Source organism: Bubalus bubalis, chromosome X (assembly GCF_019923935.1).
Source record: "Bubalus bubalis isolate 160015118507 breed Murrah chromosome X, NDDB_SH_1, whole genome shotgun sequence".
NCBI lineage: Eukaryota > Metazoa > Chordata > Mammalia > Artiodactyla > Bovidae > Bubalus > Bubalus bubalis.
In genome coordinates, this window is record NC_059181.1 from 105,223,640 (window position 1) to 105,360,024 (window position 136,385).

A 136,385-nucleotide genomic window follows, 5' to 3' on the forward strand; every position below is an offset into this window, starting at 1 on the left:
CCCCAGGTGAGGTCAAGGGGGCAGAATGAGGGGGGACAAGGCAGGGAGTGCCTCGATAGCGGATGTGGCTTGCTGTGAGAGAAGAAATGCTACCCCGAGGTTGGCTGGCTCCAATTGGTGGCTTGTGAATGATTCACTTATCAACCACTGCACCTAGGCGGCCTGCCAGGAGGGTGCCCTGTGACCCAGCGCTTTCAAAATTAATGTGTTCATTGAGTCATTCCCTTGAGTCACATTCGCAGGCACCTATTACTCGCTGAGCCTAGACTCCTCAGACCACAAAAGGCCCAGGGGAGAAGGAGGAATCCTAGGGGCACTGTTTAAGCAGCAAGCCCAGTGGGCAAGGAGGTGACAGGCAGGCCGCTGGGCCGCGGGCCAGAGGGAAAAGTGATACAGTTTGGGTGTGTGCACGTGCACACCCCAGTGGACAAGGAGGGAGTGTCTGACTCGTGCGTGTGTCTGTGTGCGCATGCGTTTCAGGGAGGGGGCATGTGCGTCCGACACAGATGTGGGGAGCTGGGAGGGGTCAGGGGGGTACTGCTCTGGTCTCAGGGACAGACAGCAGTGACGGAGTGATCAAGGCATGACTTGATCACCTAGATTGCTGGTCATTTGTTATACCAGGCCAGGAGGCTGGGGGCCCCAAGCCCCTTCACAAGCATGCACACACATGCACACTCAGAGGTAATCAGCCCAGAGGGCCTGCCCCTTGCCTTGGACAGAGGGAGCCAGGGAGAAAATGTGGGGAGCAGTTCCTTCACTGGGCAGAGAGACCATAACCTTCGGGGAGCTGCCCAAGGCCTTTGCCACGAGTGACCAGTTAGCAGGGTGACTTCTCCAGGACTAGAAGGTCAGGCAAGGCCTTGGGCTTTCTCCTGAGGTGAAGGGGCCCTGGAGGCTGTTAAGCCAGGCAGGGTTCCCTTAGTCTTGACCTGCAAAAAACTCACTTTGGTGGCTGCTGTCATGGGCAATGGTAGCCACCCCACTCCCACCAGAGATGTGTCCATGTTCTCATCCCTGGAACCGTGTGCATGTGGTCTTATTTGGCAAAAGGATCTATGCCGATGTGCAGATGTGATTAAGGACTGCAAGTTGCTACCATCCTGGATTAGTCCATAAATGCAATGACAAATAGGGCAGAAAAAAGAGACAGACACAAGGGAAGAGGCCATGTGACAACGGAGGCAGACACTGGAATGATGCGGCTACAAGCCAAGGAACATCTGGGGCCACCGGAAGCTGGGAGACAAGGAAGGATGCTGCTACAGAGCCTCTCGAGGGAGTATGGCCCTGTTGACACCTTGATTTAAAGTTCTAATGTTTTAAATCACCTACTTTGCTGGTCATTTATTATAGCGGTGCCAGGAAACCAAGCCAGGTGGTGTAGAGAGGACCAGGTCGGGGAAACTGACTAGGGAGGGGCTAAAGAAGATAAAGGTTGGCCTTAAGGTGGCTTTTTCCTCTCAACCTTCCAAACTCTCTCAAATGATAGGAACTGTCTGGCTGTATCAGAATGACCAGAGTGCACTGTCTATCAGTAGCTTGGGGGTCCCTTTGGGGTTGTACATCCCTAATGCCTGATGCAGAATTTCCTACTTGTGGAAGACACGAAGTATGGGATTGCACTAGGAGCTGGATATTCAATTAACACTCATTGAGCAAACATTTAAGCTCCTCCCTTGCTGCCAGGCTGGAAATGAGAGCCGCGAGCAGGTCCCCCAGGGATGCTGGGCCCCTGGAAAAGCCTGACACAAACAGCCCTACTAATTGTCCTCATTTTGTGCACAGCGCTTCCTTCGGGGCTCATCTGTAGGTCTGGGAAACTCTGGCAAAGCCGGATTTGGGTTTTAGGAACACTGAGATTGAACCCCACGTCTTGTCCAGGTGGGAGACACCGTTGTGAGCTCTGGTAAGCGTCGCCTTGGCCCCACGCTGGGCCACCAGCCCGGAGCGACACCGTAGGGACTTGTCGCTCAGGCGTTAGGGCAGTTGTTTTCGCGCCCTGGCCCTAGGACTGTAGTAACCTCCCTGCGCATTGGAGGAGTAGCCTCCCGGGTTCCCCGAGGCCGCCTGTGGGCTCCCAGGGGCGGAGTGTGAGTCTCCGAGGGCGGGGCCTACGCCTCCTGAGGCGGCGCGGGATGACTTCCGGAGTCCAGGCTGAGGGGCGGGGAGCGCGCCAGTCTAACAGACGCTTGACAGGGTGGGCCTGTGCGCTTGCGCTTGATCTGGCGCCTGCGCAGTCGGCCGGGCTCGCCTTCAGCGCCCTCACCCGGGGGGGTGGGGAGGGCCAACCCAGGCAGGGCGGGGCGGCACCTAGGCTCCCGCGGCGAAGACACCCCGGGAGTCAGGCGCCACGCGTCTGGGCGTCTCTCCTTCCGGTGAGGGGCTCTGGGTCTGTGGGGCGGGGCCTCATGGAGGCCGGCGGCCCCGGGACCTGCGGAGGAGGGGCTGAGACCCGGGGCTCGGAGGGGCGGCTGGCACCTGAATCGAGGGTACACTTCCGAGTGACAAGGTTCATCATGGAGGCAGGTAACCGCGCCGGGAAGAGGGCGGGACGTGGTGGCCGGAGCCGCTGTGCTGCCCTTGCGTCCAGCCGGCCCCCAGCCTGTCACGGGAGCCGCGAGCAGGCGGGCAGGGGCTACTGGAGTAGGGGACCCGCTTCCCGGAGGAGGGGGACCTGCCAGACGCGGAGCTGGCGTGGCTGAATGGAAGGCAGAGACCGGGCCTACCCTGCCCTAGCGGAGGCTAGGCCTGTGGGTTCTGGCCTCAGCCTTGACGCCACGCCCTGCCTCCTGGGCTTTTGGCCGTTTCACGACTGGCACCTAGGCCGCAGGGAGGATGTGGCAAGGGACTGGCCCTAGGTTAGAAGGTGCCTTCCGACACACCTGTCTCCCAGCATAAGGGTACACCGGCACTTGGTCACATGGAACCTTCTGGAACATGCCATTGGTGGCGCTCCTGACAGGTCCCGTCACAGCGAGGACCCAAGGCGCACCCTCCGTTTTGAACCCTGACACGGTGTCCCCTGTCTTCTTGGGCGCCCCTGCTCCCAAGGCTGAGGCTAGGAAGCCAGTTGTATTTCCGTGAAAAAATTGTTTCTCTGTCAAAAATGCTAGGCTGTTTCCGATCTCGGTTACTTTGTGGTCACCCTGTGGAAGAGGGGTTTAAGTGTTTCCAACTGGCAACCCACTCCAGTGTTCTTGCCTGGAGAATCCCAGGGACGGGGGAGCCTGGTGGGCTGCCGTCTATGGGGTCGCACAGAGTCGGACACGACTTAAGCGACTTAGCAGCAGCAGCAGCAGCAGCAACCCTGACTCGGCGTCCACTGTCGTGTTGAGCACCGCTATTTCCAACGGGGGAGGAAGCCAGTTACATTTCCGTAGAAACGTCGTTTCTCTGTCAAAAATGCTACATTGTTTCCAATCTTTGTTACTTTATGTACACTCTGGGTTTGAGTGAGCGGTTTGAGTGAGTCTGCTTTCAAGTCAACATAAGCGGACTCTGGAGAAATAGCTTAGGACCATTAATCCCAGTGGTGTGTACATTTAATTTTCAAAACGTTTTGAAAAGTGTATAAAGAAGGATGGCAGTGGCCCCTCATATATGCCAAATATATGCTTGGAAGGTCTGTGTAAACCAGGAAAACATGCTACCCTTGGAGGCTCACATGTAGCAATACCACCTCATCTGACATCTCTGAGAATGATGGGTCCCATGTAGGAACTGTCTGCATAGAACTTCACTGTCTAAAGTCAAGTTTAAACCTTGACGTGCTTAGGTTTTACTGAGTGCTAAATGCTGAAAGCTAATGTTAACATGTTTGCATATGTCCTTCCTCTCATGTTTTGCATATGCCCTTGCTCTCTCTGTGTGAGGCTGAATACTGGTCCAGAGATTGCCCCATCCTAATCCCCAGAACCTGGGACCGTTAACCTCATGTAGCGAAAGAGATTTTGCAGGTGGGATTAAGCATCTTGATGTCAGGGAACTGTTTTAGATGATCTGCTGCACCTGATATAATCACACCCATCCTTAGATATAGAGGCAGGAGAAGTAGACGGCAGAGGAAAAGGCCATGTGATGATGGAAGCACAGTTAGAAGATGCTGCACTGCTGGCTTTGAAGCTGGAGGAAGAGGCCACGAGCCAAAGATTGCAGGCACCTCTAGAAACTGGAAAGGGCAAGGAAATGGATTCTCCCCTGGAACCTCCAGAAGGAACCGGCCCTGTAAGAGAAAAAACGTGTTGTTTTTAGCCAATTTGTTTATGGTAATTTGTTCCAGCAGCTCAAGGGAACTAATATATATTTTTAGGTGGAGGATGTTGAACACAATTTTAATGATCATTGGTTGTTCTCCACCTTCCCTCAGTCTGTGGGGTGTCAGGTTAACCTTCCTTTGTTAACCCTGGTCATTGTGAATTTGTTTTAGTTCTGTGACCCAGTGCAGTGATTTCATTAGTAGCTTTCTGAGGGATTTAGGGCTTTTAAGGCCTAAATCAAACTATCATGCTCCAGTTTTTGAGTTCTTTCTGTTCCCTTTTCAGTATCTTGCTCTTCTTTCCTCAAGCCTGGCTGTGGCCATTGATGTTGCTTTTCTCCTGCTCGGCCTGTGGTTGCCTTTAGCAGTCACCCTGCTTCCTTTGCTTGCCTTTTCTGACCCTGTGGACTAGTACCCTAGTGCATCAGGATCTGTGGCATCTGTGTGGCACTCAGAGGCCTTTTTTTCTCTTGTCACCTTGGCAGGGTTTTGGTTACGAGCTGCAGAGGTGGGAGTGACCTCTAGTTAAATGCTTCCTCACGTGGAAACAGACACACAGCTGATGCTTTCAAGATGTGCAGAAAGGGATATGCTAGGAACAGATCGGGGAGAAGTTTGAAGCCTTGGGGGCTTGGGAGACATGAGGAACCTGCAGAGCTATGAAGGGAAGGCTGCACTTGAGTGTGACCTCCAGGGGCTCATTAGCCTGTCAGAGTCTGACAAGCCTGCCTCTAAATTCCTCAGGTCAAGGACCCCGTGGAAGGGTCGGCAGCCCCTGTCAGCTGGGCCCTGGGCTCTCGGTGGTGTCTGAGCAGGCGTGTGTACCCTCAGTGCCCAATTCAGTGGCACACCTCACACTTCACAGGGGGTGAGCTCTGGATGAAGCTCTCCCCTGCGTGTTTTCTCTTGGTAGGTGTCAAGCTAGGGATGCGGTCCATCCCCATCGCCACCGCCTGTACCATTTACCATAAATTCTTCTGTGAGATCAACCTGGATGCCTACGATCCCTACTTGGTGGCCATGTCTTCCCTTTACTTGGCCGGCAAAGTGGAGGAACAACATCTGCGCACGCGTGACATCATCAATGTTTCCAACAGGTAGTGGCTTCCAGTGTCTCCCAGGTGCCAGCAGTCAAATTCAGAAGGAGGCACCTGGGTGGCCTTGAACTGGGGCCAGGAGCTCCAGCAGCAGAGGCAGAAGTCAGTGCAGTGTCAGAAGTCTAGGGGAACCTGTGCAGCAGCAACTGGGGCCAGATTTGGGGGAAACCTCAGAGGCCTGATGGTGTACAGAGAGGGGTGGAAAGAGGCTGTCACAGGCTAGAGCAGAGGAAGCTTGCAGAGGGGCACCAAAGAAGATTCTCACGGTGTCTTGGACAGGACAGATCAAAGCAATTGGGTTCTGGGGCTGTTGTCCTATTTAGATGGTGTGGAAACTGGGTCAGAGTTGCCCAAGAGTGTCTCTCACAGCCCTGGGCCTGAGTAGCCATGTTCCTGTTAGGGAAGAACGTGGGGGTCCAGCCAGCTGGATGGGCTGCGCCAAGGCCCAGTGGGTCTGGGAGAAAGCAGTTTCTGGAAAGTTACTGACTAGCAGTGCATCATAGCCCTTCTAGGAACTCTGTAATTGTTAAGGAAGAAAGCTATTTTGCGCTGCTTCTCTTTTAATAAACAGTTAATGGAAAAGCACTCCCCACCCCATAAACATGACAGGTTCACGATGTACTGAGAATGACTAGGAGAAAAAAACAGAGAGGGCACTGCAGGGGGGCAGCTGGAGTCCACTTGTAATTACCAGGGCTCAGCAGGGAGGCCAGGTGGGCACGAGGGGAAGTTGTAGGGCTCACTAATTGGATATGGGCACCCAGGTGGGTTCTGTGGGGAGCTCAGAAGACGAGAGGGGAGCTGGGAATGATGACTCAGTGGCTGAGAGTTCTGATCACTCGAGTGTAAATCCTGTTCCCGTACATCTTAGTGATCTTGCATAGGTGGGAGTCTTGTAGACAAATAAGGTGTACACAAAGACAGAAAGATCTGGAATGAAAGAAAGACAATCTGGGAAATAGCTGAAATACTTTTATGTTTCTGAGTGTGTATCATCCCTGTGTTTAAATACCTTCCCTAGGCCCAGACTGAGTGCCGTGGGCATTGCCACCCCCGGGTGCAAAGAGCCCATGTCTTGCTGAGTGCCATGGCACAGCCACTGGGGCTGACACTGGAGGCAGCTTCTTTCCTCCCTGGTTCCTGTTTTTATCCCCTATGCAGACATGTAGGTGGACCCTATGCTCGTCGATGGCAGAGGAGCTCTGGTGTGTGTATCTGGACGCCCCATGATGGGGCTCCTGGGGGCACCCCCTTCTGTTGCCAGCCATGTTGTTTCTCTGTTCAGGTACTTCCACCCGGGCAGTGACCCCTTGGAGCTGGACTCGCGCTTCTGGGAGATCCGGGACAGTATCGTACAGTGCGAACTACTCGTGCTGCGGGTCCTGCGTTTCCAGGTCTCCTTCCAGCACCCACACAAGGTACATGTGGCGGGGGTTGGTAGAAGGGCAGCAGTCACTTATGGTTCCCAGCGGCATGAAAGTCTTTGCTCTTTATCCAGAAAGTGCAGTCACCTGAGCCTGGAGCCACATGGGGCCCCGAGGAGGTGCAGTGATGCTCGGGTGGCCTGTCTCATCCCCACTCCCAGGGTTCTCAGGCAGCTCTGATTTCAGCTTCTGCCTTTCTGCCCACTCGGCTGTGGCTGAAAGCTGGGATCCATGTGCCCTCTGAAGCCTGTGCCTGTCCCCAGACCCATATAAGTTGTGTGTTCACTGACCCACAAAAGCGGAGGCAAGGCTGGTTTAATGACCTGCTGGAGCCTCTGTTCCTGGGAGTTGCTACTCCGCCTCACGGCTCACACGCAGCTCATCTGTGCAGAAAAACCCTGAGAAAAGCCATGTCACTGACTTCACTGCTAGGAACACATTCCTCCCAACAGCAGAGCTATCACAGAAAGTAGCCCTGCAGCAGACTCCTTTGAGGGCCTGAGGCCTCATGTGGGCAATTGGTGGGTGGACTGCAGAGAGAAGGGGGAGGCACTGTGATGTGGGCCTCTGCACTGTGATTTTGTCTGTTTCCCATTGGAATTTTTGTCGAGTGAGTTGTAGATTTAGAAGGAGTCAGAAGAAATAGCCCAGCCTCCCCAAATGGCATTTTGCAAAACTTGAATAAATACAAGATAACAGTCAGGGTGTGGGCACTGATACAGCACCCCTGCCCAAGTTCCGGGTGTTGCTTGCTTGTCACGTGTACTGGTGGCCACTGCCTTGGTTAACATATGAAACAACAACTTGGTCACCATGGAGGCCTTCCTATTGCCCCTGTTACCATGTCTTCCACGCACCACGTCCCTAATCCCAGAACCCATGGTGGAGATGCTCAGCAGTCGTGGTTTGTGTCGGTGCACAGTGCAGGGCTCCCTCCCCGTGGGCTCAAGGAGAGCATGTGTTCAGGCAGAACAGGAGCTGACAGTCAAGCTGGAGGGTGTTCAGAGACTTGAGCTCCCCTGATGTCCTGTCTCTGGCTGGCCCGTGGGGGCTGTGGTCTGTTCTGCAGATCAGGCTGCTGTTTCTGGAGCTTTATGTTTGGGCTGGGCCAAGGGGAGAAGCAGAATAATTGCTGATGGTGTCCAGAGCAGGGCCAGGTTGACAGAAAGGCCCAGGCAGGTTTCAGGAGCTGGGTTCAGAGGACAAGAGTGGGCGAACCCGTGGGGACCTGGGACAAGGGTTGGTGGAGGTGGACCTGGTGGCAGGGAGACGACATCTGATCTATGATGTATACACACCGTGGCAGTTTAGGAGAGAGAGGCCAGCAGGGGGAGGGCCTGCAGACTCCCAGTTAAGGAGGCAGGTGATGGTGGGGGGCAGCTGACTGGCGTGTCTTTACAGTACCTGCTCCACTACCTGGTCTCGCTCAAGAACTGGCTGAACCGTTACAGCTGGCAGCGGACCCCCGTCTCCATCACCGCCTGGGCCTTGCTACAGGACAGCTACCATGGGGGGCTATGCCTCCGCTTCCGGGCTCAGCACATAGCCGTGGCAGTAATCCACCTGGCCCTACAAGCCTATGGGGTCGAAGTGCCTGCTGAGGCCGAGGCTGAGAAGCCATGGTGGCAGGTGAGGTGACTGCATTGGTGTGTGTCCCCGCCCCCCCCACCCCCCCGCCGCCTTTTCCCTCCCTGAGGACCTTCAGCAGTCCCCACACCAGGTGTCAAATGTCTTTGTAGTAATTACCTGCAAAGAAAGATACAGGCTACTGGGGAACCCTGAAGCTTGAAAATATCCTGTCGCCATAGTCTAAGCTGGGCTCTTCCCTCTTGATATTGTGGATGTTTGCGGGGTTCACACTGGGCATTGTTAGGTGCAGGGTGGCATCACTAGCCTCCACCCACTGGATGCTGAGACAACCCAAGCGGTGTCCAGACATTGCCAAGTGTCTTGGGGTGGGGAGGGGATCACCCCTGGTTGAGAACTACTGAGCTCAAGCAAGCACTTTTATTGCATTGAATGAGAGCTTGCTGTAGATGAGACATCAGTAAGTCTGGCATCACATTCAAAGTATCAGGGGTGCCCTAAAACGACAGTAGGTTTTACTACCTAGGCTGGTAGGTAGGTAGATAGGTGATAGATACAGAGATGGATCAGTGATGAGTGGATGGCCGGATGGATAGATGTTACAATGGGAATGTCGACGGATGATGGATGGGTGGGTGGATGAATGGATAAACAGAGGAGATAGATGACAGCCCTCCTCCTCAAAACCAGCTGGACCCAGGCAGCAGTTTATTGAGAGCTGGGTCAACTGTGTCCGCCAGAAAGGCTGCATGCAGTCCTAGCAGGTTTCCCTCAGTAGTCCCACCATTGCTTAAAATGGGATTTTGAGATCATTCTTTGTTTTTCCTTTCCCATGCTTGAAATCTGCTGTTCCTTTCTTCATGAAACGAAGCTCATTGTCCCTCCTCGTCCTGGAATGAGATTCCATGTGAGCAGACTTTGAATTGCTGGAAGACTCCCCCTCTTTGTGCACTACCCCTCCCCTGCAAACCTACAGTGGCTGCCTCCTCCTTCCTGAGCGCCCCCCCCCCCCCCGCCCCCACCGGGCTGCCCTTCTTCGGAGATAGCAGCTTCTCTCTGTGCTTCATTGTCCTTTTCTGCCTGTCTGTCCTTCCCCCTCTCCTGAAGCCAGGGATCTTGTCTGCTTCATCAGCGGCCCCAAGCCCAGTGCCTGGGCCTGGTGGGTAGTAGGTGTGCAAGTGTCGTCGAACAAAGGCATCTGTGGCCCCAACCTCAGGCTGGATGTAGCCTGATGGCAGCTTGGAGGGGGGAGCGGGAAGGGTGGCTGTGTGGACAAAAGCATTGCTCTGTGCTGGACTTCTTGGGGACTTCCAGATCGTGTGACCCCCTGCATCCCCCCTCTGTTGAATCAGGTAGTGGGCCTCTTTTCTGGGTGACACACTTCCCCTGGATGAGCCTACTTCTCTGGGCAGCATAGCCGCACTTCCCTTGTTCTTTGCTCTCTCTGGGTGGCTCTGGGCTCCGTGCACTGGAGCTCTTGGGCCTCCTCTGGGCGTGTGAGGGCCACTTGCTTGCTGATGAGAGACACCTCCTGCTCACGTGCTCCCAGCTGCCACCTCTGTGATGTCACTTGTCTGCTCTGGGTGGGCTTCCCACACTGCTCAAGAGGCTTGACATCCCCCCTGAAGCCTGTCTGCCCTTGGGTGTGGTGGTGGCAGTGGGGCGGCCCTTGGCATCCAACTGCGTTGGTCCTCTGGGTGGATGACACTCCAGCTCTAAAGCAGTAGTGAGTTGTAGCAGGACTCAGAATTTCCATCCTTTTTAAGGCTGAGTGCCGTTCCATGGTATAGCTGGTCTGCATCATGTTAGTCCATCCTCTGTGGATGGACTCTTGGGTTGCTTCCAGATTTTGGCCCTGGGCTACTTTTTAATGGTCATTTCTTGGCTTGGGGTCTCCAGAAGCATTCAGGTAGTGGATCCTGACAAGCAAGCCCATGTTTCTGAGATATTCATTTTCCACCCAGAGTGCGGGAGTAGGGGGGGTGGGAGGGGAATGGCTGATCTTCCTGAGCTGGATGGGGAGGGTGGGGTTTTTTCCAGGTCACTGTCTCCCACCTGAGATGACAGCCCATGATGGGTTCAAGCTTCCTTGCAGCAGGGGGGGACTCAGGTCCAGCTTTTGCCCCGGGTCAGCCCCAGACCTGGAGCCCAGGCAGCAACCCCCAGGCCTGGGGGCCACAGCATCCAACCAGGGACTTCTTGTTTTGCCTTTTACTTCTGGTGTCATCAGGGGTCCCCAGGAGTACCCTTAAGCTCCATGTGTCACTGGGAGGATTCCCAGAGTTCAGAAAAGCCATTATACTCATGGTTATGGGTGCCAGGGTTAGTTCCTGGGGAAGCATGCAGGTTGAAATCAGCCAAGATAAGAGGAATGGAGGTATGGCCCAGGAGAGAGTAGGTCCAAGCTCCCAGGTCCCCCTCTCATCAGGCAGGGCTTAGCAGTCCCTTCCCAGGAGCAGGGCTAGGGCCAGATCTTACTTGGAAACAGGCAGGGTTACCCCTTTCATTTGGGCCCCTGGGGACTCACCTTGCAATTTTATAAGCTCTGTGGCACAGTCAGGGGGCAGTCTGAGCAATTTCCTGGTGGTCCAGTGGTTAGGACTCTTGGCACTCTCACTGCTGGGACCTGGGTTCAGTCCCTAGTCGGGAATTAAGATCCCTCAAGCTAAGTGTTGCCACCAAGAAGAAAAAAAAAAAGGTGGTCTGGTCCAGGCTAGAGAGCAGGTCCATGTGTTCCTCAGGGGCTGGACTAGGGTGGGGTGTGTCCAATCTACTTCTGGAAATGGACCCCCCCAGAAACCATGGAGCTGAGAGCCTATGGGTAGGAGCCTGTGATCTGGGCCCAGCTCTGTCACTAGCTCCCCATGTACCCAGGACAAGTCTCCTCTTCTGTGTGAGCTGGATGATCATGAAAGCCTCTTCTGTCTGGAATGGTCTCCAATAGCAGAGTCCCCATGCCATCTCCACTCCCGTGTACTGTGGTTCTGTGCTTAGTGGCAGGTACCTTGTTTAACCCAGAGGGAGTCTAACCAGAGCCTGTTTTCCTTCTCCTCCTTTTTAGGTGTTTAGTGAAGACCTTACCAAGCCAACCATTGATAACATTGTGTCTGATCTCATTCAGATTTATACCATGGACACAGAGATCCCCTAAAGCCCTGGTCCAGGCCTCCCCAAAGAGAAGCCCAGGACGCTTGGCAGCCTGGGGACAGCACCGCCAAAGGGCTGTGAAGGCCAGCTCCCAGAGGACCAGCTGGGAGGGCTGGTGAAGGCGATGACTGTCCCCAGCAGCCGTGGTTGGGACAATGACAAGAGTCACGCCTTCAGTGGGCAGGCTGAGAGTGTACCGTGTGGGGCGGCTCAAGGCCAGTCGCTGCGTCAACATTTGTGCTTTGAGAGGACCTGACTGCCGTTGAAGAGTGATGTTATCAGCAGGAAAATCTAAGAAGCTATGGGACTGCACCCCTGGGGATTTTTTAAAAGCCAGATTTATAGAAAGTATGAATGAGTGTTCAACATAGATGGAATTTTATTTTGTGTAATAAAAGATGATAGAAATCAACTGAGATGCCCAGTGTTTGCTGTGTAGCCCGTGCTGCCCTAGTGGTCTGTGGGTACCATCCAGACTCGATTTCTCCTCAGAGGCTCTCCAGGTGGAATTGCCCTTCCTACAACCTGAGGTGCCAAGGGCAGACCCTCCACCACTTCTGGAAGGGCAGGATGACACAACTTGTGCCCATGTCACAATGGCACCCCCTAGAGGAGCCCACGTGACCTTCCTCTGCTGGGATACTTGCAGGGCTTGGCAGTAATTCTGCTTGGTGAATGGACTTACATTTTGGAAGGAGGGGTTAAGGACTATGGTTTGAGATCAAGAAATCTAGATATGACCAAATGTATCTAGAAAGTTACAGATTTTTTTTAAAGTGCCAAGATGGTGAGACTAGATGCAGAGTCTAGTTAATCTCCAGCCCAAATGTCCTTCTTCCTGGGAGAAAGGATCCAGGCTCCATGCGTGCTGGTGGGACCGTCCTTCACCACAATAGTGTGGGGCCTGGGGGACTGTCCCAGGCACTTCACTGCATTTCCGAGCTTGTCACCCAGGTAATGTGGGCTCTGGACACTGGCCACCATGCCCTCTGGCACCCACAGGTGTGGGAGCTGGTTGGCATACCTGGGGTCCACTGGGTCAGGGGCATAAGGAGGAGTCATACCTGGGTGCTAAGTCAGGCAGCAGGGCTCCCTTGAGTTATGAAGTGACTGTGTTATTTGGCTTCAAGGTGAAGGATATGAGCCAAGGTCCCCTTTTCCACTTTGTCCTTCCCTTTGAGGACAGAATTGGTGCCCAAGCTCTGGGCCTGGGCTCTGAGTGTGGATGGTAGAGGGTGAGGGCCTGGCTGGGCTCTAAAGGCAGCTTTGGCTTTCTTGCCAGTCCTTTCCACCTTGTGCTTTCTAAAAACCACCTTGCTTCCATCACCCCCTTTCTCCCCACAGGCTGGGTGTAGCCCCCCACCCTGGGACTTGCCTGGCCTGCGTTGACTAGCTCTGTCCTTGGTGTCCCCACCCCAGCTGAGAGCCACAGAGCTGAACTGGGTGAGCTCTGGGCTGCGGGGCTAACAGCAGCCTCTCTGAAGGTTTTGTGGCCCTAAGTTTCCTCTCAACGATTATCAGGTATCAGGCAAGTTCCTTTGTCTCAATGGGACTCAGTTTCCCACTGTGTAAATCAAGCAGGTTAGACCAAAACATTTCAGAGTGTGAGAGCTATTTTAACTCCCTCAACCCATGTGTGTTATCTGTCACACTGCCCTGGGGACTTAGGGGATCACTGAGGGGTTGTCTGTGTGTGTTGTCATTTGAACAGAGGTAAGGAATGGTATTGGGACATATGTGACACTTTTGGGGAATATGTGACATGGCCAGCTCTGCTTTGTAAGGACAGTTCAGTCACACAATATGAATTAAAATCTGGTTCAGAGTGGTTTTCTTTTATTTGCTTTGGCTTCCTATTACTGAGGCTTTGTAAAAGATAATAGGGATTAAAGAGATACGATCTTCTGTCTTTTTTATTTTAGGTTCAAAGAGGTCAATAATGAGAGATGAAGATTTTCTAGAACCCCAGGCCTCCAGGAACTTTTTAGTCCAGAGCGCATCTTAATTAAAATGATAAATACTTCCTTGGCCTGTCAAGCCAGAGAAAGGAGGGGGCAAGCTAGGTCCTCGGAGGGGCTCGGTCCATCTCTATCTCTTCTTTTGTAGCTGGGATGGCGAGTCTGGTGTCCCCCAAAGACATGGTCACGTCCTAAGTCCCAGAACCTGTGGAGATGGGACCTTATTTGCAAATAGAGCCTTTGCAGTGTCATCAAGGTAAGATGCGATCTTACAGGAGTAGGGTGGCCCTCGTGCAATATGCCTGGTGTCCTTTATAAGAAGAGAGACAGACAGACACATACCAGGTGGAGACACAAGCTCATAGGAACAAGGCCCCATGATGATGCAGGCAGAAACTAGACTTATTTGTCTATAAGCCAAGGACTGCCAGTGATGTCAGAAATGGGAAAACTAGAATCTGCCTTCTGGCCTCCAGAACAAGGAGAGAAGAAAGGCCTGCTGCTTAGGTCCCCTGAGTTTATGGCACCCACCCATGTTCCCAGGCTGCCTGCTGATAAGAATGGCTCCCAGCTTTGTGAAGGGATGGGCGTTGTAGTATTTTCCCTGCCTCAAGGCATTGGTGAATGACCAGTTTTTTTTTTTCCCTCTTGGCAACCTGAGTCCTATTTGCTCATGGAAGTCCACGGAAAACAGAAATCAGATATAGATGAGTAATATCTCCCCAGAAGGCACAGCTATCTTGATATGGTGTTTGGCCCAACCTCCACTGACTTTGCCTTCTTATTTGAGAGGACCTCGTGTATCAATGAAGCCAGAACTTCTTGCTAATCGTTTCTCTGCTGTTTGCTGCCACTTGCCTTTGGTCTTTTCTGAAAGTATGGCCTCAGGTGGTTGGGAGGGAGCTTAGGAGCCATTTTACTTGTTTCTTGGCAGTTTCCCTGGAAAATGCTCCCTCTGGCCCTGCCATGTCTACCAGGGTGATGTGCACAGTGGAGGAATAGAAATATGAGGAAATAGGATGCAGGGACTTTGGGCCCTGTTTCCACAGGAGTCATTTGCAAATCATGAGCCAGGGTTACCCTCGTGGCTCTGCTGGTGGGGCAGAGAGGCTGGGCCATGCAGCTTGGCTGTCCCCAGGACAGATTGTTTGCACAGATGGCCCCAGCACAGATGTTCAAAGACACCTGATGTGTGAAGGCATGAATGGTGCAGTGACCCTCGGAGCCAGTGAATGAGGGCAATAATGGCCTTTCTTTCCATGGCTTTGGTTTAAAGAGGAAATCTGTGATGGCAACACTTGTACACTGCTGGGGGGAATGGAAAAGGGTGCCATGGAAAATGGTCTGGCTGTTCCTCCAAAAAGTAAATAGAAGATTACCATAGGTGGAGAACAGTGTGGAGATTCCTTAAAAAACTGGAAATAGAACTGCCATATGACCCAGCAATCCCACTGCTGGGCATACACACCGAGGAAACCAGAATTGAAGGAGACATGTGTACCCCAATGCTCATTGTAGCATTGTTTACAACAGCTAGGACATGGAAGCAACCTAGATGTCCATCGGCAGATGCATGGATAAGAAAGTTGTGGTACATATACACAATGGAGTATTACTCAGCCATTAAAAAGAATGCATTTGAATCAGTTCTAATGAGGTGGATGAAACGGGAGCCTATTATACAGAGTGAATGAAGTAAGTCAGAAAAAAAAACACCAATACAGTATTTTAACACATATATATGGAATTTAGAAAGATGGTAATGATGACCCTATATGTGAGACAGCAAAAGAGACACAGATGTAAAGAACAGACTTTTGGACTCTGTGGGAGAAGGTGAGGATGGGATGATTTCAGAGAATAGCATTGAAACATATATATTACCATATGTGAAATAGATCACCAGTCCAGGCTTGATGCATGAGACAGGGTGCTCAGGGCTGGTGCACTGGGATGACCCTGAGAGATGGGATGGGGAGGGAGGTGAGAGGGGGGTTTAGGATGGGGGATACATGTACACTCATGGCTGATTCATGTCAATGTATGGCAAAACCCACTACAGTATTGTAAAGTAATTAGCCTCCAATTAAAATAAATAAATTAATTAAAAAAAAGATTACCATAGGATCCAGCAATTCCACTTCTGGGTATCTACTGAAAAGCAGTGAAGACAGAGGCCCAAACACATATGCGTACACCTGTGTTCACAGGTGCACAGTTCATAGAAGTCAAAAGGTAGAAGGAACTCGCATCCATCGATGCATGCCTGGATGAAGAGAACATGGCCCAGCCCCACAGTGGAGTGTTTCAGCCTTAAAAAGACAGCCACTACAACATGGCTGGACTGACAAGACATGATGGTCAGTGAGAGAAGCCAGACACAAGGACAGAACCCATATGACTCCACTGGTATGAGGTGTCTAGAGTCGTCAGACCCTAGACAGAGAGTAAGATGGGGGGCACGGGCTGGCGGAGGAGATGTTGGTGTCTAATGGGGCAGAGTTTCCATTGGGGAAGTTGGGCAGTTCTGGGGATGGCCACACACCACGTGAACATACTTAATGCTGCCAACCTGGACACTTAAAAATGGTCAAGATGCTAAATGTGATGTTATCTGTACTTTGCAGCAGTGAAAATAAAAAGACACCATCTGCATGTGTGCCAGGGTTCTGTCATTCAGGTGGTGTTCCCCACCCCACCCACCTCTGAAGATGCTAGTCTGGACATTCAGGTGAGGCCCTTCCAGGTCAAGACCATTCAAGTCTGACCACACAGAGCAGGTGAGCCGAGCACTCTCCTCCTTCCATTAAGATCAGCAAGGTGGCTGCACCCCCGGGAACCCCGCTGTTCCTGGGGCTCACCCCAGCTTGATGAAGGGGAGAACACCACCTCTCTAGCTTCAGAGGAGAATTCACCAAATAATAAATCACACACATTACCCAGAATGAGATTGTAGGAGCGTTGCATTTTTTTTTTAATATACAGAAATTTTGGTCTAGTCTTAAAATTAGGAAATTCAACTACAGACTTTAAATTGTGATGCATCTGTGGTCTTCTTCATTAAGTTATTTTTGTTCATCTTTTTTAACAGGCAGATAAAAATGTAAAACGGATTTAATAACTGAACACAGTTGACCAAGCCATTCCGTATAAGATAATGCTTTAGAGAGAGGGGCTTCCCAGTGAGACAGGGCCCCCTGGTCTGAAGACGCACAGAAACGAGAGCAGCGGTCTGCACCCCACACCCCGTGGAAAGGCACCCGGGGACTAAACGGTCGCCAAGCACAGGAGGCGACTGGATAGCAGCAGTGAGGCTTGCGCTATGTGTCAACCATGTGTCCTACCAGTGTGTCTACAACAGAGGATGAAAAGAAGCCCGTGAGCATAGTGTTCCGTGTGCATCTTCTTCCATTTCAACATTTCCAATTTGAATTCTTATTTAAGAACACACAGACCTGCGACAAATTGAGTTGCCCTGTTTGTTGTTGTTTAAACAAGGACATTGGAGAACAATTTACAAATGGGTAACATTCTCAATGTGCCCTTTGGAAAAAAGGGATGGCTTTAAGTTATCTGTAGCTGGCATTGTAAGTGGGATTTGCCTTTCTAACCGAAATTCCTTGGCCCGAGATATGACTACTCCTGCTCAGGGGTGACATGGTGTTATGTTAACAGTGGGGACTTCAGCGCACTTGGGACACCACCCATCCAGATGTGCACAGACATAGGTTGAGGTCAGACCAGCCCTGGCGAGGGGCTGTGGGATGGGCCCAGGATGGGCGAACCAGCCTTGCAAGCGGTCTAGCTAATGCCTCTCCACCCCTCAGCTCCCAGCTGTCCCCCAGCGGCTCAGCTCCCAGGCCCCAGCCACAGGCTGTGGTTGGACCCCAGCCTCTTCTGTGCAAAATGGGAGACAGAAAAAGAATTCTAAAGGTAAAAGAACCACTGCTTTTTTCTGCATTTCCCTCCTGGGATATCATAAATTCGAGGAAAATGGAGGGCACGCTGGGTGCCCACACTGCCAGGAGAGGCCCCCAAGGGAACTGTCTGGGGAACCCAGGCCCAGCCCTCCACTTGAGCTCAGCCAACCACATGGCAGAGCTGACCTCCTCAGCTTCCCACCTTCTCAATTACAGCCACAGAGACGAGGTACCATCGCCCCCAGGGGCTTGGCATCCTCAAGGTCACTGTAGGTGGCTGCAGACCCAAATCCATGCCCTCATGCATCACAGTTATCTTTGAGCGAGAAGACCAGGGTCAGGAGAGTGCTTTGGCGAGGGGTGACTGAGAATTGATCCAAGTCTCTTTAGGGGCAGCTCAGAGACTTCTTGGCATTCTCCAAACCAGAGTGGGAGTCCAGCTGGAGGTGCCGATGGGGGCTGAGGTCTGCGCTGTAGCCAAGTCAGCTCCTCCTGGGTTTGGTCCCTCTCTGCTTTCTTTCTGACTCTGCATTCTGCCCCACCGGCACCTGCAGACCTGGCTCTCCTGGATTGTTCCCATGAGGTCAGGCATGTCCAGGGCCGGGCTTCGTGCTCTTGAAGTTGGAGATGCAGACAAAGAAAACCCACCCACTGGCCAGAATTCAGGACTTAGAGAATTGGAGTTGGAGCCAAAGGAAACCAAAAGCAAAACTCCCCCTTCTACCTACTGGAGGGGATCATTCTCAATAATACTTTGGTATTTTCCTTTGAAAGAACAATTTTGACTTTTTTTTCTCTATAGGCAGGGGTCTCAAAGTGCAAATGTTCCCAGTGTTCTGATTTGCACCTGCCTTCCTTGACCTTCCTGCTCCCAGGAACTGTGCTGGGATGATGGGGGATGGAGGGGACTTTTGGGGGAGGAGCAGTGAAGTGGGCCCCAAGCAACCAAAAGGATATTCTTGCAGTCTAGTTCCCTGAAAAAAAAACAAAAAACAAAAAAACGACCCTGGCACAATAAATAATGAAATTTCAAAATGAAAATACTGGATAAGAGGAATGGAAATATCATGCCAATAAGTAGTTCCTTATTTTTGAGATATGCATCTGGTCCTCTGTGTGCACGCACATGTATATACGTGCACACGGGGCTATGCACACACGCACACACAGACCAACTGCACCCATCCTGGGGAGGGGGTGCTGGGCTGGTGGGCCACCTGGGTGAGAGCATCCTTCCTGCAGAGTGGCGCTCCCCTGTTGAAAGTGTTGATCCAATTGCTCTGCAGTGAGTGCCCCCCCCCAAAAATGACAAGGAGACCTCTGTCCCACCGCACGCCCCGAACAGTGAACATCTGGTGGAATGACAGTGTTCATTTAAAAAAGCTTCCATAGAAAAAGGGGGGGGGGTGACACACAACTCTTCTCACTCTCTGATCTCTCCTTCATCCTCCTCCCCCTCCTAGAATGGATTGGCTTCGGGCAAGGGTGGTCGGGCATCTTCAACAGTCCTCACTGCCCATGACCCTGCCCGTCCAAGTGCGCGTGTGTGCATGGTGCATGTGCCCAGAGCAGTCCTGCTTAGAGGGACGTCTCCACGCTGTGGAGCGGGCTCCCGGGTCTGGAAGAAAACAGTGACGAGGTAGCTGACTTGGTGCCGTGCGTGGTCAGGTAGACGCCGCTGTCTATGGCATTGTTATTCTGGTTGGGGGAGGGCGGAGGTGGGGCTCGCAGGCGTTCCTCGTTCTCATCCACGTCCGTGTCGTCAATCAGCGGGATGTTGTGGGTGTAGTCATTGATCAGAAACTCGGGCGTCGCCATGAAGTTATGGATGGAGGTCTTGGATTCTGGTTTCTCCAGGCCTTCGTAGAGGGAGCTACGGAACGCTTTCACCACCCGAATCTGGAGGGGGATGGGGGAGGGAAGGGAGGAGAGGGGGAGGAAGGAAGAAGGAAGGAGACCATGAGCGGCTGGCTGGCGCTGCCAGTCGTGCCCACATCCATGGCAGGGGTCACTGCATGACAAACATTGGTCTTTTGAAAGAGAACGGTCGGAGCCCTCTGCCTGGGTGCGGTTACCTCCCATCATCTGACATGCATGCAGGACAAATGGTAGATATTCTGGAACTCAAGAGCAACAGATGCAGTGGACTGCTGGCTACAACGGGGCGGGGGGGGGGTGGGGGTTGGCAGGGGGATTCCAACATGGGAGCCGAGAAAGTTGACTGGGAAAAGGGAATGTGATGGGCCCTGGGCTCTCTATTTTCTCTTTCCGAATAATCTGGAACTTTCTGGCATGAGAAAAGTCCCCAGCCTCTGGGCACACGGCAGGACTTTCTTGAGTGGGTCCCCCTCTGGCTTCTCTAGGTCCTCTCTTCTGTCCCTCAGCTACCCTGCCTCAGCAACTGCCCCTCTTTCTGGAAACTTCCATGACACTGCCCCTTTCTGGCCCTCCTACCTCAAGAGTTTCTCTGTCTCCCTCTCCTCCACTCTTCCTTACTCTGTCCCAGGGTGCCTAGAGCACTGGCCTGTCCCTGTCCCTCCTCTTCCCTGTCCACACTGCCAGGCCAACCTCTTGGCCCTGGCCACAGCCCAGGGCTCATCTGGCTGAAACCAGGGACTACGGCTCAGGCCCCTGCCAGTCCCCCATCTGGAGGCACCCAAGATAGAAAATGACTCCACTTTTGATTTCTACCCACCAAGCCTGTCCTTCTCAGATGCCCAGCATTTGACCAGGTCATCACTTCCTTTCACAGACCCTTTGGAGTGTGCACCTAACCTGCCCCTCTAGCCTTACTCACCCTCCCCCTTTTCAGTCTCCAGGACACACAACTTCTTTCAGTCCCTGGAATCTGCCATATTTGCCCCATTCTCAGGTTCTCTGGCCACCCCACTGGCATCTGCAGGCCTCAGATCAGCACAAAGGTCCCCAGGAAAGAGCTTCCCACAATGCCTTGCTCCCCTGCTACCACAGCTCCAGCTGCACTCAGGCAGCCCTGAGCCCCACACCTCCTGCAGGCTTAGCCCTTCAGCTTCTTCTGACGGCCCTGCCTTCACTTCCATGCATGCTCAAGTCTCATCGGGTCTACAAGCTGCAGAGCTGCTGCCTCTCTCTGCTCCTTCCTTAGGCCCCCAGCCTGGCCGCTCTCATGCTTCTAGAAGGCAGAATGGATGGGAAACCCTAAGCTGGCCCCCATGTTAACCAGCTGGCCATGTGCTGAGATTCAGAGGCCAGACCCTCCCATGTGAGTGAATGGACACATGTCAGTTCTAAAGCTACTTCCAAGTCCAAGGTGCTAGGGTTGGATTTTCTTGGTTTAGAGAAGGTATTGGCAACTGTGGCTCAAGAGCTAACTCTGGCCCTCAACATGGTTTTGTTAACGAAGTCTTAGTGGGGCCACGGCCACACCCATCCCTATGAGCATTTTGTCTGGCTGTGTTGGAGGGCGGAGCCGTGTAGTTTCCATAGTGACTTGGACCACAACCTAAAAGTACTTGCTCCCTGGCCCGTCATAGGACAACTTCACTGCCTCTTGGTTTTGACCATGAATCCTACTGTTAACAATGAGTCCTTTGCTACCCTCTAGTGTCTGGACCGGAGAAGGCAATGGCACCCCACTCCAGTACTTTTGCCTAGAAAATCCCATGGATGGAGGAGCCTGGTAGGCTGCAGTCCATGAGGTCGCTAGAGTCGGACACGACTGAGCGACTTCACTTTCACTTTTCACTTTCATGCATTGGAGAAGGAAATGGCAACCCACTCCAGTGTTCTTGCCTGGAGAATCCCAGGGACGGGGAAGCCTGGTGGGCTGCCATCTATGGGGTCGCACAGAGTCGGACACGACTGAAGCGACTTAGCAGCAGCAGCAGCAGTGTCTGGACACCAGGGTTGGCATTGCTCAACCAGGCTCAGTGCTCTGTGATCAGTTTAAACCAGGAGAACCTCACAGTCAAGTGCCAAAAAATGAGCCACACTGCACCATCAAATTGGAATTTTCTAATTGCATATCTTAAATCCTGTGAGGATTTGCTTGGAATTTGATGAAGACCCATCTTCTGGCTGCTAGATGGCCATCATTTGTTGTCAGCCCCTTCATTCCCCAGACTGGTTTCTGAGATGGGGCTGACACCAAAATTGAGTGTCATTTTGACCTTTTTAATGAAAAGGAACAGTTCACTTTTTGTAGCCATGGCAGATATGGCCTCATTATTTGGGGCTTTTCTGGTGCCAGGACTGTGGGGGAACCATGGGCAGCTTCTTGGCTGCATGGTCATGCTGGAGGACTTGGTTTGGCTCTCAGCCACACCCCCCAAGCCACAGAAGTGGGAGCCAGTGGCATCCTGCCACCCTCAACCCTGGTGGCCCTCGTGGTAAGTTTACTAGCAGTCATCTGGTGCCCTGGCCACCTCCTTTGCCCTCCCTTGGGCCTGGGTCATGTGATCAGGCCAGGCCTCTGCTCACTTTCACCCTCAGCTCTCCCAGTCCACCCTCGCCATGGCCGTCCTCTGGGCTGTACTCAAAGACTCACTTGAATGCCTGTCACTAGCCTTCTTTGCTGCCTGGTGCCAAAGCTTGGCATAGAGCAGCTGCTCAGTCATCAACATGAGATGCCAGGGCTGCCCGCTCAAACATGCACCTCTGGCTCAAGTCAACCTGAGTGTGTTTACAGCTGACCGTGAGTCAGCTTCCCTCCAGCTTCCGTTTCCCTGTATCCCAATCTTGGGCTCTTAACAAATGGCTCAAGATGGGTCTTACGATGTGTTTTCAGGCCACCTCCCACCAAAGGGCACAGCCAACCTCTGGGATATGGGTTTGGTGGGAACTGGGAAGACAGAACCACCCTGGAGGCCTGGGCTCACACCTGGGGGCCTGAGGATGTCCCCATGGTGAAGTTGGTGCCTCCCTGTGAAAGCCCGGTCACAGCCAAGTGGGTCCAGCACCCTGCCCTAGCTCCTCTCCTGGCCTGGGACTGTCCCAGAGGCCAGGGCAAGGCCCTCAGGTCACCTCTCCATCTCTAGAACCCCAAAGGGATGTCACTGCGCTCAAGGCTGCCAGTGTTGCCCACAGCTTACAGCCCAAGTCGATGCCATCAACATCCCCCGTACCACGACCACCTGCAGCCAGGACCCACCCTTCCTGGTACCTGCTGCCCCTGCAGCTCCTGTGGATGGCTAATAAGCCTCTCGAACTGAAGGAGGTCCTGGAGGGACCCCCAGCCTTGCCTCTGCCGACCCTGCCCCTTGCCTTGTCTTCCCATCCAGGGGGCAGGGCTCTGGCTGAACCTTGGAGGCACCCAGCACTGCAACCCCAGGGCCAAACATCAGCATGTCTTGCGGCCCCTAGTTCTCAAACCTCTCCCCATTGGAGCCCTTCCCACCTCCATGGCTGCAGCTGTGTTTCCTGGGGACCACAATCCCCAAGCACAAAGATGCTGGGGGCCGGGCCCCTGGATCTTCCCTGGGGGTCTTCCCTGTCCCCATCCCTTTTGTCTGACACTGAGTCGGGCCCTGCCCTTGTGTCTAGCAGGTGAGGACTCCAAACATCCCAGCAGCTGCTGAGGCAGCTCTGGGTCCTACCGTGGTGGCACTCACACCAGTCTGTGCAGTGTGGGACACACACCCCCCCCCAAGTCCAGGTGACTGTAAGATAATTTAAAGGTGTAATAAAGACATGAAAAGCACCAGCCAGCGAAGAGGACTTCTAGGTTAGGGCAGGTCTGGCTGGGGCTGGACACCGTCCTGTAGTTTCTTGCCCCATCTCTCCTGAGACCCGTCGCAACCCCCACCTCCTGGCATCTGAGAACTGCCATTTTTTATCCTTCACTGCTTGAGCGTGCCGCCCGGCCATCTCCCTGTCCCTCATCTAGGTTACTCTTTGCCCCTCTCTTGGTGCTGCGGTCCTTCCAGCTGTGGCTATGGAGGACCCCAGCTTCATTTGGCTCTGTTCTCTTCCGCCCCTTGCTCTCCACGCCAACCCCTGTTTCCAGGCTGGACACCGGGTCATCTGGGCCTTTTCTCCACCCACATCCATGCATCTCCCGGGTGCTTCTAGCCATCTGTCTGGTAAGGAGACCCCATCTCTATGTCCATACTCAGGGCTCTGCCTGCTTCCTCAATTTTACCTCCCACTCCCACGTCTCCTCCCTTGTTGCCGCTCTTGACCTCCGCTCTCTCTTGGCATGGAAGCCTGAGCCATGTTTTCAAACAAACACAAGTCAGACCGAGTCACACCTTCCAGTGCTCCAAACCCTTCAGTAGCCCTGTGTCCCTCAAAGGAAAAGTACTGCCAAGGCCTGCCTTGGGCCATTGTCTTCTTCTTCCTCCTTTACTTTCTGCAGCCCCCTGGCTCTTCCTCAAGCGGGACACTCCTGCCTCAGGGCCTTTGCACTGGCTGTTCCCTGTGTCAGGAAGGCTCTTCCCCAGGGAGCCTCATGGCTCCATTTCACCTCTTTCCATGTGTAGCTGCAATCCACCTATCTCCCTCAGCAGCCCAGTACCTCTTCTGCCTCCTTTTCTCCCCAGCACAGTTCACCTTCAAACACCTCACACATCCTATTTATTCTCTGTTTTCTGTCACTGGAACATAAGACCCCTGAGAGCAGGGGGCCCACATGGACTGGCACATGTCTCCCATCATAGCTCCCCCAACCAGCACTCTCTACCCGCGTTGCTCAGAACAGTTAGCCTGAGTGTCCCACAGGGCCATCACACCTGCCCCCTTCCCCCGCCTAGACTTTTCTTGCACCAGATCATCTCGTCAGCCTTGTCTCCTCATTTGGAACTCAGCTCACAGTCCACCCTCTAAGAGGCTGTCTCAGACAACCTTTATTCCCAAACAGTGCCCCTAACGTTTCTCTTGTTCTTCCTTTTGTTCTGAGGCTGGTGAGCATCTGCACTGAGTGCAAGCTTACTTCTTTATTGTCTGCCGCCCAGGGCCTGCCTTCTTCTCACCCTGAGATCCTGACCCACAGGACCACTGGGGCCACACGGAGGAGGGGTGCTTGTGTCAGACTCTGCCATGGGGCCATGCTACTGATGAATAGTTGGGGCCTGAGGAGGCAGGGTTGTGAAGGTCACGGCTGAAATTGAATGGACTGTGCTTTGGTTTTGAATTTTAATCGCTGGAGTTTGCAATGGAGGTGCTGGTGGAGGCGGAGAAGGGCCATGAAAGCAGACAGGATGGTGAAGGACTGAGGGAACACCTACCCTATTAAAGGAGAAGAAAAGGAGAGAAGAGAAAACTAAAAGCAATAACAACAGTCACAATAGAAACTGGGCCTGACGCCTTCTGTCCTGTGGGATGAACAGGCCCTGGGGGGTTGACATCCTCTCTACTCTCTGCTCCTGTCTCAGCATGAGGCTCACAGAACTCAGAATTCTTCCGGCCAACTCCTGCCCTGTCTTGCTCTACTCCCTGAAAGCCTGTACATGATTGATGGACATGCCTGGCTCTGGACCAACTACTAATCCAGAACTTTCTGTAGGAGGAAGGAAGCTGGCAGCTTTCCTGGCACTGGGGCTTTGGACTTAGAGCAAATTCCGAGCACAGCAGCCGGGGAGAGCCATGAGGCCTCCAGGAATTTCAGGTTCTCAATTCCCAAACCCTCCCCATAGGCATGAAGGTGAATCATGACTTGAAAGCAACACAAAGACATGTAAGGTGATGGAACCACAGTTGAGGGGACAGCAAGGGGAAGGTTCCCTTTCCTCAACCATGGAATTAGGAGATGTGAAAATGCAAACTCCAGAGTTGGCCCTTTCACTGAGGTACCAAATCCCAAACAAAAGACATGGATTTGAGGGTGTTGGCCAACCGAAAATGCTGGTGGCTGATGAGGTTGTAAAGATTACCCCCCATTCTGTGGGCATGTGTGTGTGCCCAGGACTGGGACAGTCCAGCCTCAGTGGCTGGCATCAGCACAACATTGCACTCAGTTGACCCAGGCATGGAGAGTCCTGGGCTTTTTGGGAGCTTGGCCTTGCCTCTCAACCCAGCCATCTCCAGCTTCAGGATCTCAACTAAGTCTCTTGAGCCATCTCAGCCCCAGCTCCCAGGCCCTGGAGTTGGCCTGGAAGTGCCTACTGGGAAGGGCTCCAGAGCAGGGCTTCCAGGGTTGGCCTGAGGCTTTCAGCTGGTGTGTGCTTTTGGAATTGCCTGCAAGGTCCTTTCCACATGGTAGGGCCCCTACCTGCATGAAGGCTTGGGCAGGGTTGATACTGTTCCTAGTGTGGAGACAGTGTGCACACTGTCAAAGAGACAACTGCAAATGCCAATACACTATTCCCAGAAACCCACACGGGCAGAGTTGGCTTGAAACCAACGGATTTCCTGAGAAGGAAGCAAACTCCAGCAAATGAGACAGCTTTCACTTGCAAGACTCTTTCCTCCATCCTCCATGGGGCTGCCTTAACTATTGCTCTGTGAGCGTGTGAGGAGCACACTTCCTGCTCTCCAGAAGGGCATGTCCATGGAAGACCCAAGGCCCCACCTAGCTGGGCTTTGCCAAGTTGGATGGAATGTTTTCATGTTGCAAAAGCCAATTAAAACAAAACAACTGCCATGATATGTTTCTGGCATGGTTGATCAGAACAAAACCACCCTGAGGGAGTTCTTCTGGCCACATCTGACCAAAATCACAAGCTGCCCCTGCGGCAGTGAACATTGGAGTATAGACGGCTGGGCTGATGTGAACGGGCTTTGGATGTGTGGCTGGGGAGGGCCTGGGGTGTGTCTCTGTGTCCCCCCTCACGCCTGGGGGCAACCACCTGGCACCCTGGGCTTGCTGCTTATAAGTAAACCTGAGTGAACAGACACTCCCTGTCTGGCTCCACCTTGGGCATCCTGACAGCCAGCATTATTGTGTGAGAGTGTAATCAGGGCAGGAATGGGGGTGACTGACACACTAACAGAGGATAGGATTTCACAGCCCTTTCATTTCCAAAAGACTGAAGGTGGTTAGTAAAGGATGAATTTCCCTAAGCCACTCATATGGGTGGCCTCAAGGCCAAGCATGGCTGAGGTCCTGTGAAATGAGGTGGCAGGCCAAGAATGAAATGGCTGTGGTGGGGCAGCCACTGAGCCAGGCGGGAGAAATGGCTGAGTGAGCAAGGAGGAGGCAGCTAAGGCCATTGTGGAGCTGGGAGGTCATTGCCTATTGACCAGGGGTGTGGGGAGTTAGGACTCCTGAATTCAGGAGCAGCAAAGGCCCGCAAGCACGTATGGGCATGGGAAGCCCAGCTCAGGGGGATGTCAGAGGTTGACTAGGAAGTGTGGGTGGCTGTGAATGTGGGCACGTTGAGCCCCAAGGATCACTGCATCTCTAGCCTCCCCCCAAACATCTTTTGGAAGGATTCTCCTCCCCTTCAGATTCTGAGGACATTCTCTGGCCACTTCTTCCATTGATGTTACATGCTGGGACCTGCGTTGGGTAATCTGTGTCAAGTTTCATTCTGGCCTTCAGAATCCTCGTCCGCACCCTGGACCGGGCCTTCCACCTAGACAGCCCGAGGCTCTCCGTAGAAGTGACACTGGGCTGACGCTGGCTGTGGTGCTCAGGACGAGGCGCGGCCTGGCCAAGTGGTGGGCAAGGACAGGAGCCTTCCTGAAAGAGCCAGGTTTTCCCGAGGAAACCTTGTGCCCCGTGACCACTGGTAAGTTCTGAGAGAGAGACTGAAGGCCTGGGGCTGTCCTCTGCTCCACCAGGCCTTCCCCTGATTTGCATGATGTGGGTGCCAGGCTTGGTGATTTCTCAGGGTCTTTGAAGCTCAGACTGGGAACCAGTTTAGAGTTCCAAGCCAACCTGCCACACGGTGATGGTGGGAGGAAGCAGTTTTGGTGGGCAGTATCTGGAATCTGGAATGTCCCCTGGTGTCACCTGGTCCTCCATCCAGCATCTTCCTCTGCAGAGGGGTCCTTTCCGAGGTGCTGTGCCTTTGAGGCCGCCCCTTGTGAATCAGAACATCAGAGCCCTCTGCAGGCCGAAGGCACTCATCTCCCAGTGGCACAAGGTGTGGAAGGGACAGCGAACCTTCTTCTGGCCAGGAGCTACTTGGGTCCCTGTAGAGTGGCTCCTACTCTACACTGCTGGGCTCCCGGCAGTGGGAAGGCGGCTGTGGCACATGGCCGCAGAAAGAAGGAAGGCACTAGGAGCCAAGGAAGACACAGGAGAGACACTGCCCCAAGGGAGGAAGCTGGAGGCACCCAGACAGACAGGCAGATGGACAGACAGACAGACAGAAAGCACAGAGAGAGATGGCAAAGGAACACATGGAGGAAGTGGGGCAGGGGGAGGGCAGCGGCTGCCCAGTGGGCCCTGGCCAAGCCTCCGGTAAGTCTCTCTGGGTGGAGTGGTGGCAACTCCCCTGTGTGATGAGGCTGGAGCTTTCCAGCTCACCCATGATGGCCAACAGCCAGTACTTGTGTGTGGCTCAGGTGGGTGTCTCAGTGAGCATTCAAGGTAGCCGGATGTGTAGCCTGTGGGATGGAGAATGCATTTGTGTGTGTGTGTGCATTCACATGCGTGACATTTCCAAAGGGGACAAGGTGAACCCCAGTGGGGACCAGTGCAACCCACATCCCTTCCTTAAAGGGCAGAGTGGCCTGAAACAACGGCTTAAGCAAGAGGAGGGACGCCCTCCACTGGGGACCTCTCACCAGTTCCTAAAAAAAAAAAAAGAAGAAGAAGAAGAAGAAAACAAACAAACCAGAAAACCATAAAAAAAACTACAAGACAAAGGAAAAAAAGGAAAAGGGAAGAAATCAAGGTAAAAGAAAATCCCAGAGTCTGGTGGGAAAAGCATAGTTAACGACTCCTGTCTGTGGGGAGTGGTGTGTTCTCGGAGTGAGAGCTGCCAGGTCCCACCGGAAGGAAAGGAAAGAGGCTCATATCTGAAGGTTCACTGTTTTGGTTTTGAAAACATCAAGTTTGTTATGAGAAGTAGGTGACCCTGGGTGGGGGGTGCACATGGTTCCTTGCATTGTCATTCGGGGGACCATGGGGTAGTGGATTCAATGGTCCAATGGCTTTCCTTTTGTCTTTGTAAAGAAATGTGAGCAAATGTGGAAGTTTCTCCCTCTTTAGGACTGCCCCTGGGTTCCTTTCTAAATGTGATGACATGGAGGGAAGTTTTCAGTGGAACGTATAGCAAGGAATCAATGTCTCCCAACTTCTCGAAGGAAGGAGGACAGAGAGTACGGACCAGATCAGGTTAAGACCTTCCAATCCTGAAGCCTGCTTGGAAAGAGCAAAGATGCACTGGGGACAAATGGAAATGTGGCCGAGGGTGGATTTGGGGCATGAGGAGGGCTCCTGGGGACACCTCTAATGCCTGGTGGCTCAGGTCTACTGCCTTTGGAAACCACCTCAAGGAGAGTTCTGGAAGCTGTTTCTTTAGTCCCCAGTTGGTGGGCTGAGTTCTTCCACTGCGAAAGATGCTGCAAAGGCTTCTCCTTCGAGTCCCGGAGATGGCCCTGAGCCCGCACGCCAACCTCGTTCTGCCCCGCAGAACACTGACCAAGTGCCCACCAAGTCCCCAACACCACTAGAATACGGCCCAAGTTCGTGAAGAACCATCAGCAAAGGCAGACCAGTTCAAGAAAAGAAAACCAATGACAGAAGGAGCACTAAACAAAAATAAAATAAAATAAACCAAACAGAGAAAAGAACGAAGGTCCAGCAGTGCCATGGATTCAATACATTTCATAAGAGGCTATGGCTTTGGAGCGACACACCATCTGGTGGGAAGGACTGAACGGGGCAATAAAGAAAGAACGGAAAAGCCACGGTGCGCGGAGGATGCAAGACTGGAAAAAAAAGAGAAGGAAGAGTTGGAGGCTTTTTCCTCCCCAGAGATGCCATTTATGAGAGAAAAGGGGACTCAAGACTCACTCCCAGCGGCACTGGTGGGATTGGCAGCAGAGAGAATTACGTGAGTAGGGGTAGAAAGATTGGTTACGTCATGGAGCTGGCTGAGGACCGAGGACCGCCGGCGCACAGCACCCTGAAATGAACCGCTTCTCTTGAAGGTACTCACTACCTCCATCTGTGGGAGAGAAAATGAGATAAAGGTTGGCTTGCACTGTGGTCCTGGGGACCGCACGGGGGTGGGGCTAGGTGGGGACGGGGACCATGCTGGGCGCATATCGTGACAGCAAAGCCTCATGGGGGTCGCCGCGGTGCTTCCGATGGGACCGTGGCCAAGGCCCTCGGCCTCTGCGTCATCCATCAAGAGACGGTTTGCTGAGCGAATGATTCGGGCTCAGAAGACTTGGGGCGCTCGGGGATTAGTGATGGATCGGGTGCACCACAAACGATTTTAGGGAGAGCCATTTGCATTCACGATATGCTCATTGCAAGCCACTCGTCAATAAATACCTGTGTCTGGCAATACTTTGTTATCCTAGGTCAGTAGTGCTCAACTTTTTTGCTGCCCCAACACACCTGAGGGATGTGACATGCTCCCATTAGGAACAAGGTCGTGGATGGTGGGGACAGCTGCCCTTCCCCACCCGTCCTTGCTTACATGTCTCTAACCTGGCATCACTCTGCTCCTGTGGCTCATCCAAGTGACTGAGGGGTACTCAGAGGGAAATCTCAATGGAAGAATGGATTTTACAAGAGGGGGAGGGGTTTTCTCAAAGCCCCCGCTTTGTCTTATCAGAATGCTTACCCACAGAGCCACAGGAAGGGCGGGAGGAAAATGGAGAGCTAGGTCTGGGAAGCAAAGATGGCTTTGGCTTTGGCCCTCACCCTTTAAGCTTCCAGGGAGCCTTTGGGAAAGAAGTGCCATGGGGGTGAACTTGCCAGAGACACAGTGTCTTCAGATTTCCCGACCCTGCCTTTGGCTGGTGGGGGGGGGGGGCGGGGAGTGGTGGGGGCTGGGGGGTAGAGCAAAGCCAGGCATGGGTTTCCAGGTAACTGTGGGTGGGTGGGCACTATGAATGTCCTGCCATCAGAAATCTGTGTGTATAGATTCTGGGACGCCAGCCTGCTGTGCCACACTTGGAGTGCTTCTTAGGGAATGACCTCTTGGGTGGGCTATGTGTGTCTGTGTGTGTGTGTGTTTATGGAATTTTTTGGAGTTAGAAGGTGGATCCGATTTCTAGAAAGTGCCTATCTAGAACGATTTCTAGAGAGTTCACTGGATGATGTGAGCAGTATGCATTTTTGGAGCCCAGAGCACACTGGCTGCCTGCTCTGGGCCCGAGGTCATGGACTCTGCTCCCAAGCTCCCAGGTGGCTACGTGGTAGCCACCAGGGTCCGTGGTGTGTCTGACATACGGCCAGCCTCTAGGAAGAAGGCAGCTTGAGTGCTCGGACTCCCTCCATCCCAACCACAATGAAGACGTCCATCATTTCAACCCTTGGATGCACTGTGAGACAGACTTATTGTTGTGTGCCCACTGCTGAGTGCCCATAGGGCTGGCACAGTGCTGAGCGCCCCAACACACTGAAGGAAGATGACCCATGCCATGATGTTGCCATCTCTTTCTATTTCTTCCCTAGGTTGAGATGTTTCTAAGGCTACAGAGATAAGTCTGTCTCAAGAGGGGACTCTTACTGTGGAAAAGGCAACAAAGGAAAGAAAAAATGCCTTTCTTGTCTCTGATTGGGCCTCTCCAAGTGGTGTCCCGATGGGATGATGGTATCAGTCAAAATACCACATCATTTCCCCTCGCCCCCACCCCATCCCAGAAGCCCCCACACTGGGCCAGGAACAAGGCACAGTCACTGCTGAAGCTTCTCTTTGCTTTATAATGGAATGCAAAATAGACCATGTCATGAGTGCTTTGAAAAGCTCCAAGTCCTTAGATTTGAGGACTCATTCTGGAATGAGGGCTTCCCTGGTAGCTCAGCTGGTAAAGAATCCACCAGCAATGTAGGAGACCCCAGTTCAATTCCTGGGTCAGGAAGATGCCCTGGAGAAGGGGTAGGCTACCCACTCCAGTATTCTTGGGCTTCCCCGGTGGCTCAAATGGTAAAGAATCCGCCTGCAATATGGGAGACCTGGGTTTGATCCCTGGATCAGGAAGATCCCCTGGAGAAGGGAATGGCTACCCACTCCAGTATTCTTGCCTAGAGGATTCCATGGTCAGAGGAGCCTGGTGGGCTACAGTCCATAGGGTCGCAAAGAGTCAGACATGACTGAGTGACTAAGCACAGCACTGCACATTCTCAAATGATGTCCTGCCTGGCTGGTGCGCTGCCATGATGGGTGGGCAGCAGGTTAGGAAAGGCCTCCATTTAGCAACATAAAAAGTTGTGGTGGCCTCTGAAATCTTGGGAGCAATTCTGTATTTTGCAAAAGTCATAAATCTAAGGCTGGCTCCCTAGACAATGGTTCTCTTGGCTTGGGGTGTATACAACCTGAGGGACTTTAATTTTCCTGGGCTTTATTTTCTCAGTTCAAGTAGGTATTTTGAGTTAAAAAGAACTTTTAAAAAGTGAGCTACAGTAACGTTGGTTCAGCATTCTTGAGAAGCATGGAGGATTCAATGTGACCAAGTCCAGGGGAGGGAGACTTGAGTGACCTTAGGTAGGTCCCTTCTCTCTGGGCCCCATTTCCTTGTGTGGAAAGCAGGGGTCAGAAGTGTCAGACTCTGTCTGAGGGGACACAGCTAGCTGGGGCACCAGGGACCTCCACCCAGATACCTCGGATGGGGGCAGGGCTGCTGTCTTCAGCTCACTGATGGGATTAAATAGGCTCTGCTGCACAACCTGCCTGGCATGACACCCCAGAGCCAGTCGGAGCCGGGACAGGGTGGGTAGAGGCTCACAGATGAGCAGCAGGAGGCCACAGGGGAGAGCTAGACAGCTGGCATCAGAGGCTCTTCCCATTCTACCGGGCACTCGCTGTTCTGGCTGGGCCGAAGACATCCTTCTCTGGCTATGCTGGTGCTTGGGATGCCAGGAGGCATGAGCCAGAGGCTGGGAGAAGCCCCTTGGGACCCCAGGGAGCTCCTTCACATGGTGCTCTTTGGTGCCCCCTCACCCAGCCCTATAGGATCCCAGGCTCTGGGTGACCCAGGATCCTGCAGCTTTGGAAAGTCCCCCGGGGCATCCTGCCTGCCTCTGATGCCAAGTGTAGGCACAGCTGCCCTGAGTGTGTATGCCCTGGTGGCAGCAGGGAGTGGACTCTTAGAAGGCTTCATGGGATGAGGAGCTAAGGAGGCCTGGGACCCAGACAGCAGCCAGCATGGAGGCATAGTAGCATGGGGGAGCAGAGAGGGAAGTCTGGAAAGGCAGCAGGGGTTCTCGGGGCACAGGGCGCATGGGTCAGGAGAGAGCCTGAGAGCTTCTGGCCAGTGCTTGGGGAGGAGACAGGGGCGCCTGGAGGCTAGGACCCCAAGGTCTGTGCGGGAGCAGCCAGTGAGCTGCGCACACCAGGAGGGCACTTTGGGATGAATCCATGGTGATGGGTGAGATGCTGCAGGCAGATGCCAGTGAGAGCTGTGGGCTGAGGTCCCCACCCAGGCCAAGGGGCCCATGGCGGGAAGTTGCCTAAACAGGGGCTGGGCAGTGTTCTTCCCTCCTGTGGGTCTCCAGGGGAAGAAGCAGTTGGAGCTGGCTCAGGGCAGTTGGGGCTGGGGGTCCGGAACAGAGCGTGGAGAAATGCACAGGAGAAGCAGGGAATAGTAAGTGTCACAGACTGGCTAGGTTGGCAAAGAGCTTCAGGGGTCCAGGGTGGACACAGGAAACCTCAATCCAGACAGAGACACAGGTGATTAGGCCCGGAGGAGGCTGGTGGTGGCTGGACTGTGGATGCAATGGCCATGCACCCAAGTGTTCAGGGACACAGGAAAAGGGCTGGGGGCAGCTCCAGGTTCTTGGCTTGTGCAGAAGTGATGGAGCCATCCATCAGTGGCTGGGGGGCTGGGAGGAGGTGGGCTTGGGGTGGTGGGGCCTGTGGTCTGGGCTGAGCAGAGCCCCAGCCCAGGGCTGCTGGGTATCTGGCCAGAAAGAGGAGGAGGTGGTTGCCATCTGGAGGCTGTGCAAGGAGGGCCAGGCTTTGGGGAATGGGCACCTCCCCCCTCCACCCCGCCCTGGGGCCTGTGGGATTTCCAGCAGCTGGGGTCACAGCCAAGAGGCGGGGGCAGACCAAGATCTCAACAGTGGGTGGGAGTGACAGGCAAGGAAGAGGGAGAGGGGACAGGAAGTTGCCATGAGAGCAGGGCAGACTGCACTTCCGGAAAGGCACTGGGAGGCAGCAGGAGGAATGGAAGGATGGCCCAGCTCGGGAGCCAGGAGGACGTCTCGCAGACCTTGGTGAGGACTGATGTCAGGCCATGATGAAATCACCAGGGAGTGCCAGGGAAGGACCCGGAGAAACAGCAAGTATGGAACATTCTGGCAAGAAGGCTGGCCGGGAAGAGGTGGGGGCAGGAAGTGAGGGTGGCTCTGTCAGGCAGGCTCTCATGAAGCCTTCGCAAGTGCCCCCAGCAGGGTGCTCATCACGACTGTCTGACTTTCTAGAGGACAGCCGCTGATGGCCTAGACCTTGACCAGCATTGACATTTGGAGATTGGGATGAACAGAATGGACCACCTTGGTGGCCAGAGTGTGCTTCCCAATGAAGTCTTTCCCTAGAATTCACAATATAACCCAATAAATGGCGAGTTCATCAAAGGCTATTTGAAGTGGGCGTCTGCCTCGGCCTGAGACGGTCCTTTTCCCGTTACCTGGGACCACCCCCAGGAAATAAAACAAGTCCCAGTAGCTATTCAAATAGCAGGTGACCTGTGCCTTCGCCTCTCCAAGACACAGCTCTTGGTCACAGCAAACACTCTTAGCTGCCACCTGCACCCACTCTGGGGAGGCCACCTGGGCTCTGAGGGAGTGTCAGGGAGAGGCCTTCTCACTGACATTCTGTCGCTGGGCACTCCAAGAAACTGCCCTTGCGCTCATGGCGACCAGACCCCAGGGCCGCCCTATTGGTCTCAGGCTCATCTCACCCGTTCTCTACCTCTGGCTTGCTGGCCCCTGTCTTGAGGCGCGAGAGCCAGACTGGCCAAGCCTCCCAGTGGCTTACCTGTGTCTGGATCCGGTTGAGGCCCCGGAACCAGAGGATCTGGCCTCTGCGGAGCTCCCGCTCGGCGTGGTCAATCTCTTCTTCTCCTTCAGCCAGCTCCTCGTCAGTCATCTCATCCTTCCCGGGCCCGTGTCCTGCTTCCTTCAGGCACTTAAGCTGGCTGGTGGGGATGGTGGCGATGACCTGGATTGCCGGAGGTGAGGGACAGCAGGAAGAAGTGACTGTCAGAAGTGGGAGGGCCGCTGGGTCTGGAAAGGAACCCACACTGCCCACCTCCCTCAGACCCAGGCCAAGGCCACTCCCCCCGCCTGCTCTGCACCCTTCTTGGCTACTTTCTCAAGGCTTCCTCCCAGTGAGGGGGCAGTGTGTGCCCAGAGGAGCAATCATGCCACCTTTCCACACAGTATGTGACATAAGGGACTCACCTTACCAGACCAAGGTCTGGCTCTGGCCTGGCTCCTAGGAGGAGACCTTTAGGGCCCTGCCTGATGAGTGGGTCTTGGTTTGCCAGGGGCTGAGGGCCGGTGGTCTATGCCACTGGAAATCTTGAGGGCCGGTGGTCTATGCCACTGGAAATCATGGAAATGCTGGAAATCACGGCAGTGTGATTTCTGGCAGGGGCCTGGACCTCATATACCAGTTTGACCTCTGGGGCCCAGAGATCAAGAAAATGAGGTGAGCCACATGGGTGCTCCAGGCCTCCAGGAGTGACTCCCCCTCAAGTCCCCAGACGGCACTGCTCAGGGAACTTCCCTGGTGATGGTATCCTTGCATATTGTCACATTTGGCTCTTAGGAGAAATTGTGCTGCTGATGGTCCTGTGGTGGGGACCTGGAAGCCTATTCCCGCTCCCTCCTGGATCTGCCCTATGTAAGCTTGATCTTGAATGTCCAACCTCCAGACAGTAACATCTGACGTTGAAGCTTCTCGGTCTATGATACTTTGACGTGGTGGCCTGAGGCGGCCTGAGACACAGGATAAAGTATATACTGGACTCAGCCTTCTACACCAATGTTCTAGAACTCTGGAGGAATATCCTTAGGGTCCTCTTGTGTTCCCAGGGCCTGATCTGGCCCCTCCTGGCCTCTGCCCAGCCCCAGTACCCAAGCCCTTTCTTCCTAATGTAACCTTTGGCACTAGGAACTAGCTTTAGCTGCAGCCACAGAGCCAGAAGTGTGAGACTTGCCCTCTGTCAGCTCAGAGGATTTCCTCATTTCCCTTGAGATGTTCTCTTATCCTCTTGAAGGTTCACAGAGGTATTGTGTAGCTTCAAATATGTGAGCATCTTCCAAGTTACCCAATTCTAAAGCACAATTTTCAACTCCTACTGTGGAAAAGGGAGTGGCAGGTGGTTTTACCAGGGCCTGTCACATCCCAGCCATGCTCGTTTGCATGCTCTCCACTGATACTGTCACTTGTGGCTTTGCACCTAGGTCATGGCCTGTCCCAGAGGCAAGACAGGAGCCCCTGGGCTGTCTGCACTTACTCAGACAATTGGGAAGGGAGCACAGGGCTGGAAAAGTGGCAGAGGTAGATGCTTACCTGTCCCCAGACCAGTTCCCCAACACCGACAAACAGGCACCAGAGCCACTGCTCCGTGGACAGTGGGGAACAGCTGAAGGGCTTTCCACCAAACTGGACGATGACAATCTGTGGGAGAGGGGTGGGCAAGAGGTGGGTCCAGCCAGCACCTCTAGCCCTCGGGTCACCCCTGCCTGTGGGCCCAGCTCAGGGAGTCAGAGGGCCTCCTGATTCACCCAGATAGACAGGCCATTCATGGGAGAATTCCTTACTCCAGGCTCCTTCCCTTCATCTCCCCCTCAGCCAGTGCTAAAAAAAAGCTTCCCAGACCAGCTGACCACAGGCTGTGGGTGTCGTGCCAGTTGGGCTCAGGGCCTTGCTTGTTGCCAGGAGCCCGCTGACCCTGGTGCCCCGGACCATCCTCTTTCCAGCATGCAGGTGTGGCTTGGCTGTGCTAGCCAAGTCCCCAGCTTCTGTGGACATGGTGTCTGAATGTGCTAGGTGCTGGACACTCCAATGGGCCTCCTTCAGCCTCATCACTGCTCCATGGGAGGTGGCCTCTTCCCAAGGGCGAGCTTTCCAACTCCAGACCAACTCGTCCTGAGCTTGCACTCCAACTCCCTCTGTACCTGGACTCTCACCCTCCAGGCCAGTGTCCTCCTGCTTTAACCACCCAGGGCCAGGTCTTAGACCATGAGGTAGACAGCCATACACCCAAGAGCCCAGAAATTATTCATACCATCAGACCCTCAGCCTGCTCCCCCAACGTCATAGGTCCTGCCTCCGTTCCCCACTCTCCCTCTGCCTCCCGAGAAGCCTGGGTGCTTCCCCAGGTGTTCCCATGGTGTGGCAGGCCTTCCTCTGAAAACTGCAAGGAAAAAAAACTGGCCTATTGTCCTGGCCTATTGGCCTCACTCTGCCTCACATTTTCTATCAGTATGCCCTGGTTTTGAATGCTCAGCACCTCCTGGAGAGCTGAGTGACCAGCCTGGTACAGGGAGAATCGCCACAGGAAACTTCTGGAGCTAGGGTGGCCTCTTGCCAAGGAATCGAGTGCTAGATATGGGAGTGGCAAACCTGTGAGAAAACCTGTGAGGTCAGCTCTGGGGAAGATCCACTGAAACCCTCTGGAACTGAACAGGTGAGCCTGGGGCCAGGCCAGGGCTTTTGAAGATGAAGATGCTCAGAGGGCTGGGCATCGGGGAATGTGGGCAGGAGGGGAAGAGAAGCCAAGGCTGGTGTGGAGAGTGGGGTGATGGTCCCCTCTCCCCCATCTTTTCCAACAGTGGAGCCGCCCATCCTACCTGGATAGCAAAGGTTCCTAGCACGATGGTGCAGAAGATGGGGTTGCTGAAGATGCCATGGAACACATTGCGCTCGCCATGGATCTTGCGGGCATTGATCTCGTTGAAGAGCTGCATCATGACGAAGGTGTTGAAGATGATGGTGTAGTGCTCAGAGGGTGGCGAGTGCAGGGGAGCGTTCCGTCCACTGTCAATGTCAAAGAAGAGCTCCCCTGCAAGCCCAGGGCCACATGAGGAGAGCTGGACCCAGGTGGGTGATACCTCCCACCGGGTGATACAGGGGGAAGTCATGAGTCCCCCAGCACCCCTGGGCTAACCCACATTAGGTCACAGCAAAGGCTGGATCCTGACCACGGGGGCTGTCACCCAGGATAGGAGTGTCCCCAGGACATGAGTGAAGACAATGAAACCCATTTGCACATTGACTTGAGCTAGGGAAGGAATGGGAACTGAAGTCTCAGGGCAGGCCTGACCCCCCTCTGCCCTGCCTGTCCTGTCACAAGGACCAACCTTGGCTTAGTCATGAACAGCTTTTGCTCCCAAGATTGCACAGAAAGGTCCCATGAGAGTATCCCCAGGAGCTGTCTTTTGGTGCCCCCAAAAGGCGTTTTGCGTGAGTATTACCCTTGGCCAGCACCATCACTGCACTGAGCTTCAAGTCTGCTCCTAGGAATGTGTGCTGAAAGCCAAGCCACCAAGGGTCACCTGACCCCTGATGTCAGGCAGAGAGGCCACAAACAGAAGAAGTGACAATCCCACTCCATGTAAATAAAAGAACAGCGTAAAAGTTGCTGATGCCAGACACAGAAGAAAACTCCCAGGACAGCAGTGAAGTGAGGGCTGAGGGGTCCTCACTGGAAATCAGATTCCCAAGTACCTGTCCCTTCCACTGCTACACAGGGCCAGAGCCTATGTGGCTCTGGATCAACCTACCGACAAAGAGCAGGGTGAAGATAATGGTGAGCTGATAGACGGCATGGCCCAGGATGTTCTTCATCATGGTCCGTGAGATCAGGGGCTTGTCCCGGCCGTATGGCTTCCGCAGCAGCAGCGACTCAGTGGGTGGCTCTGTTGCCAGAGCCAGAGAGGCGAATGTGTCCATGATCAAATTCACCCACAACATCTGCACGGCTTTGAGAGGAGAGTCCTGTGGAGAGCAGCCAGTCACCCCAACATGGGCCTGGAACCCTCACTGGTCCCCCCACACCCTGGGAAGAAACTCAGGTAGGAGTCAATGTCACTGGAATTTAATTCAAGTGAAATTGCAACAAATCCAGCCTTCCTGTAACATTCTGACATTTCTATCCCTATGTTTCCTTAAGGTGAGCAGAGAGTTTTCACTGGCTCTCAGATTGCTGCTCTTAAAATGTTGTTAGTCTCCCTTCTTCTCTCACCTGCTGGCATTAATGTAGAAGATGTGGTCCCAATTGTTAGCAGGAGGTTGCCACCCCCTTGTCAGTTGCCCCAGACCATAAAAGAGCATGATGGATGGGTACTCTCCTGTGCTCCCATGCCCATGGGCCAGGAAGAGGTAGAAACTGCACTGGGCCTTCCTTCTCATCACTTCTGACTTCTTGGTTAAAAATGAGCCTCACAGAAGATAGACACCAAGGACATCCTGTAGGAGTCCATTCCTATGAAACTTCCAGAACTGACAGATCCATGGAAACAGAAAGCAAATGGGTGGGTGCCAGGGGTGGGGGGAGAGGAGAGTGGAGTGTGGCTGTTTAGTGTGTACAGGTATAGGTAACGGTTGCATAAGATGGAGACAGCATCAAAACCCACTGAATTGTACACTTTGGTTCAAACGGCTATTATGGTACAGAGGATGTTATGAGGATTTTATCTCAATTAAAAAATACCTTTGAAAGAGAGACAAATTCTGAATACTCACTAATGGGGAGAATTGGATGACAGAAAAAGGGGAAGAGGCTCCTGCAGAGGTTAACCACAGAGTTCCCAGCAGACCCAGGACAAGACTTGCACACACAAGTCTACAGTGGCCACAGGTGGAAACAACCCAAATGCCCACTGATGAAAGGATGCAGAAAATCTAGGTGGTCTATCCATACAATGGAACATCAGTCCACCATCCATAGGAATAAAGTACCTGCTACAACATGAATGGACCTTAAGAACATTGTGCTAAGTGAAGGAGCCAGACACAAATGACCACCTATGATTTGCTTCCATGGAGTCGAAATGCCCAGAAGTGGTGGAAGGCGAGTGGGGAGTGACTGCTGATGCGGATGGCACTTCCTTCGGGGTGATGAAAACACGATGCAACTAGACAGAGGTGATGACGGCACAGTGCTGTGAATGTACTTAAAGGTCATTGAATGGTGAATTTTTGTTAGGTGAATTCTATCTAAAAGGAAAAAAAGTCAGCAGCAAAGAAAAACCTGGCTTCTGCCACTGGGCCCTGAGGCCCAGGCACACCAGGTGGGAGAGCTGTGCTCATGGGAGGGAGAGCCCCAGCACCTACCTGAGTGATGCAGGCACCCGTGAAGGCCACAATCACGGCCACCACGTTGACCGTCAGCTGGAACTGCAGGAACTTGGAGATGCTGTCGTAGACGTTGCGGCCCCACATGACAGCCTTGACGATGCTGGTGAAGTTGTCATCCGTCAGGATGATGTCTGAGGCCTCCTTGGCCACATCTGTCCCTGCGATGCCCTGGGGGGCACACACATACCATGTCCACAGGCCCCTTCCCCAGCCCTCCTTGCTCACTCCAAACGTGTCCTCGTACTACAGAAGTTTTGCTCACAAATGAAGAAGACACCACGCCTGCAGTGGCCTCCCCCTGGTCTTCTGTCGGGTCCCTGTGTAAGGGGCCCCTGGGAGTCCCAGAGAGAGGACACGGCTTCCCAGCCCACACAGGTCACCATGGTGCTGCCCAGCTGGGTTCCCTCAGTGCCCAGAGCTGGGGCTGGGCCCCCTCTGGATATGGCCCTGGGAAGGACTGCTCTGTGCCCCCGGTGCCTGCACTCCGAGGGCCGCGCCCCTCCTTTGAGGTGGGCTGGGAGAGGCCTTGCTTGGTTTCTGCCTTTGGCAGCCGAACACAGCCCGTTTTGTGCCAAGGCCACCCTGCTCAGCTGTTTTTACAGAAAGAACCAGCTTTATTTCAGCCACGAGAGAGATGCACAGAGGAAAAGCTCATGTGGGGACTCAGCTCATCATACTTGGGGCTGAGGTTCACTTGGACTGGACCTGGAGATGGTGAGGCAAATGCTCAGCAGGCAAGTCCCCGTGATCCCCTAGCAATGCAGCCAGTCCCTCGTCACCTTGGGTACCATCACACCAAATACCTTGGCACAAATCACTGGCAGAGGACTGGCTGGTCAGGACGTGAGAGAAAGAAATGTATGGCACTTGGAAACTTGCCTCAATGCTAGCTCCCACATTCCTGCCCAAAGCTTATGCATCCCTCTGTCACAGGGCCTCACCTGGCATGGTGACCCAGACTGGCACAGCAGGCAGCTTACCATGGCAAAGCCCACATCCGCCTTCTTGAGGGCTGGCCCGTCATTGGTGCCATCTCCTGTCACGGCCACCACCTGCCGTTGCTCACCCGTGTTGCTGTCGATGATCCCTGGAACATAGATAGGGGCAGGGCACGGCTCCTGCCATCTGCAGCCCCGGGTGACCAGCCCAGGGGCTGTGGGAGGCCAGTTGGCTCTGGAAAGCCTTTGAGATTGCCACCAAGCCCACTGCCTCCAACTCTCCATACACTCCATCACCTTTGGGACCAAGTCTTGTGCCTTGATTGGCAGCTGCATCCTGCTTCTCCCACCCTGGTCCCTCACCCAGTGAGACAATACAGGGCAGTGGGATTTGGTACAAGGCAGGGGCCTAGCACTGAGTGACTTGGAAAAATGTCTCCTTCTCCCAGGCCCCAGTTTGCCCATCTGCTCTGATGAGAGGCTGGCCCCTACTGGCATCTTCCATTCATACTGTGAGTGCAAGGGAGTGGAGGGGCGAGCTCTGGCCACTCAGCCCTTGGAGGGAGTCTCCATTATTATCCCCATTTTCCCAATGAGGAAACTGAGGTTTGGGGAGGACATAGTGATTTCCTCTGAGACAAAATCTCCAGGAGCCACGTGTCTAGAGCTGAGTAGCCTGCTTCTTAGGCAGGGCCCAGACACCCGCCTGGAAGCTCAGCATTGGGCATCTGGGAGCAGATGACCCACAATCGAGGTGACAGCCACACCCCCCCTGCGTCATGCCACCTGGGCCAGGGAGAAAGCAGGGTGATGAGCGAGCCCACTCCATTACCTTTAACCAGAGTATGTTTGTCGGTGGGAGATGATCGCGCCAGGACCCTCAGCTTAGGCCACACCTTGTCCAGACGCTCCTGCTCTATCTGGGAGGGGAAAGCACGTAGATGCTGCAGTCTTGAAGGGGCTGAACCAAGGGGCAGGGTGAAGAAAGTGCCAGAACCCTGGACCCGCTGGGGCACTGATGGGCGGAGAACTACCTCGCCTTTCTCATTTCGGATCCTCCGGTTGAACTCTTTCCCCTCCAGGCACAGGAAGTCCTCCCCAGGCTGGATGATGCCACACTTGGCTGCAATGGCGCGGGCTGTGTTGATGTTGTCCCCTGTCACCATGCGGACTGTGATGCCGGCTCGCTGACATTTGCGGATAGCTTCAGGGACCTGCAAGGAATAAGATGGGTGGGTGCAGCTGTTCAGGCCAGACGCACCAGTGTCTGAGCTCTAGCCTTTCCTCCATCCAGATCTGTGGTGCCCCTTGTCTCACCATGGGGCCTGGAGGTGGTGGGGGAAGTGGCCTGACCTGCAGGGAGCAGGGTCCCCCATCCCCTACCAGGTGCCTTCTTCCCTGTGCCAGTCCCAGGGAACAGCAACAACTCAGACCCAGGCCCTGACCCCAGGCACAAGGCCAAGAGAAGCCACGGGAACGCTGTTGAGCAGCACCACTGGGGCCATGTCCAGCAAGGTGACTGTAGAAATCACCCAGTTTCCACCAGGGAAGTGGAGACCCACAGCAGCTGAGCCAGGTCCAGTCCCATTAGCAGGCTAGCTGGTGGGGTACCATATCTGTGAGGTCCAGAAGGATGAGAAAAGAACTTCTGGTCCCAGTTGCCCCATCGGTCGGATGGCAGGAGCCATCATGGGCCTCCCCTCCCAGGCCTTGATTCACTTGTCTCTGCATCTCTTATTTTATTTTTTAAATAATATAAAACCTAAGACTTTAACAGCTTCCCTTGTGGCTCAGATGTTAAAGAATCTGCCTGCAATGAAGGAGACCTGGGTTCGATCCCTGGGTTGGCAAGGTCCCCTGGAGAAGGGAAAGGCTACCCACTCCAGTATTCTGGCCTGGAGAATTCCATGGACTGTATAGTCCATGGGGTCGCAAAGAGTTGGACATGACTGAGTGACTGTCACTTTCACACATATATATTCACACACACACACACACACACACACAGATGGGCTTCCAGGTGGCTCAGTGGTAAAGAATCTGCCTGCCAATGCAGGAGATGTAAGAGACGCAGGTTTGATCCCTGAGTCAGGAAGATCCTCTGAAGGAAGAAATGGCAACCCACTCCAGTATTCTTGCCTAGAGAATCCTATGGGCAGAGGAGCCTGGGGGGCTATAGTTCACGGGGTCACAGAGTCAGTCACTCCTAAGCGACTAACACAAGACTAACTTTGGTAAAGAATCTTTCTGCAAGGCAGGAGATGCGGCTTTGATCCCTGGGTGGGGAAGATCCCCTGGAGAAGGAAATGGCCACCCACTCCAGTATGCTTGCCTGGAGAATCCCATCGACAGAGGAGCCTGGCGGGTTAGTCTAGAGGGTCTCAAAGAGTCAGAGACAGCTAAGTAATGAACACTTTCACTTTCAAGACTTTTAGAGCCATAGGGTTGACATGATTAGGTGTTCTCAGGCGGAAATGGGCCATCACTATGGTTCCTCACATGTCCATTTTCCTAACGTAAGAGTAGATTCCAGAAAAGACAGAACAAGAGATCCCTCTGGTGCTGAGGGGAAAATGGGCTATAGGGAGTGGAGACCAACTAGGAGGTGGTGCTCCTGTCCCAGAGAGTGGAGACACTCTTGTTTTTTCGATGAGGATGGGCTGGTGAGCCTTGAGATGGCAGTGTGGAGGGGAGCCAGGGCGACAGTGCCTGAGGGCTGGGAGGGGACAGGAGGCTCAGAGCTCAGGGAACTGGATTAGGAGGTGAGACCTAGGCCTGTGACATGCCCAGATGGGGCCCTGGCGTGGGGTGCAGCCTGGGGAGACCCTTGTGTCCGCTGGCCCCAGCACAACCCTCTGTGAGCTCCCAGTGGGCACTGCTGGAAGCCCGGGGGACAATGTGAGCCTGGGGACTATGTGAGCCTGGGGACAGAGAGTGAGAGAGCCCGCCATGTCCCAGGTGTGGCCTGGCGACCGGGCCTGGGCACCGGGGACAGAGGGGTGATCCAGAACACACATGTGTGGTGGCCGGGGAAGCATGAGCCAAGGGTGGGGGGCAGAGCATCCATGAGACCTCAGGGCAGGTGTCTGGTAGGCTGGGCCAGGCGGGCTGTGGGGGAGCCCTGGCCTGGGATGTCGGGGCACTTGGGAGGCTGAGGGCCCCCCAAGCCAGGGGGTGGTGGCTGTGATTTCTGCCATGGAGAAAGTAGGGAGAGGATGGGTATCCAGGGCTGGGACAGAGTGACCTTACACATCCTGCCAAGTGGCCTAGAAGCCCCAGCCCCGGGAAGGGGCATTGCATCCCGCCCCCTCCATAATGTGTGTGTCTCCTCACTTAGCCTCGATCCAGGACCGTTTCTGCTTTTTGGGGATCCTTGGGAGTTGTCTGGAGACACCCTCCCTTCCAGCAAGTTCCCTCCTGGCTCTGAAGCGTCTGGTAGCTGGCTCTCTGCTGTCACCCAGTGGTCATGACGTGCCTGAGCACGTGGAGCTTCGATCTAGCCTCTGCTTGTCTCTGCGTGGCTGTGGCCCCGCTGGCTCCCTCTCTGGTCTGAAAGACCCTTGGCCTCCCAGGCAGGTAGCAGGAAGCTCCCCTCCGTCTGTAGGTGCCCTCTCCCTCACTGGGTGACTGTCCTTCCTCACCTGCCTCCCTGCTGTCCCAATGGACACAGCCCTGGTCCACTGATGCCTGGTGGCTCCATGTCTGCATGAGCCCCCGCACCCCTCTGGCATAAATACAGCATGCCTACAGGGGCCAAGTGATCCCCCAGGGGCAGAGACATGCCACTGCCAGGCCATCTTTGGGTTGCAGCTGTCCCAGGCCCACAGACATCCTGGCAAGTCTAACAGTGCCATCGGTCTTCCTGCCTGCCATTGGGACACAGGGTGTCCTCCTTGGCCACCGCCTGCTGGCTGGTCCCCATGGTCGGGGGGGGGTGGGGCGTCCTGCCTGGCTTCCCCGTCCTGGCTGTGTTGGTGCCACCTGCTGCCCAGCCTCTCATGTAGCCATTCTCCAGCCAGAGGTGAGCCATCTTGCCCCCAGGGCCCCTTTACCAAGGTGATTTCTGGTTCTTAAACAAGCACCCCATTACTTTGCCTCGAGGGCGCTCTCCCCCTCTGATTCAGCCCACTGGGGCAGTCACTGAGGCTGAGCCTTCGTGGTGACCTTCTTGGAAATTTTATCCAGGTTTTTTCTAAGATGAAGACTTATTATTTTTTTTAAATGTATCTCTGAGAAGAGCACCAACAGGGAAAGGTCTAGGCCTTGCCCCACCCACATGCTTGCCTTCTGGGCTGTTCCATCTAGCCCCGACCCCAGTCCCCAGTCTCAAGCCACCGTGGACCTGCCTCTGCGGTTCTGTCTTAGGATGTATGCATACATCTCAGGCCTCCAACCTTGTATCGATGACCAGAGCTTCAGTTTGCAATGAATATTTATGGGGGAAATGAGGGGAAACTGGAAGGGCTCCTTGGCCCAGGGGGCTGAGGTGGAAGGGCTGGATGGCCTGGTTATGATGCTGTGGACATGGCCTTGGCCATGGCCCTGGGAATCTGGGAACCCCATCTTCCTCTGTCTGTGATAGCTGGGTAGAAAAGTGTAGGGCTGTTGCCGTTGACACTGGGGACAGCAGTGGCGAATGGCTCTGTTCAGAGGGGGAGGCCGTCAGTCTAGGCAAGGGTCACATGGCCTTAGGACTCAGCTTGCCGTGTGGACACAGCCCTCCTCTTTGCCTCAAAGTTTCTCCTTGGTCTGGTGAGGAGAAAGGCTTGTTCTCTGGGTCCCTTGGGGTGGCCCTACCACCCGCAATGGCACCCTCTCATCCTGCTTTCCTGGGAAGCTCCTCCCACTGCCCACCTTCTCTGGGCCCACCCCAGGGCCAGCCTAGTAGGCTCTCTTCCTCCAAGATGGGGTTTCACATCTTGAAGGACATGCACCTCTCCCCATTGCTCTTCCTCTCTAGACCCTGATTAGCTTCTGCCCTGTTGGTGTGTTTCCTGTTCAAGAAAGCTCTGAGTGAAGACATCTCCAAGCACTGGCTCCCTGTGCCATCCCACAGGACCTGCTTAGCTCAGGGTGGGGCGGGCCACCCACCCTCTCGCTCCAGCCAACACGTTTCCCATGGTTTCACCTCCCTGCCTGGCCCTTTCCTTTGCAGGCTTCTCCCACTGTCTGCTCGGCTACCCTCATGACCCTAAGTCATGTAAAGTCACTTCCGGACACCTCTGGCCAGGACCTTTGCTCTGAGCTTTCCACCTAACCATGTGACCTCTCCATAGGGATGTCCGGAACCCCACTCAGCCCCAATCAAAGCTTCAGCTGAGAACTGTCCTCCTCTCTCCCAGCGCTCCCCAAGTACCATGTACCCAGTTCTCTGAACCAGAGCCCAGTCAGCTGTCCCTGGCTCCTCCCTCCCCTCCTCATCATCCCCTCTGGTCCATCACTTTTGCTAGCCTTGGCAGCCATCAGGGTTCTACCTGCTGCCCTCTCTCCCCTGGGAGAGCAGAACCTGAGCCAGGCGTGGATGCCAAGCCAGAGGGGACCTTCCAGAGGGCAGTACAGAGCCTCCCAAAGGGTGCCAGCACTAGAGGACAAGGGGGCTCCAGCACGCCTGGGAGGTCTGAACTGGGCCATGGCCGCCATGCCCCCGAGGCTCTGCCATCGTCCACCTTCCTCACCTGGTCCAACTCTGGCTGGCTGCCGTGTGTTCTACCTAGAAAGCCTGGCAGGGAGGGTCGTGATGGCCAGGAGGACAGGAGGAAGGCGCAGTCCCCTCCTTGCATTTGTGTCCCAAGGCGGAGGCCCTGTGCAGACAAGGACGGCTCCCTCAGCCATCCTGACAAGCTACCTCGGGCCGCACAGGGTCCTCGATGCCCACGACGGCTATGCAGGTGAGGTCGCCCACCACCTCGTTCTCATTGTCCCAGTCGGGCTCCTGGGCGGCGGTGAAGTCCCGGTAGGCGATGCAAATGGTGCGGAGCCCATCGCAGGCCATCGGCTCGATGATCTTCTTCACCATGTCGTCCCGGTCCCGAGGGCGAAAGCTGCGGAGTTCCCCATTGCTGTTCAAGATGTTGGTGCACCTGGGGCGGATGGAGCAGGAGGAGCTGGCGTGAGGCAGGGTAGAGGGTTTCTCCGAGGGGGGTGGTGCTCTGCTGCTGCTGGGGCTTAGGAGACCCCCCACCCTGTTCTCACCAGAACCTCAGAATGTGACCTTATTTGGAAAGAGGCCTGTTGCCAAGTTAAGATGAGGTCATCCTGGATGAGTGTGGGCCTTCAATCCAATTCCTACTGTCCTTATAAAGAGGAGTGAACACATAGAGACACAGACACAGGGACAAGGCTGTGTGATGATGGAAGCAGAGACTGGAGAGATGCAGCTACAAGCCAAAGAAGACCAAGGAGACACTCCAGGGAACATCCTACCCTGGAGGTCTTCCAGGAAGGGTGACCCCGCCCACACCTTGACTGAGGACTTCTGGTTCTGGCACCAGGTTGATGGTACTCTGTTTCCCCAGGAGCCAGGAGCTCAGACGCTTGTGCAGCACATCTTTGCACATTCAATGGGACCTGGCGGGTGTGTGTGTGTGTGTTGCGTTTGCCCTGTTGAGCTTTGGGGCAAGAGGGGGGATGTTAGCAAAAACCCAAGGCTCCAGAAAGGCTGGGATGGGGAGGGCTGACAGGATTTGGGCACAGAAAAGGAAGGAGCAAAGGAAACCTGATCCCCGGGGGCCGGCACGGCCATTGGACAAGTGGAGGCCCCGAGAAGACTGGTGAGGAAGGAAAAAATGTTGGTTGTGGAGATTCTGCTCAGGCCTTTGTCCTGAAGGCTCCACAAGGAGGCGGGGAGGGGGGAGGGGTGAGCACTGAGGTACAATTAGGTCAAGTCTTAGAAGGCAGCTCCTCTGGAGAAGGCAGCTGAGGAGCCAGGTGGGCAGGGGAGGGTGCTTGAGGGCTGCAGAGGTCAAGGCCAAGGGAAGGTGTGAATGCTGAGGGGTAGGGGCAGGCAGGGCACTTGGCAGGGCACTGCCTCAGTCTTCCTAAGAGCTCCGTTGAGATCTAATTCACACAGCACATGACTCACCCGTGCAGTCCCTCCTAGTATATTCATATATTCATATATTCATATATTCATATATTCATAGCTGTGCCGCTATTACCGCTATCACCTCGAGAACATCACTAACCTCTACAAGGAACCTGGCAGAAGCAACACAAGAGGAGAGATAAATTGGACTTCCCAATTGAAAGACATTTGTGCACCCAAGGACAAATCAAGATAGGGAACAAGAAATCTATCAAGGGAGTGAAAAGACAGCAGCCCACAGAATGGGAGGAAATGCTTGGAAATCAGATATGTGTTAAGAATCTAATATTCAGAATGTACAGAAAACTCTCACTGCTCAACAATAAAATGACAAAGAATTCAGATCCAAGATGGGTAAGGGCTGGAATAGACATTCCTCCAAAGGAGCTAAACAAATGACCAATAAGCGCATGAAAAGGCACCAATATCCCTAGTCATCAGCAAAATGCAGGTCAAAACCGCCATGTGATCCTGACGGCTATAACAACAGCAGCAACAATAATCAGGTAATAACTCGGTGAGGATGAGAAGCTAGAACCCTTAGGCACTGATAATGGGAAGGTAAAGTGGGACAGCTGCTGAGGAAAACCGTTTGGCATTCATCAAAAGATGAAACATGGAGTTACCAGTTTTGCTCCCAGGAATATACCCAAGAGAGCTGAAAATACGTGTTTAAGCAGAAACTCTATGCAAGCCTTCAAAGTGGCACAACTCACGGTAGCGAAAAGGTGGAAACAACTCAACGGTCTGCCAATGGGACAACTGGATAAGTAGAGGGTGGTCTGTCCATGCAATGGAATGTTATTCCGTTGCAGAAAGGGATGAAGCACTAAGGGCTGCAATTCAGATGAACCTTGCAAACCATGCTCCGTGAAAGAAGCCAGATACAAAGTGACACATCCTGTATGATCCCTTCATATGAAATGTCTGTAATAGGTAAATTCACAAACAAAAAAGCAGATGTTGTTGGTTATTTGTTTGGTTGTTTAGTCACCAAGTCGTGTCCGACTCTTGTGACCCCATGGACTGTAGCCCACCAGGCTCCTCTGTCCATGGGATTTTCCAGGCAAGAATACTGGAGTAGATCCATTTCCTTCTCCAGGGGATCTTCCCGACCCAGGAATTGAACCTGAGTCTCCTGCAAGAACTGGGGTGATGGGGATAGGCACGGGGTTTCCTTTGGGGTTATCAACTTGTTCTGGGACTGAATGCACTTTAAAGTGATTAAAAGGGCCAGTTTCAGGCTACTGTCTATTGCAATAGGAAAACCAGAAACGCCATAGCCTTTGGCTAGCCCCAGTCCCACCCACTCACTTTTTCAGCAGGATCTCTGAGGCGCCCTTGCTGAAGAGGCGGAAGCCACCATCAGGCGTGCGGATGACCGTGCTCATGGACTTGCGGACCGAGTTGAAGGTGTACACTTTATAAAGCTTATCTTCGGGAATCTGCTCCCGCACTGGCTGGAAGTCCCGCTTGAGGTCCAGGACGAAGCCAAGCAGAGCACACTCCGTCTTGTTGCCCACTTGGCGTGGGAGGGCGCCTTCCTTCTCTGGAGGCTGTGAGGTGAGGAGAACCAACGTGGCCCTGGGGGCCCCAAGTCCACCCACCTTACTGTCCTTGGACCCCAGGCCAGCCTTGGCCTCCAGCGTGGACTGGATGGGCAGCTTTCCCTCCATTCACTGGGCTGTGAAGGGCTTCCAGAACCTACAGGCCCTGCCCAGGGTTCACAGATGAGGAGGGAGCCCAGAACACCAGAAATGATTGTGGCCCTGCTCAAAAATGTCCTTAAGAGAACCTAGCCAGCCCCTGGCGACAGCCCACCCAGCAGCCATGCCTTGCCGCCCCTGCCTGGGCCCGCCCACCGCTGGCTCCCAGCTCACTAGTATTTTGGTGGTGTAGGCACTGTTGATGGAGATGGCATGGACCAGGATGTCGAGGATCTTGGGGGTCAGGGCACTGGGGGCCGGAACCTCTTTGTAGTGGGTGTCCCCAAGGTAGGACTGCACCACGGTCATGCGGTTGGTGGTGAGTGTGCCTGTCTTGTCAGAACAGATGGCTGTGGCATTGCCCATGGTCTCGCAGGCATCCAGGTGGCGGACCAGGTTGTTGTCCCTCATCATTTTCTGTAAAGGGCACAGATGGAGGCTTGGGTAGCTAGCTGTCCTGGGGGAGGGGATTGGCCCAGGGGGTGAGGGAGCAAGAAGCACAGCTCAGATGGGCCAGGATGATGCCCCTGCCCGGTGCCCCATCTCAGGCAGGCCCTTTGGGTTCCCCACCCACCACGATATTTGCCTTCCCCCCCTGTGTCCTAGGGGTCATCCTTCGTCTTCTCCCCCATCTCAACTCCCTGCCCCCCTGGGACCCTGCCCTCATCCGGCAGATGCTGGCTCGTGGTGCCCCCATGTCCAGGAGGCCGGGTTGGGCAAGGATGTCCAAACCCAGCTCTGCATCCCTGCTCGCCATCCCCCATTCTGCCCCTGAGCGATCCCAAACTTTATCTGGTCCTTGCTTGTTCAAGCTGCTTAAGGGCTTTGTGCCTCGAGTCCTGGTTCTGTATCCTGGTACCATGGGATTCGTATCCATGGTGTGTTGATTTTATTACCTTGACAGAGTAAGCTAAGGAGATGGTGACAGCGAGAGGCAGGCCCTCCGGGACAGCCACAACCAGCACGGTGACACCGATGATGAAGAACTTGACGAAGTACTGCACGTAGACAGGCGTGCACTCCGCCAGCCACACCCGGCCGTCTATGACGAAGGTCTCGATCACAAAGTAGAGGACCAGGATGATAACAGTGATGGCGGACATCACCAGCCCTGCCACAGGCAGTAGAGGCAGGAAGGGAGAGCAAGACGGAAGAGATAAGGGATGCTGCAGCCTGTCCCTGGACTCTTGGAGGGTCACAGTCCATCCTCACCAGAAGAGGCGGAAGCGGGCCCTGAAGGCTGTCATGTGTCCCTGGCCGGTCCCCTGGCTGATTGGCCCATGGTCCCCATCCCTTTTCCCTTGCCTACTTGTTCTCTTTGGCCCAGCCTCAAGCCCAGGAACCCAGCGTCCTCCCTGCCCACCAGGTGGCCCCCCGGCTACCCCATCGACGGCCCCCACCTGCTTTCCCAATCTGCACAGCCAGTTTGGTGAGCTTTCCCTGAAGGACTGACTTCTCCTTCTTGGGCACGTTGGCTTTCTTCTTCTCCCGCTCCTCCATCTCCCCGCCCTCTGCGCTCTTTAGGGGCTGCATTTCCATGGCGACAGCCCCATCCTGTTTCTTCGCTGTACAAAGGAGAAGCCCGAAGCCAAGGTTAGGACCTGCTTGCTGGGGTGACGGCTACAAAGGGGGCTTTCACAGGGCAAGCAATGGCACGCCAGCCCTCCTCTCTCATCAGCCCAGGCCCTCCTGAAGTGGGCGCTGTCCAGGGCAGGACCGAGATGCTCCTCTCTGGGCCTCACAGGGGAAGAGAAGACAGACAGAAGCACTGCTAACTGGGGCATGCACACAGAGTGGCCAGTCCTATGATGCCCCAAGCCTCAATACCCAAGAGCGGAGACCTGGGGTCCATGGAATGTTCCAGAACCCAGAGCTGACTCTGGCACACTGGCGTCTAAACCATGTCCCCACTCCCCTCAGGGAGGCCCAAGAATCCCCGTGCTGTCCTCCCCTGCTCTTGGCTCAGGCCTTTGCTCCTCTCTACTAGCTGTCTATCCACCTCCTCTCTGGAACTAGCAGTCCCGTCACAGCTCCCCTGGTGCACGCTAACTTAGTGGTGCTGTGTTCCTCACCATCCCTTATGGTCCCTCCACCACCCAGAGGGGGCACCCAATGCTGCCACTCATCCTCATCTCCACTCAACAGGCTCTCAGTGACTCTGCACGTCTCCTGCCACCTTGTGGGGTCAGCCAATCCCTGTGGCCCCATCTCCTAGCCCTTTAGCTGCAGCCTCAGTGACACTCAACATCCCACCTAGCTGGACCACTCTAGCCTCTGCCCCCAATGCAGTCTGCCACTCCCTGTCCCAGCCTGAGCCCTGGCCATTGGACTAACCTCCAGTCCCAAGCGCCCGTCCAACCACCAGCAGCCTCTGAACTCTTTGTCTGCCTCATCCAAGAGGGCAGCAGGCCTCAAAGCCTCAGCAGAAAGGCCACTGAGCTGGGAACCCATTGGCCCCACAAGGTCTTGGGTGAGTCTTCTGGAGCATCAGATCCCTCACCAGGATGCGAGCTCATGGGCCATCTTTGTGCACTCCTGGCAGGGTCTGCTGACTGGCTGCCCACCCCACTCACCTGGCCTCCAGGTCCTGCCCCTGCAGCCGAGGTGGGCGCCCCCCCCACCCACCCTGCCTGGCACCCTCTGCCACCCATCCTGAGTGCAGAGCGCCCATTACCTTTGGTCTGGCTACTCTCCATCGCCCCATCCTGCTGCTTGCCTACAACGGAGAGGAACGACAGACACGGAGACTTGAGAACACCACGTGGCCCTGGTAACACACACGCACATGGGACAGCGGGGCACAAGACACTGCAGCCAGTGTGTGCGGGAGGAGGGGTGGGCGGTGAACCCGCAGGCCAGAACCAGCACAAAGGATTTGCCTAGATCAGTGGTCCCCAACCTTCCTAGCCCCAGAGACTGCTTTCATGGAAGACAACGGCTCATGTCCTGCTGTGCAGCCCAGGTCCTACATGGAGCGGTATCTATCCAGGGCTCGGAGAGTTGCGGTTCCCTGGCCTAGATGGTTCCTGAGCCCAGTGGCCTAGAGATCAGCTTTCTACACAGCACAGCTGTGGAGGGAGAGGAGTTGGCCAGGTTCAGGACACCCACAGCACTGGAGGGAGCATCAGGGCTGGACCCCAGGTGGATATGTGCGGGGATCCTTTGCTGATGTGCTTTGCCACCATAAAGCCTGAAGCTGCCTGCTAGGAACGGTGGCAGTGACTGGCTTCCCCGTGTCAATGCAAACGGTGCCAGCTGTGCCTCTGGTTTGCAAGGTTGGCAAGGACTGTCCCACTGGGAGGGCTCAGGAGAGCCAGCAGGTGAGGGGCTTCAGGCTTGGGGGTTCGGGTTCTGTACCCCAGCTCCTCTTGCTTCACCTACACCCAGGAGAGCTCTCCAGAAGCCATACACAGACAGCCCTACGTCCAAAGACCACTGATCCCAGGCAGGAAGGGCTTGCGTGGGCTGCTTCGTCGGCCCCCACAGAATAGCTCATGATCACTGGAGATCCTGTGTGGTCTGGGGGGTTCCAGGCAATCAAGAGAGGCTCCTTCCCCACCCTCATGGGGGGTTGGTTGGGCGCATTCAGAGGCGAAGGGGTGGGTGACAATCCAGCACGAGGAAGGGGTATTGCTCTGTGATGGGGGGAGCCTTCTGGAGGAGGGAGGGAGGTTTGAGATGAGCACAGCCAGAAGATGATGGCTGGACCTGGCCTGCAGAGGGGTCAGGAGCCAAGGGAGGGGAGGAGGAGGAAAGACAAGTCAGCCCAAAGAGGACCACGAGGAGTCAGGCCAGAAGGCAAGAAACAGCCTTTGGTGGTCAGGGAGCGCTGAGCCCGCAGGCAGGATGGATCACAGTGGAGGTGGGGAGAGAGTGAGACCCCACCTTCCAATCTCCAGTGCGCAGTAGTGGGTGCAACGTCCCCTCCCGGAGCCTGGCCAGGTCAGCTTCCCCTCGGGGCTCCCTTCCTCTAGGAAGCCAGGTGCTGGAGATACCTTCTACCTGACATAGCAAGCGGGGGACAGGAGCTGGGGCTGCGGGGACCCAGGGAGCTGGAGGTCAAAGATAAGGAGCCTAGGACCAAGGCCTTCAGGCCTCTGACATTGAAGGGGCCTAGTGGGAGGGGAGGAGCCCGGGAAGGAACGTGGAGGGGGGCGACCTGCCAAGCAGCCATCAGGATGTCACTGGAGGGTCACTGGGGACTCCAGTCCAGCCTAGGGGAGGTCCGGGGCCTGCCTACCCACCCACTGGCAGTCCTGAGGGCCCCAGGGTGCTGCCTGTGCAGAGACACTGGGCTGAGCCCTGCAGGGAGGGGAACCCACGAAGGGAACCCAGGCCCAGGCTGCCAGGACCTGGGGCCCTGGGAAGCCTCTAGGCAACAGCAGCTCACCATCTCCTCCAAGGAACACAGTGGCCCAGGAAGAGGGACATGAGGAAGTCTTTCCTTACGTTGACCTGTCCCCGTGTTCCTGGGCTGGCAGACTGATCCCACCTGCGCTCAAGGCCCAGTGGCCTTGATTGACTGGGGTGGAGCTGGTGACTGGTGACCCACTGCCTATGTCCGCAGGACTCTGGCTGCAGGCATCTGGCACATGGTCCCTCTGTACCAGTGTGTGTCTTTGTACTTCTAGTGGGCCCAGGGGGCTTCACTCAGAGGTGGGGTGCACATGGAGCAAACGCCATTCCTCACCTGCTTTGTCACAGGAGTGGCCTAAGGGGAGATCCAGGTCAGTGCAAGGTGAATTGTAAGCAGATGTTGTGAGGACTGCAGGGGTCACCTGCCATGTATGGGGCTCAGGATGGTGGCAAGGGGAGGAAGCTGGGTAGCCATGTGCCAGTTTGGATACAGAGCTGGGATCTCTGAAGACATCTGTCCCTCGACAGTGCTTTCCCTTGGGGTGAGGACCCCGGCCCCCTCTCAGCTTCCTCTGCCGTGATGGCCTTTAGGGTGCCCAGGCCCTCCTACTTGGGAGCCCTCCACCTCCGCTGTGACACCTAGCTGTCATGGTGGCCTGGGACCCTCAGCACCTCACCATGGGGGCTGAACACCCCCCCCCCAAGGATGGCACTGAAGCACTCTTCCAAGCCAGGGTGGCTGGTCTCTGCCTTCCAACTCCCTACCTACTCAAGCAGGGCTGTCCCCACACCCTGGTACACCTTCCCCCCCGGGCATATATTCCCGAAAGCCTTCAGGGCACAGCCACCCAAATGAAATTGTCTCACACAAGACTGGGGGCCCCAACCTGCTGGCTCTGGGGAAAAGACCTCAGAAGAGGGGCCTCCAAAAGGAATTCCAGGAGAGAGGGTATGGGCTCCCACCCACCGAGGGCTGGTTCTCGTCAGTGCCAGAGCAGGGACGGGTTGAGCGAGGGACCACTAGAAGGCAGGCTCAGAAGAGAGAGCAGGCTTCATACAACGGTTAGTGCTGCCTTACCTTTCTTATCCTTCTTCTCTTCCTCCTCTCCACCAGCTCCAAGCAAGGTAAAGATGATGCCCGTCTGGGAATTCACACCCACGGCCGTCACCACCATTCTTCCAGAACCTTCCATGACATGAGTGCCTGGCACAGCAACACAGAGGCTGAGACAGACATCTGTACCATGGGCTGGGAGGCACGCTCAGCACCTCCATGTCTTGTCCCAGGCCTCCCAGGACCAGGAGCCCTGCTTCCCCTGGGGCTCACCTGACAGCAGCATGGGGTCCTTGTCTGTCGACTTACGCACATGGTCCGACTCGCCCGTCAGGGAGCTCTCATCGATCTTGAGGTCGTTGCCCTGGATGAGCACGCCATCGGCAGGCAGCAGGTCTCCTAAGGTCGGCCAGGCAGCCAGAACCACAGACCGTCTGTGCGTCTGAGCAGCCTTCCTCCCCACTGCCTCCCACCACTCCCAGAGGATGTCCCCTTGGGCCTGGGTAGCCACCCATCCCCAGTCCTGTCGTCCAGCTGCCAGGGATCCAGGCCCATAGAAGCACCCAGCTGGGTGTGCTGGGGGTGCTGCCCTGGGTGCACTCACCATACTTGACCTGGGCGATGTCCCCCACCACGAGCGTGGCCACGGGCACCTGGAGGAGCTGCCCATTCCGGATGACGGTGAACTTCTGCTCCTGCTCTATGCGACTCTGCAGGCCTCGGAACTGCTTCTCTTTGCTCCAGTCGTTGAAGGCCGTGACCAGGACCACGCAGATGACAGACAGCAGGATGGCGGCCCCCTCGATCCAGCCCGCCTCAGCTTCCCCTTCGTCTTCGGCCCCAGCCGACACATTCCCACAGGCTGCGCCCGCCCAAGGACAGAAGGGAAGGACGGAGGCGACAGATGAATTCCTTCACTGGCTCCTTCCTGGTGCCGGTACCTCCTAGGACCCTCCCCTCCTCTGGCCCCTCGGTGGTGCAGCCCTCGGCCCGCCCTGCACACCCACGCCCCGCCCCTCCAAGTCCGCCCCTCCCCATGCTCCGCCCCCTCAACACCCCGCCCCCGGCGCCCCTCCCCTCCACCCCCCACCCCTCACCTTCGCTCTCCTCCCCGGGCGGTGCATAGAATGAGAGGCCCAGGGACACGATGGCAGCCACCTCCAGGATGATGAGGGTCACATCCTGCAGGGCCTCCCACACCAGCTGTAGGAAGGTCTTGGGCTGCTTGGGGGGGATGAAGTTCTGCCCGTAGATCTGCCTGCGCTTCTCCAGGTCGTTGGCGTTGTCAGCCAGGCCTGTGTAGTGCGGGGATGCAGAGCAGAGGCACAAACGGAGACGATGGCAAAGGCCAGCCCCGCACCCCCCCCCCCCCCCCCCCCCCCCCCCGCCCCGCTCCCTTCTCCACATCCGCCCATCTCCCCTTCTAGACTGAAAGCTCCCAGGAAGCAGAACCGCACTGGCCCAGCGCCTGGAGCCCTTCTGCAAAGCCTGGGGGGGCACATGGGGGCGCAGGCAGCATCTCCAGCTGCCTGGATGGCACAGGTGTGCGAGCACGTGATAGCGCAGAGATCCCAGCATGAGGAAGGGCTGGACCACCCTCCCATACGTCTGGGTGGGGCCAGGAGCTCACACCCCCCTCTGCATCCTCACAAGCTGCTGTGTGTGGGGTGGCAGGGAGGGAATGCAGGGTGCAAAATCCACACCCACAAAGGGGTGGCCCCAGGCACTCATTTCAGAATCTGTGGCCTGACTTCTCATTCTTGGGACAACCCACTTCCTACCCAGGTCAGCATCAAGGCCTTTGGGTCTCTGCTTTCACAGAGTGAGTCTCCTCAGCCTCATTCCTGAAGGCAGCGAAAGCTTCCACATGGGACTGGCATTCAGGCCACTGCCTCCCAAGGCCAGACATACCCTTGGCCATCTTCCCCAGGGGCAGACACAGTGCCCTGGTCCCACCTCAGCCCTTGGGCTTCGGCTTCCTTCCAGGCCCTTCCACAGGACCCCTCCACCCCAAAGCTTTCTGGCTTTTCAGCACCCCCAAGTGCCTGGCCCCACACTGACACCTCATGGACTCCGTGGCTTGCAGTTGCCAGCCCTGAGGAGCTACAACTCCCATGGCCTCCAGTGTGGAGGGGCGGCAGTCGGGGTGGGGCAACCGGAAGGGCTGGGATCCCAGCCCGTGGGGTGCTCCTTGTTGGCTTGGAAAGCCACACAAGACGTGGTTCCAGATGACTTGAGAAGATGAACGTGCTGAGGGTGGTATAGAGGAGTCCAAAAGAAGGAGGGTGGGCATGTGCTGGGTAGGGAAAGCTGGTTTCCGGGAAGGGGATGATGGAGCCCCTTGGGGTGGAAGGGCCGACAGGAACATGCCCTCTGAGCTAGGTGGCGGCCACACACTGTCTCCCCCCAGCAGCAGCCACAGCTGCCTCTGCCCTCCTCCTCTGGCCTCACTGTGCTTGGGCCCGGCCGCGGGTCAAGTTTTTGGAGGCTGTGGTCTCCCACTGGGAGAAACTGAGAACCTCAGCTCCTAAGGGCCCGGGGACCCAGCTGAGGGCTTGTGTCCCACTCCCCTGACCTACAGAAGATATGAAAAGTGGGCTTACTACTCAGAAGGTTCTTGAACTCTGAGTCTCCCAGACACCCAGGGTCTCCACTACCCCCACTCTGGGAAAAGGCGCTGACTTGGAGCCACCAAGAACCACAGAGGCCCCACCCACTGTCTAGAGAGCCCCTGGGCCCCCGTCACACCTCAAGAATCTGCACGCTGCCTGCCCGGCCCCATCTGACCAGCCGGGCCCTCAGGGCCCCTTCCCCAGGAGTTTCCTCTTTCCCTCACTTGGCCTGTCCGTTGGCCTTGGTTTGCCCTTGATGCTGCCACAATGCCTCTCTCTCCCTTGCCCTAGAGCAGCCCGAGGCCTTGGCCTTCCTGTTGGCGCCGGGGTCTGGAGAAGTGCTCATGGGGGCAACCCAAGACAGCCAGCAGCAGCCCCTCCAGTTCCGAGCACACACTGGTCCTGCCCTGGTCCAGGCTGCAGGGGCAGCGGCCGGCGGTTGGCATGGACACAGATGGGCACCCTGCCCGGACCAGAGGCCAGATGCCATCAGAATTGGATTAGGACCACATCGTGCGGCTCTCCGCTCATCTGCCTCTCCTTTCCATGAGTGTCAGTGGAGGCCAGCAAGGGGAAGGGCCGCTCACCCTAGCCTGGCCTAGGCTCCCAGCTTCTGGAATTTTCTTGGATGCACTTACTGCCGGGAGGAAACCCAAAGTCCCCTCCTCCAATATAGCATGCACCTGCTTGGCCTGCTGCCTCGTCCCAACCTTGCCAGGGGGTGTGTGGGGGCCCTGAGGCTCAGCTAAGCTGCTCTCCACCCCCCCTCCCCCCAATCCTCGAGCTCAGGTCACTGTGTCTGAATGACAGTGGGAGCATCTAGGTGGGCTGGGACCTGAGCCTTCTTCTGGATGCAGAGCGGGCCGGCTGGCTCCCTCTGCCATGGCTGGGCCACCCACCTGGGCACCTGCTCTTCTCTAGGCCTGCCCCTCCACCGGGTGAGCGCCAGAGCCGCTGTGGCAGAATCGGGCATGTTCCCAGGGGCCTTGACATTTTAAATATTTAACAAGGCCTGACAGGCAGAGGAAGGAGCTGCCAGCTGAAGCCCATCTGCTTCCTTTTATCTGGGAGAGGCCAGAGCCCTGGTGGCTAAATGGCCCTCTACCCTGGGCCTCCCTCCACCCAGCCCCAAGTTGGGGGTGGGGGGACAGGCTAGGAGGAGGGGAGGATAGAGATCCTCTGGCCCCGAGCCAAGCCATCTGCCCCTGATGGATCGCACACCTGCACCAGGCTGGGGCCCTTGAGAGCACAAAGCAGGAGGGACGCAGGCAGGCCCTCGGTGCTCCTGACCTGGCCAGGTGGGTGTACTCTCACCCAGCCTCAGGCCCACCTCCTCTGCGGGGAGCAGGGGTGCATCTCTACCCCCTGTTGCAGCCCTGGTGTCATCTGCACACAGATGGAGCTAGGGAGCAGGAGACAAGGGCGGCAGCCAGGGCACTGGTGGACAAAGGTGTGCCAGCTGAGACAGGGCCGACAGGATCCATCTGCGCTGGCTGGGGATCATCCTGGCACCGGCCTGGGGTAGCCCTAGTAGCCCTGCCAGGGAGGTGGCAGCTAGGCCAGAAATGCTCTAGCTGGTGAAATCCGGGGCCAAGCCTGGCTGCCCCCCAGGGGGTCCTGGCCTCCCAGCAGACCCATAAGGCCTCCACGCCCAGAACCTTCTGGAGGACACAGAAGGGGGACAGCACGTGGGGAACACTTGGTCAAGGGCCGCTGCCCCTGAAACCTTGCTGAGGTTTCAGTTTAGGGCCCATCCTGCCAGCATGTGCCATTCGGTGCCAGCTTCCTCCCTTACTCAGCTTGGGTACTTCATTGCTATTTCAACCAGAGAAGAGATGTGAGTGGGAACCACTGGTGATGGAGGCAGGGGGCAGCGGGGCAGGTTGCCCCATGCAGAGCATCTCCCACTCTAGTGGAAAATGGTTGCCCAGGGAGGGCACAAGGGCACAATCGTGGTCATGGTTTAGTGAAGAGTGCCTCTGGGAAGCGACTGCAAGCCCTGTCTGCCCTGGGGCTATGGAGCCTCTTCAGGGAGGAGCGTGGGGAGGTAATGGCTCTGCACCGCTGGCATACCCGCCCTGCTGGCAGACTTACCCTCGGTGGGTGAGGTCTTCAGCCTCCTGCAAAGCCCGCCCACGTCCCCATAGGCCTCCTGGACTTTCTGCAGTGCCTCGGCCCCCCGGAGCTCCATGAGGGAGCGCAGCTCGGCCAGCGTGCACCCGAAGCCGCCTGCATGTGGGGCCTCCCGCTGCTGCTGGGGTTTGGGGTGGAACTCGATGGAACTGTTGGCCACGTCGCCCATCCTGCCTGTGGCACGGGGGCGGGGGTGTTCTCGCAGGTGCAGCCTCCGCCGGGGGCAGGCGGCCCCCCGAGGTCCCAGCACCGGGGTGAGGTGTAGCCAGGGGGGCCAAGTGCAGACACCTGGGGAGGAGGTGAGAAGCACAATTGAGATGAAACCAAGGTCCCCTCTCTGGAATGTTCTCTGCAAATGTGCACTCAGGTCGAGCCACGACTCACTGGGTGCAAAATTCCCCCGCCCCCCCCCACCACCCCCAGGCCAGGCCAGGCCCTCATGCCTACCAGGCCTGCCTGCCAGATTACCCCTCAGTCCTGCCCACCACAAGCACACAAGCTGGCAGGGCTTGCCACTGGGGGCAGGAGGAAGAATGAGAGCCTCCCAGTGGGGACCTGCAGCTGCCAGCACTAGGCAACCTGGGACATGGGGGCTCTCGCTGTCCCCCAAGTTCACCTGGGCCCCCACACTGGAGCAGGCATGACATGTTGGGATGGAATGAACAGTGGGTGGTCCTGCCCCGGCATAGACGCTCCATCATACTCCCTTGCTTGCCTGATTTAAGACTCCTCCCTGACGGCAGTGGTCTTCGGGCGGGGCCCCTGCGGCTCAAGGTTTCAGGCCCGCGGGGGTCCAGGGAACAGGGCAAGCCATGGACAGAGCCAGCTGGGCGCTAGGTCAGGGCTTAGTGCACAGGGTGTTTCTGCTGCCCTGGGGGCACCTGGGGGCACCTGGGGTCCAGGGCTAGGAAGGGAGAGGGTGGGTTGGGCAGGGGAAAAGGAGGGGAGAGGGCCAGAGGGAAGGGGAAGGAGGCGGGGAGGGAGGGAGTGGAAGGGGAGAGCAGAGGAGAAAGCGGAAAACAGCCACAGGTCACGGGTGACTTCTCTGTCGCCCTGCCCCACAACACAGTGCCACCTGGTCTCCCGCACCCTCCGGCCCTCCAGATGGCAAAGTGAGGAGCTGGGGTCTCCCCAAAATTAACAACAGCTGGCTAAGTCCCAGGCCTTCCACCTTCCTCCTCCACGGAGCATCCTGAAACTTGCCCGAGGAACTCCGGTACCCCTGGCTGCCCCGTCCGCAGCCCTCACTGGGTCTGGTGGTGCGGGCCACGGGGGCCGCTGGGCTGCCTGGTCCTGGGTCCCAAGCTTCTCTAGCTAGTCTCTCCCCTCCTCTCATCCCAGCTGGTGGCCTGCGCGGAGTGGCAGCATCGCCAAGGCCACGCACTAAGCTCCCAGGACTGAACGAGTCTCAGCGCATGTGGCCTTGGCCTTCACACCAGCGCAGATGCCTTCTGGCAACGTCGCTCAGTTGGGCTGGATCCCTCACCTTTGGGGAAGCTCCCGGCTCACAAGGATCCTCTTGGAAGCAGCTCTTGGCTACCCACCCAGGTTTCTGATCTAGAACTGCCCATGGAAACACAATGGCCCAGAGGAGTGTGGCCTCTGATCTCAGGAGAGCCGTGGCTGCTCTCAGAGGCCGGCCAATGCCAGGAGCAGAGACGTGCCCCAGTACTCAGGGGCTGAGACCAAGGTCTCTGGGAAACAAGGTTCATTTCCTTCATTGCTCACTGGCTCAAGGGGGCTCAGAACACAGAGGGGCTCTCGGTTCCTCTGAACACTGAGGCGGTCCCTGCCACGGAGGTGTAGTCTGAAAGGCATCTCAGCCAATGGCCATCTAAAGTGAGCCAGGTTGTCAAAGTTTGGGCACTTAAGTGTTAACACTCTAGACAGTTTCTGCATGAAGCAGCCTTCCTTGCCGGAAGACGTGGGAACAAGATGGCAGACTCGCAAATGCACGGTCCTCTCTGGCTCCCACGCATCTCCCCACCGCCTTTCCCTCCTGTTCGCCATCTGACCGATCTTTCCTGAGCACCTACTCTGTGTCCGTGCTGGCCATCCCTGCTGGCTACGGAGGGGTGGGCAGGACTGAACAGGTCCTTGCACCTGGGTCCTCCTCTGGCCAGGAGGTGGGTACCTAGAGGGTCCTGCTGCTGAGACACATGGCCATAACAGCTTTGGAGTGCTGGGGTGGGGGCACAGTTTCAGCTGGGGGCCGGGATGGAGGAGTGAGCCATTCTTTCTGGAGGGAAGAGTGTTCTGAGACCAGGAAGGAGGCAGGTAACAGGACAGGGTCCCAGACAGGAAACCGGGCGGCCTATCCCATGCCACCCAGAGTGGCAGAGGTCACCACCAAGCAGAGGGCTGCTGACTGATGACGGACGATAGGGGAGGGAGGCAGGAGATGAGGGCTGGGGCTGCAGGAGAAGGGGGAGTGGGGACCCCAGGGTGCGCCTGGAGCTCAGGGGACTTGAAGTAAGCGAGGATTCCAGGCATTAGTCTGAGGCCGGGTGGGCTCTTTCTGGGATGCTCTGTGAAGGCGCCACCCACCCAGGCAGGCACGGCAGGAATCCCCCTCCTATTTGTCACTTGGCCAGGTGAAGGGGTAGAGACACAGGGACATCTGGGTCTCCTGCTTCTGACTGCAGGCTCTTTCTGGAAGCGCCAGAGGCCGAAATGGCAGCTTCTGACTGTCAGTCACACTCCTGAGTCCTCTGCAGATGCCCTGAACTGTCACCCCACCCCCCAGCTTCCTTCTCCACCTTTGCTTAGGTGCTGCCCGTGCTGGGATACCTGTCCGCCCTGCTTTCTCTGCCTTGAGCTCTGTGCCCCTGCCTCGACACTCCCAGTAGGGAGCACCCTGGATGAAACTGGCCAGGTTGGGCTCAGTCGCCCCAGCCCCTTTGCCTGTTGGTTGCTGGAGGGGAGAGGGGGATCTCGTCCATCTGTGGAGGCCCCGGCTTCGGCTTTGATCAGCCCTGGGCCCATGGACAGGGCACCGACACCCTCAGGAGTCCGATCCCAGGGCTCAGACAGGCAGCTTGATCAACCTGGGGGTACTATGAGTTCGGGAGGCTGTGGGGCATCTGGCAAATATGTGAGTCACTTGTCCCTGAGCAGAGTCCCCAGCTCTGGCCGGCACTCACCCCAGGCTGTGATGCCCTTGGCAGGCAGGCCACTGGCCTGCATTCCAAGATCTTGTGAGTTCGACCCCGGGGTCCCAAGGACAAGCTGGGTGCCTTTGTGCCCCGCCACTGAGCCACCTCCCCAGTGCTTTGTTCTAAAAGGGAAGCCAGGTGAACAATCTGTTCCTTTTATCCTTTTGGCCTCTACACTCACTCAGACAAGACTCGGTTGGAAGGCACCCAGGCCTGCCCACATGAGTCAGGTGGGCTCATCCAGGTGAAGGTTGCACCCTTCTAGGGCACAGCACCCTCCCTCCTGGCCCTGATAACCAGGGCTCACCCAAGGGTGCCTTCATCCTCCTCCATTAAGCAACAGCGGTTGCCCAGAGCCAGCCACACCGGGCTCTGAGCTGCTCCTTACTGTCATTGCTGTGGCCTTACTGGCTCCAAAGTGACTCTTGGTAAGGGGACCAGGCGGAGAGTTGAGGCCTGGCCTTCTTTGAGGGCACAGAGCTCTCCTAGCCCCTCGCTGCGGTCCCTTGGCTGGATTTGCCATTGCTCCACGCTGTGGCCTGGCCTCCTGCCTGCAGCTGTGGCCCACTCCTTGGCCCTCAGTGCCTGCCAGGCAGGCCCCAGGGATCTCCCTGTCTACCACCCTACAGGTCTCCCTCCAGCTGGGTGACTGGTCACTACATGGCCTGGTTCAGGAGTTGTCAGTCTGTGCCTCCAAGTTGCACCACCCAGAAAGCATGCCCCAGCATCAGTCCTCCTAGCCCTCCCTTTTGCACATTTCTTTAAAGGCCCCCTCAGCTCCTGTCCTGTGCTGGTTGGTCAGCTCCATCCTGTAGCCCGGTCAGCACATGGTCCTGTCCCCCTCTCCCCCGATGGCCTCTGATAAACCTGAGCGGCAATTCACATGGATGGTTCTCCACACAGTCCAGCCCAAACCAACTGCCACTGAGTTTAGAATCCCACGGCCAAATCTTTATTTCACTCTGTTTGCCAGGGCGCCGACCCGAGTGGGTCTGTCCTATGCTTGGGTCATCATCTCTTTGAGACACGTGGTTATTGAGTGGGTGGGGAGCCCACTTCGTGGTGGGCTGTGGCTGGGGACAGGGACCTAGACGAGTGAGTGAGTGGAGGCCTGGGTGGTCTGAGAGAAGCCAAGGGCCTCGGGAGGTGGGATGCAGGGATGATAAGTTGACCCCCCCACGTTGGAGAGTGTGCTCTTAAGAACGTTCCTCTTCATCAACTCCACAGGCTACCGGGTATAGGAGTCATCAGTAAGATCAAGACGAAACAGCATATCCTTTGGTTTCCCTATAAGCCTGGGGGATGGCCTCCCTCCGCCTGAAAAAAAGGACAGCAGTCATCCTGAAATGGCCAAGAGCAGAAGTGATCAGGCCTATCAGGGCTGCAGGCCTGACAGAGACTTCCTGGCCTGGGCTGGCTGCCTAGAACGGTTTGTAGGCACTGAAAGGGCAGGGAACATACCATTTCTGTACACTTCCATCTCTCAAACTTTAATTGGCTTAGTTGAATTGTAAACCTCCATGGAGAGGGGACTCAGACCTTCTGGCCTTTGCTCCATCCTGGCCCAAACTGGCTGGCACTGGTGGGGTGGCAGGAGCCGACCTGCTGGGGGCTTCCTGACCTACCTCCCTTGGTTGTGTGACTTTCAACAGGCTGCTACCTGGGGGGGGGGGGTCGCATGGAGCACAGCCGGAGATTGCTCAAGTTCGCTCTTGGATTTTCCGATGTCTCTTGCCCCTGGGCCCTGTGACTCATGCCCACTCAACCAGAAACCCAGGAGTCTTCTCCGCCTTGTGCTGGCCCTCCCTGGCCACCACTGACCGGCTTTGGGAGCTGTCCCAGCACCTCTGACTTAATCTGCCTGGGTCCCCCACTTCGCCTCCTGTGAACCCCCTCCCCCTGGGGCCCTGGGCAGCTAGGAGCTTTCTGAATGAGATGGGGGCACTTCCGTTCCCAAGCCCCGGCTCCAGAGGCTTCCCTCACTGCCTCCTCACAGACACCCCATGAGGGCAAAGAGACGCCTTCACTCCATTTCAGAGAAGGCAAAACTGAGGCTCAGACCTCCAGGCCTTGCCTTCCATGTCCCCAAAGGGAGGGTCAGACCACTCCAGGATGCCAGGAGAGATAGCCCTTCCGATTCCCCAACATCTTCGTGGAGGAGACGAGGGGTGGAGGACATCTGCGCCCACAGGGCTGACCGGGCATCTGTGACTGGCACTGCCACCTCCCTGGGGTGGACTGATCGTGGCTGGTGGCATCAGCTAGAAGTCCCTGGGCCCTCCTGGCAGTAAGCTGGGGCCAAAAACACCCCCGCCAGGGAGCAGAACCCCCACAGTAGAGTCCCCAGTCCCATCTGAGTCCCATCCGAGGCAGAGTCTCAGGGCACCAGATGCCATCTGACACCCGCCCTGCACGTGCCCTTCTGGCTGACCCAGCTGTGTGGTGACCAGGGGGCTGAGCATCCAGACTCGCCGTGGGAATTTCTTGAAATAACAGTCCCCTCCTCTCGATACATCCTGGAACCTGCAGATGAGCTTGGGGCTGGGAGCCCTTGGAGACTCAGGGGAGTGGGCGTCCTCCCCTTGTCCTGCCCAGGAGATCCCCATGATCCCAGGTAGGTGGGCCGGGGGTCCCAGCACCTCCTCCCTCTTGACTTCACCCATGCCACCCCCCCCCCCAGGCCCTCGCCCTCCTGCTGGCCCCACCCCCTCCCTTCTGCCCAACACACCTTGGCGACCACGACCACCAGGGCAGGGGAAAGGAGGGATCCAAGGACCAGGCCTGGTTTCAGCCAGGGAGGGAGGGAGGGAGGCTGGGGGGGGAAGGCGCTGAGGCAGAGAACAGCCTCATTAATATTTCAGAGGCGCCATCACTGCAGCTCCTGGGCCCTCACAGCTCCGACACTTGTGCTAGTGGAGGGAGGAGGATGGGATAAAAGAAGGAACTAAAACAGAGAAAACAGATTTAAAGGGACAGCCCAGCTCCCCTCCCCCACCTCCATGCCTTCCCTCCCCCTTGTTCCTGGTACAATCTGTGCACCCGCCAAGTGGCTCTCCCAGGGAACAGCTTTGGGCAAAAACAATAACAGCAGAAAAGGGTCAATACTCTCCCTAAACTCACACGCAGCACCCGCTCCTGTCTCCGCCTACGTGGGGCTGCCCCTTTCGTGCTGTGACCAGGACACCCAGGCTGCCCCAGGGACAGACTCAAAGGACCATGTGAGGTCAACCGAACCACAGATGCACGGACTCTGGACATTGGAGGTCCCCACTGAGCACAGTCCACTCCAGAAGGATTCTAGAACCCAGAGAAACACAAGTCTGGATTCCTAGAGGTGGCAGGGACCAGGCTCTCCCTGATTCAGCTCTTGCCCTCGGGTGGGTCTCAAAAATGTAGACGTACAATTACCATAGGATCCAGCAATCCTACTTGAAGGCAATCTCCCCAACAGAAGGGAAAGCAGGGCCTTGAAGTGATACTCGTTGCCCGTGTTCAAAGCAGCCTTATTCTCAATAACTAAAACGTATAAAAACCACCCAAGACTCCATCAATGCATGCCTGGATATAGAGAACGTGGCCCAGCCCCACAATGGAGTGTGATTCAGCCTTTAAAAGACACCCGCCACAACACGGCTGAACCGACAAGGTGTGATGGTCAGTGAGAGAAGCCAGACACAAGGACAGACCTCGTATGACTCCACTGGTATGAGGTGCCTAGAATCGTCAGACCCTAGACTGAGAGGAAGATGGGGAGGGGACATGGGCTGGGGGAGGGGAAGTTAGAGTCTAATGGGGCAGATTTTCCACTGGGGAAGATGGACCGTTCTGGGGATGGTTGCACACCCACGTGAATGTACTTAATGCCGCCAACCTGGACACTTAAAAATGGTCAAGATGCTAAATTGGAAGTTCTGTGTGCTTTCCCACAATTAAGAAACCTAAGAGGCCACGTGGCCCCTTTGCTCTGTATCCAGATTAGTTTCCTGTGGTGCCCCAGGTCATACAGTCATCACAGAATTTCCACTGCCTTGACCGGCAGATCAGCTGACCATTTGGCCCATGTGAATGTTAACTTCCTGGAGCAGCACCTGCCTGCATAGAGACCTAAGCAGACCTTCCCGCACCCCAACTCTGCGGCCTTGGGGGCTTTCAGCACCACCCACAGCCTGCCTCAGCTGGGTGGCTGCCTCAATACATGGCAGAGAAACAGATGAGCTGAGAGGCCAGACTTGCTGGCAGCCACTGCTACCACTCTTGTCCCCTTCTGGAAAGCCGTGTGGCCCTCAGGGCCTCTGTGGGCGCCCCCTCTCTCCTTGCTGCGCATGTGCACTTCCTCAGAGGTGCTGACCCCACCCTGTCCTCCAAAGGAACCAGAAGGTGGTGTGGCCAGAGCAGACAATCCAGCCTTAGGAGCTGCTCACGAATCCCCAGGAGCTCGTGGCAGAGACTTGCTAGACTTTCCCTGATTTCTATTCCCGTCTTCCCATGTCGTATTTTAATCTTTAGCTAGGAGTCTAGTCATCCAGCTAACAACTATCCTCCCCCAACTCCAGTGTGGCTACGGAGGACCATGTGACTAGATCCTGGCCAATGCGAGTAAAAGGGACATGGAACTTCATTACTCTCAGGCAGCACTAAGGGTTCTCAGCACATGGGACAGAGCCAACTTCAGGGTTGTGTCCTTAAAGAGAAGGATGTGTTCTCCCCTGCCCCTCTCCTTCCTGCCGGCTGGAATGCTGATGTGAAGACTGGAGCAGAGACAGTTATCTTGCTCCATCTGGCATGTGGAATCCATATGTCATGGATGGCAATGCCATGCAAGGAAGCCAGTTCCCTGATGGCCAAGTAGCCCAAGGTTGCCTCCTTAGACTTTTACGCACAGAAGAAATCCTCTCTCCCTTTCACTTTTATGTTCATTAAGCTAGGTCTCTGTTACAGAGCTTAAGTCTCTCTCCTGGGTAATTCAGGTATATAGGGAGGAACTCAGCCAGCAGGTAAGATGCCTGCCTTACCTCCCTGACCAAAGTCAGCCCTGGTTCTCGGAGAGCCAGGAGGCCTCCCTGAAGTTTCTATGACCTGCTAATCCGTGACATTTCCATGGGTTCCCTGGAACATGGGGTGGTTCTGAACTAGGCTCCCTCTCATCTGTGTCATTTGATATTGTCCTAGAAGTTCTAGGCAAAGGAGAAGACAGAACCAGCAGAGTACTGGAGAGAGAGACACAGACAAGCCATCGGGTCACAGGCAATACCGAGCACCTTTCTGTGTCATGGTGGAATTCCACATTCCCTCTGTGCCCCAAGCCTCGAAGGCGGGAGGAGTCATTATCCCCAAATTAGGACTAAGCTGCTGAGGCACAGAGGTTAAAGAACTCACTCAAGATCAAAAAGCCAGGGACTTCCCCTGGTGCTTCAGTGACTGGGATTCTGCACTTTCAAGGCAGGGGGCCCGGGTTTGGTCCCCAGTTGGGGAACTGGGAGGTCACATGCCAAAACTGCAGCTCCTACATGTCTCAGTGAGGATCAAGGACCCTGCAGGCTGCAACGAAAGTCTTCTGCAGTCAATAAATCATTCTTAAAACAGAAAAGGATCACACATCCAGCAATGAGCAGTGGCCAATGTGGACTCAAGTAGTCTGATTCCGGAGAACTCTACATTGCTCATCTGCCAAGTGATGGCCCAGAGAGGCCCAGAAAAGTGATGAACATGTGGTTCAAACCAATTCAAAGAGTTCACCAAAGTGACCAGACAGGAAATGTTTCCGTATACCTCAGAGATTGGGGGTGTTGGGGTTAGAGTGAGGCCAGGCACAAATCTTTCAACCTCTCTTGGTCTCCACTTCGGAATCAGGGAAAGGTGCCTTGTTCCTCCTGGTGCCATTGCTGTGAACTTGCCACCACCACACACTGCCTGCCTAGGAAGGGCCCCAGGGGCCCATTTCCCTGGAGGGTTTTCTCAAGCCCAGCAGCCACACCTGTAGACCAGAATTCACGGGTTGGGACCAGGCTCCACCAGGGAGGGCAGACCATTCTGCTTGGCCAGGGGCTGACCCCTGGGGGGGCCTTTCACATGCTTCCCCATTTCTGGGGCCATCCTCAAGCCGACCCAGGCCCCAAATCCCTCCTGAGGACCACGAGGCCCGGGTGGGGGGTCTGGAGAGGAACTGAGTCCCTAGGATGCTTCTGGGGGGAAGTCCACACTCCTACATGGGTGGCCTCACATTGTCGGGTACCCCTCCATCCCTGAGGGAAGTGGGAAGCCCTTTTACTTGCTGGGGCCTTGCAGCATTATGGGGGTCATGACTCTACCCTGGAGGTGGGGGGGAGCCGTCATTTGTTTCCTGCCAGGGAAGGCGACAGCAAGAGCGAGCAGGAGCGGAGAAGCCCACAGGCAGGAAGCATAGTGACACTAATTATCCAATTACGGCTGCCGTGCCAGGAGAGCGCTGCATTGCAGCAGGGAGCCCGGGCCAACCGCCCTGCCCCCGCATGCCAGGCTGCCACACTCTGCCCTCCTGCTTTACCCTGAAAGTAGGTGGTAGCCACTTAGGTCCTGGGCCTGTTCTGCAGAACAGGGCCTGGCTGGCAGGCTCAGGAATGGTGGGCTTGTGGGGGAGACCCAGAAGCACTTGGGCCTGGCCCCTGGGGCATGCCTCTGGCCCCCCAAGGAGCAGAGAACACACACGTGGGGCTTGCGGAGCCCTGACCTCCAGGCTTTCATCGCCAAGAACATGTGGATAGAATGAGGGGCTCTCAATCCTGATCCCCCCACCAAAAAAAAAAAGAAAAAAAAAAAAAAAAAAAAAAAAAAAAAAAATCTCTCTGGCTCTGTCCATGGTACCACAGTGCCCACCCCGCCAGCTTCCACTCCCTAGAACCAGCTCCAAGCCACCGGAAGCAGCCAAGTCCTAAGCAGGTAATTAAGGAAATTACAGACAGCTGGAGGCCATGGGATGCTGCAGGCCCAGGGGGACTAGATAAGGAGACTGTCAGGGCACACGCTTCCTCCTAGGGATGGAGGGGGGCCCCATTATGAGTCCTCGTGGGGAAGGGTCTGCTTTCTGTCTCCCCTTGGGAAGGCAGGCTTGGAAGGACTCTTCGAGTCAAGGTCAGGGGCTGGAGGACTGTCAGGGAGGAACCCTTACTTCCCCTTGGCCAACAGAAGAGTCCGGAAGGCCGGGCTGCAGATGGGGGACCAGAGATGTGTGGGCTAACTTGGGCCCCACCTAGGGGGTCTCTGAGTGATGGCAAAGCAGGTCTCTTTGGGTCCCTCATAGGACCCAGCTTGCCCGGAGGTTGGAGGTAGGTGTAATGGCCAGGAGAAAGGAGTGATGAGGATCATTACCATACAGCGACCTGGGCACAGGCCACACCAAGTATGTAGCAAAGACTTTGGTCGTGGGCACCCCACTGGGACAGGTGAATGGCAAGGATGCTGGGTGGGGCAGAGGAGACACGTTCAGACTGAATGTTGGAGTCCAGTCCAGCTGACCTTCTGTGACCCACACACGAAAGGCTAGCACAACCGGAGTGTTTGGACCATGTTTCCAGGCTGACCTGCTGCCAAGAGCATGGACAGAGGAGGAGAGAGTGGATGGTAGTGCCACCCTGGAGGACAGCTTGGAAGCTGCGGCCCAGGGAGGGGCATCTGCATGACTCCCAGGCTCTGCTCCAGCATCCTTACCAACCCCAGCTGGCAGCCATGGCAGGATTTGAAGGTCACCAGGGCACCAGATGGCAGGGGCCTGGCTGCCATCTGAATCATGGATCCTGTGTGCTCCTGGGTCCTGAAAGCTATCTCTGATGGAGGACCCACACACAAATGCAGAAGCCTCTCCAGCGAAGCCCTGCCGCCCCAGGCAGGTGCTCGGGAGGGAGTGGAGGGTCACACAGAGCCAGGAGGGCCCCCATCACAATAATACAGGGTCCGAGTGCCCCCCACTGGGCTGATCATGGCCCACTAAGGCCGAGAGCCAGGAAGGGACTGGTGGATGTTGGCGGATGAATTGGGGGGACAGGTCTGGCACCCCCTGCAATCAGATGACAGTGCTGTCTCCTCGTCAGAAGATGGAGGCCAGGGGCCCTGACCAAACCGCCCCCTTCCCACCCAGAGCTGCAGCTGCGTGGGCCTCTCCAGAGGCCGCCAGGTCTGGGGTCCCAGGCAGCAGCCCCCAGCCAGTCCTTGGCCTCCGGCCCTGTGGGTGGATGGGGGTGCTGGGGGCACCCTCGCTCTGCTGTGCTCCTCAGGACAGAGGAGAGGAGCACACTCAGGCACCTCCCACCAGGCCCTGGGAGGAAGGGCCCAGTCAGCGGCCCAGGAGGGAGGGATCAGGTAGGGTGGGGGGCCCCCAGTACAGCCAGAACCCCAGCACCAAGGGGCCTGGACCCTCGGCCCTGGCTCACGAGCCTCCCTCCCAGGCCCCTGGCTCCAAACTAACACAGGACACTTCACAGGAATGGAGCTGAGGCCCAGGGCTGGGGAGCGGGTGTCAGGGAAGGTCCCTCTGGGCCCACCTGGCAGCTGGACACCCGGACGAGGCAGGGAAGCGGGTGCCCCGACTGAGGGCACCAAGCATTCATGGTCGGGCTGGTCCCACCACCATGAGCTGTGCAGTGGTCGTCTCACAGAGGCTTGGCCCCGAGCCTACCGCCACCGGCCTCACCCCTGAGGGGTCCAGGGTGGGTGTCAGCACGCGGCTGTGCCGGGATGCCCAGCGCACTGTGGTCTGGGGCTGGAGGACGTGCCCAGGCCCATCGGGAAGAAGGGCCCACGGCGGCTGGGTGGCATCCACCTGTGTTCAGGGCCGGCCTGGATTCAGACCTGTGACTCCAAAGGGCACCAGGAGGACCAGAGCCCCATGCTCTGAGGTCCCCTGTGGCCAGGATGGAGGTGGCCAGCAGCGACACCCGCGTTTCCCAGCCCCTTGCTTGGTGGCCAGCTTTGTCTTCCTGCTTCTCAATCAGCCGGGTCTGGGGACCCTGGGCCGTCTGGCCATCCTCACTGTAGGCCTTTGCTTCTGATCATACTCTCCTACCCACCCCTGCTTCCTCTGTGTCCCCCTGTGAGGAAAACCCAGTGTCTGCGGAGAGCCAGACTCCAGCCAAGTCTGCAGGGAAGCATCCTTGCTCCAGAGGCTGAAGAGACCCTGACAACAAGAGCTTGATTCGAGGGACTGGACAAGCAGCTCTAAAGGTCAGGGGACAAAGAGGCAAGCAAGAACAGCAAAGGAGTTTTGCTTTCAGATAACTCATGTGGGACCTGCAGGTGAGGTATCAAAGGATACAGGGTGTGGGGAGACGACCCAGGGACAGGCCCTACCAGACATCAAGATCACACATTAGCCAGGGAACAAATGGTTCAATAAAAGACATGCAGATGATGGCTTACCACTCGGGAGCCTCACCTCGTACTATTCCCCAACATGCTTTTTTTTTTTTTTTTTTGGATTAAACTGGATTTGGCAAATTCTGGCCTCAAAGCCAAATCTGGCTGTGAACTGTTTTTGTGAATAAAGTTTTATTGGTACACAGCCACAGTCAGGACAGAGACCTTGTAACTTGCCAGGTGGAAAATATTTACTCTCTGACTCTTCAAAGAAAAAGTTTGCCCACCCCTGGATGAAAGAGTTAGACATTTTAAAAATGCAGCTACACATACGCTCACTCACACACATGCAATGTGTGTGTGTGTGTTAGTCACTCAGTCGTGTCCAACTCTTTGCGACCCCATGGACTATAGCCCATCAGGCTCCTCTGTCCATGGAATTCTCCAGGCAAGGATACTGGAGTGGTTTGACATTTCCTCCTCCGCACACACACACAGACATAGGGCCAACCCAGATAGCTCTGGACAGTTCTCAGGTTTCTGTAAGGGATTCTGTAAGCCTAGAAGCAACAGAAGGAATCACACACACAAAATTGTGAGACAGAAATCATTAACCTTTTGCATGAAAACATGAAAAGGCAAAGAACAAAGGGGATTTAAAACTATTTGCAACCAGGATGCTAAACTGTCAGTATCTTTCACGGATCAAGTTTACCCAGAACCGCAAGAAGAAACACTTGGTCCTTCATAAATAAAGGTGAGGAAGAAACAAATCACTCAACAAGAAGAGAGACAATCAATAAACGTGGAAAAATGCTCACCCTCGGGAATAAGACATAGAAACTGAAGTAGATATTTTGGACCTAGATATTTATGCCAGGTTGTTTGATTATAAAGCTTAACGCTGGCAAGTCTGCAGTGAGCCAGCCCTTCAGACGCCCAGAAAAGCCCTTTGGAGCAGAATTTGGCAGAACGAACTTCCGTCTGGGCACTCTGTCCTTGGGACAGAGGGAGTTACCCGCCTAGATGCTCAACAGAGCCTCATGGAGGAGAGTGAAATGAATTCGACCGCCTGAATCTCCACAAATAGCCAAATAATTAAGCGAATTACAGTCTCCTGAGAGAATATTATTCAGCCATTAAAAATTGTAATTACAGCCCTGAGGAGCGCCCTGATACATCCTGGGTGCTTGAGAAATTGCTCTCGAATGAGTGAACCATCATGTGTCGTTCCTTCTTTGCCTCATTCAAGTACTTTATTTGTGCGATAAGTACTGACTGCTTTCATAATCTTAAAAAAATTAAACCATATCCATTTTGAAAAAAAAATCATTTAGAAAGGAATTACAATAAAGAAAATGCTCATGTGAAGTAAAAAATAGATTCGACAATGGTGCCCACGGTATAATTATAATAATGTGAAAATAAATAGCCCATGCAAAGAAAATGGAGCAGAAATGTGTCCAATGAAATGGGAAACACTGGCTGGCATTTTGGTGATAGGATGGGGAGGGCTGTTTCTACATCTTCTAATTCTCAGCATTGCATGAATTTTCTGTTAAAAGCATGCATGTTAAGAGCATTATTTTAAAATGAAAGACATAAGCATTATTAAAAAAAAAACAACCCACCCAAGAGCCTCCCCCATCTGCAGAGCTGCCCAGGTGCCTCCAGCATGCCCAGTGAGAGATCCCAAGCCCAGGGCAGGAGACAGATCCAGTTTGCCCAGTTCTGTGGGCACATCTGGTCTGGCCCTTGGTAAGTGTGGGAGTAGACTCAGGGGCCCCATGAGGATCGGTCTGCATTGGCTTTAAAGTGGCATGGGGTGACACAACGTCCTGGACTGATGGAAATGTTCTCTGCATGACTTCTGAGCACTTGAAGCATGGTGTGTGGCCAAGGCCTGGAATTTTCAACTGCAATTTTCATCCACTCACATTTGTGGCTGGTGGCTACCACACTGAACCTTGGCCGATATAGGAAGCGCATTTCTCATCTGAAGGCAATGGTTCCCCTTTACTGAGGAGCCACCTACACAACACTGAGTCAGGCTCAGGACCGCATTATGTAAGGCGATCCCCAAGGACACTGACCACAGCAGCACACACTTCACACGACTCTGGTGTGGACCCAAGTTGCCTTGGACTTGGGACTCAGTAGAAACCTCCCACTCTGCCCTGCCAGCCACACCAGTCCTCCTTGCCCTGTGGTTCTGGGTGTTGGTTCTGCCACCTCCTAGCCACGTGACCTTGGCCTCATCCCCTTCCCAAGCTTGGGCAGTCTGATGACACCCAGCCCCGACTCCTCTGGTGGGGAGCCTCTTTCCTCTGTCCTGGGGATGTTTGGGCTCAGATCCTGCTCTCCAAGTGGCGCTTCCAGGCCCACTTCCAGCACCTCCCACCCAACAGAAGGTGCACAGGCAGGGGAGGGCTTTGCAACCAGGCACCGCTTGGCCTGTCTTCTGCCAGCTTAACCAGGGCAGGGCAGGGCAGGGAGAAACAGCCAGCAGTTGGGGTACCAGCTAAAGAACTGGCCTTCTGGGGAAGCATAGCGTGTGAGGCAGCATCTGTGCAGTGCAAGGGTCTACCTGCTGTTCCCAGTAAAGTCATCGCTGAGCCCGGCCCCCTGAGCCCATCTCACAGGCAGCACACCCTGGGTCAGACCGAACCATCTGCCTTCGCTGCTACAGCCCAGGTCTGCATGTATCAGCAGACACCAACCAACTTTTGTAGAGGTGCCCTAGAGGGGTCCCAGGGAAGAATACTGAAGGGCATACAGTGCCCCCAGCTTGTTCTGGACTCATATAACCCCACATTTGGTCCGTTTCCCTCAGGGGGTAGCTGGGGGCCCAGATACTGGGTCATTCTGCAGACTCAGTGAGGTGTGAGGTGTAGGGTCTTCCCAGGACTGGAAGCGCCCTTGACCCGAATAGGCTCATGCATCCAACGCTCTGTTCTGCTGAGTTCCACCCAGACTCCCAGAGGCAACAGAACCAGTGGCGACACTCACAAACCAGACTCGGGAGTCTAACTGGCCTGCCTTCCAATTCGGCTTTGAGCACCTCCTTCTGGCTGTGTGACCTTGGGCAACTTGCTTAAGCACTCTGGGCCTCACTGGCCTCATCTGCAAAACGGGGACAGCAACAATTGCTGCTTCATTCGGTTGTTTCACTGAAGTGAGAGAATGTCTGGGAAGCCCTGACCACCATGTCTGGCACAAATTATCACTGTCAGGGCTGACAGTAGTTGACGTGTTGGTGGCCTCTGACAGAGACAGCAGCCATCAGTTAAATACGCACAGCCTCAGTTTACAAACCGAAGGGAGTGCAGCAGGCAAAGTCCACATGTATGCTGACAACTCTGTAAGGTGGTAGGAGGAAGCCGGGCCTGGCTTTGCCCAGCTGGGAGAGTCCCAGCTGGAGTTGAGCTCTTATAGTCCCCGGGGGCCCAGGACCCTCTGATCTTGCCCACCAAGGAGACGAGGGTCTTTCTCTAAAAGCCACACTGGAGGAGGGGCAGAGAGGCTGTTGCTGACCCCAGCACCCTTCGCTGCCTCCTTGCGCACCGGGAGAGGCTGCTCTGGACTGGATGGAGAGCGCACACTGAGTCACGGCTGGCCTCCCCGCACTCCCAAATGATTCAGCCTCTGAAGCTCCAGCTCTGAAGCCTCAAATGTCAGCGGAGTTCACCAAGACCCACCCCTGGGCTCCCGGGGCCTGCAGCGGGAAGAGACTTAGCCAAGGTCACAAAGACCAGCAGGCCCAGAGCTGGCACCAAAATGGGGCACTTCTGGCCACCTTCTTTGTCCCCTTGGGGCCTGCTGCAAAGTCCCCGCCTGCCAGCCACCAGAGCTCTTAACCTCTGGGGCTTCCTTCCCTAGAGGACTGGCTTCCCTTCTGGCTCTGCACAAAGCCCCCTCCCACGCCACCCTGGTTCCATCTGCCTGCGTTACTCCCCCAGCCCCCAACTTCTGTGCCAGAGATGCCTGCCCCTTCACTCAGACCACCTGGTGGCGCTAGGCATGGACCAGGTTGGTGTCATCCAGACTGCCTGTGTCCTTGGCCCTCCTCCTTGAGGCTAGCAGTGGGGACAATCCATGCCCTCAGATCACAGCTGCCCAGCCCCCTCCAAACGACTTGCTCTCCAGGGACTGGCTCCACTCTCAGACCCTCTGCTGAGCCTCAACTGAGACCCTCAGAGGCCTGGGCAGCAACCCCCAGCCCTTCCCTCCGTGGGCCAGAGCAGGCTGGATGTTCCCACCGCCCAGGTCTGCACCCTAGTTCCCCTCTCAGGAGCCATGTGGCCTTGGCCTCCCCCACTGGGAAAGGGGGTGATGGCAACAGTGGTGATGCTTGTTGAGACTCAGCCGGAGAGTCTAGATACCCTATGAGAACCGTGCCAGGACCTCTGGAGCTGCTCCCCCAGCAGCCACCTGCCCATCCAGGCAAATGCAAGCCCAAGTCCCTTCCCCTCTTGGGGCCTCAATTATCCCGTCAGGAAAATGGGGACAAGAATGCGGGCCTGGCCTCCCTCCCTGGGTGATTCTGCAGATTCCTTGAGGTCAAGGTCGCAAATGTGCCATGCAGAAACCCATGCCCACTCTGAGTCAGGCCTCCTGTATTGGGCACCCGAGCACCCCATGTAGATGACTACCCAGTCCCTGCCTATAGACGCTCACCGATAGGTGAGGGGTGACGCCAGTGGGTTGGGATGGGACAGAGCTGGGGGACAAAGGAGGGGGCTGCCTCCCAGGCTGGCACTCAGCTCCTTGGGGCAGCCAAGGGAAATTGGAATGGTTGGGGTCAGGCTAGACCTGACCCCGTGGCTGGCAGAGATGCGCCTGAGGTTTGGGTCTCAACAGGCTCAGCTTTGATCCACCAAGTGGCCCCACTCCCCTGCCTCAGACCCGAGGAGTGTCAAGTGCCGGGTTCTGGGGCCCCAGCCCTGCCCTGTACTTTCACGGAACATCGCCACTGTCTCTCCCAGCCCCTCACCAGACCCCTGCCCTGAGCTCCCCAAGGCTGACTCTGGTCCTCCCAGCCCCATGCCAGGCCCCCACCCATCCACAGCTGATCAGGCCGCTAAGCCCTAAAGGGGCCAGTGGCAGGAAGGAGACCAAGTCTGCCAGAGAGCAAAGAGGAGACCCAGGGCTCCCAGCCTCGGGGGGACGTGCCACACCAGTGCTCCAAATGCCAGAATCCGAAACCTCAGAGAACGCGGCAGGACCCGGCAGGGAGAAGCCATCTGGCCAAGGTCACCCAGGTGAGGAGGGGGAGGACGGCGGCGCACGGAGTGATGGAGGAGTTAGCCAAGTGTGGCCGGGGCTGCTTGCCCGTGGGCATTACCCAGGCCGGTGGCGGGGTCGGCCCAGTAGCTTGTGTGGGTGTGCGGGGGGAGACAGTGTGGAAGCGTGTGAGGGTTTCTCAGTCTGTGGGTCTGGGAAGGATGATACAGTGTGAGGGCGTGGGATGCGGGGGTGTGGGGGAGGGGGTGCCTAGAGGCTCCGAGAAGGTGCGTGTGCAAGCGGAGGCTCCAGCCCAGGCCCAGCCCCCCGCCTAGGGCTGTGCGCCCCCCTTCCTTTTCCTGGATCCGCCCGCAGCCCCCGGCGGTCTTTCTCCCCAGACGCAGATGCGCGTGCGCGCAGGATGCGGGGCGCCGGGCGCAGGTTGCGGGGCGCTGCCCGCCCGCCCGGCCACCCAGGGCCCCCGGGAGTGACTCGCGGCCGCGGTGCCACAAGGACACGCAGGCCAGACGCGGGGCGCAGGTGGCTCCGAGCGGGGATCTGGGTCCCCCCACCTGCAGGTCGGGCCACCTGCCGGGCCGCCCGCTCCGCCCGCGCCAGCGCCCACCCCGGCGGCGGCCGTGCGTCTAGGGCACCACTTACCCGGTCATGGGCACGGCCGCTCCCGCGGCCTCGGTTCAGGCGGGTGCTGTCTCTGGTCTCTGCGGGCAGGCGGCCCGGCGGCCCGGCGGGCCACGATCGGCTCCGGGGACCGCAAGGCCCGGGCACGGGGCGGCCTGGCCGGCAGCGCCTGCACGACCCTCCGCGGCGGCCGAAGGCTGCGGCTGAGTGCTCCCCACGCTCTGCACCGGCAGCGGCAGCGGCAACGGCAGGCGACGCGGCGCGCTTGGCTCCAGCCGCAGCTCTGAGCCCGGAGGGAGGGAGGAGGGAGGGAGCGGGAGGGAGGAGGAGAACGGAGGGAGGAGGGAGCCGGCGCGGGGGACGGCGCGCGGCTCGGGGGCCGCGGGGCGCAAGCCACGGGACTCCGGAGCTCCGCGCCCAGTGTGCGCCCAGGACGCGCGGGGGTGCCTGCCCTTCCCGGTTTGGCAGTGACCCCCGGAGGGCGGCTGCCAAGGATGGGGGTGGGCTCAGGCTGGGTACTGGGGGACCCTGGCACCCGGGAGAAAGGGCGCCGAGAGTGGCAGGCTGCCTCTCCCTCTCCAGGGCACCGCCCGGAGTCTGTCTCCTTGACAGTCGAATGGGGTGTGAAGCTGAGTTGCTAACTTGTAATTGGGGGTCTTTGCTCTTCTCTGGCCCCCGACCCCCACCCCGCAGCTTCAGAGGTGTTGGTTATTCTCAGGAAACTACCTGCTAACGGTTGGAAGTTAAGACATCTAAACAGTTTTCCGGGAGCGTGGCCAGAGCTTGGGACAGGGTCTCAAAGTCGATGACCCCAAAGGTTATCACACAAACACCATCATACAGGACCCAGGGTGATCCTGCACACAGGTGAACACCCAGAGGCAGACACACAAGAGCACACCTTCACGGACACGTGAAAACAGACACACAGACCAAACTCTAGTGTGGAGAAGACCCCCCCTCCCCATCACCACCATATGGCCAAAGGCGTAGTGACATCCGCAGACAGACTCAAGTGTGTGCCCATGGCCACCCAGTGGCCAGGTGGGAGCTGGCCAGCCCTGCCCCTGGTCCTTAAAGCCCCAAGCTGCCCAACCCCAGGGGCAGTCAGTGCCTGCACACCCCAATTGGGCCTTTGCCATCATCTGTGAGCAGTGAGCAGAGTGCCACAGGGTGGGGGTGGCACAGGACGGGGACTGAGTGTGTGGAACACAAGTGCCAGGCCCCAGTGAGCATCACCACCCTCGAGCAGGCAGGCAGACAAGCCCCAGACACAGCCACTAATTCTTTCTTGCCTCAGACAAACAGGGTCCCAGGGTATCCTGAGTGCCAGGCCTGGGCTGGGCGCTGGGGGTGTGGTTGGGACCCTGACACAGGGAGCTGGTGGGCAGAGCTTGAACTCAAGACATGGAACTTGGGGTAAAGGCCGCAGGAGATGTAAGATGGTGCTGGAGCTCGGGGAGGAGGTGCCAGGATGGCAGGACCTAAAGGCCACAAAGGCACTGCAGGAGGTCTTCCCCAGGTCAGGGGACAGTCCCACCTTGTCACAGTCTGTCCCTCCTGCAAGAAGTTCTGGACAGCCCTTGAGATCTGGTTCTTCACAGTCTGTCCCTCCTGCAAGAAGTTCTGGACAGCCCTTGAGATCTGGTTCATTTCAGACGTTCCACGTGGGTGCACGCACATGTGCACACACACACCCACTCTGATACATGCTGACATACATCCTCCTGCATGCGGACACATTCTTACATGATGACATTGTCACACACGCTGACACACACATGGTGACACACACATGCTCACACATGCTGCCACTCACATATGCTGACGCACTCACAAGCTGACGTTCCTACATGCTCACTGAGAACACATGCACACTTATGCATGCACATTCACACCAAAGCTCACCCATGGTCACAGCCTCACACGTGCACACTTACAAGTGCTCAGCCACAATTCCTCATAGCCATACTTACTGCCTCACAGGGCTCACTCATACTCACTCACCCACATGCACACATGCTGTTATTCTCACAACTTTACCCTCTCATCTCCAATTATTCACACACAGTCACATACTCGTGCACAATTGTATGCACTCAGTTATTCACACACACACACACACACACTCAGAGCACTCGGGGCTCTTTTTCCCTGGTGTAGATGGCTGGGTCAGGCTTGCACCCCATCACCCATCTCAATGAAAACCCAGCTTGACCACCAGCTCCAGGTACGAGCAGGTGCCCCCCAGGGCCCAGACACAGGGGTGGCCAGGACAACCAGGCAGAGAAGACCCCAGGCTGCAGGGGCCATACCATCTCGAGCTGTGGGCCCTACCTGTTGTGATAAGTGTCCTTTTAAGAGGGAGGCAGGAGTGAGTTTTTGCAGCCCTCCTGATACCCTGATTTTGGACTCCTGTGTTCAGGAACATGAGAGACTTGATCTGTGTTTGAAGCCCCTGTGTGGTCTTTTGTCATGCTGGTGGCCTCGGGCAGCTCATACCAGCCCTGACCTGGCAGTCCGTGCTGGGTCCCTTCAGTGCTGGAGCTGCCCCAGGCCCTCTGGGGTGGCAGGGGTCCTGTGTCACCCCTGGCAACGACGCTCTGCCCCAGGGGTCTGGCGTGGAACTGCCATCGCCTCTTCCTGAAATTCCTGCCCTCCTGAGACTGGAGCTGACGGAGGTGGGGCAAGCGATGGATGAATACCCCCCTCCCAGGTTCTCAGATTGGGGCCCCTCCACCCCTTGGGCCCTTCAGGAGGGGCTGTCCCTTTCGGTGCCCTGGCCCCCACCCTCAGACACCTGGCTGATTGCCCCTCGGACAAGCCCCAACTTGTCTAAACCCCAGCAGTGGATTGAGCTTAGGCTCCAGCTGGGCCCGGCCACATCCAGAAGGCACCTGACCTGCCAGGAGGACTGGGAAATGTCCCCCGCCCCAGCCCTGGGTCACTCAGGCAGCCCCTGGTGGCCTCTCTGTTCATGGGACTGCCCCCCCCCAGCAAGCTGCTGCCATGACTTTCATTGCCCTGTGTGTGCATGTGTGTGTGTGTGTGTGTGCTGGCCCCAGCTCACTCTTAGGGTCAGACCCCTCCTGCAAGTCACACCTGCATGCCCAGAGCTCCCCAGGGAGCCCCACGCCGCCCCCTGCCCCCTCTCCAGCTCTCACCTCATATCCAAGCTGTACCCAAGGACAGGCTGGACCCGGTCCAACTCAAGGTTGGCAGGACCCAGTCCCTCCCCCCTCTTTCCCTGGGGGTTACTGTGGCTTTGGAACTGGACTTCCCTCCACCCATCACTCCCCACCCCAGCTCACAGCCCAGTATCACAGCCCTCTGTACCTGGCAGGCTGTGGGCTGCCAGAGATGTGGCCTTAGGCTGTTTTCAAAGGCCAGTCACTCTCCACTTTCGCATTCTTCTTGCTGTCATCTCAGACCTTGCCATTCACCCCATAGCCGACTGACGCTAAGAGGACTGTTGGTCTTGGACCTGGGGCTCTGGCTACGAAGACCTCCCTTCCAACCGGTTTCCGAAACTGCAGTGGGAAGGTGGGATGGTGGGGTGGCCTGGGTGGTCCCTTGGGTCCCTGAGAGCCACACTCTGGTCCTGCCTGTGGGGTATTGGCACCTCTTGTGCAGGGTGACACACCGGGTCCATGGGCCACGTTCCCAGGGGCCCTACCCCAGGGGTCGGCTCTGTGCCTCCCAGCATTATGACATGGGTCCCACTGGCTTGTCAAGGCACCCATGTCCCCGAGGGAGATGGAGGTGAGGAGGGAAGGAAGGGCAGGGCAGCCGGGAGAGAAGACAGAATCCATGATTCCCAGCGGGGGCGGGAAGGGGGGCTGAGTTGAACCCGTGCCCCAGGATCTGGTGCCCCAAGCTCCCGCCAGCGAGGGGACTTGATCGAGGCCCTGACTCCTGGCCCCCCACCAGTGCCCTTGCCCCAAGCCTGCCCAGCTCAGCAGAGATCGCCGGGGCCATAGAACACATGGCCCAGAATAGTGCTATGATGCCGACGAGTGGCATTCTATTATGGGGCCAACCACACTGAACAGCACCTCCCGTCCCCCAAAGGAAAAACCTGCCTCCTGAAGGGCCCAAAGGGTGGAAGGGCCCCAATCTGAGAACCTGGGAAGGGCGGTGTTCATCCATTGCTGGCCCCCACCTCCGTCAGCTCCAGTCTCAGGAGGGCAGGAATTTCAGGAAGAGGTGATGGCAGTTCCACGCCAGACCCCTGGGCAGAGCGTCATTGCCAGGGGTGACACAGGGCCCCTGTCACCCCAGAGGGCCCGGGCAGCTCCAGCACTGAAGGGACCCAGCACAGACTGCCAGGTCAGGGCTGGTATGAGCTGCCCGAGGCCACCAGCATGACAAAAGACCACACAGGGGCTTCAAACACAGATCCAGACTCTCGTGTTCCGTCAGTGGCCCATGGCTGCTCAGGGAAGCCCTGGCTCCCATTGCCCAGTGCTCAGGACCCTGGTGCAGGACGAGGGCAGAGACGTCAGGTTGGAGGTAGCCTGCCTCCTGCTTAGCCCATTGGGCTTGCCACCCAAGGGGCATTTCTCTGAGGACTGTCCTCCCTTCGTCCTCTCTAGGGCAGATCTGTGTCCCCCGGCTTCACCGGCTGTGTCCCCGGTCCTTCCTAGTGAGCCTGAGCTTGCATGCTACGACCTGGGCATGGCTCTGCTGGCATACAAGGGGACCTACTGGGTGGACACTTGGCCTTGGGAGCCTAGGCCAAGCCAGAACAGGTGGGTGTACATGGCACTGGATCCTGTCCACATGAGGCCTGAACCTCCTAGGAGTGCGCCCCCTGGTGCTCACATGGGTGTGGCACATGGCTCTGCTCACAGCCAACATCCCATACGGTTCTGAGTCCCCAGATTCCAAGACCAGCTCCCTCTGGTGGTCTGCAGCCAGCTCTGCTTCAGGGATAGACCAGGCAACAGAGGGGACTAGAAGCGAGGGAAAGGGGGCAGCCTGGGGCCTTCTGCCTGGTTGCCCGGGTCCTCTAGGTCTAGCCTCCAACCTGAGGGTGCTCAGGACCCTTCCTCGAAGGCAGGGAAAGCAGCGAGTAGGCAACCCAAGGCTGGGCGTGGGCACAGAGAGGCAGAACCTGGGAGCCAGCCACAGTAGCCCAGTGTGGCTCCCCCTTCTGCTGGGTCCCCAGACGCCCTGAGAGGTGGCACACACACAGCCGTATTGCACAGTGTTTCTTTAATTGAAAGACAACAACCGACCTCAGAAGCAGCCCCTCCTCAAGCTGGGTGTGATGGTTTGAAACCCCCACCAGACCAGAGGCCGGATGGCAAAGGGAGGGGAGACTGAGCCATCATGGGGGGAAGGGGGACAGTGAGAAGCATGATGGGAACTCCAGTGGGACAGACCCTCAGGGTCTGGCTGAGCCCAGGGCTCCTCTCTTGGCTGTGGAGGAGGGGGTGCAGCACCTCCCTATCCGCTGGCCTCCGGAAGGGTCACCCAGGCTTTGGGTGAGCCTGGGCAGAGTAGGAGGGCAGCTGTCCCCCATACTCCACCTGCCTGGGTAATGGCTGGGCAGAGCCCAGAGAAACAGAAAGCAGACCTAGTCCAAGGATGTCAGAAACGAGAGGGAGGGACAGACAGAGAGAGCTGAACAAGACTGGACCAGGGGCCAGGAGACTCAGGAGGCTGCCCTGGGGGGCCATGAACTCGCAGAAGGATGGCGGGGGGCTGAGGAGGACAAAGGTAGCTGGCTGGGCTGAGGAGGGATGTGTGTCTGGCAGGTGGGGTGGGCTTAGTGGGGTCTCCATCCTTGAGCCCCCCAGACCCAGGGACCGTTTACCTTGGACTGGAGCCTCAGATCATTTGCTTTTGGGGTGAATGGGAAGAAAGCTTGGTTGGGGGGTGCGCCTCTGAATGGGTATGATGCGGGTGGGCAGGGGCAGCTCTGAATCCAAGGGGCATGTGATGGGGGCCAGGCATCACGCCCCACCTGCACACTTGGGAGCCAGGGTGGGAGTGTCAAGGGGCCGTGAGTGGAGGGTGGGGGTCAAAGGCGGGGCTTGGTTCCCTTGCTTTGCCACCCCTTCAGGACACATGCCGTGCACCCCAAGAGACCCTTCCCAAGCCACCACCGCAGCAGCTGCCACAGCCTCTACTTTTTATAGTTGCCAAACTGGATGGCCAGGCGGTCAGTGACGCAGCGAAAGGTGGCCGGCTGCACCTCCCAGTAGGGAACAGGGTTGTTGAAGAGGCTGATGCCGTTGTAGTAGGCCCTCTTGACCCCGAAGCCCACTGGGCAGAAGTCGTTGACGCCCACCTTGGTGATGTTGTTGGTGTGCAGATAGACCACCTGGGGACAGAGAGGTGTGGCTCAAGGCAGCAGGCCCCGTTGCCCGCCCCCAACCCCGCCCCTGAGTCAGCCCCACTTGGGGAGCCCAAGCAACGGGCAGAACCCGCAAGGCTGGTGCCCTCCGTGCCAGCCGAGTCCTGCCTGGCCGCCTCAAGGGTTCATGTGCTGCATCCATACAACCCTTTGAGGGCCTGGAGGTGATTCTTCCATTGTCTGGGAGTATAACCGGCTTACGTATGGTTGTCGGGCGGCTGTTGAACAGTGTTCAGGCACTGGTGTGTGACCAGGTGCTGGGATGGGGGGGTTAATGGGGTGGGTGTGAATGGGGCTGTTGATGTGGGAAGGATGCCACCCTGGGTTCACAGTCCTTGGCCCTTCCTCTGGGTTCCCTGGACTGAGGTTCTCCTCCTCCTCCTAGTACTCAGAAGCACTTGCCCCCCCACCCCCCCCAACTCCCCGAAGCCTCTGTCTATGGGAATGTAGGGTGGGGGGCGTGAGGACTGTCTGATGGGGTGGGGCAGAGGGATGCGTAGTGGAGGGCTGCAACAGTGCCTTCTAGAGGTGGCGGGATATGGCCACTAGAGGGCACTGCCGCTGTAGATTGGCAATCCCCTTGCAGGGCTAGGTGATGGATTCGCCCCAGCTGGACAGCCTGCAAGAATGGCCAGTCTCCTGGTATGTAGGCAGAGACTGAGGTCCAGAGCAAGGCCAAAGAAGACCTTGAGAGGACCCCTTGATCCCCTCATCAAGCCACTTCCTGCCCAAGCCCCTGGGCCTGTGGCACCTTTGTGGGGTCCCACCCACCCAAGAAACTCCAATATGTTGGCCACCTGATGTGAAGAGCTGACTCATTTGAAAAGACCCTGATGCTGGGAAAGATTGAAGGCAGGAGGAGAAGGGGACGACAGAGGATGAGATGGTTGGATGGTATCACCCACTCAATGGACATGAGTTTGAGTAAACTCTGGGAGTTGATCAAGGACAGGGAAGCCTGGTGTGTTGTGGTCCATGGGGTCGCAAAGAGTCAGACATGACTGAGCGACTGAACTGAACTGAACTGAACCCACCCGAGAGACCTTGAGCTCAAGTATCTACCAGGCTGGCTCTGGAGCATCCTGCCACTTCGCCACCCCTGTACCCAGCCTCCTCACTGTCCACAATGGGGTGCCTACTCTCCCCTTTCGCTTTCTCAGTACCTTTCCAGATGAGGAGCAGGAGTCATCGGCCAGAGCACACATCTGACCAGCTGCACAGTGAACTCTGGTTCTGCTTTGTGGTGGGTCCGAGCACTGACAGCTAGGGTCTCAGCAGCTGCCCCGGGGACATCGACTGCCCCCTCCCTTCGATGCATGTTAGAAACACCTGGCTCTCACCTGGAGGAGCTTGAGGTCTGGAAGACCAGCCGGCACCCTAGACAGCTTGTTGTTGTCCAAGTGCAGCTCCCGCAGCGTGGGCAGGAAACTCAGGCTCCCGTTCTCAATCATGCGGATCTGGTTGTGGCCCAGGCCCAGCCTGGGAAGGGATAGATGAATAAATGATGATGTGATGGGGTCCATGGGCTACAGTGCACTGGGCGGACTCAGGGCCCCCTGAGACCCCACCTCCACAGCCTACCTGTACAACTTAGAGTAGCGGAGCAGATCCTCTAGCTCGATTGCCTGGATTTTGTTGTGGTCCAGGTGGAGTTCATTGAGGGTCTCAGGGAGGTCTGCCAGGAAAAAAGGATGCTCTGAGCTGAATCCAGGAGACTGTGGGGTGGGGGAGGGCTGGTTCTGTGTGTGTGTGTGTGTGTGTGTGTGTGTGCATGTCTGCACGATTTCACTCTTGGTGGAGCAGAGAGCCAAGCTCTGCCCCAGGTGGGGAGAGGGGCGACCAAAGCCCTCCCTGAGTACAATGGGTGGCTCCAGATGGCTCTGGGCTCCCTACCTGTGCTGTCCCCCAAAACGTGGGAAGGAAGGGCTGCCTCCCTACCTTTGGGGATGCCAGTGAGCTTGGCCTCAGAGATGCGAAGGTAGTTGAGCTTCAGGCCATCAAACGCTCCAGGTTCAAAGCCGCTGTTCTCCAGGGGGTTCCCACCCATCTCTAGGAGAGAGGCTCTCTCAGCCCTGAAGCCAAAGCTAAGCATCTGTCCCCACACCCTCGGGGCCTGTCGCTTCCTAAGGGGCCCCCACTAAGCACCCACTCCCCCATCTCCCCCTGAAAGCAGTGCCATTAATTTACTGGATGAGCTGTAAACTCCTTGCTGTTGAACACCACGAACTACCAAGGGTCTTGGGCCTGGCATGGGCCCTTGGGGACAAGGGGAGCCCACCCAGCTTCTCCCACCTGGCCCCTGGCTGGCAGGCTGTGCCAGCTCTATACTTGCCCTTTCCTTATGGGCCTGGGTTTCTCTTCACCTGGCCTTGGCAGCTCTGGGGTGTGACCCTAGGCAAGCCTCCAGAACGTTCCGTGAGGCCAGCCAGCTTGTCCATGGCACCTGGCTGCTCTGGCGGGCAGAGCCCCCCTCCTTGACTCTCCCCCTTCCCTGTCCACCCTCGCCACCATGGGGGAGGGGTGAGGACCACCACAGGGCGGGCCTGGCTCACCAATGCAGTTCATGTTGCGAAGCCCATTGAACACGCCCTTGGGCACCTTGCGGATGCGGTTGTCATGGATGCGGAGCTCCACCAGGGAGCTGGGCAGGTTGGGAGGGATCTCCACCAGGTGGTTCTTGGAGATGTAGAGCTTCTGCAGCTTCCGCAGGGGGCTGAAGGCCTTCTCGTGGATCTTGGAGATCTTGTTGTTCACGAGGACCAAGGCCTGAGGTGGCACAGAAGTCCTCAGTTCCCCACCTGCCTGCCTTCTCCTCTCCCCTCTTCCCTGCCCCTGAGCTAGTGATTCATGTTGTCGGGGCTTCACAGATGCTGGAGTCCCAGCTCAGCCTCCAGGAGATCTACCTCTGCTCGTGGGCAGAGTGCAGAGTGGGAGCTGGCACTCAGGTCCAGCAAGGCCACTGCAGCTCATGCCCTGGTTACCCTACTTGCATCCTGGTTGCGATGCAACCTTTCCTTACTGTGTTGCTGGGAGGAGCCAATAAGATGCAAAGGTAACAGTCAATAGAGAGAATTGGGCTGGGTGATCCTGTCCTTCCCTGGTAGCTCAGAGAGGAAAGCATCTGCTTGCAATGTGGGGAGACCTGGGTTCGATCCCTGGGTGTGGAAGATCCGCTGGAGAAGGAAAAGGCCACCCACTCCAGTGCCCTTGCCTGGAAAATCCCATGGATGGAGGAGCCTGGTAGGCTACAGGCCACGGGGTCGCAAAGAGTCGGGACAGGATAAAAGGAAAGTGAAGTAGCTTAGGGACTTCACTTTCCTTTTATCCTGTCCTGACATTGCACATGTGCCCATGACCCTGAGTGCTCCTGCCGCAGCCGCCTCCTAACCTCTCTCAGGACTCCCTGAGTCCCCGGTCCTCTCTCACATTGCACAAGTGCATGCCCACACCCATCGGGACCCCACCCCTCCACACACCCGCTGGGCTGCAGGCCTGCTGCCTCTTCCCAGCCCCTTGGAAGAGTCAGGGTGGGCTTACGTAGAGGTGCTGGAGGCCTTTGAAGTCATCTTTTCGGAGCTCAGAGATGTCATTATTCTGCAGGTCCAGCAGCGTGGTGTCGGGCGAGATCTCCTTGGGCACAGCCTTTAGACCTGGGGGCCGGTGCTGCAGTCAGCAGTGTAAACCACAGCCATGGCCACGGCCACAGCCCCAGAGGGGTGCACATGCAGACCCGCACATGGGGACTCCATGGCTGCAAGTGGGTGTAGCTCCAAGGCCAGGGCTGGACACTCTTCTCCCTCCCCACGTGCTTTCAAGCAGACCCAGGGACACCCTCCCACAGTGAAATCAGGATCCCTGAGCCAGCTCCAGGTCACTCCCTGCCCACCCTCAGCCTTCCATGTCCGTCCCCCCAGACTGACCCAGGTCGGAGCACTGAACGACCCTCAGATGGCAGTGGCAGCCAAAAGGGCACATGGCGCTGTAGGTGGGTGGGAGGGAGTCCAGGTCTGGGATGCCCGAGGTTGTTTCTGCACCCGAAGCTTCCTCATCGTTCAGCATGGGCAGCCCATCATCCAGGGTGAAGTCCCAGAAGGCTTTTTGCTCAAAGGGCAGGGCCTGGCTCAGGGCCAGCAGGGCTGCAAGAGGCCACAGGGGCCACATGGTGGGCGTGCCTGCAAAGCCAGAGTGAGGAGGGGCCATCAGGGGAGCCCAGCTGATGCCCATGCCCAGGGGGCTGGGGTTCTGTGTGTGTGCTGGCCTCATGTCTGTCACACCTCCTCAGGGCAGCCAGACCCTGGGCTGGAGTGGCCAGGAGGGAGGTGTGGGTGGGCAGAAGGTCCTGGGCAGGATAGGGGCGTGGCTGGCTTCCTTCTGCCCTGCTCCGTTTTCAGGCAGGACTTGGCCACCGTGGGCTATGCTGTGTCTTTCCAGTTAGCGAGTCTGCACCCCTCCAATGCATGAGCACACACACACATGCATCACCCCCTCCCACACAGGACACTGAGTCAGCCTCAGCCTGTGTGTGTGGGGATCGGGGAGGCTAGTGGAGGTGGCGGAGAGGGAAACTCAACCCTCTGCCCCCACAGACCTTGAAGAATTAAGACTGAAAGATAACCATGGGGGCTGGGGCCAATCCTTTCCTGCCTGAGCCCCCTTTGCAGTGCACCCACGTTTTTCTAAGAAAGTCAAGAGGCCAAGGCACTAGGGTGGGCATGCTGGGCAGAGCTGGGCTAGCCCTGGAGCAAAGCGGAGGAGGGGGCATCCTCCCAGCCCATGTGTGGAATGCCAAAGATGGAGGGGGAACCCTGGCATCCCCCTCCATCCTTGCTGCTCCCGGGGGACCTTGGCTTCCTCCTCTGGCCCACAAAGCCTTCCCCTGACCTCTGTCCACGGCCCAGCCCCCTGGAAAGTCCACTGGAAGGGAACAGGCTACTGCCAGGGTGGCGGGCAGGGTCAGGCTTGTCTGGAGGCCCCCAGGCCGGGAAGCGGGCTGGGGGTGGGAGTTGGGGGAAAGCGGCCCTGCCCGAGCCTGCCCCTGGTGCCCACATCTACCTGCCTTCTCCTCCAGCAGAGGCTTCCCCCATCCAGATGGGCTCCTCTAGCAGGAAACCTTGTCCACGTAGAGGCTGCCCCCTTATCTAGATTTCCTGGGCAAGCCCCAGCCTCATTTTCCCAAGTGTGACACAGGGATACACATGCCCGCCTTGCTTATTACCCAAACACAGGGTGTCTGGGTTGCCCCGCATGCGGACCTCAACCCTACCCCACAGAGGCCCTCACTTGGGGCCAATCTTGGCCAGGGGAGGGGCTCTTTGGGGCTTCAGCAGGGTTGGGGTGAGCCCCCCGAGCCTGATAGCTGGCTGCAAAGTGGGGAGAGGCCCTGGGCAGGCCCAGTGGATGTGGGGCTGGGCTGGTGGCCTGGGGGGCTGCTGCCTTGGATCCCTGCCACCCTCAGGCAGTGGGAGGGCCACTTGCAGACCTGTGGGTACAACAGCTCTGCCCCTGGGGTTCCCATTGATCGCTATCTGGCCGCCCTCTCTCGCACCCCTCCTGCCCCTCAGAGCTGGTCATGTGACCTGTCCTGGTTCCCACCTTTGCAGCAGCTGGGGTGGGCAGTGTGCTTGGTGAGCAGATGCAGGAGGTAAGGGGTGGGGTGCCCAGGCCGGGGTTCAGCGGCTTCAGCCTCAGAGCCAGCCCCAAAGTGCCCCCAGCAGGCCGGCAACCCTCTTGAGCATGCAGCCCCCACTGATAGACTCAGAAAAGCCACCTTGCCTCTCAGGTCACACAGCAAAGTGAGGGTCCCTCCTGGCTGGGGGAGCCCCTGGCCTTCCTGGCTCCTTTGGGCCTTGAGCGCCAGTGGTCACACTCAATGTCCCACCAGCCCTATGCTGGTCCCATAGGACTGGGGGAGTCCCCACCCCACCCCACCCCCAGCCCCAAGGGTCTCGGCACAGAGTAGGGAGAAGACCCTGGGTTTGCCTACCTGGACCACAAGTCCCTTTTCCTTCCCACAGGTTCTCAAAGCACAGGGCAAGGTAGGGTGTGCCCAGACTTCCCAGGCACGGCTGGACACCCAGGGCTGAGACGAGGAAGTGAAGGGGAGGGTGAAGGTAGAAGGGCGAGACGGAGCAGGAGGCAGAGCAGGCTGCTCCCCCCTCGCCTGGCACCCCTGCCAAAGCTGCTACCTCACAGGGGGAATGAGTCAGGGCTAGAACACCCCGCTTAAGCCTTGGGAGGCTCTGAGATCCACCGTCCACCTGGACGGTTGGGGTGGGGTGGTCCGGCCAGGCCTGGGGGATCGGAAAGGCCTGGGGGCCTCCACAGGGAGCCTCAGCTTGCGTCTGGGCCCTCCACATGGAGCGCCCTGGCAGGACTAGCCACCGAGGCCCTGCGTGGGCTCATGGGACCCTCCCTGGGGGTGACAGGAGGCTGCAGAGGAGTCGAACCAGGTTCCAAGGTGCATCTGGGGTCCCCGCAAAGAGGCTGAGGGAGGGTGTGGGGTGGGGAAAGGCAGGCTCCTTTGGAAGCTCACTCTGAGGGAGAGGGAGGCTGAGGTCTTGAAGGCCCCCAGAGCCCTCAGGGCAGAAGACAAGGTTTGGCTGGTTCTCCCGGCCAGGAGCCGGGCCCAGGCAGTGGGCAGGCTGGCGGGCTTTCCGCCACAGCCCTCCTTTCCCCACAGAGAACTGGCAAGAGACTCAGCAGCCAGAACTGTGCAGGGGGGAGGGGGGCTGGCTGGACACCAAGACTGCCAGAGACCGCAAAAGACACCCCTGGCCCTCAGGGCCAGAAGGAGCCAGGAAGGGGCCTGGAGGAGGCGCCCAGGACCAAAGTTCCATTTGACGGAAGAGAAAATGGAGACCTAGAGAAAAGAACCCACCTCAGGCGACGCCAGGCCCCCAGGTTTTCACTATGGACACAGAGGGTGAGAACCATAGTCGGTACCCCCAGCCTAGCCAGGCCTCCGGGCCTCAGTTTCCCTTCATTGGCCTCCCCGGGCATGTCCCCGATGACTTCAGGCAGCCTCGGGCCCCATCAGGGGCCTCAACGAGCTCCACATCCTCAGAGCAACGGAAAGAAGTGGTGATGGCGTGAGGCCTCAGGCCGGGCGCCCACACGTGGGAGTGAGGACCGCCCGCCCCCACCCAATAGGGCTCTCCTTGTCTGGCCCTCTGAAAGGTTGCGCAGTCCTCTGACTGGGATATCTCCAGGTCCCAGCCAAACAAGACACACTGGCAACCACTGAGAACACGGAGGGGCCATGCCAGGCATTCACGTCAGGCCAAGGGTGGCAGGAGCGGGCCCTGAGGTCTGGCAGGCCCTGGGAACTCGCTTAAAGATGTGTGGCCCACAGCTGCCAAGTCAGAGATGCTGGACTCCTAAGCCCAGTGTCTGGCCCCACCAAGCAACCCGACCTGAACTCAGACACGTGTGCCATCTTCCAGTCAGCCCTGCTGGTGCCCACTTTTCTGCCCACTTCCCTCTCAGACTCCAACCCATCGTCCCCTGCACCCTCTAGCTCTAGTCTGCCCTTAGGTGGCACCCAGACAGAGGGCACGGGTGCCATCCCTGGGTCTTCCTGAAGCTGACGTGTGTGTGCGCATGTGGGGATGACTGTGTGAGGGGCTGGTGGCTGCAGTGGGGATTAGGGTGAGCCCTGCCCTGCTTGTGTCTACACCCCAGCCACCCCTGAACCCATCACCATGGCCTCAGCATGCCTTCCAGCTATGAGGGGAGCAGGCATCCAAGCGTGGCTGGCCAGGGCGGCTCCTTCCTGCTGGGTCCTGTGCCCCTGCAGCCTTCAGGCACAGACTTGACCTGGATGTGGGCGTCAGAGACCCACAGGGAGCCAGCCCATCTGCTGCAAGGAGCTGGCCCCAGGCCAGTGGCTGGTGCTACCCAGGCCAGACCTTTCTCCCCACAGCCCTGAAGACACCCATCACACCCCCATCCTGCTGGGAAACCTCTGGAAGGCTGGAAGGTCTAAGGGCTGGCCTTCCGCGGTGCCAGGAATCAGGGAGGACATGAGCCAGGTCACCCGGTCTTTCTGCCCCAGAGCTTTCCTTCTCCCACTCGCTGAAGAAAGCCCGAGGGAGAGTGAGGGTGCTGTCGCTTCCCAGGGGTGCTACAGGAGGCCCAAGTGATTTCCTAACTCAGCCTTCCCCAGGGACAGCAGGAAGTGCTGTTTCTCCCATCACCTCTCCCTGACTCAGGCTGGAGGTGACGCTGATGGAAAACAAGGCTCTGTCCTGTGGGTCTGGAGCCCCCAGGCTTGCATCACGCAGTTTCTGGAAACACGGCATCTCTCAGGCTGCCACCATCAATAGCTCCCCTCGGCCCGCAGGGACAGATGGCCCTGTCCCGCCTGCAGCTGTAGGGAAGTGGCCTGGGAAAGCCATCATGCCACCCTGGCCCAGAGGGTCCCCCAAGCCTTTAGCTCACAGCAGGCGCCAGACCCCACAGGGAGATGTTTTCAGCCCGGCTCCCAGAACCTGAAGCCCTTGGCTGCCTTGCTCCCTCATGGGGCTGGGGGCTCAGCTTGGGGTGGAGCTTGCCCTCTGCAGCCAGCCTAGGAGGTCTTGCTGGACCTGTGACCTTCAGCTCCTCCCAGGGCTCCCCCTCTGTGTGGTGGGGTGGCCTGTAAATCCCTAGGACCGCCATCGAGGCCAAGCTGGAACTGAGACTGTGAGAGGATGGAGGGGGCACCCAGCTCCCCAGCTGTCCCTGTCTCTGGAGAAAGGGCTCCCAGAGCCAGTCTCCCTCTGCCCTCTGTCTGGCTCCTTCAGGTCCCAGTTTTGTTGCCCAAATCTGTGATCCCTTGGACATTTGGACTTCTGACCGCTGCATCCCTTTTGGGCCATTTGATTCTTCTAGAGGCTGCTGGTGGGTGAGACGCGGGGGCAGGTTCGCTGTTGCATGGAGCCTGGGACCTCTCCCAGCCTGCTGCCCCATGTCCTGCAGCTCTGCCCCGTGCTGCAGTTTCTGCTGATTTGGGACTTCACACCATGGACCAGGAGAGCTGGGTGTGAGCTAGCCGGGTGGAGCCCCAGGACCCTAAACCCTGAGATTGGATGTGTTACCTAGGGAGAGGCAGGGGGGAGTCCTCAGACTCCCTGGCACCTTCGGTAGGCTTGGGATGTCAGAGATCCCAGCCCACCAAGGAGCACAAACTGGGCTGCTGAGAAGGTGGGGGACAAGCCAAAGAGGGCTGAACTGTGGCTGGCGCTCCAAGAGCCTGGGGTGGGGGCGGCCCCAGAGCGGGTGAAGCAAGTCCTGGGGGACCCTGGGGCTGATGGCTCCAGGTGCAGGAGGGCTTTTACCCCAGGACTTCTTATCTAGAAGGTTCATCTTATCTAGATGAACCACAGCCCCAGTGAGCAAGACTAAGCAGACCCCTTCCCCATTTCCCCCCAGGCTGTCTCCCACTGGCTTCCTTGAAGATGGGATTCACCAAAAAGGTTTTGTGCGTGATCGAAGTGTGAGTGGTCCCAGTACGTGAGCAGAGAGGACAGAGGGGATGGGAGAGCACTGTCTGGCCTGGGAACCAGCCAAAAGGAGGAGTGTGGAGCTGGCAGGATCCTGTGTGCCCGCTTTCAGGAGCCCATGCCTATCCCCCCTCCCCCCACTGCGGCTCATAGCAGCGGGCCCCAGGAGGGTCACTGTCACCCTCTAGCCCCTCGAGTAGAACTAAACCCTTGGGCTGGTGTGTCCCATCCCACCAGCAGGGTGGAGAGGCTCAGGGAGGGGTGCCCAGCTCAAGGCAGGGACCGAGATCTCCCACCCTGGGGTAACCAATGAGGACGATTGGGAGGCTGTCATGGTGGGTGTGGGAAGACCTTTTCTAACAATCCAGGGTGTTGGCACATAGGCAAGGAAGAGGGGGCAGACATGCCGGCCAAAGGACCAACGGCTCAGTGGTCTAGCAAGTAGAGCTTTGGAGACCCTAGAGCTGGGGCTGGGGTCCTGCCTGGGGGCACTTTGGGCGTTGGGCTGTGCCTGCTGTTCATGTGCTCCTGGATGGCCCTGGGGGCCGGCCACTGTCCTAGGCTATGTCCCAGGCAACCAAGGACAAGTGACCGCTAGGACGGGCCTGTCTCCTTGGGGCTTCTCCAGGGAGCAGGGGAGGGCTGGCAGTGGGTGGCTCTGGGAAGCAGGCTCATGACTGATTCCTCCTCTGGGACTTAACGCCAATGCTGGAAGGGACCCTCTGCGGTCCTGAGTGACTACAGAATATCACTAAAGAGAGGAGATGCTTTCTTGTCTTTTGAATACCCCTTCTGCTCCAGTCCTTCCCCGTTCACCCTTCTGTCATGAGCCAGGGCCACTGATGGGATTGGGGAGAAATTCAGGCCAAGGCTTGTATGTCATCCTGTGCAATGGTGAGAGGGCTAGCACCCTATGTTTCTGGGCCCCTAAAATCAGCTGGCAAAGAACTGCCACCAGACCTGTAGTTGAAGGGACTGAGCCTCGGACTCCCCATCAACACAGTGAGGCCCTTGTTCCAGGGCAGGGCATTACAAGCAATAGGCTGTCTGTGACCTGGGTCCTTGGGACCTGAAGGTGGGCCAGTGGGTGAGCCAGCTAGGGTTGCGGGGCGGCCACTCAGCTGCTGGCTACATGGCAACGGGAGCCCTCCCTGATGCCAGTCTCTTTCCACGGCCTGGCCCCTGTGGCTGCGAGACAGCCGTGTGCCTTCCTTTCGATGAGCCTATGGCAGCTGGTCATAGGGCATTCTGCACAAAAGCACCTCTGCCCAACCACCAGGGTGTGGATTGCATAGATGGTTGCAGGGGGCCAGGAGGCGCTCACCTGTGCGCACACAGGGGCGGCCACGTGTTATCCCTCCTCATGAACCCGAGAGCCTGGATGCACATTCCAGAGCATCTCCAGCTTCTCTCAATTCCAACCAGTCCCCACAGGTTGGCCGGCCAGGGAGGGGCGTGGACACAGAAGCAGGAGACCCCAGGGCACGGGACTGGCCACATCGGGGACCTGAGCGGCCCTTAAGAAGACTTCAACAGTGAGAGCAATCTCCCAGGCCTGAGCAAGGTCTGCTCCATGCCCCCCACCAGCACTCTGCCTCAGAGGACCCTGGGCCTTCTGCTCCACTGAGCACAGCCAACTCAGGAAGCTCTTGCCAACCCGTGCCTAGGCCCCAGACCCATCCACAGAGTGGTGAGGTGGGGCTCCCACCCCTGAGTCTTTCAGGGCACTCTGCTGGGTTCCTCGTCAGGTCCCTTGGCATGCCAGCCATCTTGGGAGCTTGCTAGGACAGGGGCCTGGGGCCCGGCCGCCTCCCACACCAAACCGCACACCCTACAGTTGACCATAAGCTATCACGATCAACACTCGAGTGCCTCTAATGGCTCCCTGGATGCTATGGGGTCAGTAGCCAGGGTTTGTCAGTCAGGAGCCCTGACTCCTGGCCCTAGCTCTGCCCCTGACTGGCTGGGCCACTGTTGGCAGTTTCCTGCCCCTCTGTGGGCCTCTGTTACCCTCTCTGTGCAATGGATGGGGTAGGGGGTCCCACGAGACCAGCTCTGGAGGGCAACCTTGTTAGCGCTGTTTGGTTTCAGATTTGGGATGCTCTTTCCATTCTAGAGGTGTCCCCAGGTACCCGCGGGGTGCGTCCTTTGGAGAACAGAGCACCTAGCCTGGGATCTCTTGAGCTCCACCCCTCCCTAAAAGTGCCCATCCTGGAATGATGATGTCCTTGAATTGACCCACAGAGCCCTTTGGGGCCCCAGGCCAAGCCGGCCTGGCTAACATGGCACAGTGGCCTGGGTTTCCTTCTGTACCCCTCTTTGGAGCCTCAATTCAAGGAGGTTCTGGGGACAGAGAGGCCTGAGCCACTCAGGCAGCCCCACTCAGGCCCCCCACCCCCGACCCCCCACCCCCAGGCATGGCTCTGTAGACCCACGCCTCACCCAGGAGGAGGTGAACGCAGAACACTTGCCTGCGAGTAAGCAAGGAATATCTGGGCAGGGTGCCTGGGGCGTGCCTGGGAAACCAAGTCGCGGAGCCCATGCCGTGGTCTAGCCCCAGGCCCTGGGGATTGCTCCCCAGCACTGAGTTCAGGCCGGAGCCCGGAGGTCTATCCTAACCAGGGGCCAGAGTCAGGCCAGCGAGGGGGTGCAGGGCGCACCTGGGATTTGATGATGTTCTGGGGTGGCCGCCAAGGGGCAGAAGCCCAGGGGGATGTGGAGTGTGAAGCCAGGCTGAGCAAGGGGAGAGGGAAGGGGATGGAGAAGGTGCCTGGAGGACCCAGGGGGGAAAAGAGGCTGAGATGGGACCGGGACCAAGGAGGGGCTGCAGGGTGGCCACGAAGGGGAGTGCTGGGATCCTGCAGCAGGGGGCCGTGGGAATCTGCAAGCAGCCTCGGGGGGCGGGGGAGGGTGGGAGATGGCGGTGAGGGGGCCTCAGGGGCAGGGGTAGGGACGAGGAGGGTGAGTTTGGGGGGGCGCAGGGTTGGGGCATCTGGAGGATGAGACAGCGAGGGCGAGGGCGGTTCCAGGCCAGCTGTAGGAATGGTGGGGGACAGGATGGAGCTTGTGGGGGTGGGGGCCTTACCTGAGGAGGGCAAGCGGTGGGCACGCGCTGGCTGGTGGGCAGCCTGAGGCGTCAGCCAGTCCCTGCGTCTGTGTGTTGTGTCGTCTGAGAGCAGCTGCTCACTCCTGGGCAGTTCGGGGAGAGAGGGAGAGGGAGGCGGCGGGAGGGAGGGTAAAGGCTGGGCGGGCGGGTAGGCCGACGGGGAGGGGACGGCGGGGAGGGGGCGGGGATGGGGGGAGGGGGCGGGGAGGGAGGGAGAGAGGGAGGGAGGAAGGGAAGGAGGGGGCAGGCTTCCCGGCCCCCCTGGCAGCTTCAAAGGGAGTAATTTTCTTGTAGACGGCTGGGCTAGCTGTGCCCCTCCCCCTTACGCCCCCCACCCCGAGGACGACCCCCCCCACTCCAAGGCCACGACCCCCTGCCCCCCACCCCGGGGAGGCACACTCTCTCACTCAGACAAGGCCCCTTGGCGTCTCCAGGCCAACGACGCAGCCTCAGAGATTCAAACTTTCCACCATCCGGATGGGGACACTGAGGCCCAACAAAGGGGGCGGGAGCCGGCTCGCTGGCCGGTGCTTGGCCTGGAAGAGGAAGGCGAGAGGGCAGAAATGGAAGGGGGACAAGGGGGTGGTGGCCTCCAAGTGCTAGTCCGGCGAGGGGCCTCTGGTATCCTGTCCTGAGCCTTCCCAGAACGAACGTGTGTCAGCCGCAGCCTGGGGAGGAGGTGGTTGTCTGGGATCAGGAAGGGAGCCGTGGTGGATTGCTGGAAGGGCTGGATTCACTTCCTGGCCCACTCCAGCCTTTTTGTCCCTGTGACCTCAGAATGGGGTTCAGCTGGGAACTGGCAGGGGGCAGCACAGATTCTGGGGGTCCTCCTCCCCGGCTTGCCTGCCCCGAGCTGAGGCTCGCAGAAGCTGATTCAGAGAGGCGGAGCCGGCCAGTCATCCTTCTGCTCCATCGGAGCAGGTCCCCCAGGGTGCAGGAACCGCGATGAGGGTGGCCACTTCCTCAGCGCTGAGGCTGGTGTTGGCCACTTCTTGGGGTAACCGGGTCAGCCCACCAAGTGTCCCAGAAAGAGGCTGTCAGCAGCCATGACACCCACGCCATCCCTGGTAGCTCAGCCACTTCCTGAGAGACAAGCCCACCCCTCCTCCCTGTCCCTTGGGGTCCCAATTCTTCCCCCCCACCCTGGCCCTTTTTGCCCAGTCTTGGCCCAGGGAGCCTCCTGCAAGAGCAGCTTTGGGGAGACAGAGGTGAGGGTTTAGATGGGACGAGAAACTGAGGCAAGGAGCCCCACTGAGATCTGCAAAGGAGAATGGGGAAAGAAATGAAGGCCAGACAGAACTCCACTGAGCCCAAAGGAGGAAAAAAAAAAGGAAAAACTCAACATGGCAGGGGCAGAGGGCAGGTCAGGGAGAGGCAGAGCCAGTGAAAGGAGAACAGGGGTGAGGCCTCAGGGTCCCGCCTACCTAGCCAGCAGGTAGGTTCTAGAAAGTTCTACCAGGGCTGCGGTTGGGCCCATATCCCTTTTCTGTGTGGAAGCATCCATTCAGGCATGGCCGGTTGGACCTGGGACACAGCCTTGACAAAGCTGTGGTGGCTCCCTCTTGTTCCCGCGGGTGAGGTAGTGACACTTGGTTGGAAGCACGTGCCCTTCCAGACACAGGGGTTGGTTTCGCTTATTTGTTTGTGTGCTTTTTTTTTTTTTTCCTGTTTATTGGTGAAATATTCAAATATCTCTGGCAGTAGAAGGACTCATACCATGAAGCCCGGGTCACCCCACAGAGCAGCAACTCTCGTTCACAGCTGGGAAGGAGGAGAAAGAGGGTCCAAAACACATATAAGACCTTGTGCTCACATTGCGTGAGCCTGTAGGAAATGTCTAGAATCGGCACAAGGACAGGGACAAAAAGTAGATTCGTGGTTTCTTAGGGGGGTGTGGCAGATAGAGTGGTGACAGCCAAAGGTATGAATTTTCTTTAGGACTTGATGAAAATGTTCTAAAATTGACTATGATGATTTTGGACCCTCTGTGAAGATACTAAACAAAAACCATTGTACTCATTAAATAGGTGAATTAATTGTATGCTATAGAACCTTTCCAAAACATATTATGGAAAAATCTGGACAAGCTTTTTGGTCAATGCAACATAGCTCCATAAAGTTATTGAAACCTTTTTTTAAATAAAAAAAAACAAAAACAAGCAAACAAAAAGGGCACAAGGCATGCCTACCACCCAAGGAGCCAAGTTGCTTACTGAGTAAGGTCCCACCTGGCCTGGTGCCCCCAGCCACTCTCTGTGGAGCCTTGCACTGCTCTGGGGACTCTGTGGCCGGGCTCTGAGCTCTGCAGGGAGGCGACTGGAGCAGGCCATGGCCACACACAGCGCCAGAGGCACTCAGGAAGGCTTCCTGGAGGAGAGGACTTAAAGCAGACAAGTAGAGAAGAGGGATATTGTTGGCAGAAGGAAGACCATAGGGGAGCAGGAAGGCAGTTAGGTGGGAAAGCTTAGTGGTGGGCCAGGCAGGCTCCTGGAGGGCACTTGGGGCAGCAGTGAGGCTACACCCTGCACCTTGGAGCTCTTCCCTGCAGCTGGAGGTGCGTCTGGGGCAATGTGTCCGTAAATACGGTTCTTGCGCCTGGAAGGCTTTTCTGTCTGTGGTTTGCAGTCTGCAATAAGCCATAACTGCACGCCCGGCCCAAGGCCCACTGAGTCACTGGGCCTGGCCCTCTAATTTGGGGGCCACTCCCAGACCAGCCAGGCTGCACCTCAGTCCTGGGCCTCCCCCGCCCCCTCCCTCTTCTCTGCAGCCGAGGAACAACTGGGACCCCAGTTGAAGCAGCCGCTGAGCACAGCACGTCCTGCTGGCCAGCGGAGCCACGGCCTCCTGGCCTCTGGCCTCCTGGGGCTGGGAGGAGGCAGCAGGAGGCAGGGGAGGGCAGGCATGGGGTCAAGGCAGGAAGGAAGAGCAGGCATTTCCTGAGGCCCCCGGGCCCTCAGAGGAGGCTGATGCACAGCTGTCTTAGCTCCACAAGAACCAGCGCAGAGAGGGCTGGCTGAGGGACTGGAGGTGGGGGCGGGTGGGCCGGAAGGCAGAGGCCAGCCTCTGCCATCAGGAGCCCAGGGGTGACTAACACCCTTTCCCAGCATGCTCTGTACCTCTGGGACATCACTGCACAGGCCCCCAAAGCCCCAGTCTGGACACTAGTCCCAAGGGACTAAAGAGGACTGGGTGATCCTGCCAGCAGTCCCCTGCCCCTCAGCCAGGATACCCTAGCAGCCTCCACTTGTTAGAAGGCCCTTGTGCCAGGAGTCAAGAACACAGCCCGTTCAAGCTGCCTTTGCTACGCATCCCTCAAGGGCATAGTCTGGTAGCCTAGGAGGTGGCCCAGTGGGTCGGGTTCCCAGAGGCTCAGAGAGCGCCTGCCCCAGCCTGAGCGCCAGCCCACCCAGATGCTTGCCCCCATCCTGTGTGCTTCTAGGGTCTGGAGAGATTATCCTGGCCCTGACCTTCAGGGACCCTCAGCCATCCCCCTTTCAGGGCCTTCCTGGCCTCCTTGCCCTGCTGTGTCTGGCTGGTGCTCCCCTCTGCCTCTGCTAATCACTCCCCTTCTTTGTTTTTCTGGGCTCCCCAGCCCTTTTTCAGGTCTCTCTTCTGCATCTCTGTCACTTCCCTGGGCACTGAGTTAGTCAGCCTCAACTTCCACTGGTCCCCCTCACCTGCCTGGAGCTCACTGGATGGGGCACAGGGAGGACTTCCGGGAGGAGGGAGCACAGGGAGGACTTATGGGAGGAGGAGGAGGCTCCCAGCGGTGTCCCGGGGCTGCTTTCCAGCCCCTCCTTGGAGTGCTCCCAAAGGTTCTTGCACAGCCAGCCCAGTAGGAGGCATCACCCACAGAAGCCCCATTGCCAGGCAGGGACCTGTCACACACATACATTAGGGTTACTTCCTGAACACGCCACCCTGCCTAGAACTCAGCCAAGATCTTGGAGAGGGCCCTCGAGGCTCCTAGGCACTGCAGCCCCTGCACCCAAGTCAACACCCCCAAGTTCACAGCCTTGCCTGCCGTCACTCTCAGTCTACTGGTTTTATCCACTGCCCTCGTCCACACTGCCCAAATCTCTGCACCCTCATGGGCTGGGCAGGGCCAGGGCAGGGGCCAGGCCCACAGTAACCAGGAACAGTCCCTCCCACCTCATTGGTTCCTTGGCATTCTGGAGCCCCCAGGGCCAGCAGGTGTAATGTGCCCAGGGAACCCTCTGGATGCCGGGGACCAGTCCCACTCCTTAGAGTGGGCCGAATCTCCACTTTCTGGAAGGTTCCCAGCTCTGATGGCTGAGGCGTGGTCGGTGAAAGTTGGCACTCTCTATGCCAGAGCTTTTTTTGACCTTCCCTTGAGGACATAATCACACAGCGGCTCTGTGTCCCAGGCTGCCAGGGCTGTAATTTCAGGGCTCGAAGGGGGCTCCGTGGGGGCCTGGCCCACGTCTAGCTATCTTTAGAGAGGCACGCTCTGGGTGTGGCTAGAGGAGGCAGCTGGACAGGGGACTGTGCCACAGGGCTGCATCTGTGGCCACTTGCAAAGCCATGGAGACCCCAAAAGGCCATGAAACAGGGCGGGGTCCTCCCTTGGAGGACGCCAGCCCCCAGGAGTGGGCCCTGGATCTGCCTGCTGCCCTGGGCCCAGCAGGCTCTGGTGGGTGCTGTAGTCGAGAGCAGGTGCAGGGTTGGGGGCCAGGCAGCCAGCCTTGCTGGACTGGCCCTGCGTGCCCGCCATGGTGCCACTGCTCACAGGTCGGGGTCAAGGGAGGCACAGGCCTGGGGGGAGCAGCATGCCTGTCACATCCTTTGTCCTCCTCACTCTCTAATGCCCCTTCCTCAGCCTGTCTTTCTTAAAGACCATGAGGCAGGAGGAAGGCTTGGAACCAGCTGGGGGAAGCCCCTCGAAGGACTGGGTGGCAGGCCCTCGGGTTGGAGTCCTGGGGAAGAGGAAGAGGTGGCCAGAAGAATGTTGGTGGGCAGAACTGTGGGATTGTGCATGGGGTGGGGCCCTCGAGGTTCCTGGAAGGAGTTCCCCCTGGCTCCCTGTCCCCCTTCTCTGCTCCCAGTGGCCATTAGCCTCTGTGACTCGCTCCTGGTTCCTGCTGTCCCCACTGGTCTCATCCTCAGTCGTACCCCTGCTGTCGGAAGACCTCTGCCGCCTTGGTCCAGGGACTGATGAATGCCTTGCTTTTCACCACCTGAATATAGTCACCCCTAACCTGTCATCACCACCATCACAGTGATGACCATGAGGAACCCTCTGATGCCCAGTGTTTCTGGGTTACTCACTGGGCCACGCCCACCACTGGGCACCACCACCTGCAGGCACCAATGAGCAGAGGGTACAGGGTGGGCTTGGTCCTGCCACCAGGTCTTGGCCGCACTGTGCTTGCTCCCCTGGCTTGAGGTCTGTCTGGGGGTGTCACCCTCCTTGGGGTTGTGCCGGCACGGGCACCACCCGGAGAGGACTGAAGGCCCTGACATCCCGGCCCTCTTGGGGAGTTGCCTGAGCTGAACAGAGGGTCTTTGCCCCAGTCACCCGCTCCTTTGCTGGGAAGGCCTACCTAATGATGACAGGGGGTATAAAAGTCCTGTGCCCTGTTCCAGCTCCTGACCAGCTGGGGTCCAGGGCACCTGTAGGCCTTGGCTTGTCTTGCATTGTTGGTCACATGCCAGCTTCTCCCTGGGCCTACTCTTATCCTCCCCTCCCCTCAAGAGCCTCCGAGGAGACTTCCTCATGCCTCTCCTCACCTCTGAGTCAGCTTCTGGGGAGCTCAATGGTGGATACCCACTCGGGGCTGAGGAGGGTCATGGAAGGATTGCCCAGCCCCTGCTGGGTTCAGTCCACTTGACAGAAGCCCCAAGGGCCAAGCGCTCTCTGTGTGAAGTGGAATTAGCCCAGAGGGTCTGCTCAGTAGGGAGGTAAGAGCAGTTGGGGGTGGGGGTTGCCCAGCCTGAATTTCCTGTGCCTGCCAGGGGGCCAGAACTCTGAGTCTGGGGAGGGGACTGGGGGCTGACTGAACTGGAGCTGGAAGGGCTGGGGGGGCAGGCAGCCAGACTGGGGAGGAGGGTTTGTGAGAGCTGGGAAAGCAACAGGGGGCCTCCCCACAGGGCCAGTGCCTCAAGGGCTGCTGACCTCTGACCCAGTCCAAACAGGAAGTGCCATATCTGTGGGCCCAGGCCCAAGAGGAAAAGGAATGCAAGGATGAGTCCAAAGCAAACACTCCGCCAGCTTCCCAGGCCTCTCCCCGCCCCCTGCCAGAGTCTGGCCTTTTCTCTGCTCAGAACTCAGGGCTGAGGCATGCGGGGGCTGACTACAGAATAGGACTGACGCAGGACTCCCAGCTCCCAGGCCCAGACCTCAGGCCGAGGCGCTGGCAGGGCAAGGTCTTGACAGTGGGCACTTTTTCCTTCACATCCAGCAGCTGTGCTGCATCCTCAGTGCCTGTCATGTGCTCTCTCAATGGCCGCCATATTGCCATGAGCTCCCCACGCCCCGGGGCAGCGGCTGTGAACTGTTCCAATGACCTCCAATGGGCTCTCAGCACAGTTGAAGGGCCTGGTGAGGCTGAGCGCTCATAGCTAGCTGCTGTCTCCCCCACTAGGCGGACAGTCAGCACCTCTTGTGTGTGTCCTCTCCCGGGACAGAGATGCTTCCTGGACAAGAGGGTAGTGATGCTTCCCTGAACAGTGGCGGTGAGCCGGGCCTCAAGATGGCTTTGGGCCAAGCTGCAAGGGGACTTCAGGACCCTGGCCAGGGTGGGTGGGGGTGGGGAGACTCTTGGAGAAGATTCTAGAATCAGGCCCTCTTAACCTCCTGCTGATGAAACCATGTCCAGGATGTGGGCTCTGAGGGCTCCATGCACCCTGGAGTGCCAACGTGTACAGGCAGCTGAGATCCAGGAGGGAGGGAGGGAGGCAGGGAGGCCAGTGGAAGCGAGTGGGCTTGAATGAGATTTATTTATTATGTTCAAGTCCAAACCAGCACCGTACCAGGCTGGGCCATCTACTGAGTGAAGGGGCCTTGGCAGTCAATGGGACATGGGCACATCTGAAGCAGCAGGGTCTTCTAGAACTTTCTTCCAGTGGTGCATCAATCCATCGGAGCTGGGCCTAGGCCCCTGCCACCTCCAGTCCCCCAAGAGAAGGGGGCGGGGAAGGCTGGCGGTGGGGCTAGGCAGATTCCCCCTCCCCCTGCTGGGGCTCAAGGACCACGCTATGGTAGGCCCGGATGCAGGAGAAGGCAGTGGGTGGGATGCGGCGCCGGTCAATAAGGTTGTTCTCCAGGTGAGTGGAGATGAGGTTGGAGTCCTGGGCCACACGTGTGTCACAGATGGAATTCAGGGGCACGTGTCTGTGGAGGAGGGGTTGCAGGCAGAGCCCAGACCCAAGAAAGGAGAGTCAGGCATCAGGCGAGAGGAAAGAAAGCGTGGCCCCACAGTGGATGGTGGGGACACCAAGGCACAGACACCAGGCCCAGGGTGGAGGGCCACCTGGCCACTCAGGGCTCCCAACTTCTCCCACCCTCCCCCAGCCCAGATTCTTCTACCAGCCACTGGGCACGGCCTCCAATCACAGAGATCAAGATGGGCCCATGGAGGCAGGGAAGGATGACCCCACAGTCCTGCCGCCGGCCTCTGGGGCCCCTGGGTGACAAGTCCACGGGCCAGAACATCTGGCCAGCCTGCCAGGCGGGGTCTCTGGGTCTCAGCGGAGCTGCCTACCCGCCGGACTGGAGGTGGGGACAGGCCAGGGTGGGGTGGGGTGAGGGAACAGCAAGATGCGGCCCTACCTGATCTTGTTGTGGCTCAGACGCAGCACCTGCAGTGCCCGGAGGCCCAGGAGACCCCTTGGGACAGCCTGCAGCTGGTTGTGGTCTAGGAGCAGCTCAGCCAGGGAGGCCTGCAGGCCCAGGAAGGACACGCCGTGGATGCCGTCCTCACGCAGGCTGTTGTGGGCCAGGTGCAGGGTCTCCAGGCCGGGCTTCATATGCGCGAACACGTAGCCGGGGATGCGCTCGATGCGGTTGTGGTGCAGCGTCAGGTGGCGAAGGCCCCGGGGCAGGAAGGAGGGCACGTGCACCAGCTGGTTGTAGGACAGGTCAAGGGCCTCCAGCTTCCTGGGGTGCGGTAGGGGAGCTATAGTCGGGGGCCCCTGGTCCACACCCCAGAGGAGGGTGGGGACTTGCTTCAAGATGGCAGCCACCACCAAGTCTCCCAACGGCTGGGGAGGGTCAGGCCCTGTCTGGCTTGTGTGCCCTCTGTCCATGGAGGCTGGGAAAAGGTCTACAGGGTCCTCCCTTGCTCACTGCAGAGCTAGTGAGGCTGGCCTTCGGGGCGGAGATGGAAGACCTGCTCCCTTTCCTTTCCCTCCCTCCTAAGCCCGAGCAGAGGGCCGGTGGTCTGGGCCAAGAGCTATCTCCCTGGTGGTCCTCACGCTGCACTTTCTCGACCTCTTGACCCTACCCAGGATGAAGGCAAGCTGAAGACTGATGGGGAGGGAAACCAGGAGCACAGGGTAGTGATGCTTCTAGAACAGATCAGGGCAAGGCAAGTGGCTTCTCTCACTGATATCCCCCCTCCCCCATCCCCTGTGGGTGGGGTCAGCTCTTTGGCCTTGGTGTGGATGCCATCGTCTGTCCAAAGAAGGTGGGTCTCTGGTGCCTCCCAAGCCTGCCGAGCCAGTAGCCCCCTCTCTGGCTACCAGCCGGAGAAAAACTGCCTGGCACCGGCCTAGGCTTGACTGGCCGCCAGCCCCCTGCCCAGGCCCCGTGGCGGGAGTGGAGCACGGCTGGGCGGCCCCTCCCTAGGCTGCTGTCTGCTTTCCTTTGCCCCCTTGGCAAGAGGGGGAGAGGAAAAAGGAATAATTAAACCCAAACGTCCTGGTAACTTTTTCCTGGAACACGAGGGCGCAGGGCGGGAGGCTCTGGTCCCTGGAATGGCGGTCCGGACTCTCAACCCCTCCCTCACCCCACCCCTGCCCTGCCTCAGTTGTCTTCAGAACCCAAGGATTGTCCCTCCCCAGCCCTTTGGCCAGTCCTGGGGTCACATCCTGACTCCTTAAGCAGTGCCTGTAAAGGCGCTATCTGCTCCCCATCCCCTCCTGCCGGTGACCTGACTCAGCCATCCAAATGAGATCATGGGGACTCATCCTGGACCCTTCTTCCTATAGTGGGGTGACTAGTGCCCCCCAAAGATATGGCTGCCCAGAACCCATGTATGTGACCTGATTTGGCAAAAAGGTCTTTGTAGATGTGAGTGAGTGAAGGATCTTGGGATGACATCATCCTGCTTTAGGATGAGCAGGAAATGCAATGGGAGGTTGTCTTATAAGACAGAAGAGGAGAGACACAGACACAGAGGGGAAGCCAGGTGAAAAATTCAGAGACTGCAGTGATGTGGCCACAAGCCAAGCAGCACCTGGAGACCCCAGAAACAGGAAGAGGCAGAAGAGATCCTACCCTGGAGGGAACACGGCCCTGCCACACCTTGATTTTGGATCTCTGACCTCCAGAACTATGAGAACAGAGTGCTGTGTTGTCTTAAGCTGCCCTCTTTGTGGTACTTAGTTATGGCTGCCCCAGGAAGGTCACAGGCCTTTTTCCTGGGGCTGCCATCTCTTCCATGCCCCTTCCTGCTCCCGTTGCTTCCTAGCTAAACCTAGCATGGGGACAGCTTGCAGCACCTAGACTGCCCTCCTTCTGGGCAAGGGCAGAGGAGGGATTTTGTGGCCTTGGGAGTTCTGTCAGGTGGGAGGGCCAGAGGGAAATCTTGGAGAAGTAGGTGGTGACTGAGGGCCCAGGCCACCCTGAACCCTGGTCAGGGACCCAGGTGACCCAGGTGACCCACCAGGCCCCGTGAAGTCTCTCTGCTTTCCCTCATAACTCTCTGCTTCCTTTGTGAGCATCCTCTATCTCTGTGCCCATGGGGCAGAGCTTGGCCAGTGCCAAGGGGACCACAGTACTCACGGAAGATCGATCCAAGCACGGGGTGCCAGTCGGTCCTCCTGGAGCCGGTTGTTGCTGAGAACCAGCACGCTGAGGCTGCGGCTGTGGTTCAGTGTGCCCTCTCTCACCTCCTCAATGACGTTTGTGCCCAAGTGCAGCTCCTAGGGCCAGGGTTCAGGGTAAACAGTCCAGCCACCACTCAGTGGTGGCCTAGCCCAGCTCCTTGCCCCCTTCCACTAGGTCCCATTGTCTCTGCCCTTCTCAGGGCTGTGGCCAGCTCTGCAAAGATCTCAGTTGACACCTGCAAGCTGTACCATGACTCTTCAGAGTCCCACAAGACACAGGCTCAGAGAGCATTGCCAAGCACTGGGGCATGAGCCTTGTTCAGGGACACCTGGTGGGTCCACGATGGTCCTTGAGGCTCAATTTTGGGCTCCAGGAAGGTTTCATCAGGCGGAGGAAAGGCCCTTTGGTGCTGAGGCCTTGTGGGTTTAGCATCAAAATTGCCCCCACAGGCAGCTGGCCCAGCTGTTGTGGGCAGACACTCCAGTGTTTTGGCCACAGCTTTATCCTTGTGGCTCAGTTGGTAAAGAATCAACTTGCAGTGTGGGAGACCTGGGTTCAATCCCTGGGTTGGGAAGATCCCCTGGAGAAGAAAAAGGCTACCCACTCCAGTATTCTGGCCTGGAAAAGTCCATGGACTGTATAGTCCATGGGGTTGCAAAGAGTTGGACACGACTGAGTGACTCTCACTTCCAGGGATTCCCTGGTGGCTCAGACAGTAAAGCATCTTCCTGCAATGTAGGAGACCCAGGTTTGATCCCTGGGTTGGGAAGATCCCCTGGAGAAGGAAATGGCAACCCACTCCAGTACTCTTTACTTAGAAAATTCCATGGATGGAGGAGCCTGGTGGGCTATAGTCCCTGGGGTTGCAAAGAGTCGGACACAACTGAGTGACTTCACTTCCCTTTGCCTCTTGTGGCCTTGGGGCTCGTAGTTACCTGCAGGGAGGCCGGCAGGCCGGGTGGGATGGTCCGAAGCTGGTTCCGGTCCAGCCTCAGGTACAGCAGGCTGCGCAGGGGCTGGAAGGCCAGGGGGGAGATGTTTCCGTCATGTAGCCGGTTCCCTTCTACCTCCAGCGTCAGCAGCTGGCTGAGACCTGTGGCAGCAGGCCGAGGGGGCAGGTGAACTGACTGCCGAGCCCAGAAGGCTGGCTGGGAGCTGCCCACCTTAGCTCCAGAGACATCCCCCCGGCCCTGGAGGCCAGGGCCAACTTTCTGGGTTGGTCCTTCCTGTCTGTCCCCCAGGAGGCTGCCTTGGGTGGAGCCTCCTCTTGGCTCCTCCCCCTGGGGCCTATTCGCACCTTGAAAGCTGCTGTGCTCCAGGCCCTGAAGAAGGTTGTCATTGAGTTTGAGCTCCTGCAGGGAGGCGGGCAAGGCTGGCACCGTGGACAGCAAGTTCCCATCCAAGTTCAGCCGCTTCAGCCGTGTCAGATTCTAGGAGGTTGGAGGAGAAGACCAAGCTAGAGACTGGGGTGCCGCTGGCTGGGGCTGGGCCTTCCGGGTGTGGCCTTGGGCTCGTCCTTCCCACAGACACCCTGGTTGGGTTGCATCATGGCTTCCTGGTTCTCTCTTGGACCAGGCTTGTCTGGCGATTTCTAAAACTCTACTTAGGTTCTCCCAAGAGTGCTGGTCCCTTGGGGGACCTCAGGATCTGTGTTGGCCTCCATGCTCCCAGCTATGGACCATGTCACCCTATATCACTGATGCCCCTGGCACTCGTCCCCCCAGGAGACCAAGATGAGGGGCTGCTGTGTACCTTGAAGGCATGGGGGTGCAGGCCAAAGGCATCCAGCTTATTCTTGCTCAAGTCGAGCCACTCCAGGTTGGGTAGTCCCAGGAATGTGTGGGCTGGGATCTTGGCAATTTCATTCTCTGCGCACACACAAGACAGCCATTTTCCCAGCCCCTCTGTCTCCCTCCCCTCTGCCATTCCGTGCCTCCTCCACACAGGCCAGAGGCCACAGTGACAGACTCCTTGAAGGAGCTGGTTCTGATTGACACAGTCAGAGCCTCTCACGTCAGAGGGGTTGTGAGTCGTCCCCAGGAGTGGTGGGGCAGCAGCCATGGGGACCAAAGACCAACTGCGGCGGACACCCAGGTGTGTGTCCTTCTACCCCTGCCGTGGGAGTAGGTGTGGGAAAGCGGGACCACCCACCTGCCAAGTAAAGCGTGGTCAGGCCAGGGTCAGACAGGGCAGGGACATGTTTCATCTTGACGTTACCGCAGGCAATGGCCGCCTGGGCCAGGAGGCAGGAGGCTGGCAGGGAGGGCATGATCCACTGCACAGTGCCTGGGCCTATAGGCCCAGGGCTCTGCCCTTGCCTGCTTCCAGCTCTTTTCCGCCCACGACCTGTGGTCTCGGAGGTGTTGCTGCCCACTTCGCCTCGGCTATGATCCTTCTTCTCACACCAGCTTGCTGGCCTGGGTTGCTGGGGGGCCCCTGGAGGATGAGAGACGAGGCCTCAGCCTGCTCACATAGCAACAGGGGCCCGCTGAGGAGCAAGGACTTTCCTGGGGCTCCCCAGACCTGCTGGTGACTCAGCCAGCTGTACCAGAAAAACAGGCCACTGGGCCTCCTGCCCTCGGCACCAAGGGCAAAGGCCCAAATTGGGGCCCTGAGGCTAGGGGTAGAAGATCTGCCTTGGGAGGGTTGCCCTCCTGCCTTGCAGATTGGGGCACTCAGCTTGGGCAGTCTGACAGCGGGTGGGGGTCTCAGTGGGTGGGGGTGTCAATGTGATTGGGCTATGTGTCCAAAGCCAGTCCTCACCTTTGGGGGACCTCTGGGTCTTTGGGCCCCTTTTCTTGGCTTCCTGGCCTCCAACCTGCCTACCCTGGCCCTTCTTGGCAGCCACGGCACCCTCTTGGGCTTGGGGGGTTCTTGCCACCCCAGGCCTGGCTGTATCTGTGGCATGGGGGTGGACCTGCATGGTGCCTGCCCCATGGTTGCGGCTCTGTTTGTGCTCCCAGGCTGCTGGCTGTGTCGACTTCCTCTGGGTCAGCCCGGGTCTGGCGAGGAGCTTCCAGCGAGGGGCTGTGGGCTGGGTGGGGGCTCCGGGGGCCCCCTCCTTGGAGGTGGGCCACAGCAGTGGCCTGTCCAGCTGCCCATTGTCAGTCCTGTCCGGGCTCCTGTTCATGAGCATGGGTCGCACTTGACCTGCAGAAGGAGCCAGTGTAGGGTGGGGTGGCTGGGACCCCTGTGTGCCTGGGAGGCAGCACCTCCTTCTCGAGGAGGGAGATCAGCCGTTGGCCTGCCTGCCTCTCTCCTGTATTTGCCCAGGCCTCACTTTCGCCTTTTTTTTCCTTTCCTCAGGAGCTCTCGGCCTTCTGTCACCAACCCAAAGCCACCAAGTGTCAGAGATTCCCTGATCTCCAACCTGCATTTTCACGGTGCCAGAGTGGGGGGCCCCGATTAGGAGAGAGCTTTTCAATGTGATAAGCAGGCTGCGTCACCCTGCCTGCTTCTCAGAACTCCCAGGGATCCTTCAGGGACAAGGCACCAGCAAGTCCTTGGCTCATGACTGTGGGCCCAGGATACCTTCAGTTGCCCTATTCAGAGAGGTGGGGCCTGCTCCTGTGTCTCCAGTTCCCTGTGGCTTCTTCCTGGGCAAGGAAGGGTAGGGATACCCTCTGGGAAGATGAAGGGTAGGTGCCACATGACACAGTTTGCTCCTGGAGGTGGAGGCTCCACTGCCTACTGGGAGAGGAGGTGTTGAGGGTGAGGAGAGCCTACAGGCCACTCTGAGGGGCTGTCAGCCATTGCAAAATGGGGATAATAGTCTCCCACCCCAGGCCTCCCCTCCACTGCATGGTACATGCTGAGTCACTCAGTCGTGTCCAACTCTGTGTGACCCCCTGCACCCTAGTCTGCCGGGCTCCTCTGTCCATGGAATTCTCCAGGCAAGAATACTGGAGTGGGTTGCCATGCCCTTCTCCAGGGGGATCTTCCCCACCCAGGGATCGAACCCAGGTCTCCTGCATTGCAGGTGAATTCTTTACTGCTGAGCCACCTGGGGAAGCCCCTCATGGCATGGTAGCCCCTCCTCAACCAGCACTGACCATGGTCCTGTCCTGCAAGTCCTGCTGTCTGCAGTGGGTAGGGAACTGGGTCCCCTCATGGGCCCCTCCCATCCCACCCCTGGGCCTGGGCGGGTCCTCCGCTTCCAGCCTCCCACGCTTCTCCTGGTCCCCTTGGTAGGCATTAGGGCAGCCAACTGTACTCTTCAACCAGCAAACCTGGGTCCATTCTTCCAGATCCAGCTGCAGCAGCCTCTCTTGGCAAGGGGGTGTCTTCTCTCCCCTGTCCCCACCATGGGCAATCAGCACAAGGGCCTCTCAGAGTCCACCATGCCCCCTTGCCTTCCAGGAATGGGTTCCCTGAGGCTCATGGGTCCCTTGTGGCCCTGAATGGAACACTCATGGGGGGTCATGAGGTGGGCAGCCTCAGGGTGAATCTGCTTGCTCTCCCTCTGCGCCAGCCCTGGAGGTGGGGGGGTCCCGGTAGTGGGGAAGAGTGCCATCCTGCCAGCCTCCCTGCTAGTGCCACTTACTCACCGTCTGGGGGCCCAGATGCGCTGGGTGGTGGCGGCTGCAGGGTGGGCAGCCCTGTGGGGGTTGGCCGAACCCCGGGCCCTCTCGGGCCAAGGACTTGCTTGGCCAAGGCCCCTCCAGGGCAGCACCCCACCCAGAGAGCCAGGATGGGGAGCAGCACCCTCTTCATGGCCGCCGGAGCTGGCAAAAGAGATGAAAGGCTGGGAAGGATGGAACACCAGTGGGGCAGTAGGCGACAGTCTGGCTCCCAGAGCTATAGTGCTTCGAGCCTCCCCTACCTGGCCCAGCCCTCCTCCAGGAAGGCTGCCCCCCAATAAACGCCTCCCCAGGCCTGGCCCCCCGCTTCCCACAAAGTCCACTGCTCTCATCTGAGGAGAAAGAGAGATTGATTTTTTTTTTTCTTGGACCTGAGCACTCTCTCTCCTTTTCTGAGAAGCCTGTGTTCATTCTCCACTGGCCCTGACCCAGTGGCCCCCGTGAATAGGGCTTCTGTCTCTGTACACAGGGGGACCTGTGAGGCCCACCACAGACGGGGCTGCCCACCTCGGGCTTCCAGGTCCTACCTCAGTGACTGGGAAAAGAGAGGGTCCGGGCCTTGAGAGCCAACAACACACCTCAGGGCCTCCAAGGTCCATGGGAGCCAGGGCAGGTTCCCAGGCCACCCAAACCATGGTGGCCCCAGCCACTCTGTCGCAGTTGCCGATGCTGAAGCCTCCCAATTCCAGGGGAGACAGAACCCGTGGGCAGAGCTGGGATGGGGCCCCAGTGCTCCCCACCTCTGGGCAGCTCCCTTTCCTCCAGGCCTCCACCTCCTCCTCTGTAAAATAGAGAGCGGTATACATACACCCTGCAGGCTCCCCCCCATGCCCTCACCCCCACATGGGAGTGTGTGTGGACCAGGGCAGCCGGGTTCTTCTGTAACCCTTTGCCTGGGGTGACCTGGCAGCTGCCTGGGTGAGGCCATCTCACAGGTCCTCACAGACTTCTTGGCTAACAGTTTCCAGGTCTCACTGGGACTGCTGACATCAGGCAGATGGGTGTCTCTGGGTCGGGATGGGGTTTGAAAGCAGGAGCAAAGAAGGGGTGTCTTGATCACAGGCTCCCTGGCCCGCCCTCAGAGGGCCCCAGCTCTAGGCCCAGCTGTGGCAGTGGGCGGGGGCTGGCAAAGCGGCTGGGTCTCACCACATGGCTCTTTGGGGCCAGCCTTGAGGAAGCTTTTCCTACAGCTCTGTCCAGCATTGACTTATGTTTGGAAGCGATCTTAAAAAATGAGTTAATTGTGGGCAAGGCTTGGGTGGAGGGGAGAGGAGGAGGGGGTGAGGAACAGGGCCAGGAAGGCTTGTGGAGGAGTGTCCTGTAGCCATCTGGGGCTCAAGGTATCTGTCCAGGGCCAGGGAGGAATGTGTGAGACCTAGGATGGGGCAGGGGGCACAGATTTCCCCCTACAAGTGAGTCTTCCTTTGTGCCAGGGGAGCAGCCTGAGTCCCGAGTGCCAGATGTGGTGAGGACACAGCAGTCACTGCCTTCCCAGAGCCCTTGGGCCACCTAACAGTCCCACGTGAGCCACACAGGGTCCACTGTCCTATCTGAGGCTCTGGGTTAAGAACTGAATTTGGGACCATGAGACAGAGACAGTCTGGGGATTGTGATCAAGCGCCCTGGGAGCCAAGGATGAAGCCATCATCTGCTTGTGTGCTCATAGGTGACACAGGATATCCTGGGCTAACATTTTGCTAAAGCTGGGGGAGGGGGAGAACGTAGGCACAGGAGGCCAGGGTTTGTCCAGGGATCCTGGACCACTGAGCCCAATCCCTCCCCACTCAGTACAGAAAAGGAACTGAGAGGGGGTAGGGTTGGCCCAAGTCTGATGCCGGAGACCAGGTCTCCTGCCTCCCGATCTGGGCATTGCTTGAGGACGTGGTAGGACCCAGATAGGCCCCTGGAGATGGATGGACTGGTGGGAGCCCCGGCTCTGACCCTCCCCCTGCCTGGGGATGGATTCTGGAATCCTGGCCCCCAACCTATTTCCCCTGTTCGCGCCGCTCCCCAGGCGCTGACTAAACATCCTGCCATCTGGTTCCCATTAGCTGGGCTGGAGGTGGGGGAAGCCTGTTCCCAGGTTTCTCTGGCACAGTGGCCTGGAGGAGGGAGGCCTAAGCTCCTACCCACCTAGGCAGGAAGGGGCGAGGCCTGGAGCACTCTCAGCCCCCCAGTCCCATGTAGTCCTGTCCTCGCTTCCCTTCTCCCACCGGGGGCTCCTTGGCCACCTGGCCATCTACTCTGTCCAGTATCGGGGCACCTGGCCATCGTGGGGACCTTGCAGCCACCCTCAAAGAGCACAGCCTGCACACAGAGCTTGCTCGTGGACTGGGCTGAGACAGGCAGGGCCCCAGGCCAACACTAACCCTGAGCCTGGTGTCTGGATTTTCCAGGAACCAGAGATGTAGCCTGAGGGTTGTTGGAAGGATTTTGGTCTCCCAGCTCTGCCTGGACGGCTCAGCCATGTGATGTCAGGAGGAAGCCTCCCTGCTCAGGGCCTCAGTCTCCCCATTTTGTTGTGGCGGATATGGTCTCTTTAGAAAGTTCTAGAATCTGAGAACTGGAAGGGACGTATAGAAACTGGATGAGATGATCACAATTGCTTCTGGCTGCACAATCTCAAGTTTCTGAGGGCTAGGAAGGTAGTCTTGCTTTTTCTCCTCTGGTTCTTCCCTTCCACGTGGCTCACTGTATACATGCAATTGCCCCCCAAGAACACACATATCCTCATGAGTCAGGACTCACTCAAATTGGCAGCCTAGAGGATGACAAAGCAATGCCCTTTCGTCCCCCAAGCCTCCTTAGAACTGTATAGCGGAAAGCTCCTGTCCTGTCAAGGGAGGATTGGAGAATAGATCTGTGCTCACAGAACATTCCTGAGCCCCTGCGGTGGGCCAGACACCATGCCTGGCATGGTGTGTGGTACAGTGGTGAACCACATGGCCAGCTTTCCTATGCTCACAGAGTGTGCTGTCTACTGAGGTACATGAGGACCCATCAGAAGGAAAGGGGCTGGCCACGGTGACTATAGGAAGAAACACTTTCAGCAGGGTGAGGACTGTGAGAAACTGACGTTTGGGCTGAGATGTGAGCAAAAAGGAGATATCCATGCAAAATGGGCTCCAGTAAGGACCCCCCCGAGGAGGATGGACAGCAGTGCGAAGGCCCTGAGGCAGGAAAGGCTTTGGCCCACTTTGAGAAGCAGCAAGGAGACCAGTGTGGTGGAGCAGGCTGAGTGAGGGGTGAGGCTGGGGAACAGTTGCAGGGCTAGCTTGATAGTGCATCAAAGTGTGGCCAGTGGACTTTGCCTTTGAAGCAGGGAACTGCTGTGGATTTCTGAGCAGAGGAGCTACATGCGATCTGACTTAAAAAAAAAAAAATTATTGAAGTATAGTTGATTTACAATGTTGTGTTAATGTCTGCTGTACAGAAAAATGTACAGTTATACACACACACACACACACACATATATATAGTTTTTCTTTTTCATATTCTTTTCCATTATGGTCTATCACAGGATATCGAATATAGTTCCCTGTGCTACATAGTACAGAGAAGGAAATGGCAACCCACTCCAGTATTCTTGCCTAGAGAATCCCAGGGACACAGGAGCCTGGTGGGCTGCCGTCTATGGGGTCGCACAGAGTTGGACATGACTGAGCAACTTAGTAGCAGCAGCAGCTATACAGTACCATCTTGTTGTTTATCCATCCTATATATAATAGTTTGCAGCTACTAATCCCAAACTCCCAATCCTTCCCTCTCCCTCCCTCTTCCCCCTTGGGCAACCACAAGTCTGTTCTCTATGTCTGTGAGTCTGTTTATGTTTCAGAGATAGGTTCATTTGTTTCGTATTTTAGATTCCGCATATAAGTGATATCATATAGTATTTGTCTTTCTCTTTCTGACTTAGTATGAAAATCTCTAGGGCCATGCATGTTTTCAAATCCATGTTGCTGCAAAGAATTTCATTCTTTTTAATGGCTGAGTTATATATATATATATATATATATATATATATATATACACTGCATCTCCTTTATTCATTCATCTGTTGATGGACATTTAGGTTGTTTCCATGTCTTGGCTATTGTGAATAGTGCTGCTATGAATATAAGGGTATGTATATCTTTTTGAATTAGAGCTTTATCTGGGTATATGCCCAGGAGTGGGATTGCTGGATCATATGGCAACTCTGTTTTTAGTTTTTTTGAGGAGCTTCCATACTGTTTTTCATAGTGGTTGCACCAATTTTCCTTCCCACCAACAGCAGGGGTGGGGGGGGTCCCTTTTTGCCACACTCTCTCCAACATTTATTATTTGTAGATGTCTTAACAATGGCCATTCTGACTGGTGTGAGTTGGTACCTCATTGTAGTTTGGATTTGCATTTGTCTAATAAGTGTTTAATGGAGCATCTTTCCATGTGCCTATTGCCCATCTGTATGTCTTCTTTGGAGATTTCTCGATTTAAGGCTTCTGCCAAGTTTTTGATTGTGCTATTTATATTTTTGTTATTGAATTATATGAGCTTCTGTATATTTTGGAAAGTAAGCCATTGGGCACATCATTTGCAAATATTTTCTCCCATTTCATAGGTTGTGATCTGACTTATATTGTAAAAGGATCCTTTGGACTGCAGGGTGGAGCACAGACTTGTTGAGGGCACAAGGGCAGAAGGAGGGAGCCAGTGTGGAGGCAGCTGCACCCTCCACCGGAGAGGTCTTTGAGTCTGGCTCAGGGTGGAGGGGGCTAGCGGGAGAAGTCGGTGGAGCCAGAACAATGAAGGCTGAGTGAGCCTGGGGCAGAAACTTGGGAGGCCAGTTCCTGACCTGTCGAGTGTAAAGTGGGTGATCAGACAGCCAAGTGGTCAAATCTGTAAGGCAGTTCTGTGTATGCATCTTGGCAAGCTCAGGGCCAAGGTCTGGGCTACCAGTCCTGCCCTCCCACTGCCTGTCATTAGATGAGTTCATTGAGCCCCTACTATGTACTAGGCCTTCTGCCAGGACCCAGGGAAGAATAGTGGCTCTGCAGCTGAAGACAGACTCCTGGAGTGACACCCAGAGAAAGGAGACAGGCCTGCTCTTGTGCCTTCCACAATGTGTCCCAGTAACATCAAAGCTTGTCTGCGCATGTGCACGCGCATGCGTGTGTGGGCATCTATCATATATAAACTAAGGTACAGTGGCCTTTTTCCTCTTCAAACTTTGAGAAGAAAAAGACAAACTTTCCATGCCCTCTTCCTGTTGCCAGCCGTTTCTTCCCTAGAGAAAACCCATCTTGTTTTAATGCCATGAAAACCCCAGAGGATCTGGTCCCAATTAAACAACTTTTCTTGCAGATGCTTTTGTGAGAACCGAATACATCAGGCGGTCCAGATTCCTGCATCGTGCTTCCTTCCTTGAGACCTGGTGTTCCTGAGTGAGCAAGCCATGGAGGGAGAGTGAGAGAGAGAGAAGAGAGGCACATAGACTGACAGACTAAAGGAAAGACAGAAGAGAGGGAAAGGGAACACAGAATCCGGATGATGGCTGGGGATGCAGTGATGGGTAGTAAGAAGCACTGGCGGTCAGGGAGAGGACTGTGGGCATCCTCTGGACTGTGGGCATCCCTGGGGAAGGTGCCAGTGGAAGGTGGGCTGGAGGAGGGTGGAAAGCAGCAAGCGTGGCTTGGGGACAAAAAGGTCCCAGGTGGCCGATGTGGCTGAGTCGAGGGAGCAAGGTTAGGGGCAGGTGGGGGCCACTCTCCCAGCCTCCTTCCCTTCTGAAATTCCAGATGGTTCTTGCCAATAATGTGGGCCCTTCTTGACTTCCCGTGGAAGCTGCCCCTGCCCCTCCAGGTGGGCATTGAGGGGCCCCACACGTGGGGCAGAGGCTAGTGTGGGCCTGGAGGCGAGGGAGCGGGAACACGAGGTCGAGCCTCCCCCCCAGCCCCCACCTCCTCAGCCCTCCGGAGTGGGCACGTTCACGTTCCAGTCCTGGCGCCTGCGTCTCCAGCTCCAGACGCATGTGACTCAGCCCCGCCGGCCTTGCCAAGCTGTCTAGACCCAAGTGTCTCCCCGTGGAGGGGGCCGTCCCACCCGCCACTTCCTCTGACACCGCCCCGGGGTGGGGGTGGGGGGCGCTGTGGCGGCCCAGCGCACATGCAAGTGTGCGTCCCCGCCTCGCCCGAGCCTCGTGCGCGCGCCCCTGCCCCATCAGCCTTCGGGATGCGCCAAGCGCGTGCGCGGAACCCCGAGAGACCCGCCCCCACCCCCGAGCGAGAGAGCGCGAGTGCGGGGTGCCCCAATGCCCGCGGAGGCCCGGCTCACCCCCTCGGAGCCCACCCCCCTCCCCGCGTGGCTCCCCCAGGCTCCCCTGGAGGAGGGCCTGGGAGCGCACTTGTGGGGACAGCCCCGCCCATACACCCTGGCTTCCTCCCGCACCCCCACAAGCGTCTCGGGCCTCCAAGCGGACCCGGACCCTCATGCCCTCACAGGCCTTGGGGGTGGGGCCCTAAAGCAGGAGGTTCGTGGCCTTGCTTGGGTGTCCCAGGAACAGAGAGCCAAGGGCTCTCTCAAGCCCCTCTCAAGGGCTGGCTCTCCAGCTGCCCCCGCCTGTCCCCCCTCCCCGGTCCCTGTCCCAGCATAGGGATCAGAAGGGACAGAAAGAGGAGGCCAAGGTCCTAGGGAAACTGTTTCATCCTCTTGCGCCAGCAGACACACTCAATGTGGACACAGGCCGAGAATGAGAACGTTCCTGATGGTTTTCATCAGGCAGCTCCTAGGCTGACATTCTTAGCCAGCCAGGGCTAGGACCAGAGACCCCAAGACTTCCCCAAGCCTCCTCTCCAGGCAGGCCCATGTCTGTCAGGCCCATAGACACAGCTCTGGGGTCCTCCAGACTTATGCCACCCCAGGGTGTGGCCAGAGCCTCTGGGTGGGTGAGTGGCAGCCCCCCAAAGGAAAGCTAGTGTCATTCTTGTTCCCAGAACCCTTCTGGTCTGTTGCTCATGACAAAGTTTGGGGTCCCTGCAGCCTTGAGGCTCTTCCCAATCTCATTGGTAAGGGTCCCCCGTGTTCATGTCCTCTACCCTTCCTCCCATCCATGTGAAGATGGTTTGTTTTGGAGTGGGCTTCTGGCTGGCACAGATGGTGTGGGCTGGCTGCAAGCCCTGGGCACCTGGGTGGATAGGTGACCAACAGTCCAGCCTGCTGGCTCAGTCTGGAGCAGATGAGAGAGGTCCAGGAAGAGGGTGGGCAGGGAAGACAGAGGGGGGTAGACAGCCCTCTCACTTTGCCTTTCCTGAAGAACCTTGAACTCAGACCTTCCTCAGCCTGGCCTCATCACCCTGTGTCATTTCTCCCCCAGATCCAATGCCAGGCACAGCCACTTACTTCTACAGAGCGCCTCAACCCATAACTAATGGAATTCTTCCCCTGAAATCTCTCTCTCTCTCTCTCTCACACACACACACACAGACATGTGCCCTTTTCTCAGGAGCCTGCATTTGGTGCTCACCAGAGGATGTGGTGAGGAGTCCTTTGATCTCATTTTCTTACTGGGGAATCTCAGGGGTATGGGGAGTGGGCACTGGAGGGATCCTCCATCCCTCCAAAGCTCCCCTTTCTTGGAACAAGGCCTTCAGTCTGTCTCAGAGGCAGCCGAAGCAAATCTGCCTTCTCTTCCTTGTCTGTGTGTGTTAGTCTGTGTCCAAGTCTTTGTGACAACTCTTTGTGACCCCATGGACTGTAGCCCGCCAGGCTTCTGTCCATGGAATTCTCCAGGCAAGGATACTGGAGTGGATTGCTGTTACCTACTCCAGAGGAGATTTCCCTGGTGGCTCAGTTGGTAAAGTGTCTGTCTACAATGTGGGAGACCCAGGTTCGATCCCTGGGTCGGGAAGATCCCCTGAAGAAGGCAATGGCAACCCACTCCAGTTCTCTTGCCTGGATAATCCCATGGATGGAGGAGCCTGGTAGGCTACAGTCCATGGGGTCGCAAAGAGTCAGAGATGACTGAGCGACTTCACTCATTCACTCTCCAGAGGAACTTCCCAACCCAGGGATTGAACCCTCAAAGGCAGATTCTTTACCATTTGAGCTACAGGGAAGTCTCTTCCTTACTGGAGAAGTAAACCTTGAACTTCCACTTTCTTTGATTGGCTGTTGGTGGAGGGGGGGGGGACCTGGTTCAGATTCCCCCAGAACCCTGGGGTCTGCTGCTAATGGCAGCTGCAACTTTGGGGCCAAGATGCTCTCGAGGCCCTTCGTCTCACCCAATGCCCTGTACAGCTCCTGCCAGCGCCCCACTGCTCCAGGGCAGGGAGGCCATGGGGCGAAGCCACCTGGTTGACTATACATTTCTGTGCCCAAGGCACAAGGCAAGGTGTGTCACGTGGCTGGCTGCCTCAGCCATCACCGCTCTCTGCCAGCCCATCCCTGACACAGTGAGGCCAGTACCTGTCAACTGGTCTCATTTTCCAGCCTCTTTTCCAAGCACTGACACATGGCCAAGTTTCCCCCATGATCAGGAGTTTGGTTCAGTTCTCAGGTCTGCGCGGAGCCCTGCGGTCTCTGCTGACATCCGTGCCCTCCACGCCCAGCCCCATCCCCTCTCAGCCGAACATTATCCTTCAGCTTTTGACCTGCCCAGGCCTCCTGCACAGAAGCCAGGAGTTCTGGGCAGGTATTCCCCCTAACAGAGTTGTCCACATCCCTCCCTGCCTCCCTGAGCTTGCATACCTCCAAGACAGAGAGCTCCCTCCCTCTTCCCAGGCAGCCAGGCTAGTGTTTTTGACAGTGCCCTCTGAGAGAAGTGCTTCCTTGTATTGAGTTTGAGTCCACATTTCCAGAGGCGTCTACCACTCTGCAGTCCTTTCTACCCCACCCAGAGAGGCCCAGTAGTCTCTGTTCCCATCCCAGTCTCCAGTCTTTCCGGTGGATGAGGGTTGGGAGGCACCATGATTTGGGGGTGGTGTGGGAGGGGAAGCTGAGACCTGCTGCTGCCATTTCTATGAGCTGAGGGCTGGCCAGTGGGCTCTCCATGCAGGGGACAGACCTGAGTGACCCTTTGAGATGGTCTTCTCCCATCAAGGCCCTGACAATCCCACCACATCCCATCCTGTGCCATAGACAGAGCTGCTGAGTCGGGGAAGGGCTGTTTACACTACTGGCTCCATAGAGCTGGGTGGAGAAGGGGAATTTTCTTCCAGAATACACAGGGGCTGGTTTCTTCCTGATCTTCAGGAGCAGAGGATATGGGGAGGGTGGGGAGGCCACCACACTGCCATAGTTTCTCCCGCCAAATTCCCTAGTCCTAGGAAAGATCCACAGAAAAACCCACAAGAATTTGAATGTCTGAGCTGGGGCTGTGATGGAAATGAAATTTTTTAAAAAGAAATAAAAACAAAAACAGAAAAAGAGGGTAAAAAAAGATTGGAAAAAAAAAAACCCCAAAAGCCCCCTACAGCCTTCAGCGGTGAGAAGAGCCCAAGTCAGCAGCCACATTGGAGGGGGAAGGGACCTTACAGTGCTTTTGCAAATCTCTGAGTCCCTGGGTCCCTAAGCTGGGGCATCCTTCAGCTCAAGTTTAGAGGCTCTGTTTTCTCAGAATAGCTTGGAATTCCAAACCATTCACTAGGGAATCAGGCCCTGCTCCACAAGGCCAGGCTGGGGTCCCTTCCTCTTAGCCCAGACTCCTGCCCATCCCTTCCTTCCAGAACATGGCTGAGTCCTCTCCTGTCACTCAGAGGACTGAAGTCACCTCCTGCCAGGTCCCTAGGTCTCCTGGCCTCTAGCCCTGCTCCCTGATGCCATCCTCCAGGAGATGGAAGGATGGGGCCCTGAGCAGGGACAGACTCTGGAGAGAATCAAGGAGGGCTGGCAGCAGCTCCTTGCTGCTGGTTTCCCACTCCCTGAGCATCAGCCACCCTCCATCTCCTTCCTACCTCATCTGATCAGCAGGTCCCTGGGATGCGGGCGTTCACTGAGCTGGGGGTTTTGGAGGTGTGGCAGAGGACAGGCTGACAAATGTCATTTCAGACTCATTGAGTTTGAGGGGCCTGAGAGGTGCAAAGACATTTGTAAGTGGCCAGGGCACGAAGGAGACACAGAACCTTCCAGAAGGTCAAAGACAGACTGGAGGAGGGGAAGGTGAAAGGAGCATAATAATAGTAAACATGTACATAGTGCTTTTCACATGCCAGGTATTTCCCTGGGTATTTTATAGAAATTATTACCTCATTCCACCCTCATAGCAACCCAATGAGGTAAGTGCTCTCAGTATCCACATTAGGTGCGTGCAAGGAAGCACAAAGAGGTTAGGTAACCTGCCCAAAGACACACAGCTTGGGCCAGATTCGAATCCACAAAACCTCTTTCTAACTACAGCTGTGAGTGTGGGCAAACGGAAACAGAGACTCGCGCTGGGACGTGGGACGCTGAAGTCCCAGTTCTGTCCCGTTACCCAGGTTCCCCCTTCGTCTAACCGCGGGAAGAGGGCAGGAGCGCCCTCTCCTGGAGGATGCTCTTCCTGCCGCTTCCTCCACCCCGGGCCGGCGGGCTGGAGCCTAGCGCGTGAGGCTGGGACCGAGCGCCAGCCCCGGCTACTCCCCCTTTCTTCGAGGTCAGCCTCCTGAGCGCAGACGCTGCCCAATGGGAAGGCATGGTGGAGGAGGGGGCGGGATGCGTCTCTGCGCAATGCCCTGGCTACGGCGCAGGCGGGTAGGCGGGAGGGACACTAGGCTCGCGATTGATTGGTAGCTGGGCCGGCCAGTCAGCCGGGGGCGTGGGCAGGGCGCGGCCCTGAGCGGGAAACATGGCCGAGTTGGGTCCTGGCGGTGGTGGCGGCAGCGGCGGCGGCTACGAGGGTGAGAGTGACGACAGCTCGTTCCAGGCGGCCGTAGAGGTCTTCGCGAAGCTGAAGGTGCCGCGAGGCTCTGGGAGCTGCCCCAGGCGGCGGGGTCTGGGTGGCGGGGCTGCAGAAGTCGGTGGCGCCTCTGCCGGTGGGAGGCTCGTAGGCTGTCCGTCTCCGCTCCCTGGGCGGCCCCAGGCTTTCACTTTGCTGTCTCCGTGGCCCGTGCCTGGGAGTTCAGAAGCCTGAACTTTTGTCCCGCGGATGCTTTAAGGCCTGGTGTGCGGAAGGAGTGCAGGGGCGGGTGGTGGGGGTATGGGGCCACAAATCCTGGCTTCTAGGAGGAGGTCGCAGGGTCTGGGGGAGACAGATGCGCGGAGTGCATGCCTCCGGCTTTGAGTTTTCTGCAACAAATGCCGTGACAGCGGTGGTGAAGACGCCCTCCCCGCGGGGCTGCGACCCGCTCTCCCCTCATCCCCTCTCCTTTCCCCTCCGCGACACCTCTCCCCTCGCCCGCCCCCTCCCCCCCGTCCATGATCGGCCCCGTGGGCCCTCTCCCGGTTCCCTTTGCTCCATGGCCGATATTGGAATCTCGCCGTAACCCCTAGTTGCTACCAAGTCAAACTACCAATTCTGCCTCGAGAGGGGCTTGGAAAAGGACACGAAGTGGTGGGCACCTGGAGCTGCAGATGACGGGGACTGAACTCTGGGCGTGATCAAGACCGCTACCCGTGGTCCGGGGCCGGGGGTCTGTGTCACGTGCCTGGTGGCTGCTCAGCGGCAGGGAACGTGTGTGAATGGAGGTGCACTGAGAGTGTGATTACTGCTCTGCGTTTCAACCTTTTGCTGATGTTGCCTTTCTAAAACTTCCTGGCTTTCCCTTTCCTTGTTTAGGACCTCAACTGTCCCTTCATTGACGGTCTTTATATCACAGAACCAAAGACCATTCAGGAACTGCTGTGTAGCCCCTCGAAGTACCGCTTGGAAATCTTGGAGTGGATGTGCACATGGTAACAACCTGCTTTCTTCCTCCCTGACCCTTGGGGTACACAGACACCACTCAACCCACAGGGGAAGATGGGGTTTCTTCTTTATATGAGAAGGTGCCCACCGTCTTTAGTCATCTGCTTAGATAAGAAGTGAAGCCGTGCTCAGATCTGGGGAGAAAGTGCCCTGGAGAGTGCTTCAGCTTGTCTCTTCATAGCCATGCTGTAGCTGAGCTTGGCTTCTGAGCATTTTTCTGGCTGTAACTACTACTTTCAGAGCTGGCAGGGATCTGGGAAATGATGTATTTCAGACCTTTCATTTTCAGACTGAGAAGCTGATGTTCAGAGTGGAGTCAAGAACTGTCTGGGGTCTTACTACTGAGGAGTGGCAAGCTAGGGCCAAGACCCCATTTCCCAGTCCTTTGGGTCATGGTACCATTCCTCAAACACTGATGGATGTCCCCAAGGAACTGGGGGTTCAGAAGGCTCAGGCACCAATCCCAGTGCCTTCCCACCAGCAGCTCCCAGTGCTCTGGAGAGCCAGACAGGACAGCAGGCCAAGACAAAGCCAATAGGCTGAGGGCTCTGGCAGGGGTGTGCTCAAGAGGCTATGAGTGTCCAGGGTAAAGATGGACACGTTTTGCCCTGGGACCTTTGAAGGCTGTATGCTGCTGCTGCTGCTAAGTCGCTTCAGTCGTGTCCGACTCTGTGCGACCCCATAGACGGCAGCCCACCAGGCCCCGCTGTCCCTGGGATTCTCCAGGCAAGAACACTGGAGTGGGTTGCCATTTCCTCCTCCAATGCATGAAAGTGAAAAGTAAAAGTGAAGTTGCTCAGTCGTGTCCGACTCTTAGCGACCTATGGACTGCAGCCTACCAGGCTCCTCCGTCCATGGGATTTTCCAGGCAAGAGTACTCAAGGCTGTATAGGATCCTGTACGTGTGCCATGCAGGGACCTGGGCAGACTTGGCTTCCCTCACATGGTGCCAGGCACACACAAACACACACACAGCTGCACCATGTGTCCAGCCACTAGCCCCAGGTCGCAGTATGGTGTTGCACATACTTGAGATGTGCTCTAGGGTCTGAGGTGACCAGCGGGCACACAGATACATGCTCACTGGGGTACCATTCCTCAGACACTGATGGGTGTCTCAAAGGAACTGGGGGTGCAGAAGGCTCACGCACCAATCCCACTGTTGGGCACACCTCTGTTGTCTGAGTGCTGGGATGTTGGCATGGAGGAGGTCGCATTTGATCTGGGAAGGAACAGGTCATGGCGGACACTGGTTTCCATAGGAGTGGGGAGTCAAGGTGTGGGAGAGAGAACCAGGCAGCAGTGGCTTGAATGGCAGAAAGAACCTGGGACCAGGGGAGTGACATGTGAAATTGGCATTTTTGGCAGGGTGACTTGGGAGTTCTGTGGCAGATGGGTTTGGAGGGGAGAGGCTAGAGGCAGGTAAAAGACTGGAGCCTGGCTTGGAATGGCAGTGGCTCACGTGACAAGCACTGTTGGTCCTGGAAGGACTAGTGCCTGGTCCAGGAACCAGGGATAGAAGTGAGGATGGCCTGGGCTAGTTTGGAGATCTTGAGCACAGGAGGGGGGCCAAAGTCAGGCCTTAGAGAGGCTCTTGTGGGAGAGAGCCCAAAGTTGCATGGCCCAGGTGGAAACGGGACCAGGTCCCTCTGCTGGCCAGAGGGGCGACGGATGAGAGTCTGGCTGCGGCCCTCAGATGCTTTTAGTGCTTTTTTAAATACAAGAAACAATCCTTTTAAGAAACAACCAGGGAATGTCCAATTGATTTTTATGATCCCAAGCTGGCAGAAGTGCTGTAGGCCTGTTGATGGCCAAAGAGGATTTCACAGAGTCCAGTTTCTCCCAATTTCCTCTTGGCTTGTTTGCACATGGCTTCACCATTTCAGCCTCGTTTAGGTCCACCTATTCACCTTCTTCCAGGTAGAACCTGGGAACTGCATGCAGCATTGACTGGGGGTGGGGTTGGGCATGGTAGTCTTGGTGGCTTGTATGCCAAGCTGGCCCTCAGCATGGGCAAGGCAGAGCCACAGGGCCCCTGGATCTCTGAGTTCAACTCTCTTGGGTTTCCTTGGTGCCCAAGGAGCTTTACTTGCTTTCAAGGCCTTGAGCACCGTTAGTTTCTGCCCTGCTCCCTGCTGCTTCAGGAAAAGCAACTTTAATGAAAGTCCTTTCCGAGTGAGGTCACTTAGGCTTTTGGGGATCTATTCTTGAGTGTGTTGAAGTGGTTTGCTGTGGTCCAGCCTAATGGATCAGTGAGGGCTCTCGGCTCTGTGGCGCTTTGTGAGTGGGAATGTTGCCTGGCAACTAGGCCCAGGGCCAGCCTCCCAGCTTTTCACATGGTGGCACTTACCTCTCCTGCCCCTTCTGGCCCAGCCCTCTTTGACAGAAGGAATGGGTGCCTTAATGAGTAATTTAAGACAGGTAGCACAGGTGAGGCTGTTGTCCTGCCCACCTCTTCCCTGAAGTCCTGCGGTGGAGGGGTCAGGGTGGCCCCCACTAGCTCCCAGGGCCACCCCCCCCCCAGCCTGGTTGGGGCAGGTATGGCCACAGGGAAAGAACAGTGAGCCTTTTCCACCGAACACCTGCACCGTCCTCTCCCACCATGATGATGAGACAGTCAGCAGGTCCGCAGAGTGAGGCCTGGGCCCCTACCCTGCTAGAGCTGGGCGGGTTCCTGGCCCCAGTTATCCTGGGGCTCCCTGGCCACCAGCTGGAGTGCCCTTCACATGGCATGACTGCTGCGCCAGGCCTGGACCTCATGGCTGGGGTTGCCATGCTCAGACTGGGCCCCCTCACAGAGGAGACCCAGTGGGAGACTTGGGCCGTGTGTCGCTTGTGACGCCTGCTGGTGTATTGCATGTGGTCTGTGTCTGGAAATGGTTCTGCCCATCAGCTTGGCATCTTCTTTTTAAAAATTAATTTACTTATTTTAATTGGAGGTTAAGTGCTTTACAATATTGGAGTGGTTTTTGCCATGCATTGACATGAATCAGCCATGGTTGTACATCCTGAACCCCCATCCTGAACCCCCCCCACCTCCCTCCCCATCCCATCCCTCAGGGTCATTGCAGTACACCAGCTTTGAGTGCCCTGTCTCATGCATTGAACTTGGACTGGTGATCTATTTCACATATAGTAATAGACATGTTTCAGTGATATTCTTTCAAATTATCCCACCCTTCACCTTGGCATCTTAAGGCAAGATGCTTACCAGTGGCTACTCTCCTGTTTATCTGTGTGGTATTGTCAAGGCTGGGGCTCCACCAGGCCAAGGGGACAGGTGGAATGGCTGTCTCCCCACCTGGGAGTCTGGGACTGTGATCCCAGAGCCCACCACGCTAGGAGCCCTCAAATGGCTCAGAGCTGTGACCTTGGATAGCATCATTGCCTGTTGACTTATATTAGTTTAAGAACAGAAAATGCCCCTCTGTTGAAAGAGATAGGCATGGGCCTTTACTCATGGATTAGCCTGTGACAAGAGGCTGTGGTCGTTCATTCATTAATGCTTACCAGCCGCCTTTTCAGTGCTGGCTGCTGTGTTTGTTAGGGCCTAGAAGTACACAGCAGAAAGTTGGCTCCTGGCCTCGGTGAGCCCAGAGTCTGGGAGGTGAGCGCCTAGTGGAAGGACTGCGTCCAGAACCTGCAGTGATGGAGGGATGCCAATGTGGCTGCAGGTGGGTCCAGCCTTCCCACGGCTTCCCTGGGGTGGCGAATGTTAGCCAGCTGTGGGCTTCGCCGGATCAGCTGGAGCCAACTCGGTGTGTTTGGCTTGGGTGGGAAGAAAGCCCTGCAGGTGGAGAAGGGCAGTCAGCCACATGCAAGGAGAGGGGCCCAGGCCCAGCCTGCGAGGATGCCAGACCAGGGAGGTCCTTTTCACACATTCTCCAAACAGACCTGCACCATGATTGCAAGCAAAGCCAGCCCCTGGGTTCCTCCTAGAAAGGTGTCAGAGCTCTGAGGAATTCAGTTTTCTTTCCTCTTGGGCAGTCCTTTCATGTTTTTATTGTGAGAATTTTAATGTCAGTACTCAAATTTACGTTTCTGAGGTGAATTTTCAGAAATAGTTTGGTTTTGTGTTTCATTGATAAATTTATGGAGTTGAAATCACATTAGATTATCCATTTTAAAGCGAGTTTTCCAGTGCCGTTTAGCACCTGGATATGAAGATTCCCTTTTTAGAGCATCTGTAAGGAGAGGTGTGAGGGCCCCCTGCAGCCCACTCAGGCCTGACTGCTTTTGCTCTTTGCCTGCAGGGTCTGTCCCTCTTGGCTCTACAGGTTCAGCTCGCTGAAGGGGGTGTCAACTGAAGTGAAGATCCAAGGTGGGTCTCCTCTGTTACAGGAATTTTGTGTTGAACGGTGGATTCTGGCCGTTCTGACCTGGTGCATGGCCTCCTTAGCAGATTGGTGGCTTGCACAGTGGACTGGTGTTTTCAGTGGATGTCCCCAGAGCCTGCTTGGATCTGCCCTCCCTTGTGCCTGTGAAGGAGACCCCGCCAGCCCATCCACTAGGGTGCTGGGGGGCAGAGACAGCCATTTTTGCTGATGCCACCAGTGATCGGGCCACGTTGTGCTTGGGTGTGTGTGCGTGCCTATGACATGAGGCATTCCTGGGCAGGTCTCCGTTGGGGCTTATCTTGGAACTGCTTCTTTTCAATCCATTTTTGGCAGAAACTGTCCTTAAGCCAGCAATGAGCACTAGGTAAAGGGGAGCAAACTGCAGTCCTGAAGGCGCTGGCTAGCTCTTCACCCACACAGCAGTGTTTCTGAAGGTCCATCCTTCTGCGAGTCTGTGTTTGCCCCACCCCCGCCCCAGGGTGGGTGAGCTGGACCCCAGATTCCTGATCCGTGCCCCTGCTAGCCCTGCCACATTAGTTATCTGGGGCCTGTCCCGAGGCTGACATGGGTTGTGTCTCGGAGCCCATGGAGGCTGGGCCAGCCTGGTCAGCGGGTCACAAGTGAATCCTTGAACACGCATGCACAGGCACCTACCGTGGTGTTACCATTCCTAGCCTCAGTTTCCTCTTCGGTAATGTGTGGGTCAGCAGCTCAGCCTGGCCCACCCTGTGGGGGGGCCCTGGGTGGCAGAGCGGGTGGTAGATGTGAGTGCTTGAGTAAGAGTGTAATTGGGAGAAACCATGACATGCGGAAGGGGGATTAGAAGTCACCCGTTCACATTTAAGGAGCACTCGCTCTGCACCCAGCACTGCTCTCGCGGAGCTTGCTTGCTAGCTAGGAGACAGGTGATAACACAGTAGGTGGCGACATTTCTCAGTGTATCAGATGCTGAGAAGCACCATAAACAAAGGTAGGTGAAGGCAGGGTGGTGCTCGGGTGGGCTGGGAGAAGGGTGGCACTGTTGACATAAGATGGCTGGGGAAGGCCTCTCTTTTAAATAACAAGAGTTACGTGGGAAGGAAGGAAGTGAGGCAGGCAGATCTCAGGAAGAATAGTGTTTGGGGCGAGAGAAAAACAAGCAGGAGGTAGGAACAGCCAAGAGGCCAGGGTGGCTGCGGTAGAGGGCAGAGCAAAGGGCCAGGGCTGGGGTGAGGTCTGAGGGGCGATAGGGCCAGACCAGGCCAGGCCTAGTGGACTGCAGAAGGACGCGGGCCTGTATTCCAAGGAGGGCCGTATAATCCTGAATGTGGGTTTAACAGGGTCCCTGGCCTGCTGTGCTGAGATGGGTGTGGGGTGCTGGAAGAGGGGAACGCTGCCCAGATCCTGGATTTCTAGTGAAGGGACCATTTGCTGGACTTGATGAGACTCAGATGTAGGCATTTGCAGGGATTTGGGGCTAGGGGCTGCAGCACTGGGTGGGATGTAGGGCTTGTACTGGCCCCCAGCTTTGTGGCTCCAAGTCGTAGCCTACCAGCTGGTTCCTCAGAAAATGCCCAGGGTTCCCTGGAAGACGTGGCCGAGGAGTCCTTGCACTACACAGGGCCTCAGTTTCCTAATCTGTGAAATGGAAGAGTAGCCACCTGCTAGGGTTGCCTGCAAGAGGAAGGGGTGTGATGGCGTGAAGGGCCTGTATGAAACTGGCAAATGTGAGATGGTTCCTTGCGCTGTGGCTTGCCAAGGTGTCTGAAAGGGTGGCATGTGGCATCTTTGGAAGGTGCCCTGGCCTCTGTGGGCTCCTCAGGCAGCTGGCGGGCTTCTGCTGGAAGCCAGCGTTCCCTGTATGGAAGAGCATTGAATGCAGCCTCTCATCGCAGGTGAGGAATCTAGCCCCCAGAGAAGGGCAGTGACCAGGTGTAGGTCACACAGCAGGAGGCTATGCTGGCACCCCAGGGTGTCCGCCACCTGCCTCCTTGTTGGTGTCCTTTAGCAGGGAAGCACTTGGCCAGGGTGTCTGGCCTCCCCCTGTTTGGGTGGCTGTCTGCGGTAACTGGACCTTGTGTTCCAGCAGAGATGGTGAAACTGGGCCATGAACTGATGTTGTGTGGGCTGGATGACCAGGAGCTCCTGAAGGTAAGAGAGAGCCTCCCGTCCCTGTGGGCAGGGGGCCTCCATGACGCTGGGGTGATTGTGGGAAGGCTCCTTCCCTAGGAGCAAGCATCCTTAGCCCCTGGGGCAGGAACCCATAGGATTCCTTTGGGCGGACCCCTGCCATTCCTAGGACAAGGTGAGGGGCTGGTTGAGGAGGTCGAGGAGGCTTTCTGGCTTACGTGCCAGTAACTGTCATGCCCTTCCTCCCCCAGACAGCAGGTCCTTGTCATATGCCATCTCCCTGGGAAGGTGACAAACAGCTCTCTCAAGGTTACTCTGTAACACAGCCTGACCTCTTGAACCTAACATTCTGGCTTCTGAGCCCATGTACTTTCCTCCACGTGTTGCCTACCATGGGTTTCCATACAAAGGCAGCTACCCTTAAACCTACTCTGAAACCCTGCCACCTCCTCTTAAAATTTAAGAAGCATATTTGAAATAATTATTTCCATGTTTTGGTTCTTAAAAATAACAATGCTCCGGCTGTGCCTTATACATTTTTGACAGAAGACATGTTTTCAGTTCTCTTCAGTATATATGAATAGCTAGGAGTGGAATTACCTAACTTTCAGAATTCTCTGAATATGTTAAACTTTTTGAGGAACCCCAAAGTGTTTTCCAAAGTGGCTGTACCATTTCACATTCTCACCAGCATTGTGTGAGGGTTCCAGTTTCTCACATCATCACCAACACTTGTTATTTTTCATCTTTTTGATACGAGTCATCCTGGTGGGTGTAAAGGGCTATCTCATTGTGGTTTTGATTTGCATTTCTCTGATGACTAATGGTATTGAACATCTTTTCATGTGCCTATTAGTCATTTGTGTATCTTCTTTGGAGTAATGTCTCTATTCAGTTCTTTTGCCCACTTTTTAATTGGGTTGTCTTTTTATTTTTGAGATGTAAGAATTCTTTATATATTCTGGGTACAAGTCACATCAGATATTTGATTTATAAATATGTTCTCCCATTCTGTGGATTGTCTTTTCACTTTCTAGATGTGTCCTTTGGAGTTCAAAAGTTTTGAGCTTTGTTGAGAAAGAGTTTTGTATTTTTAGCTCTTGTATTTAGATCTTTGACCCATTTTGAGTTAGTTTTATGTATGGGTGTAAGGTGTGTATCCAACTTCATTCTTTTGTATGTGGCTGTCTGGTTTTTCCAGTTAATCAACCATTTAGTAAAAAGACCATTCTTTCCTCATTAGACTGTTTGGGCATCTTTGTTGAAAATTGATGAATGTAAAAGTGAGGCTTTATTTGTGGATTCTCCATTCTATTCCATTGATCTGTATGCCTGTCCTTATGCCAGTAGCAGAATGCCTTGATGACTGTAGCTTTGCAGTAAATTGTGAACATGACAGTCCTCCAACTTGACTTTTAGGGGTACCTTGAATTTCCATATGAATTTTAGAATCAGTTTGTCAATTTGTGCAAAACTGAGCTTTTACTGGAGATTGTGTTGAATCTGTAGATCACTTTGGCGAGTATTACCATCACCCCTAATAAGTCTTTCTATCCTTGAACGTGGGCTGTCGTTCCATGTAGTTTGGTTTTCTTCAGTTCTCTTGGAGACGTTTTGTAGCTTTCAGTGTATAGGTTGTGAGGGGCGGCTTACCCTTTCCTGGGCTGGTGGGGCTCCTGTAGCCCCTGTGTTGCAGAGGGGCTGGCGTGCAGCCCAGGCCACCGGTCAAGGCTTTGTGAAATCCTGAGTGACACTTGGTCTCACGTTTCTGCCCAGGCTTTCCTCCGTCTAGACCGTGTCCCACTCCTCATCTCCTTCCCTCAGGGTGCCCTTTGGGTGTATCATTCTGGCTCGGTGTTGTTTGGGGCCGGTTGGGAGAAGGAGGCCACACAAGGTAGTGATGCCCACAGTGGCAGGCCAGGGGGCATGGAGGTGGAGATGCCAGGAGCTTGCAGAGGCACCGGCCCTGTCCCTGTGGCTACGTAGGTGGGAGCCAGGCTCACAGGGAGTGCTAGGCATCTGCAACCATGATGGCTTGTGGACGGGAACTGAGCTGCAAACAAGACAGCAGAATGTGACCCTGTCCCCCAGTCTGCTGCCTCCCTGGGGCTGCCTGGGCCCCCTCGGCCCTCCCCTTCTCAGCCCACCCTAAAAGCCGCTGCTCACAGGGCTCTCAGAGCAGGCTGTGTTTACAGCCCGTATTCACACAGGCTTTCCAAGATTGAATTTGCATCATGGGGCTTGGTCTCGGGCCTCTTCCCCTTTCTGGAAGGAGTTGAGCTCTAAATCGGACTGCTCCCGGCTGAGTATCCCAGCTGCTTTTGGGGTGGGGGACTGACTCAACTGCTGCTCAGGGACTCTGGCTGTAAGGCTTGGCTATGTGTCGCCTATAGGGGAACGAGTCCCCGTTGGCCACGAATTAGCGGATGTGACGTGGCCACATCCACCGCCTGTCTTGTGCCAGGGGCCCTGAGCCTGTCCACAAGCCTGCCAGGTGGAAGCCTGGGGGGCTGCTGGCCTGTTGGGGCAGCAGGGGGCCCCTGGCACATCAGGCTACTGAGTACATGTGCCCTTCCCTGCCCAGGGCCGGGCCTGTGCCCAGAAGCAGCTGCACTTCATGGACCAGCTGCTGGACGTGGTCCGCAGCCTGAGTGTCGGCGGCTCCAGCTGCTCCAGGTAAAGGTTGGCACAGGCCCTACCTGAATCGGCCGCTGGGCGCCCTTGCTCCTCCAAGCCCCGTGGGCAGTCTTCCCAACAGGAACCCCCCATGCTCCATCCCAGGGGAACGCAGGCTCACCCCACCAAGGATGGATACCTGGGCTGTCCCTGCAGGTGGGCGGGCTCTCAGAGACTGGAGGAGATGCCTTTTCCTGGCCCCTTCGCTAGTCTCGGCTGGTCTCTGGCATTGACAGTGTGGCCCTGGGGCTGCCTTTGCAGTGCAGAGGAGTGCTTCGAGGACACCAGGGAGAAGACCGAGGGACTGCTGGGGGAGCTCTTCTCCAGCCCTTGCCTGCAGACACTCCTGAGACCCAAGTGTGAACCATGGCCTGTGGACATGCAGCCCCTTCTTGACAAGCAGAGTGACGACAGGCAGGGGTAGGTTGCCTGTTGGCTGGGACGGAGCCTCCTGTGCATGGTCCACAGGTGCCCTGATGCCCATGATGGCACCAGGCAGAAGTGACCCCTTGTCTCCCTGCAGGGCCAGCCCCTTGGTCAAGTTGGAGGAGGAGAAGGTGGCAAAACTGGCCCGGCAGCTGCAGGAGAGTGCCTCAAAGCTTCAGGCACTCAGGGTGGAGGTGAGGTGCTGGCTGCAGGGGGGCTGCATGGGGCCCCCGCCCGATGTCCTGAAGCCTCAGACAGCCCTGTCTCTCTGATGAGCATGTTGGGAGGCCTGAGTGAGGTGGCGCACATGCCAAACGGCCAGCTTCTAGAATGTGATGGCTGGAGAGGGGAGGCTTTTCCAGGAGTGGAAAAGACCAGCTTTGGGGGGGAGTCCTGTGCCAATCCTGGTACCCTGGGCTTTTCCTGGACTTTCTCCCACTACCCTCCCTGCAGCCCCGGACCTTTCCTCATTGCCGCTAAGGTCCTCAGGAGGACGTTGAGGTCCCTGTAGGCCTCCGGTCTTCCATTCATCTCCCGGTTTCTGGAAGCATGGAGTGGCCAGCAGACCCCCACTTCTCCAAGGGGTTTAGGGCTCTGCCTGGTGCCCCATGGCAGGCGGGACAGTCTCTACCCCTGACTTTGCAGTGCTTTGCACAGCAAGGAGCCACTGTGGGCAGCGCCCACGCCAGCACCCTGGACCAGAAGCTGCGCCTGGTCATCTCTGACTTCCATCAGCTCGTCATGGCTTTCCTGCAAGTCTACGACGGTGAGCTGGGCGAGTACTGCCAGCGCCCAGGCCCCTACCTCCACCCATGCGGCCGCATCATCCAGGCTGTGTACCAGACCCTGACGTCGTGCAGCCAAGTAAGCGTCGCCCTTCCCCCAGCCCCTCCCAGGGGCCACTGTACCCCCAGCGAGGCACCCGAGGGCGGGGACTGGCTGAGCTCCGGGCTCCAGGCCTCAGGCTGAAACTTAAAGGCAGGTTGGGGCTATAGAGGGGAGGAGGGGTGCTGGGAATATCCCACTTGGGTCCCCCTGCCCTTCAGGAGGGTACCCACCAAGCCACAACCGCAGGCGCAAGAAGAGGTGTGTGCGCTGTCTGTGCTGGGGACTCATCCCAGCCTACAGCTTCTGTCCTGGTGTTGGCCTCAGCCTGTCTGCACAAAAGGCTCAAGCGTTTCACAGTGTGTTTGTCCTCGCATGGCCCAGAGCAGTGCCAGACAGACAGACGGATGCTTGCCCGTCTGGGCCCTCGACCCATTTCGGACAGGCAGAAAAAGGCAGCCTCACACAGCTGAGCTGATGGCCTCAGCATTGACTCCGATCCCCGGAGCCCAGACTGCTAGCTTTGGTTATGATTATGTGCACACTTGCCACACATGACACTCTACCATCGACTCAGGGCTCCCATGGCGCTGGCCTTGGTGTTCTCACAAGAAAGCTCCCAGACTTCCGAACCTCTGACAAGCTTGTCCTTTGCTATTCTACTAGCAGGATGAGTTAGGGCACAGTCCTTGCCCATCAGAAAGGCCCTTTGACCTTGGGACATTGACTTTTACACTGTCCATCTGTGCAAAATGGACAGTGCAATGCCCTCTACCCCGGCTTTGTGTGGCCCCAGTGTGGGGTGGGATCCGAGATAGTGTGGCGTCCCCGCAGGGCCAGGAGGAAGGGAGTTACACTGGGGAGCTCTGGTGGGTGACTGTCCTTGCAGCTGGAGGCAGGTGTTCAGTGTCCACCGGGGCGGGGAGCAGGAGACGCCTCCTGTGGGTCAGACCACTGGCATTCAAGTCTACACGTCCCCACCCTCTGTTCCTCCGTTGAAGCTGTTGAAGGCGGCCGTGGAAGTCACTAGCACCTCAGTGAAAGCCGTGCACATGGCGAACCAGCAGCATGACGAGCAGATATGCTGGGGCAACAACAGCTCTGTCATGAGTCTAGGTATGTGGTCACCCCTTGCTGTGTCCGTGGCCACCCGATTGGTGGTCAGGGCCACCTTAGGGCACCTCGGCCTGCATTTGGGGACTGGTCCATTCCTGTTCTCTTCTTTTTATGATGCTTAAGGTTTTCCTTCCCTTAAAAAATGCTTTTGACAGATCTGAAAAGAAAACCATGAATGGTAGAAAATGGGGATTCTCTAAAGCTGTGCAGAGGGAAACTGAAAGCACTGCATAGTGCAGTGGCCCAGAGGCGGTCAGTGTTCATGTTTTGGTCTGTTTCCCTCTATTCTGTTTCCTTTCATCATTTTTTAAAATTAATTAATTAATTTTAATTGGAGGCTAATGACTTTACAGTGTTGTGGTGGTTTTGCCATTGACGTGAATCGGCCGTGGGTGTACAGCTGTCATCATTTTCTCTTTCTTTGTATAAGTTGAATCTAATCACATCATGCTACACTATTATATTCTTTCCCTTGGACCTCATTTTAAGCATTGACTGAAGTTCTCAAAGTCCTATTTCCTATCGTCAGACACCTCCTTTCAGACATTAGCTAAAATTTGCTTAACGTTTTCTATTACTGAGCCTGTAGGTCACTTTCGATTATTTATTGTTATACTGTTCCAGAATTTACAATACTGACAAATGGGAATAATTCAAGGTTTTATTCTTGGATAATGCTTGGGTAGATACTAATTATATGTATATTGTGGGACAGTATTTGTTGTTTCAAAACTTGGTTACAGTGACATGAGGAAATGCATACTGTATAATGTTAAAAGGAAAATGCAGGTTGAAAATGAAATATACAGTATGATCTTACTTTTCTAAAGGGAAAAAATGCAGAGGAATCCATTGTGGGAGTTGAGCTACCACATGGATGTTGATTTTCTCTGTGTGAGTCAGAGGTGGATTTAGATCATTTGTTATTCAGTCGCTAAGTTGTGTCAACCCCATGGACTGCAGCATGCTAGGCTTCTGTATCTTTCACCATCTCCCAGAGCTTGCTCAAACTCTTACCCATTGAGTCGATGATGCCATCCAAGCATCTGATCGTCTGTAACCCCCTTCTCCTCCTGTCTTCAATCTTTCCCAGCATCAGGGTCTTTTCTAATGAGTTGCCTCTTTGCATCAGGTAGCAAAACTATGGGAGCTTCAGCATCAGTCCTTCCAATGAGTATTTCCTTTAGGATGGACTGGTTGGATCCCCTTGCAGTCCAAGGGATTCTCAAGAGTCTTCTCCAACATCATGGTTCAAAAGCATCAATTCTTCAGCGCTCAGCTTTCTCTATAGTCCAACTCTCACATCCATACATGACTACTGGAAAAACCATAGCCTTGACTAGACGGACCTTTGTTGGCAAAGTAATGTCTCTGCTTTTTAATATGCTGTCTAGGTTGGTCATAGGTTTTCTTCCAAGGAGCAAGCATTTTTAATTTCTTGGCTGCAGTCACCATCTGCAGTGATTTTGGAGCCCAAGTATAAACTTGTCAAGAAAGTAAATTCTGTCACAGTTTCCATTGT

At 56.8% G+C, this 136,385-nt stretch overlaps 5 protein-coding genes and 1 long non-coding RNA gene across 19 annotated transcripts in view; 3 read left to right on the forward strand and 3 right to left on the reverse strand.

Moving 5' to 3' along the window:
- The first annotated feature begins 2,384 nt into the window (after positions 1 to 2,384).
- On the forward strand, positions 2,385 to 11,925 carry CCNQ (cyclin Q). Of its 4 annotated transcripts, XM_045164384.1 has the most exons (7): positions 2,413 to 2,529; positions 4,037 to 4,227; positions 5,172 to 5,355; positions 6,641 to 6,773; positions 8,181 to 8,408; positions 9,238 to 9,273; positions 11,428 to 11,925. In XM_045164384.1, exons 3-7 carry the CDS (start codon positions 5,186 to 5,188, stop codon positions 11,515 to 11,517), a joined length of 657 nt encoding a protein of 218 aa, XP_045020319.1. In that variant the 5' UTR covers positions 2,413 to 2,529; positions 4,037 to 4,227; positions 5,172 to 5,185; the 3' UTR covers positions 11,518 to 11,925. The 4 variants fall into 4 exon arrangements, with proteins under 4 accessions (XP_006043748.1, XP_006043750.1, XP_006043751.1 ...); XM_006043689.4 differs by lacking the exon at positions 4,037 to 4,227 and having other exon boundaries at positions 2,398 to 2,525; XM_006043686.3 differs by lacking the exons at positions 4,037 to 4,227; positions 9,238 to 9,273 and having other exon boundaries at positions 2,385 to 2,529.
- Positions 11,926 to 18,401: 6,476 nt separating this feature from the next.
- ATP2B3 (ATPase plasma membrane Ca2+ transporting 3) lies at positions 18,402 to 78,253 on the reverse strand. 7 transcript variants are annotated; one of them, XM_006043692.3, is made up of 22 exons: positions 77,995 to 78,253; positions 59,594 to 59,920; positions 55,985 to 56,182; positions 55,492 to 55,749; positions 55,161 to 55,286; positions 54,912 to 55,037; positions 52,152 to 52,193; positions 50,878 to 51,042; positions 50,374 to 50,588; positions 49,652 to 49,894; positions 49,086 to 49,327; positions 46,533 to 46,767; positions 41,722 to 41,901; positions 41,520 to 41,607; positions 40,730 to 40,836; positions 39,726 to 39,917; positions 38,174 to 38,387; positions 37,241 to 37,452; positions 35,958 to 36,065; positions 34,416 to 34,598; positions 29,343 to 29,429; positions 18,402 to 19,290 (listed from the first exon to the last, which is right to left on the reverse strand). In XM_006043692.3, exons 2-22 carry the CDS (start codon positions 59,799 to 59,801, stop codon positions 18,970 to 18,972), a joined length of 3,750 nt encoding a protein of 1,249 aa, XP_006043754.1. In that variant the 5' UTR covers positions 59,802 to 59,920; positions 77,995 to 78,253; the 3' UTR covers positions 18,402 to 18,969. The 7 variants fall into 7 exon arrangements, with proteins under 7 accessions (XP_006043754.1, XP_025131965.1, XP_025131966.1 ...); XM_025276183.3 differs by having other exon boundaries at positions 19,120 to 19,290; positions 29,276 to 29,429; XM_025276180.2 differs by lacking the exon at positions 52,152 to 52,193.
- On the forward strand, positions 33,539 to 34,015 carry LOC123331782. The gene is made up of 2 exons (XR_006548557.1): positions 33,539 to 33,721; positions 33,860 to 34,015. It is a non-coding gene; the product is annotated as an uncharacterized LOC123331782 (long non-coding RNA).
- A 4,920-nt stretch (positions 78,254 to 83,173) lies between the features above and the next one.
- On the reverse strand, positions 83,174 to 97,064 carry BGN (biglycan). The gene is made up of 8 exons (XM_006043699.3): positions 96,905 to 97,064; positions 88,258 to 88,509; positions 87,875 to 87,987; positions 86,890 to 87,103; positions 86,276 to 86,386; positions 85,919 to 86,012; positions 85,678 to 85,816; positions 83,174 to 84,304 (listed from the first exon to the last, which is right to left on the reverse strand). The coding sequence occupies exons 2-8, from the start codon at positions 88,496 to 88,498 to the stop codon at positions 84,107 to 84,109; spliced, it is 1,110 nt and encodes a 369-aa protein (XP_006043761.1). The 5' UTR covers positions 88,499 to 88,509; positions 96,905 to 97,064; the 3' UTR covers positions 83,174 to 84,106.
- A 6,816-nt stretch (positions 97,065 to 103,880) lies between these two features.
- Positions 103,881 to 111,650, reverse strand: LOC102396819 (extracellular matrix protein 2). Its single transcript, XM_025275942.3, has 13 exons — positions 111,485 to 111,650; positions 111,290 to 111,410; positions 110,990 to 111,230; positions 110,558 to 110,624; positions 109,701 to 110,087; positions 109,284 to 109,373; positions 109,089 to 109,190; positions 108,690 to 108,805; positions 108,235 to 108,367; positions 107,873 to 108,030; positions 106,893 to 107,032; positions 104,718 to 105,044; positions 103,881 to 104,279 (listed from the first exon to the last, which is right to left on the reverse strand). Exons 1-13 carry the CDS (start codon positions 111,648 to 111,650, stop codon positions 104,099 to 104,101), a joined length of 2,229 nt encoding a protein of 742 aa, XP_025131727.3. The 3' UTR covers positions 103,881 to 104,098.
- Positions 111,651 to 122,230: 10,580 nt separating this feature from the next.
- Positions 122,231 to 136,385, forward strand: part of HAUS7 (HAUS augmin like complex subunit 7) — a 16,955-nt gene continuing 2,800 nt past the window's right edge. For 2 of the 5 annotated variants that reach the window (XM_006043700.4, XM_045164373.1), the window contains exons 1-9: positions 122,266 to 122,423; positions 123,246 to 123,361; positions 127,628 to 127,695; positions 129,777 to 129,841; positions 132,405 to 132,496; positions 132,758 to 132,916; positions 133,020 to 133,116; positions 133,568 to 133,786; positions 134,749 to 134,863. In XM_006043700.4, the coding sequence (XP_006043762.3) occupies positions 122,316 to 122,423; positions 123,246 to 123,361; positions 127,628 to 127,695; positions 129,777 to 129,841; positions 132,405 to 132,496; positions 132,758 to 132,916; positions 133,020 to 133,116; positions 133,568 to 133,786; positions 134,749 to 134,863 (1,039 nt within the window). In that variant the 5' untranslated portion in view covers positions 122,266 to 122,315. Of the gene's footprint in view, positions 122,424 to 123,245; positions 123,362 to 127,627; positions 127,696 to 129,776; positions 129,842 to 132,404; positions 132,497 to 132,757; positions 132,917 to 133,019; positions 133,117 to 133,567; positions 133,787 to 134,748; positions 134,864 to 136,385 lie in introns of all 5 variants that reach the window. The other 3 variants (XM_044936553.2, XM_006043701.4, XM_044936551.2) reach the window with 3 other exon arrangements.

What these genes read in the sequence shown, in the direction of transcription:
- CCNQ (XM_006043686.3), top strand. Translation starts at nt 2,412, where the DNA reads ATGGAGGCCGGCGGCCCCGGGACCTGCGGAGGAGGGGCTGAGACCCGG. An exon ending in AAGGTTCATCATGGAGGCAG is followed by an intron (nt 2,530 to 5,171) that starts GTAACCGCGCCG and finishes TTCTCTTGGTAG; the next exon opens with GTGTCAAGCTAGGGATGCGG. An exon ending in ATCATCAATGTTTCCAACAG is followed by an intron (nt 5,356 to 6,640) that starts GTAGTGGCTTCC and finishes TTCTCTGTTCAG; the next exon opens with GTACTTCCACCCGGGCAGTG.
- ATP2B3 (XM_006043692.3), bottom strand. Translation starts at nt 59,801, where the DNA reads ATGGGCGACGTGGCCAACAGTTCCATCGAGTTCCACCCCAAACCCCAG. An exon ending in CCTACACCACCAAAATACTA is followed by an intron (nt 49,328 to 49,651) that starts GTGAGCTGGGAG and finishes CTCACCTCACAG; the next exon opens with CCTCCAGAGAAGGAAGGCGC. An exon ending in CGGATGTGGGCTTTGCCATG is followed by an intron (nt 39,918 to 40,729) that starts GTAAGCTGCCTG and finishes TGTGCCCCCCAG; the next exon opens with GGCATCGCAGGGACAGATGT.
- BGN (XM_006043699.3), bottom strand. Translation starts at nt 88,498, where the DNA reads ATGTGGCCCCTGTGGCCTCTTGCAGCCCTGCTGGCCCTGAGCCAGGCC. An exon ending in TCGCAACATGAACTGCATTG is followed by an intron (nt 86,387 to 86,889) that starts GTGAGCCAGGCC and finishes CCTCTCTCCTAG; the next exon opens with AGATGGGTGGGAACCCCCTG. An exon ending in CGCTACTCTAAGTTGTACAG is followed by an intron (nt 85,817 to 85,918) that starts GTAGGCTGTGGA and finishes ATCCCTTCCCAG; the next exon opens with GCTGGGCCTGGGCCACAACC.
- LOC102396819 (XM_025275942.3), bottom strand. Translation starts at nt 111,650, where the DNA reads ATGAAGAGGGTGCTGCTCCCCATCCTGGCTCTCTGGGTGGGGTGCTGC. An exon ending in GGAGCACAGCAGCTTTCAAG is followed by an intron (nt 108,031 to 108,234) that starts GTGCGAATAGGC and finishes CTGCTGCCACAG; the next exon opens with GTCTCAGCCAGCTGCTGACG. An exon ending in GCCTGCCGGCCTCCCTGCAG is followed by an intron (nt 107,033 to 107,872) that starts GTAACTACGAGC and finishes CCCTGGCCCTAG; the next exon opens with GAGCTGCACTTGGGCACAAA.